The sequence below is a fragment of the Hemicordylus capensis genome, chromosome 2 (genome assembly GCF_027244095.1).
Source record: "Hemicordylus capensis ecotype Gifberg chromosome 2, rHemCap1.1.pri, whole genome shotgun sequence".
Lineage (NCBI taxonomy): Eukaryota > Metazoa > Chordata > Lepidosauria > Squamata > Cordylidae > Hemicordylus > Hemicordylus capensis.
The window spans coordinates 312,176,930-312,321,108 of record NC_069658.1 but is presented as its reverse complement, the minus strand read 5'-3'; the positions used below and the strand labels follow the sequence as shown (position 1 = coordinate 312,321,108).

The 144,179-nt window shown below is 43.0% G+C and overlaps 1 protein-coding gene across 9 annotated transcripts; it reads left to right on the top strand.

Annotated features, from left to right (window-relative positions):
• Positions 1-28,411: 28,411 nt before the first annotated feature.
• HDAC11 (histone deacetylase 11) lies at positions 28,412-138,743 on the top strand. Of its 9 annotated transcripts, none has more exons than XM_053299443.1 (14): positions 28,412-28,433; positions 29,667-29,774; positions 44,190-44,379; positions 44,992-45,045; positions 51,558-51,706; positions 59,674-59,774; positions 66,714-66,740; positions 71,740-71,856; positions 75,533-75,575; positions 84,491-84,567; positions 87,316-87,378; positions 95,269-95,365; positions 105,763-105,941; positions 110,995-115,425. In XM_053299443.1, coding segments are annotated over exons 3-14 (1,146 nt in total). In that variant the 5' UTR covers positions 28,412-28,433; positions 29,667-29,774; positions 44,190-44,377; the 3' UTR covers positions 111,232-115,425. The 9 variants fall into 9 exon arrangements, with proteins under 9 accessions (XP_053155418.1, XP_053155421.1, XP_053155416.1 ...); XM_053299446.1 differs by lacking the exons at positions 28,412-28,433; positions 29,667-29,774 and adding exons at positions 43,653-44,084; positions 138,471-138,743 and having other exon boundaries at positions 110,995-111,180; XM_053299441.1 differs by lacking the exons at positions 28,412-28,433; positions 29,667-29,774 and adding an exon at positions 43,654-44,084.
• Positions 138,744-144,179: the final 5,436 nt, after the last annotated feature.

Below are 144,179 nucleotides of genomic sequence, written 5' to 3'. Positions count from 1 at the left end.
AAAGACACCTGTTTCTTACCTCTGAAGGTGGTTTAGTTTATATGAGGTGTGATAAGAGTGCCATAGGCTACATTCAGAAATCCTAGAGGGCCTGATATAGACCCCAAGCCTTTTATTTAACACTTCAGTGTTCTTCTGTATAAGTCATTTTGAGAACTTTTTATTGAACAGTATATAAATAGTCTCAATAATAATAATACCACATGCCCCTTCATCAAATGGGCAGGTGCAGGCATCAACAGCATGACAGTCTTTTAGCAAATGTACAGTACAGGTGAACCCTGTTATCCGTGGGGTTCCATTCCACGGAGGAACTGAGGATATTGGAACTGCAGATAGTGGGACATTGCAGCAATGGGAATGGTGAGGTTAGAATTCTGGAGGCTGGGGGGAAAGGCAAAAAATGGGGGAGGGGATTGTGAAAAAGTGCCCTATCATGCTCTGTGGGTCTTCAGCCTTCCAGGAATGCCTCCCCCCACCCAAGTCCTAAATTGGTCATTTGTCCATGAAAAATGGCAAGGGGGAATTGGGGATTTTTTTAAAAAAATGAGCCATAAAATGGCTCCTGCACCCAAAATGGCCACTGGAAATGACCTTGGAGGTCATTTCCAGCCAGCCACTCAACACTGTGGATACTCAGAACTTAAGCCTTTGTGTTTCACGTATGCCGGAGTCAGATACCTATTTTGGGATTGCGGATACACAGAATCGTGAATTGCGGTACCACATATAGCAATACCCTCCTGTAGTGTGTAGAGCTAAAAGCTGGAATCTTGAATGTTGGGGATCTGATGATTATACTGCCATGATACTACAGTTATGATGAGTTGTTTCATCTTCATACCATTATGCCCTGAACATTCTATTGATCATAATATCAAAATTGTGTGTCCAATCTGCCTGAATGCCTGTAGACATCAAGCAGGTGGAAAATGACAAAACCTCGCCAAAACTGGTGCAGAACTGATGTAAAATGGCTGAGATGCAGCAGCTTAAAAAGTAACCCTTAAACTCTAGAAAACAGGTGTTGACCACATTTCTTTGCATTCATATAACACAGCTTTTTTGTTTGTTTGAATGTCTCTTTAAGTGTCAGTACCAGTGGCATAGAGATGTTGACGGTAGCCAAAGGCAAGATTTGGGGCACTTCCCATCCCTCACTGCTTGCACCAATTAACCCACTCACATGTCACCTGACTGCCCATGCTGTCTCCCTTTGCCGGCTCAGGATGGTGTGATGATGTCACCATGTCAGCTTGCACCTGCACAGTGATATCCTTAGACCACATCACAGCTGACAAAGGCAGTCAGGCTGATGGTGGGGGCAAGTGGGTGAGTAGTTGGATGGTGAAGGCTATGAAGGCAAGTGGGCCCCATGCCAATCAGGCAGCAACAGCCAGTAGTGGCAGTGACTGGTTGTGGCAGGCAGGCGCAGCAGGAGGATGTGACGGGCAGCCCCTGAACACTGGAGGGTCGGGGACATTTGGCCCCACCCTGCTCCATTACTCCTACATACCTATGGCCAACACTTGTTTTCTTGAGTTTAAGGGTCACTTTATAAGCTGCTGCATCTGTCATTTTATATCAGTTCTGCACCTGTTTTGGTACAGTTGTATCATTTGTCACCTAGTTGATGTCTCCAAGCATTCAGGCAGATTGGATATACACTTTTAATTTTATGATCAATAGAATGTTCATGACTGTAACAGAATGTTGAACCGCCTCCTCATCTTAACTATACTGGCACTACCATGTCAGTATAATTAACTACTTGGACTTTCATGACCCAACAGCTTTTATTGCTTTCAATTCCTTCCAGTTTATAGTAATCAGTTGTTGTAATGCCACTTCAGAGGAAAGCTATCCTCTTGCTCTGCAACCTTCACATCTTGCCTCTCTGTGTTTTCTGTGAAAATGAAGGCTTATAACTTGTCTTTTATCATTTATACATTATCCCATTTATTGATATGCTCCCAGACGTATTTCTGCTGAGTTGCTAGTGCAGTGTTCAGCTCTCTGGACAATAACATCACTCCATAAATATTATCTTGTTATTGCAACCAAGGGACTATCGTTTTGGATCTTGTAATTTTATTTTCAGCCCTGTCTTTTGTAAGTAGTTGGGTTCTTAATGACACTGTTTTTTATATTCCATTTAAAGACATTAATGGGTATAGTTTATTGGGAACTAGAACATTAGTTGAACTGAAACTGCTTATCGTTCTCATATACATTGTTTCCAACTACTTTTTTTCTTTGAAAAGCAATACAAGTTCAATCATCTTTAAATATGCATAAGAACATAAGGACAGCCCTACTGAATCAGGCCCAAGGCCCATCTAGTCCAGCATCCTGTTTTACACAGTGGCCCACCAGATGCTGCTGGAAGCCTACAGGCAAGAGCTCCTTCTTCTGTTACTCCCCTGCAACTGGTACTCAGGGGGCATCCTGCCTTTGAGGCTGAAGGTGGCATACAGTCCTTTTGACTAGTAGTTGTTGATAGACCTCTCCTCATGAAGTTATCCAAACCCCTCTTAAAGCCATCCAGGTTGTTGGCTGTCACCACATCTTGTGGCAGAGAATTCCACAAGTGGGTTATGCATTGTGTGAAAAAGTACCTCCATTGGTTGGTCCTAAATATCCTGGCAATCAATTTCATGGGATGACCACTGGTTCTAGTGTTATGTGAGAGGGAGAAGAGTTTCTCTCTATCCACTTTCTCCATACCATGCATGAATTTATAGACCTCTATCATGTCTCCCCACAGTCGTTTATTTTCTAAACTAAATAGCCCCAGGTGTTGTAGCCTTGCCTCATAAGTAAGCTGCTCTAGGCCCATGATCGTCTTGGTTGCCCTCTTCTGCACCTTTTCCAGTTCTACAATGTCCTTTTTTCAATGTGGTGACCAGAATTGTACACAGTACTCCAGGTGTGGCCGCACCACAATTTTGTATAAGAGCATTATAATATTAGCCATTTTATTTTCAATCCCCTTCCTAATTATCCTTAGCATGGACTTGGCCTTTTTCACAACTGCCGTACATTGAGTTGACACTTTCAGCGAGCTATCCATCACGACCCCAAGATCCCTCTCCTGGTCAGTCACCGACAGCTCAGAATCCATCAAGTTAGGGTTTTTTGTCCCAATGTGCATCACTTTACACTTGCCAACACTGAACCGCAGTTGCCATTTTGTTGCCCACTTCCCCAGTTGGGGGAGATCCTTTTGGAGCTCCTCACAATCCGTTTTGGATTTCACTACCCGAAAGAGTTTGGTATCATCTGCAAATTTGGCCACCTCACTGCTTACCCGGGCTTATAGATCATTTATGAGAACATTAAAAAGCACCAATCCCAGTACAGAACACTTCTTACTTTCCTCCATTGTGAAAACTCTCCGTTTATACCTACCCTGTCCTTTCCTGTCCTTCAACCAGTTAGCAATCCACAAATGGACTTGTTCCCTTATCCCATGACTGCTAAGTTTCCTCAGAAATCTTTGATGAAGAATTATATTGAAAGCTTTTTGGAAGTCCATGTATACTATGTCATATACTATGTCAAGTATACTATACTGGATCACCTTTATCCACACACTTGTTGACACTCTAAAAAAACTCCAAAACATTTGTAAGGCAAGATTTACCTTTGCAAAAGCCATGCTGGTTCTCTCCCAGCAGGGACTGTTCTTCTATGTGCTTTACAATTTTATCCTTGAGGATGCTTTCCATCAGTTTGCATGAAACAGACATTAAGCTAACCGGCCTGTAATTTCACGGATCACCCCTGGATGAAAATCGGTGTTACATTGGCTACTTTCAAATACTTTGGTACAGAGCCTGACTGCAGGAATAAGTTATATATTTTAGCAAGAGGTCTGCAATTTCACATTTGAGGTCTTTGAGGACTCTCGGAAGGACGCCATCTGGCCCTGGCAATTTGCTAGTTTTCAGTTTTTCCAGACAGTTTAGAACATCATCTCTTGTCACTTCTATCTGACTCATTTCTTTAGCTTCCATCCCCGAAAAGCCTGTTTCAGGAATAGGTATATGCTCAGTATCCTCTGCCATGAAGACGGATGCAAAGAACTCATTTAGCTTCTCTGCAACCTCTATATCCTCCTTAATAATCCTTTTCACTCCCTCATTATCTAACTGCCCAACCACCTACCGCGCAGGTTTCCTGCTTCTGATGTATTTAAAGAAGTTTTTGTTATTCCCCTTGAAACTTTTGGCTAAATGTTCCTCAAACTCTCTTTTTGCCTCCCTTATTGTCACATTGCATTTCTTTTGCCGAAGTTTGTATTCCTTTTTGTAATCTTCATTTGGATAGGCCTACCAATTTTGGAAGAAAGTCTTCTTCCCTTTTATGGCTTCCTTGACTTTACCTGTTAGTCACGTTGGCATCCTCCTGGACTTAGTGGTACCTTTCCTCCTTTGGGGTATAAATCTAACTGGGCTTCTAGTATTATGGTTGTGAGTAAATTTCATGCATTCTGGAGCAAAGTGACTCTACTGATTTTCCCTTTCAGCATTTTCCCCAACCATAATCCTCATTTTGGAGAAGTTTCATCTTCTGAAATTCAAAGTGCCTGTGTTAGACTTCCTTGGTGATTCTCTCCCCGCATGTATGCTGAATTTGATTGCCTATGGTCACTGTTCCCTAAAGGGTTGATGACACTGACATCATGCACCAGGTCCTGGGTGCCACTCAATATTAAGTCCAAGGTTGCCTTCTCTCTGATTGGTTCCATGACCAACAGTTCTAGGGTACAGTCATTCAGCATGTTATGGGGTAAAAGTTACTAAATTCCATAGATGGTTTTCTAACTGAAGGAAAAATGTTTAGAAAACATATTTTTACAGGGTTCACAGAATACTTATAGAGATAATTACTTCACAACCAATAACTACTGGTTAGGAGAGCAGGGTTTCTAGCTCTGATTTCTGGATCTGAACAGTTTTGTTCTGGATCTGAACAATCAAAGCTAGCCATCCATTGTTTTCTCTCATAAGAAGAAGAGCACAGCTCTACATCAAGGGAGAAGTGGCGGGCCATAACAGAAGCCCTGGGTTTCCCCCCAAAAGCCACTGAAACTAGAGGATTTTTTAAAAAGTTGGATGTACTTGGGGCTAAGCCAGAATGTGCAGCCTTGATTAAAGGGAAAACAGAATTATGTCTGTACTGGTCCCTGATAGCCCGCAGGGACTTTGGGGTAAGTGCAGCTAATATGTGGGCTGGCACACTCAATTCCAGAGGAGATTAGAAGTAAAAGCCATGTGTGTGAAGCCTCCAGGTGAAGGCAGAAAAGATGAGTGTCCCCCAGTGGCCCCTCAGAATGAGGGAGATAATGAAGAAAATAGGGAGGAGTGGGGCTGGGGGATCTGGGTTATTTGAACCCATCTGCTCAATTATAGCTACCCCCTGTGCAGGTACTAGAACAGCATGTAGAACAGTGCAACCCTCCAACATATGCAGCTGCTGTCCATTGTCATGAATCACAGCCAAAGCTAAAGCTACCCACACCCCAAAGAAGCAACACAGAGATGTTACAGCTGTAGAAGGTGGAATGTTGAGTAACTGAAGTGGGGTTTTCTGGCTTGTGCAAAAATGAGTAAGTGCAAATACCATGTTAAAAAATTTTTTTAAAGGGCCAACAAGCCAAGGGTTCTTGGGGGTTCTTGGGGATAAACCTAGTGGTAAATCAATCCCCACCCATACCCCAATGAAATAATTCAGAGATTAGGGGTGCGCACGAACCAAAAATTGTGGTTCAGTTCAAATTCAGATTGAATTCGGCGATCCGTCTTTAATCAGGCCACATGCGCGGCTGCACAGTTCCAGCCTCTGCGGATGCGCAGAGACCATTTGCGTGGATGTGCAATTTGTGTAACCATGCAAATGGCCTATGCACATGCGCTTGCAAATGACCTTTATACAGGGGGCTTGCTTAAAGAGGGAAATAAAAATAAAGGGCAAACAATCCAAGGGTGCTCGGGGATTCTTGGGGATAAACATAGAGGTATAGAAGCCCCACCTGAATCCAAATAAAAGAACCCATAAATTAGGGGTGTGCATGAACCCAAAATCATGGTTCAGTTTAAATTTGGATTGAATTCAGCGATCCCTCCAGTTCCAGCCACTTCTGGCCTCTGCGGATGCTTGGGCTGCACCGGGACAGGGGCAGTGGGACTTTCGGCTCCGGCAGCCCTGGAAGCCTGGTAAGCACTTTAAACTACTTTTCTTGCTCCTCTCTCCCCCTGCTGCCCTTCGACGCCGAATTGGTCTGCCCAAACTGGGCTTAGTTCGGTCCAGTTCGATTGCAGACCGAACCAGCCCTGGTTTGGTTTGCAATCGAGCCACTGAACCAGTCCAGTTCAATGCAAACTGATTCAGCATTGAATGGTTTATGCACACCCCTACCAGAGATGTTATGACTGTACTAGGTGGAATATTGGGCAACTGAAGTGGGTTCACTGGCTTTTGCAAACATGAATAAGTGAAAATAACATGTACAAATATTTAAAGAAAAAATAGTGGGAAATTAGGCATGTGTGTCCAGTTAAAAACCCAGAGCTAAATCAACCCCTAATCTACTTCCCCAAACCCAGCCACAGATGTTATGGTTGACAGGTCTGCAGGGTTGTGCAAGCACAAATAAACACATATAAAGTTGGACGCTTACACACAGAAACAGGGAGGCAATAAGCACTACTTGCTGCAGTGACCTATATTCATTCCTCTGCCCTCTCCTGTGGGGAAGGAAGGAAGACAGTAAATGCTTAGTTCCCATCCTGTTTGGGACATATTAAGGATTCGTGCTAAGCCCTTCCTTCTATCATTTTATTCACAGGCTTCCACTTCATAGGGGACTTTAACATAGGGATTTTATTTTTGCTGGACATTATCATTACATCATCATCACTACTTGTGCAGTTCAGTGCCTATCAGCTTGGTAGCAAAGTATGGCCACAGCCACCCATATATAAGATGGTGTTATTTGCACACCTGAGGGATCCCAGACTTATAGAAATTTATTATTTTGTAAAATAAAATAAAATGATAAAAAAAGAATTCCAAAATAGCCCAACAAGGATATGTGTATTCCGGCTTGCAGGTCTATTAGAATGCTGGGGGGAAATGGAACATTTGTGGGAGATGGAATTGGGGGGGGGGGCATTATGGTTGGCAGGACTGCATTCCCTAAGGTTAAAATACATGCACTATATGGGGATGTTTTAGAAGTTCCCCCTTGCGATATAGCAATGAAGTGTAGTGCTCAGGTTTGATAGTGGTACCCATAAATGTGAACCCTTTACCACTATATAGCACAGTGAGTGGAAGGTTTAAGAAGGGTGGGAAATTTAAAAAAGGAATCCACTTTCCTTTTCTCCCTCTTTAAAATCTCCCCCCACACAAACACACCTACAAGCCCCAAACAATGCTACAAGGCTCTTATTCCAGGCTGACTGGAACCTGAACAAGGGAGCCTTGATAGGGGCCAGTGATACAGTGCAACATTTTGTTGCAAGTTCCCATTTGTATAACAATCTTGCAGTAAATCTCATTCTTTTTATTCAGTTTATCACAACAATTTTAATCACATGCTAGGCGAGCAATGTAATTTATTTTAAATTATTCCGATTAAAAGATAATTGCAGAGTTGCTCTATATAAATAAGTATCTGAAATGCTAATTCATGGATAGCAGGAGTAAGGTTTCAAAGTTACTTGGCAGCATGTGGTTTCCCTTTGTGATTTTTTTCATGTCTTTTATGAATTAATTTCACAAAATTAATTACAAGATGCTAGTTTTAGCTCTGCATTTGTAAAACAGAATCTTGTGCAGACTCCCAGTGGAAAATTTGTTCTATATAGGTGTAGATTGGTGGAATATTTTAAGTTTATTAAAAATTATTTTTCAGTTATTACTTTTCATTGACAAACATAGATACTTTGTTCATAATTCATTTTCAGAACAGCTCCCCATCTTTGATTATTAAGGAGATTTGAAAAAAAACCTTATTTATTTGAATGTTGTTGCCTCTGGCTTAAACTAATTAACGTAAAAGACTAACAGCAAAACTTAAGAGTGACTTGTTCAGCTACATTTGGTTTAATTAGATTAAGGTAATAGTTAATTAGTTAGTTTTTATTTTAAAATTGAAAACAAGTTATATATTTCTTTTTAATGTTTTGTACTTACACCTATGAAACTTGCCAAACATAAATAAAGATTATATATCAATATTTGGGTTATAATGGGTAACCTTACTTTAAGCAGTTATTTATTTATTTAACAGATTGATATCCCATTGTTCACCATTTGGGTCTTCAGGGAGGCTTACAAAATAAGTGTTTTTAAAAACATCTTAAAACACACCTTTTTAAGGAGGCTTTTTAATATCATTATTATTTTATTATATCTGGTAGGTTCTTTAGCGTCTTTAGCTTTTTATAATTTTCAGTTTTAATTTGAACCTAATAATTGTTTTTAATCTGACTTTTAAAAAAATTTAAAAAATTTATTACTTGTATCTGTGTCTATCTTATTGTTGTAAGCCGCCCCAAGCAGTATTGCACTGGAGGAGTGGGGTATACATATTTAAAATAAATAAATAATAATAATAAGGCAGTGAGAAGCAGCTGATTCAATCGGAGGCTGCCTTGGTACTTCAAAGATGCATTGCAGAAGACCATGAAATGACTACAGTTCCCAAGATACCCTGCACTTTTCCCAGGGAAGAAATACAGGGGTGTGGTGGGGGCCTTACTGGAAGTCATATTTAAAAGTCATGCTATAAGAAGCTGCTCGCTCACTTATAGGAAGAAAAAGAAAGGCAGCCTGTCTTTTGCCAGATAAATAAATAAAGGAGTCAGAGAAGTGGTGAGTCTGGGTGAGGAGGGGGTTTCTGAAATATGTCAAATCAAAGCTGGTTACAGTTTGGGTCCCGGACTACAGTTTGGGTCAAATTGTGTTGAATCAGCTTGCTTCAGCTTGATCCTGTAATAGGTCAAGTGTTATGTGTTTCCAATTCCCGGACCAGTGAGAAATTCAGTCGTAGCACTACAGTTACCTTTGGATGAGATAGGGCACTGAAAACTAATGTTCTTTTTAAAAAATATCTGTTGATTTATAAATATACATGCACAGCTTATTGGATGGAAGCAGCTTCCTAAAAGCAGGCAATATGAATGCTAATCCTGCATCAGATTTCCAAAGGAAGAAACTATCTGAACCTCAGCTAGCTCAGATTTTCTCATTCTCTCTTTTTCCCTAGTTTTTATTACACACACACACACACACACACACACACACACACAGTTTCCAGACTACACCTCTTCAAACTGCATGTAATCTCCCTCCATTTTTAAAAAATAAATTCTGCACATAGAAAACTGCATTCTTGAGAGAAGACTGGCCTTTATCCTCCTCCCTATACCTAATTGCCTATGTCCAGGGATTTTTGTGTGTGTGCGCGCACACAGGAAGGAGCATTCAACAACCTCCTGAAGTAAAAAATGGTATAGTAAAAAAACATGTTTAGCACCTAATCTGCTGTTTGTAAGAGCTAGGCCTCTGCTGCTGTACAAATTAATAATGAAAAAGCTTCATATTGTCTCTTCCTCCCCAAATTCTTGCATTCCTAGCAGTCCAAAAACTGGAACCATTAAGGAATAAAGTGATATTTAGCTCTTGGTTTGAAACCAATACTCACAGCTGGTTCAGGCAGTTACAGAGAAAGTAGCATCAGACCTGGTATATCCTTTTTTTTTGCGGAGTGTGGGCAGTAATTCACATGAGCATGGATATATCTCTGTGTACACAAAGCCACTAAGTCTGTTGAACTGCAAAGTCCAATCACTTTGTTATATTTTACTTAAAATACTGTACATTTTTTCATCTATATTTTAAGTGTTCCAATATGCAATATGTGAATGGTAGGAAACAGGTGAAACAACAGCAGCTCAATGTATATATTGCTTCATTAACCATCTTCCATTTCCCTGCGTTTGTTAATTTGCTTCTAAAAGCATTTGCAGATTACCATGCGATTTGAAAGCACTGGATGCAATGCACTGAAAGCAATGAATGTTATTTGTTTCATCCCTTTCCATTCATTGCACTGCTACCCTGCCTTTCTGCTACATAGGAATTCAAGGTAGTGACATGCACTCTAAAGGAATACCCATAATCTTAGGATTTCTTTGATCGAACAGCCCTCTATCCATCATCAGGCAGCTTTACATTAAGGCAGTAAAATTATCATTTAAGGCAAGGATGGGAGGTTTAATCTAGTTTGCTGAAAGAAACTGAATGTCTTATTTTCAGTTCTGAACAGGCAAGGAAATGGAGGATAGGATTAAATGATACTATTTTTGTTTTTAATGGTGAATTCCAGCTACATGAATTGCAACCAGGAACATGAATCTGAGTTACATGTGTAAAAAATGAGGCTATGAGAGAACAGTAACATGGTGTCTTTCCAGTGCATCTAAGCCTTGCATTTCTAGCAGCTGGGAGCATCACGAAGATATGAAAATGAAAGCAACTACCATGCTATAAAAAGAATGGCTCTTTTTCTGTGTGTCTGGATTATAGAAATCAATAGCTGTACATTTTTCTCCACACTGTAGAAATAGGTTTCTGATCTCAAACATGCCATCTTGTAAGAGATAAAGGCCTTCGGGATCAAAGAGATGTAAGCAGAAAAGATTCCCAAAATGTTTTCTGCTAAAAGTATTAATTAAATATCCCTCAGAGATGCATGTAATAAAGCTCTATGGGGCAGCTAACAGTCAGGGGAGGGGGGTTTCCTTTGTATACCACAAGACATCCTCTTTTTGTGTTAAACACTCTGCTATTGTCTTTATTATCTAGAAAATTAACTTGCATGATTGGAGAAACAAGCTTAGAAAAACTATTGATGGATAATGCATGCAAAATTGATTCAGATTTCTAGTTGATTCTCAGATGCTAAACTCAGTATTCCACAACTTAGGATCCTGTTTAAGAAGAGTCGGCTACATTTTGTGCCCACCCCAGTAGTTTTGCTTTCCAGATACTGAACTGTTTCACTATACATAAGGCTGTAGTTTATACATACATCAAAGGCTCTGAAATGATTTCATTTCTCTTACTATACCGTGATAAGAGTATACAATGAATGAGAGAGAAAATCTGATTTGTGACTGCATTGCAAGGATTTTGCTATGTGACCTTGAAAAACATATTAACTTCCATTGTCTCAGTTGTGTATTTAAGCTACACTGTGTACATTAGGGATGGAAAAGACAGATGCAGTTCTCAAGCATCTCTTTCCTCCTTGCTTTGGTATATTTCTAGGCTTATTGGGCAGATAAACTGGAATATATGCTGACAAGAATTTCTGAGTTAGTACTGCTAGTTGCCATCTTGCTTTTAACAGCTCCATGAGAGGGGAAAATTAAACAGGTGATCTTTTTTCAGCAATGCAGTGTTAGGGAAAGGTCCATCCCTATCCTGGTCTTGTGGTAACAAGCATGAATTGTCCCCTTTGCTAAGCAGGGTCTGCCCTGATTTGCATTTGAATGGGAGACTACATCTGTGAGCACTGTAAGATATTCCCCCTTAGGGGATGGGGCCTCTCTGGGAAAAGCATCTGCCTGCTTGCATGCAGAAGGTTCCACATTCCCTCCCTGGCTTCTCCAAGATAGAACTGAGAGAGACTCCTGCCTGCAACCTTGGAGAAGCCGCTGCCAGTGTGTGTAGACAATACTAAGCTAGATGGACCCATGGTCTGACTCAGTATATGGCAGCTTCCCATGTCCCTATCTATGAATTTCTGCCTATTGCATAGCTGCATAGAATTTCTGTTCTTGATATATATCTCGATATATACTTCTCGTTATATTGGAAGTGTTTATTACCTAATAAAAAGTATGTCAAGAGGTCTGGCACACCAAACATCACTAGGACTGGGATTCAAGCATGAGCATGCCGTGCCCATAGGATTGTAGCCTTCTCAGTAAACCTCTCCGCCTGTTCTGATGTTTTCCCCCTGCTTAGCATGATTCAGATTGGGTGAGCCCCTGCTGGTTACCATATCTCTCAGTCTAACATACTGCACAAGGCTGTTCTGAAGAGAGAGGGTGATCATGTATGCTGCCCTCAGTTACTTGAATGAAGAGCAGGATTTTTAAAACAGAGTAATAGTTTGCCACTTGCTGTTCTCTTCTTTTTTCAACCTTCTGTCACTGATTTATTTCTTCAGATATAATACTGTATGCACTGGCGGGGGGGGACCTATATTAATAATCTAAAAGATTGTAGAAGTAGCTTTGTATTATGTTAATTAAATAATAGATATGATCATCTGTTTTTAAAGATAACAGAATGCAGCTAGTTGCATGTGAGAAGAGTATATTTGATTAAGAATTATATAAATGGTAAGAATTCTTAAGCTGACACATCATCAGATAGATGGATTGTTATGCTGTAATGTGAATTTTCAGAGTTTCCAAAGAGGTAATAATCATTATCAGCAGGCTAGCGATAATGAGATTTACAATTCAAAGGCCACGGAGATATAGAATCTTCAGCTCAGATCACTACTGTTACCCTAGATCCTGGGGTTGGGGTTGGGGAAACCACTGTGTCAAGTGCCAGTCTTCCAGACTTCGAACAGAAATAATTGCTTGCAAAAATGCCTACTGAATTAGAACAGAACAGAATGATTTGGATTAAAATTGGCCAGATTCTTTGCTACACAATATGGGACTACACAGCCTGGATGGATTTCTGAAACCGTGCTAGTAACTTTTTATGTAGGCCGAAGTACCACATAAGCCAATAGGACTTTCCTGCACTTAACTCTTGGCAGGACTGTACATTTTATACTAGGAAGGTCATTCACACAACCTTACTCATCCGGTCCTGGGGAGGGCTGTTGGGGAGGCAGGAACCATCCTGCCTTCTCCCACATGACTCTTTCAGCTCTCGGGCTTGCTAATGCCATGCACCCACACAGTGTGTGGCGGCTCCAAGAGCAGCCAGGGAGCAGGAGGACAACAGGTGGCACCTCCCACTTCCCACAATGCACAGCGTGAGGGGGGATTCCCCTGAGCAGACACCCAACCAGTTACCTGCGTTTGCACTGTTCTACTCCAATTAAAGCCTGGGTAAAAATCTCGGGCTCCACGGCAAGGCAGCACTGTGATCAGCCCCGATCCCTGTGCCTCACATGAGCAGCCCTATCCTGGTAGGGCTGAACAAGCCTGGTTAGGGCTGGTCATATGAACAGCCTGATTCTCTTATAAGTGTTTGTGCAGATGCCTGTGTTTCTTCCAGTTTCCTTTTTATGAAACGGTAAAGCAGTTAAATCAATCCTGCTCCAGTGCCTGGCAAGGAGAACTTTAGCACATGAGCTTTTGCTATTGCTTTTTGCTAGGAAAAGCTTAATCGGTCGTTAAAGGCACAGTGCAAGGCGAACAAAAAAAGCCAGCAACCCTAATCTTCATAGTAATTATGAAATAGAATCAGTACGAGGAAAAGGGGCTTTCTAGTCCTGCAAATATTGTGAGTTCAGAAAATCATGCAAGTCATTTTTTAAAAAAATTAATGCACATCCAATAACTAATATGAATTGCATACCAGTGAATAAATAAAACTTAACCCTAATTAGCAAACAGAATTAAGTAGTCAGTAGTAAAGTCACTATAAATGAACGAGTGTTCTGAAGCATAGACATTAAATGCCACTATGAAAATAAATGTTAATTAAAAGATAATGTCAAAGGAACATAATATATTTGGGGGATAATTGCCCTCTATTGCTAAATAAATGCCAAGGTGAAGTCCAGGCATCCATCAAAACTACACATTAACACAAAAGAAAGAGGTTTTAAATTGGAAACCATTTATCTGAGGCTGTCATGGCAGGGCATTATTTCTCTTATCTGAAAATGAAAAATGATAAAGCTTTGCAATCACTGGCTTGATGGATACTGTCACTGACTCTTGGTTATGTATACTTTATTGATTAGTTGTGCTTGTAGAAGAAAAGTTTCCTGCTTGGTCCATATGTTACAGTGTTATACAAGCACATTTAAAGTTATAATGTTGACACTTAATTTTAATTCTAACCATTCTAATATATTCAGAAAATAGGAATGGCCTAAAGTAAAGTAAAGCTGTGCCATTGAGTTGGTGTTGACTCCTAGCACCCACAGAGCCATGTGGTTTTCTTTGACATAGTACAGGAGGGGTTTACCATTGCCATCTCCAGTGCAATATGATGCCTTTCAGTGGCTTGCTGTGACGGCTGTTGCCACTGTTGTTGAAATTGGATAAAGCTTGCTAGTGTCATCAAGTCTGATCTGGATCAGCCACTCTTCCTGGTCAATCTGTGGTGCTATTACTGTGGCTGCCATGTCCACTAGGGATGTGCATGGAACTGGTGGGAGGTGGCTCAAAGGCGGGGAGCATACTTTTAAGGGCAGGGCACCCTGCCGCCATGTTTCCCCCACCAGTGCTCCATTTTAAAAGTGTCCATCAGGGCGGCAGCGTGCATCCCATGTCCTCTTTGGCTGGAAGTAACAGGAAGTACCTGGTGCACCATGCACACACGCACTGGGTACTTCCTGTTATTTCCAGCCAAAGAGGACCCGAGGTGGCAGGGTGGTATGCTGCCGCCCTGACGGACACTTTTAAAATGGAGCGCCAGTGGGGGAAATGTGGCAGGAGTGGTAAGAGTACCCTCCCTCACCCTTAAAGTTATGTCTCCCGCCCACCTTTGAACCAGCCAAACAGCCGGATGTTCAAACCAGTTCAGAGGCCTTTAAAAGGGCCTCTGAACATGTTTGTGCACTTCTTAACAGCCACCACTGCCTGTTCATAGCGGTGTAGTCACAGTGTTGGGATGGTTGGCACCACACCCGGTGTACTTCAGTCGTGTAGGTTGTCATTCTCACCACTGCCACATCCTCAATCTCTTTCTCGCTCATCCTCCTGCTTGACTCTCTCCACCATCCCTTTATCCTCTTCATCTTTCTATCAGGCTATGCTTCTGTCAATTGTTCTTGCAACTGTAGGAGGCAGCCAAATCAGTCCTCAGCTCTTGGGTCATTGCCTGGGACAGGTCCAGCCACCACCAGAGCTCACAGTTGTGTCTGTTGTTGCTGTTCCACAGACCACTTGTACTTGCTTTCTTCAATTGCCTTTAACAAAGTGAGCTTGGTAGGACCATGTCTAGCTTTATTTTGCTCTTGGCATGGACCTTGTTTGGCACTGTCATGAGTCTTTCTGCTATCATGACAGTTGATGCCATTGCTCAGGTGATCTTCTTGGGCTGCGAGGTTTCACCCTTAAGGAGGAAGGGGCTGATAAGACTCCAGTTCTCCTTGAAGTGCTGTCACATCTTTGTGGCTTTTCTGGCTCCACATCAGTGTAGAGGAGCTTACTGTGGACAGTGCTACTCTGGCAACAAGGTAAGTCCAGTGTGTTTGATGTTATCAGGGATGAGATATGGCTGCACACTGTTTAATCTTTGTGCTTGATCAAGAAGCTAATTCATACGCTGGTGTCACTGCACAATTGAATAGCGCCCTCAGGGGCGTACCAAGGTTGGAGTGGGGCCAGAGACAAGATTTTAAAATTGATCCCTCACTGCCTTCCCCTCCTTCTCCTGGCCCCATGTCTCTGCTGCAGAAGAACATTAAGGACACATGTAATATAGTGTAGCAGATTAACTGAGGACAGGAGACTACAGTTACAAGGTGTAAACAACAGCAGAACTAAATAATACAACAGTATGAAGAAGGGGGCAATTCATGCTTGCTATCACAAGACCTTCTGTGGGTTCCAAAGGAAGCTTCTGTTCCAAGCTTAACATTTTTGTCAGGGCTATAGCATGGTGGGATTAACAATCAACAATAATAGTCCCTCTCTGATCGCTTTCTAGGGCAGTCGTAGGATCACCCACTTTGGTTTCTCTAGGGCAGTCCTAGGATTGCCCACTTTGCAAAGACAGTGGTGAGCTTACTGGTTCCTGCCTTATTAAGATTTTGAAAGATCTGAGGCTTTTCATTTGTTCTTTGCTATCATCACCCACTAGAGAAGTGCATGGAACTGTTCACGGAACTGTGCACTCCCGTCCATTCTAGGAGTGTGAACTGGTTCTGTCAACTGGTGTTCGAGACAGTTTGGAGGGCAGGGTGGGGGGTCTTTAAGGGGAACGAGAGGCCCTGCCTAACTGCCAGCCCCTTCCGCTTTCCCCCCACTCTTGCAAAAAGTAGGAGCGCCATGCTGTAGTGTGACTCCCTGCAGCCCCGGTCAGTGTCAGCACGGAACTGACCAACAGAACGGCACATACTCGCATGCACATCAGCCACTTCCATGTCAATGCTGAATAGGGCTGCAGGGAGGCATGCTGCCGCCCTAAGCACCTGCTTTTTGTGAGAGCGCCGGTGGGGAGGAAGCAGCTGGCCGGGGGCTGGCAGGTAGGCAGCAACTCCCCTGCCTCTTATACAAGACCCCTACTCTCCCTGGAGTGCACAGAACTGGTTCCATGCACATCCATATCACTCACCTCACAACTCTTCTTCTTCTTCTTCTTGAAAAAATATTTTATTGTTTTAAGAAAGATATAAACAAAGAGAAATAAGAAACAGAAATGGGGGAGGGAAGAAACAAGGAACAGGATAATCAAACCCAGCAATTACAAAGATTCTCAGTATAGTCTATATACATCAACCTGAATTCCTTCAGCCAACATGTCTCCCCGCCCCCACTCTATACATTATTGAGTACAGAACTGAAACAACAATGATATTCTTACTGTCTGCATTAATTTCCTCTACAAAAAAAGCTGTATCTTGGATGAGGTACCAATCCCTGTGATAAATTATATTGAATAAATGCTTCCCACACTTGAAAGAAAAAAAATCCTCAGATTTATTTTTAATATATGCAGTTATTTTAGCCATTGATGCATATTCCCAAAGTTTGAGATGCCATTAATCTAAAGTCGGAATCAAATTTGTTTTCCAACAGGACACAACTCTTAAAGCAGCTGCAGGCAAGAGCAGCAGGAAACAACAGAGGGAGGTAGTAGGCACAGAAAATGGAGGCAGAGACTACGTGGCTGACTGAGAAATTTAAGGTGAGAGCTGCCCACTTTGCCCATAGATAAGATCCACCCCTGCCTCCAAGGTCCATTCTAACTCTAAAATTCTATTTTTCTATACTAGGTCACAAAACTCCATTATTATTATTTTGTCCTTCTCTTGGATCGCCTTCACTATTACAGCAATCAATAGTCTACTTTATATACTTATTAACAAAGTTTGAGATTTACAAGGAAAAGTATCATTAATGAATTTGAACAATTTTCTTCTGTACTCAAATTCTTTTCATAGATTTTTGAAACGCTTGTAAAAATCCTGATATTAATATTTGTTTTACATGAAAACACCAGATTTTATGGTGTGCAGAATCACTTCTCCTGTGCATCTCCTCCCTTTAATGTATTGTGCATTGTGCCAAAGGAGCCATCTCCTATGCTCTGAGATATAGGGACAGTCTAGAACTCAGTTCAGGACTCCCAGTACTAGCACAAGAAAGCCCTTGCTCTAGAGTTGGTACCTAGAGGCAAAAATGCTAGTTGGGCATTTCATGGATGAGGGGAAAGGGCAGCGCTAGAATTGGGAAAGGGCTGCAGGTAGACCACATGCTTTGCATGCAATAAGTCCTTACATCAATCCTTGGCAACTCCAGCTAGCATTGCCGCGGGTGGCAGCAACCTGCAGTCTGAAATGCTGGACAGTTACTGCCAGTCAGTGGAGACAAATGGAGCTAGATGGACTAGTATTCTGACACTAGCATAAGGCAGCTTCATATGCTCAACTCACATACCATGTTTTAATTGCTCCGATACCTTATATCAGTATGTTTACATGCTGAAATTTAGCAGCCAACAGTGGCAACCCTAGACAGTCCTGCTGCCTGTATGCCTTATAATGGAACTCCAAGAGAAGCGGAAGCAGCCTCAACCATGCAGTGTTTGCACATAATTGTACCAGAGATTAGGCAGGCTGAGGAAGACTGGAAAGATTTAGAGTTCTGTTCTGACCAGCTTTCTTCATAGAGGGTTCTGCCTTTGTGGTGGGGAACCCACAAGGCATTTACATTCATTCACCATATTACCTTTAACTGGCAATACGATCAGACTGTGCACCATAGCCAAATACTAAAAGGATGAGTTTTCAACCAAATAACTGTAGTGCAATATGCATCAAGAAATGATTTTACAAGGTAATTTTCAAATTGCACAAATGATGCCTAGTATTTATATGCATTACTGCCCTCTGCTGTTCACAAATTTGTAATGTTTTCCTCTATTTTATGCCAACAAGAAGTCTGCAGGGAGCCAACAGCAAGTTTCGTTTTTACTTATACAATAAATAAACAAAACCAAAGAGTATCTGCATAGACATAATTAAAATGTTAAAGTTTATTAAATTAGAAATATTGGTCTATTGAGCTCGGTTACAGTTAGCAGTATTAAGTTCCCTCTCATACCTGAAAAAGCTTCACTGAAGTCAATGGAACACACTTGCACAGAAGTGTTTTTAGAGCTTTGATCATTATGAAATATGTCTCCACACTTCATAGATGCTAAGACCATTTCAATATAATTATAAAAGCAGATATAGATCACTTGTTATGCTTCATGTGCCCATTAGTCTCCCCCTAGCAACAGCACGTACTTTAGAAGAATGTGAATGACACCAGTAAAGTGTAGGTAACAGCAACATTAGCTCTCGCCTCTGCATGAAGATACTGAGCATCTATCATTCTGAAGTACTTCATAACCTATCTAGCTTGTATAGAAAAATTTAACCTTTCAGCAATATGGGATGTGATAGCCATTTAAAGAGTTTAACAGGATTACACAGCAATTTCAGTATAGATGAAAAGAATGCTGTATCGGCAATTTAAGTAGAATTTAATCTTATCTTGTGTGTTAGAAATTTGGCTAGGCCTTTTAATAGTGCAAGATGAGAAGTTCTGTGTTCTCTTAACTAAAAGAATTTTGTAGGGATGTGCATGAATTGAGTTTCAAGACATGATTCAGAAGATCCCTTTCCCCTTTAAAATGGAGGAGAGCAGGAGCATACCTGTTCCTCTGCTGCAGCTCATCACCACTTTCTGAATTGGCAGTGGTCCTCCCAACTATCTTGATGTGCCAGGGGCGCTCTCTCCCAGTTGCCCCTGCATGACGTCGGCATGCATGCGCATGCGTGGAGGCCATGTGTGTTTTAGATGGAGATGGAGTTCCAGTGCATCGACCTTTTCCACTGAGTATCTTAATGACCACTAGGGGCATTGGGAGTAGAGATAGTTAATGAAAGTCTCCTTACCTGTCCCTGCTTGCCTGTACTCTATGACCCCTACTGTGACTCCTTAGGTCCTTCCTGTAGTGAGTCAGTCCTTTTCCTTTCCTCCTAGAGAGAAGATGGAAACCTCTCCTCCCTCCCTGTTCATTACATAGACTTTAGGTAGGATAGGCCTTTCCTATTCAAATGTACTTCACCAATAAATCAATTTAGTTTAGACTCTACAGTGTTCTCCATGTGTGTTCCAATAGCTGCAACAACTAAACTCTGCACTCTGTAACTGGAGTGGTAGCTTTCTTGGCACTTTGCTAAATAATCACAAACTCCAACAATGTGCGTGCTGTCATTGTGTGGGGGCAGTTGCGGGAAAGTGCTGACGGCACATGAAGATAGCTGGGAGGAGCGCCACCAACTTAAGAAGTGGCGGCAAGCGGCAGAGGAGCAGATATGCACCTACTCTCCTCCATTTTAAAGCAACAGGGGATGTTTTCTTAATCACATCTTGAAATGTAATTCATACACATCCCTAGAATTTTGTCTCCTCAGTGTATGGATTCGAACAGCTGAGAGCATTTTCTCTATTACTTTGATTAAAAGAAACATTGACAGCCCCTTCCTATACTTGTTTACATGAAAGTAGCAAACATAGGATTGTTAAGGACAAATAGTCATAGAAAAATAGCCCTTGTTCCGTGTGTGTGTGTGTGTGTGTGTGTGTGTGTGTGTGTGTAAACTTGATAGAATGTAACAAATATAAACAAATGAATCTTGTAAAACATTAATCATACAGAACTCTTCCCCAACTTCTGAACCAGAACTGTCGCCACATAATGAGTTCTATCTTTGAACAGAAAATTAAACATACACACATATTAAAAACCAACAACACTTTCCTATAAGATCAAATGAGGAATAAGGAAAATACTTCTCTCCATCCTGTTTTCTAGGTTAAACCTTTGGAGCCTAAAAAAGTGGTATAAACCAGTAGAAGAATACAACATATGGCTTGAATTCCTTTGGGAAATCTTATATACAAATAGAATTTTTATCTGTATTTTAAACTGTTTTAATGTGTTGTTTTAATAGTTTTGTTTTTAGATTGTGAATCACCCAGGGACTTGCATATGGGACAGTATAAAAATGTGTTAAATAAAATAAATATAAAATATAGGGGATAGCCGTGGGTGGACATATTTCTATAAACTTTTGTGTGTGTGATAAGCAGCTATCCTCATCTGTTTGTTAATTCTTCATTTGGACAAGATTGCATATGTTCAAGGCTAGTTGATTCATTGCTAGGGATGGTGCCCCTGTTTCCAGTGACTAGCTGTAGTAATTCTTGCTGCAGCTAGCATGCATGTAACTAGTTGTTTTGTGGTGCAAGGGATTCTCTTCTGCATCAAAAATATTTATAAGGGCCATTTGAAGGGTCAGGTCTAGATGGCAACCAATAACTCTGCTTATTTCTTTCAGAACATCCAACAAAAATGTGATATCATTTCGACATTCAGTCCACAAAAGTTATATTCTGCTGACGCCATGCCATCAAAGTCCAGACTTATTTTGATATATATGTCTGACCCTAAGGAGGTGATGTGACAAGACTTTAAATGTATGTGAGATGTGGTTAGGGACATCTTGACAGATTGTTAGAGGGGAACCTGTTGCTGAGGATGTCACGCAGCATGTCCTACTATCCCTTGCTGTCTGCAGTAGAATGTGATACATGCTTGACATCAAACCTTTCACTATCCATTTGAATAGCTTGAAGTACATCCTCCAATTGAGTCTGCTTTTACTAGACATCTGTGCTAGTAACCCAGCTTCTTTGTTCTGGAAACAGGATTTGGAAATATTGGACAATTGTGAGCCCATCTCGGGAAAGGACCATATAACACAGGCTTTGTGTGCAGAGCAGAAGGTCCTGAGTTCAGTCCCTGGCATCTGCATGTAGGGCTGGGAATGTTCTTTTACTGAAACCCTGAAGAGCCATTAGCAGTCAGTGTAGGCAGTACTGGGCTAGACAGAGCTAGGATCTGACTCAGTGGATGAGCAGCCAACTGCTGCCATAAGGGAGCTGTGTTCCTGTGCAGTGAGGCTGCTCTGAGCTCAGCTGACATCTTGTCAAGCATCAGAGCATACATGGGATGAGGGCGGAGTGATTTCTGCAGAGTCTTCCTGTCTCAATTAGAGCTATTTGCCATCCAGAAATTTGTCCCTGAGGTCTGTGCAACCTTATTTCTATTTCTGGGCATATTTCTGTATGGCAAAGAGAATTAACAGAGGCGAAATCAGCAAAAATGCTCCACCCTTGCTGCCAGGGTCACGCTGCTCAACAAGATGTCAGCTGTGCTTGGAGCAGCCTGGCTGAGCAGGGACACATCTCCCTTATGGCAGCAGATGACTAAGCAACATGTGAGCCATTATAATGAAGCTATATACGTTCATATAAACTGGGACGTGATGGGCATTCGTGTTTCCAGGGCTGCAGTTTTTGGTTTTCTAAACACTGCCCAGCATTCATCATAGTGGAACTTTGCCACCAGGGACACGCTGGGGTTGCTCCATGTGAAAGGGAGCCTCCATAGTGTAGCGCTATAGGGCAGCAGCAACTTAAAACAGCTGTGGGGATGCACAACTGCCTGACAACCGCCTTACAATCATTCCGCAGCTGGCCTGCTGCGCTAAAGCATGGGGGCCACCTTTCGCATTTTGCAGCAGCTTCAGTGGGTCCCTTATATTAACATTCCGCTGCATGATTGTTGGCCACGGTCATTTCTCAGCATTCAGTGTTAATTTTCTTTCTGATAAACAAAATAAACAAACCTTTACGACAAACTTGGAGCTTTGTCCTAATTACTTGGGAGTACTTCTGATTTGATTTCAGTAGCGTTGCCTTTTAGATATCATGCTTAGGATTGCAGATGCAGCCCTTTTCTGTTTCTCTTATGCAGTGTTCCCTCTACTTTTTTCCATCTGTGTGCAGAATATGTTTTGTTCTGGATAGCAGTATCAAAGCAGTGTGTATGCATGTTGATTCAGAATGGGGATTCCTGATTCAACCTGAGCGGGATCTAAAATTAACTGAGCAGTCTGTCAATGCCTTGTGTACCCTCACAAGGCCTGCCAGCTCCTCACCACAAATAATTTCATTTGCCAGGTTGTCACCTGGTGTCCTTGTATGTGCCCTGATACATTATTTAAATATTTTGGGTAGAGATCCAGAAAAATCAAGTTGATGATAGGTTACATTTTGAGCATGGACACAAAGAGCATGCTATTGAACATGGTTGATAATCAGGGGCGTAGCTATAATTGAGCGAAAACGTTCAAAGAACACAGGCCCCCAGCTCCTGAGGGCCCTCCAGCTCCCTCCCTCCCTATTTTCTTCATTATCTCCCTCTCTCTGGGGGGCCGCCAGAGAGAGGGATGAACATGGGCCCCCTCTCCCCTAGCTACGCCCCTGTTGATAATGTACCAGTAAAGCATGTTGGGCTGTCTCTAACTTGCTTAAGCAGTTAAGCCGAAGAGTTCTAAATAGCCGACATGGAAAGAAAGAATCTGTAGGGCCTGGCAAATAGCACAACTGACAAAGTTAGCTGACATTATAAAACTGAAAGGAATGAGACACAAGCATTTTTCTTTAGTGAGCAGTGGCTCACTTTTGTAGAATTTTGGGACATTAAATATAATTGTCCATTGCTTCTGCTCTCAGGTTCACCCCTTGTGCCTCAGTGTGCATAGTGGAGGGGGTTTTAAGCATTTTCCTCCTAGGTCAGGATATCAACAACCTGGCCCTTCACTGGTAGCCCAAGTGCTCAGTATTACTCTGTTGCTCGCCATCTATCACTGACACTCTCCTCTTCAAATAGCCCTGCACAGTGAACTACCTGTACCCACCAAGCCCCTCTTCCAGTCTCACTTGTTTTCACAATAGCTGCTGAGTTTCCTGCCTTTCTCTGTCCCCATTTCCTCTCTCTTTGGCTGGTCCACCCACTGCTGTCAGCAGTTGAAGTCCCACTTCCTTCACTCCAGAGCGGCAGCCAGATAGTGGCTGCCCTCCACATCATCAGTTTCAGGTAAGTCCGGCCATGGCAGCTATGCAGGACCTGAACAATAATACAGATGTCAATATATAAACATATTTTTGAAAGTATGAATTTGCTCAAAGAAATGTATTCTGAGATTGAAATGGAGATATACTTTTGAATTCTTTACATATTTTGTTTGGTATTGTGATTCTAACATGAAAATAATAATGATTGATAATGAGTGTTGGATATATTGATGTGATGTTTTGTATGATCGTGTGTATATCAAATAAATAATTTAAAATACAAAAAGAATTTCACACCTGATCAACATTTTGCTTGATGTAAGGACAGGAAAAGCTAATGCACTTGGGGTTTTAATGAAGAAATGAAAGAACATTATACTTCAACGTAACACTTTCTGGAGGGCAAGAAGCTGATTTACAATGTGCACATGCAGTATTAGAGCATGTTATGTGCAGATAAAGTGTGCCGTCAAGCTGATTTCAACTCCTGGCTCCCACAGAGCCCTGTAGTTTTCTTTGGTAGAATACAGGAGGGGTTTACCATTGCCTCCTCCCACACAGTATTTCAGCATCTTCCTATATCACTTCTGCCCGATATAGTGCCAGCGGGGATTTGAACTGGCAACCTACTGCTTGTTAGTCAAGCATTTCCCTGCTGCACTACTTAAGGTGGTAACTATGTGCAGATACTTTGTCATAAATTATTTTTTCATACTCACAGCCCAGTGCTATATATTCAGTTATACTAATTCCCAGGGAAATGAGCATTATTATTATTATTATTATTATTATTATTATTATTATTATTTACACAGTCAGACATGTGTTATTGCCTGGTTTGTTTTATACAGACATCGAGTCCTTCCCAAGGACCTGGGATGGCTGGATTTTATTGTCAATATTGTTGCTGTTATTATTATAGATATCGTCGCAGAATATAGGCTGTTCCCAGTAATGTTGCTTTTTGTAATTGGCTGATGGTGATTTCTGTGGCTCCTATGGTGCTGAGGTGCTCTTCAAGTTGTTTTGGAATTGCACCTAGGGCACCAATTACCACTGGTCTTCTTCTGCCACAGCCTTTCAATTTCAATTTGTAGATCTTTGTATTTTGTTATTTTTTCTATTTCTTTTTCTTCTATACTGCTATCCCTGGTATTGCTATGTTGATTATTTTAACTTATTTTTCTTTCTTCTTGCCTACAGTTGTATCTAGTATATTGTATAATACACAATTATTATTATTATTATCATTATTTTATTAAAATATTTATACATCACTTTTTAAAAAAAGTTTATAAAGTGGTCTTTAGTGCAAATGAAATGAAATTTTTTTTCCCTGACCAGAAAGCATTAGCATTCACAGAAAGCATTTTTAAAAACTCATACGAAGAAGACCCGAGCGGCATCCACTGGTAAATCAATATTCTGGGATAAATAAAGACAATTGCTCTGTCCCTGCTAAATCTAGGAGAGTCATCACTTGAAAAAGTGATGGGTTAGCAGGGTTATGTTTGGAAGATATGTACTTCCATTTCACAGTAATGTGGGTGAAAAGGTGAAAAGAAGACCCTTTTCCATGGCCTGATGGGATGAGAGGGTATATGATGATCCAGGAAGGGGAACTAGGATATTGGGGATAAAGATACCTGTTCATTTTAATACTAATATGGAGAGCAGCCTCAATCTTTTGAAGATAATAGAGGAGTCAGGCTATCATGCTGAAAACAAATGGAAAACACTTTCACCAAGAAAGTCTGTATTCCCTTAATGAGGAGGAATGGCAAGTCTATATTCCACCCCTCCAGCATGCAAACACCTCATGATAATTAGGAATGTCAAATGGATTTTATTCTGTTAATTGTATATTTTTAACCAATATATTAACCATTTGAATCTGCATAAATTTGCATACAAATAAGTAATAGTTCTGAAGGAAACCATCTTGTTTTTAGATGATGTCTGCACTTGTATCCGAATAGAACAGAATAGAATATTTTCTATTATTTTCAACAGAAAATCACTATTTAACCACTTTTCAACTAAAAAGTTTTTATGGTTTACCAAAAAATAAATAGAAAAAGGAATAACAGAAAGAGGATGATTCCCTGTCCCCAAAGGGCTTACATTCTAACAAGAAACCCAAGGAAAACACTAGCAACAGCCACTGGAGGAATGCTGTGCTGGGACAGAACTGGGACAATTTCTCTTCCTCTGCTAAATATAAGAGAACAGCTACTTTAAAAGATCAGCCACCTAATGGCGCAGTGGTGAAATGACCTGACTAGCAAGCCAGAAGTTGCCAGTTCGAATCCCCACTGGTATGTTTCCCAGATTATGCGAAACAACTATATCAGGCAGCAGCGATACTGCGTGGGAGATGTCAATGGTAAACCCCTCCTGTGTTCTACCAAAGAAAATCCACAGGACTCTGTGGTCACCAGGAGTCGACATCGACTTGACGGCACACTTTACCTTTACTTTAAAAGATGCCGCTTTACCCAGTTAGCAGAGGTTATCAGGTATCAGACACCTCAACTTAGAGAAAAGCCTCTTTTAAGCTGGTATTAGATTGCCATTATTTTTTGTAAATTTTGTGTTATAAATAATTGCATTTTGTTTTTAAAATCTGCTGCACAATTAATTGGGGTACTTTTTAATGGATTAATCAAATTTCTTAATCAAAAGGTATCCCCAATTAACTGGGCAGATCATGTTGAAAATACAATGCTTACAATAATAAAGGAAGGTGCCAAACTAATGAGGCCATTCCTTCTTCTGTCCCATATGAATCTAATGGAAAATGGATGTGCTTCAATTTCTACACGAAAGGGACTTTTTTCTAGTACCATAACCATTATCATAGAAATTGCTACTGCTCCTGTTCCTTAACTCTTCATTGCAGAGCACAGCAGCTATTCCAACATGTCCACTTTTCTGCTTTCCTACTATTGAGACTTCTCTCAACCTTTCCCTTGTTTTAGTCAGTACACTTCCAGGAAAACCCTTTTCTTATTCCCAAGACCTTGCTCTGATACACCAAGACTTGTCAGTAGTAGGGATACATACCTGCTGTCAAAAGCCATGTGCTTTTGTTTACAAACAAATGCACGTGGCTGGAGGATGACATTCATAGTGACGTCACGGGGGTGCAGCTGTCAAAATGTGATGACGTCACCGGAAATACGTCACCGGATATGCGTCAGCAGAAATACGTCAGCGGAAATGGTCAGAGGAGAACCCCCACATGGCCGGAAAGGGTCAGAAGTAGGGGTATGCCCTCACCCCTGAAGTTTGGCCCCCGCCCTTCCACTCTTACCCCAGAATATGTCCAGACATGTCCCAAAGGTGGGCATGTGACCCCTCTACAAACACGTCCAGCCACCCTGGACCAATGGGAACAGGTTTCAGACCCTGGAAAGGTCCGTGTGCACAAGCATGATAATGAATGGGCGGCCATTTTGTGTAACTTTGTTGGTCGAATTGGGGTCAAGTGACCCCTCTGTGAACACGCCTGCCCATCCTGATTCTGTAGGAATAGTCCGCATCTCCCTGAGCCATTTTGTTTTGCAGACTCACTGTTTGTGCGATCATGGGTTCCCCAGAGAGATCCTTGGAGACAATTGTACAAGAATCAGCTGTAAAGCTTAGCCCGAGAAAGCGGTATATTAGCACAAGTTCTGATGATGAGAAACTTCCGCCTCCCAAGCATCCTGAAGAAGAAGACCAAGAAGTTTATGAAATCTGGCAGGGAATCTTGGAGGCTGCAGCTGTAGAATCTTCCGGAGCCCAGGTAAAATAAGGAGTGTTGGTGTTATAGGACAGGGAGTATGAGAGAGTTCCTCAGAGGGTGCAACTTAAAAACTGTGTTCTCTTATTTTTCCCCGGGAAGGCGAGGACCGATGTCTTGACACACACCCTCTAGCAATGTGGAACTATACAGACCCAGGGAACATGCATATCAGGGTGCGTATGGAGAATTTGGGTGGGAATATCTCTTTTTTGAAAGAAAGAAAGAAAGAAAAGGTAATAACAGCATACCTTCCCCTCCTACAGAACCCTCCTGCTGTGAGAACGCATCAACCCAGTCATGTTACTATGCAGAATTTCCTAGGACTACAAGTGAATGATTCAGATTACATACCAGCAAGGAAAAGAAAATCTGCTATGAAGGGGCTCGTTAGAGCGGCGGTATATGGAGTTTTAAAATACTTTCTGAAGAATTACATGCATGATTCATGCTACGGGTGTATGGTCAAGACTCACATGAATGTGTCACCTGGACTGAAAGAAATATTTCCAGATTTATTAGAATATTGTCTTCAAGGATGTGTGTGAAAGCATTGCTCCACATAATCATTATAATTGGTTATAGTCTGAAAATGTTAATGCTGACTAGTGAAACAGTGGATCAGACTCTAAATCTCATCACCAGGGTTAAGGATTCTGATGACCCGAAGGTGGTGTTAGAAGCTATCCCGCACCAGAAAGATTCCAGAATGCTCTCTTTTGTAAACTGTGTCCTTGAAAAAAGAGAGTACAGACAATTTCTTGTTCCAGAGGTTGCTGTATAAATTCCCTTGCAAAAGTCTAAATGTAGTATTGTACACTGCTGCATTCCTCTGGTGTGTTGTTTTTGTCAGCACATCCCTAACATGCTATCTATGAAGAAACCAGATTGCATCTGTTTTTTCTATTAAATGCTATTTTATTATGTATCATTTCATAAAAATAAAAACGGGGATGACTCTAAATAAATGTCTGATTTATTTTTGTTGGGTGTAGCTTATTTCTGTCTTATTTTACAAGGAGGGAGGGTGAGGTTGAGGGACCTGAGCCACTGGCAAGATGAGTCAGAAGAGTTCATCAGATGATAAGGCAGCATGCATGAGGCAATCAGCGACCATGAGTCAAACTGATAAAATTACTGTGAGGTAGGAAATCACTCTCTTTCATTCTGAAAACTGCAGCAGGAACAACACCAGCAGAAAAAGAATCCCCAAGGTAACGGTATGACTAGCACTCCCACTCCCATTTTTAGTTTAAAAAACAATCTGGAAAGTATTAATTTAAAATTGGTCCCATGTTTGTAGTTTAAAAGGAGGGTTTATATGGTTTTACAATGTATGCAAATCTGTTTTTTCTATTTGATTCTTTGCTAGTTTTAGCATTTTCTTTTCCTCTTTAAATGGAGGTTTATATGCTTCACTCAATGTAAGCAAATCTATTTTTCTATTTGAACCTCTTTGCTAGTTTTAGCAATTTCTTAAGGGTCATGTGTTGGGCAGAGATTAGTGTTTGAATCTGTTTGCTAGTTTTAGTAATTTGTTAAAAAAAAAATTTATCTGATGGGTAAGGGTCAGCTACTCACAACCCTCCCATGCTGTAGGGAATCTTAGCAACAGGGTCTTTTTAAAAATTAAAACACTCACATTTTTATTTTTAAATTTTTATTCTGAAAGCACATATTTACACAGGCAGTATTATATATAGCATTTTTAATGTATGCCTCAAGATCTGTAGAAATCTAGTATTCCAAGGGCAAATTCTGTTCTCTGCAAAACAGCTCTCCTGCAACAAAATAAATAAATAAATAAACAGGGTCATGCATGCACAACTCACAATCATGTTTGCTTAAATTAAATACACTCACCCAGCACACATGTTCAATCCACCCAGTCCTCACAATGTAATCTGTAATAAGATGAGCACAGTTTGAAGGATTTTCTGAGTAAGACTATCTATCTATATATATTTTAATTGCAGCCGGCATAGGCCAGAGATGTGATGATAATATAGGTAAGAACAGGCGCTTTTCTCTCTCTCTGTAATATCTCATTCTAAAATTCAAGAAGTTATGATTAATACAGAACCTATGTTGTTCACAGTGGACCTGACAAATACCCATGGTGGGTTGTAGAATCTGGCTGAGAGTGCTCTAGAGGGTAAAATAGATTTTTAAATTATTTTTTTAAAAAACCAACTAACCTTGCAAATGAACTCAGCATGTGGAAACCTCTGACTAATTCTATCTACCCCACCCCCCTACTTTTTTCTGCAGAAGTATCTGAATCTGCCCCCATACGGCTAAATAGGTTGAAGAGAAAAGCAAAGAGTAAGGGTAGGAGAAAGAAAGGGGGTGGGGAAGTTTTGACTCTTTTATTTTATTTATGTATAGCTTTTATTTACTCTGTGGGTCATTTTATTAATAATACCATATGATTCCCTTGTCTGCAGATGTGGAATTCCAAGAACAGCAGCAACCCAAACATGAGACATCTGGAGGCTCCAACATGGAGGGCCAGCCGCCCTACAAGAAGCCCAGAAGGGGCAGCCTGAAACCTGGTAAGTCCTTTCCACCCCGCATGACACACATGTTTGTGAGTTCAAAATCTCCCCTAGCAGTGTGAGTTTTACTCCAGACATGTCTGCTGAGCCCCCTGCCTCTGATCTATCTGTTTCAGAACATGAACCTGGGGTCTGTGATGAGCAGGCACTGAATCTCCGTGCTAATGAGTTCTTGGCCACCATGTCACGGGCTACAGAATACATGCAAACATTAATAAAGGATAAGGCAGATGCCGTAGAACGCATGACAGAGGCTGAGCAACATCGTGAGCAAGCAGTGTGCATCATTTGAAAAGAAAAGGACTTGGTTAGGGATATTACACATCAGCTGCAAGCTCTAATAAGATGTGTAAGCATGATGGATGATTTTGTAGACAGAAATAAAAATGATCAACATTACCCTGTCTGCATACAGGTGGGGGGAGGGTACATGTCACCCGCTCAACAAGAGGGTTCTAGGAATGCTCCTGATTCTGATAGGGTGTCTGAACCCCCTGTAGAGCCACATAGTGTTGCCGGCTGTCAGATTGCAACACCTGAGCAGTGCGGTACCCGCAATGGGGCCTCAGTGGATTCCCAGCCAATCTCTTCTGAAGAATCAGCAGGCAGCCCTGAAGAACCCCCACTCGTGGATCTACAGTTTATTCAACGTTATAATAGGAACTATGCATGCTTTAATGGTGTTGAAATGTATTATGAATTCAAGTTTGTGAATTTGGACAGAGTACACTCCTTTTGTGATGCACTATTGGGTATGTATTCTGCTGTTCAAAGGGTTCTGGACAATATAAACAACCATATAGAACCAGGGGACTTTGTTTAGCTCAGATTGCTAGGGCCAGGGATTTCAAATCCCCTTTACTCTGCAAGGAGACAGGCAGGGCTTCTGAATGCTGAAACTTTCTTAAGTGCTATGTCTAACCTGCTTCAAAGTTATGCTCAAATTTTAGCTGATGGGGCATTAACACTGGCTGTGATTGTCATTACAACCCCATGAGGATCTGGGCTCAGGCATATAAATTCAATACCCTATAACAGCATTATAAAGAAAAAGAGGCTGCACCTGATAGATGTACCCATGCCTAATACTGCACTCTGCTTTGCAGTGAGTCTCATGGCTATTCTAGATGAGAGAACTACCGCTACACAGATAAAAGAAGGTGCAAAAAAACTGTACAGGGATCTTGGGTGGGGTGAGCAAAAAGAAGTGTCTTTTGCAGACGTGAAAACCATAGAGACTCACATGAAAGTCAATATTGTGGTTGTGCAATGGGATACATCTAGATGATGTGTTTTAAAAACTCCTGAACAGAAATACCTCAAAACGTGTTTTCTGTTACTTTATGATGCTCACTATTATGGGGTTAAGAACATCAAAGGTTTTTTGGGCTCCAGAAATTTTTGTTATGTCTGTTACACACCCTATGCACACTGCCTTGACTGTTTGATGAAGTGCCACCGCTGTTTGGACACCGGGTGTGTAAAACGTGTGGGGCAAATAATCAGATGCCCCAAATGCAAGATGCAGTGTAGATCACAAGAATGTCTAGGAAGGCATAAGAAGCTCTCTGCAATGGGGAGGGTAGAATGCACCCCATGTGAACTATGTGATAAGTGCTTCCGTTATGTCGTGGCGGATCATGAAGATGAATGCCCCTGTAGGGGGAAACAGTGCCGTGTATGCTATGACTACCTTTGCCCTGGGGAAGAACACAAGTGTTACATTCCACGTTTACAGTACCCCAAGCTATCTGTAAAATATGTGTTTTATGACTGCGAATGCAGGCAGGAGGATGGGGTCCACGTGCCAAACTATATTTATGCCAGGGCTTTTGAAGGGGAGACGGTGGAGCCTGTTAAAGCCTATCAAGAGAAACAGAAGGGCTGGAAAAAGTGGCGCCCCCAAGGGGAATATTGGGAATTTAAGGGGGATTCATGTTTGAATGAATTTGTAATAAAATTTACATCGGACAGTAGTTTTATGGGGTGCCATTTTATAGCCCATAATTCGAGAAGCTACGATGACATCCTCATCTTGAGAGAGCTAATAAAAGAAGGTTTCCATGTAGATTTGCTCACTCAGGGGGAAAACTACTATGTATTATAGTTAAAAATAATAAAATAAAATTTATCGATTCCCTTTGCCATCTGCCCATGGCGCTAGCAAAGCTTCCCAAAGCTATGGGATTTCAGGGTTGTAAGGGTTATTTCCCACATTTCTTTAATAAAAAAGAAAATGAGAGATATATTGGAAACATGCCAGAACCCATGTACTATGGTGTGGACACTATGAAACCTGCAGACAGGGAAGAATTCATGAAGTGGTATGAGGAGAACAAATCAAAGATGTTTGACATGCAGAAGGAATTGGCCTATTACTGTCAGAAAGATTGAGACATCTTGATGCAGGCCTGTACAAAATATAGACATGAATTGGTTGAGATGACATGGGATGTAGTTGATAAACCTAATGGGAAGAAAAATGTCAGGGTGCTGGTGGGCATCGACCCCTTCCAATACCCTACACTTGCTAGTGTGTGCTTAAGAATGTACCGTTACAAGTATCTGAAGGATAAAGAGATCGCCATACTGGCCCCAGATAATTACCATAATCAGTGCAAAAGATTCTCAACTCTGTCCATTCAATGCTTGGAATACATGGCCCACAGGGAAAACATACATATTCAGCATGCTCTGAAAGGGGGTGAGTTTAAGGTTGATATTCCTCAGGAGCTGCGGGAGGCATCAGGTGGTGTTAAGGCATATTATTTAGATGGCTATTCTGTGAATGGGGGAAAGAAATGTGCTTTTGAATTTAATGGATGTTTTTATAACGGGTGTCTATTCTGTTATCCAGCACACAGACAACAGCCTGTGTTGTTGGAAATCTATGGTTTTCTCCACAATGCTAGTGAGAGGAAAGCAGATGTCTTAAGACGATTGGAGTTTGAAGTCCACTCTATATTGGAGCATGAATGGACTGATATGGTCAAGGGGGATCAGAAGGTGATAGATTTTCTGAAGCAGCGGGAGTTTCCAGAACCTCTGGAACCTAGAGATGTGCTGTTTGGGGGCAGGACAGGCTGTGTGCATCTGTATTATGAGGCGAAAGAGGGAGAACAGATTCATTACTCGGATTTTACCTCTCTCTATCCTTTTATTATGCAAAATCTCCAGTTTCCTATAGGCCATCCTGAAGTAATTTATGACAATTTTAGGCCACTCTCTGAGTATTTTGGAATTGCCAAGGTGAAGGTTTACCCACCACGCAGTCTCTTTTTCCCCATCCTACCTGTCAAGGTGAACGGGAAGCTCATGTTTCCCCTATGCAGGCTCTTTGCAGACTCACAACAGCTGGAGCACTGTAGCCACAATGATGAGGAAAGGGCGCTGGTGGGTACATGGTGCACAGTAGAATTGGAAGTTGCTGTGGCTAAAGGGTACAGGGTGGCACAGATCTATGAGGTTTGGCATTTTGAAAGGAGGTCTGACAGACTCTTTTCAGAATAAGTCAAAACATTTCTCCGGCTGAAGCAGGAATCTTCTGGCTGCCCCGCAGAATATGTTAGCAGGGTGGACAGAGAGAGATACATTGATGAGTATTATAAGAAAGAAGGGGTGTGTTTATGTCCCAAGATGATTGAAGCAAACCCTGCCAAACGCCAAATAGCCAAGCTTTTCTTAAATTCCCTGTGGGAAAAATTTGCTCAGAGGACAAACCTCCCTAGGACCTCCATAGTGAAAAAACCTGACGAGCTTTCCCAATACCTCTTTTCAGATAGCTATGAGGTCTCTTATGTGTGAATTCCTTGATGATGATACATGTTGTGTGCCTTGGAAAGATGCAAAAGAATGAATAGTTCCGCCAGGTAACACAAATGTTTTTCTAGCGTGTTTTACAACATCGTATGCATGCCTACATTTGTACTCTATCATGGAGAAACTAGAGGAACGATGCCTGTACCATGACACAGATTCTGTGATTTATGTGTCTCATGAGGGGGAGTACAATCCTCCCCTTGGAAACTTTTTAGGGGAGCTGACAAACGAACTGCCGTCAGACCAGTACATAACAGAGTTTGTGAGCACAGGTCCTAAATCTTATGGCTACAAGCTGTCTGGGGGTGCTTCGTGTATAAAAGTCAAGGGGATTACTCTGAATGTGTCTATCTGTCAAAAGATTAATTTTGCCAGTCTGAAAGATCTGGTTTTTGCCTACGTTTCGGAACAGGATCCTGCACGCGAGATCGTTGTAGAGCAGAATGGTATAGTTAGAAATAAGAAGAGATGGCAGATCGAAACACAGCTTTTGAGAAAGACACAGAGAGTGGTATTTGATAAGCACGTCTTCATTGAGGATTTTAAGAATATACCATACGGGTATTAAAAATGGACACTCGCTGGTAACACCCCTTCTCTGCCATCCTTGCAGGACCTAGTAACTGTGGTAAAACCTTTTTTCTAAAAAAAAATGCTGGATAATGCACACAGTGTGCTATCTGTGATGCCTGAAAAAATCGTGTGGTGTTACTCTTGTTGGCAGCCGTTGTACAAAGAAATGCTCTGTAAATACCCTATGATAACGTTTATAGAAGGCATGCCTGAGAAAATTGATGATAATGAGTTGTTACCCCCCAATAAAATCTGTTTTCTTGTTCTGGATGACCTGATGAGTGCTTCATCTGACAGTCAACAAATTGAACGCACTTTCACGGAGTTTGTTCACCACAGGATTCTGAGTGTTTTTCTCATCACACAGAATGTTTTCTACAAAGGGAAATCTGCCTGTACCATAAGCCTTAATGCCAAGTATATGGTGCTCTTTAAAATCCCGAGGGATAAATTACAGATCATTAATTTGGCACGCCAGATTTTCCCCAGGAATGTCAGCTAAAACAACAATCTGTCAAATAAAAATTTTCTCTGAAATATATATTTACAGGCTGGTAGTTGTTGATTTGCGGGTAAGGAACATACAAACACACATATACTCTTTTAAAAGTCCTCAAGGCTTACTTTATTGTTCTGTGAAAATCAGTACAAGATCCACACACTTGTGTGTTTTGAAAACAATTTGGGGCATGTCTGGGCATGCATTTCTTTTTCTTAACATACAGCTCAACCATTTGGTCATTTCTTTCTAAATCCCCCAAATACAATTCTTGAATCTGCTTAAATATTAAACCCCTACCCCTCTGCTGTAGAAAGAACACACAGTGGTAGCCGCCGGTCACAGAATCAAGAGCTTGGAGCTGTTGGGGTTGAAAGACTGTCTTAGAGGCATTTTTTCTTTAAAAGTTCATTGCAGCATTGGGAAACCATGGGTGATTTGAGGGGTGTCCATAAGAATAAAAAAACTCTCCCTGGTTGTCCTCTGTCAGGTAGATGGCTAGCCAGTGCTCTCCTGGGAGGTTATGGGTGTGTGTGTTCACTACAAGACCCACAGGTCTTTGTAGCAGTCTCTTTCTAGGTAACCAGTCACTAGGGAAAACTCCAAAGAAAGTCTTTTGGGTGCAGGGGCTTGCAGACAGTACATGTGTTAACCGTATGCTATCCATATTACATATAGTCGAACAGTACATCCCTCCTGTGGTTTATCTCGATGAGGTTGTAAAATACCGCATACACTGTCATATTGATGGTCACTTGAAGTGCTCTGGCAAAGCGTATTTCGGCCCTCAGATTCCCTGTTTTAATCAGGGAATAGTGGCCCCCACATTCTTGGTCAGGTGTTAGATCAAATGCAAACAATGTGTAGCCTTTCCCATATTCTTCCCTATTAATGAGCAGGGGTCTGTCTTCTAGGTGCTTGCCAGTGGCCTGTACCAACCCCATATCCTCACAGACATAATTACGCGCTGCAAAATCTGGCTGGTAAGGTTTCATGGGGACTGGAGTACTATCCATATAGAGGCAGGCAAAGTTAATGTCATAATGCTTGAAATTAAAGCGATTTTTGGTATATGACCCACTAAATGCATCGTTGTCCACAAATCCAATGATGACAGTTTTTGGCAACTGTCCTAAATACAAATTTTCCTGGTTGCAGACATGACTTCCAGCGGGGATACTGAACACTTTCATACTCACACAGTCCACCGGGTATTTTGCATTGGCTGTGAGCAACACCTCAGCATGTGCTAACCACACAGCGGGGTTCAGGGAGCATTTCTTGATAAAGAGGGATGCCGACAAGATTTTCAGCTTGTAGCGGGGTTAGCTCCACCTGCCATCAGACAGAATGTGTCCTTGTTATGCGTTAGTTTGATTTTCACATCTACACCATTTAAAAGCAGTTTTTTCTTGAAACATAAGAACTCTGTGTAGGTGTCCCAACAGGTTCACCTTCCGACTTTCAGATGTAAAGGCTGCTCTGTCAACAAACCCATCATTCGCTCCATCTAACGCTGTTATCTCATGGAACCCTGGGGTGTCCTTATAAAATAAGCCAGCTGAAAATTGTGTAGATAGAGTGGCCTCACTGTAATTCATCATCGATTCAATGAAAGCCCTGTAGGTGTAGGTGCTACTGCTCTGACTGACAAGACGGTCTCCCAGGGTCACATCCACCTGGCTAAACATGGCAGCAATTGGGTAGTTCACTAGCCCCACAGCAGAATCCTGTGCCAAGTTGGTTCCATCCTCCTTGACAATTTTACAACACACATACAAAAGCATGTTATTCAAATCCAGGTAAAAATCTCCAGCCCCAGCAATGAAAAAGTCCAGAGGTGCCGTGTCTGTTAGTGCAGTAAGCGGTGGCACCTCAACATATACGCTTCTTTCAATACTTATTTGTGTTGGTGCAATTTGGAAAAGGTCCAGTTCCGATTTCATGCATTCTTCAGAGCTGCAGTGTATAAAAGCCATTATGACTTAAAAGATGTCACCGGGAGCACGTTTCCTCTTCCCTTTAGGATGCCTTTGAAGCTTCTGAGACTTTTTCAGGCTCACCCCTTTTCTTTTAAGAGGTTGGGGAGGTCATGAGAGCTGCACATGTGATGCTTTTCGTTTTCTTTTGATATACATCAGTCCTGACCCCGCTTGTGAGGAAGAGGCATGATCCATCTTGTTCAGAACAGCCACCACGTCTTTAGCAATGCCTCGTGCTGCTGTTTTGATGTGTGGCTTAATGATTTCCAACCCCCATCTCAAAAGAGGAACAGGTTTCCTGAAAAGGATCTGAAATATACCACCAATTCCAGCCCCATACATGACCGGGGCTCCCATGAAGCCAGGAAGGGCGCTTCCAGCCTGGGCCCTGTAATAGCTCTTGTAAAGGGCAGGATCGCCATAACTTTTCAGAATTGGCATTTTTCTTTTCCCTAAAGATGTAGTCCTCTTCTGGGGTGAAAGTGTAGATTCACAATCACGTTGCCAAAACAGAATGGCACACATATGTCCTGGTCCAACTTTATCTGGACCATGATTGTGTCAATGTGGTGCTTGCTCACAGAGATTTAATGTGGCTTGTCATAAACAATGTTAACACACTCACCGTTCTGCCCCTTCATGGTAATACTTCGCAAAAAGGGGATATGGTGATTTCCCACTATCTGATACTCTACAATGTCTGTATAAACAAATAGAGTGTTGAATCCCCCTGTTATGTCAGCAGGGAAAGGGAATCCTTTGCTGGGTGTATCATGATCAAACAGAGTTTTGACCCCACCAGCTATGCTTGATGGGTAAGACAACGCTTTTGAGTGTGTGTCAGGAAGGATCCCTAATATGTGTGCTAATTCTGCCCCAGCAGAAAAGGTGAATGCATTGTTAGGACTCATAAACTGAATATTTCTAGTAACAGAGTCATAAAGCAGTGATGCCCCCTCTAGAGCGTTCTGGGTGCTGGTGATTTCATTCATATCGTGCAGCAAATCTGCAATGCAGGAGTAATACCCCTTTCGTAAGTAGAAGGTCCATTTCTTTAACCCCTTGCTATATTGAAAGGGGGGGTATCTGCCGTGATGGTGTCCCAAGTGCATGGGTACTGTATCTCCGAGAGCCCCACTTCCCACTCCCCGGGAAGATCCAGTGGCCTGGCTAGTTGGATGGTGAATTCTGAGCTAGTTAGTGTTCTGTGGAAATGCTTTCTTGCTGGCATTACTAGGGAGCATAATGTAAAACCCTCTATCACCCATTGTGGAGGTCTGAAGCAGGCACCCATCTATTGAACTTGTCAGGCCACCCTGCCCACTTCACTAAATGTCGTTTTACTTTACCACGTCCTTTTGTAGCTAGAACTTTTTTAACCCTGTACAGTTTGTCCTCTCCTGCTTTAACTTTCTGTAATTCTTCAAGATAGAAGCTCCTGAGAACTGGCTCACCCATGTAGTCTTTTAGCAGATAGACTGGCCTTTCAGCTTTTCTGATGACTTGGTCCACTATAAACAATTCTGTGGTGTAGTTTTGTTCATAACCTTTCTCAAAAAACCCTTTAATTTTAGAAATCCTGACGTGATCTCCTTTTCTTAACACTGGAGACTTGGCTTTTTTATCGCTACTGCGGCCATAGACTCTTCTCCAAACAGACAGGTCGTTGCTGGTTGTGACATCTACCAGCCTGCACTGTATGGTTCTGTGAAAGCTTTGCTTATAGCTCTTTAGGAGCTGAGGCAGGACATCAATATACTGGAATGTGTTGTGAGCAGTAAAATACCTCCACATATGTGTTTTTAAGGTTCGGTTCAGTCTCTCCACAAGGGCTGCTTTGACATCATTGTTGGTGACAAAGTGGTGAATACCTTGTTCCTTTAACAGTGCCCCTACAGGCTTGTTTAAACATTCCCTCCCTCTATCTGTCTAGAGCTTGCCAGGCTCTCGGCCTTCTCTGAAAATAGCCTTAAAAGCGCCGGCCACTTCCCTCCTTGTTTGATCTTTTAGAGGTACAGCCCAGGCATATCTAGATAGAATATCCACCACTGTCAAAATGTACTTGTAGCCATTGTTGTATTTACAATACTGTTGCATGTCCACTAAATCTGCCTGCCATTGTGCATCCACCCCTGAAACAACAGTCTTGTTTCTTTTAAAATGAATCCTTGCAGGTCTGTGTAGAGTATAAGCATCCTGCTCTGAAAGCCAAGCCTCAACATGCCTTTTACTCAGCTCTTTACATGCTGTCTGGCCTCTTGAAATAGCGGGTTTACACCTCCAATACTCCCCACTCTCCCAGGGGTGTAATATATTTTCTTTAGAATTTCTTTTGGCCCTGCCATGGTTCTGTTTAACACAGATATGAACACACATATTTAAAACAAATTTCTTTTATTGGTCCCCATCAGTACACTCACAGGAAATGCAGGACACGTTGACATCCCTGAGGTGCATGTTCTCAATCCCCCGTACCTGCACAAAAGAGGGGAATATTTTAATACTGACAGGTAAAAACACAGGCAAACAAAGCAAGGCAGATTAAATCCCCTCCAACTCACCAGCTTGTTGGTTTCCGCAACAGGGTCTGGTTCTTCAGGCTTTGTAAGCACAAGGCCGTCCATGGTTTCCTCCTCCTCACCACTTTCAGATGATGAAATAAAGCACACAGCCCCACAGTAAGCGGCCCATGGTTTGCTGGGGCTTGGGCTCAGACAATCACAAGATGACCAGTCTTCGTTCAACCTGTAGTATTTATACTCACAATAGGATACCCTTGGCCTGGATGACAAGTAAGATTTGCAGCCACACTCATCTGAATAAGTATACTCTCCACATGAGCTATCACAGCAACGCTCGTTGCACCATGTAAATTGTGGTATGCTCTTCACCCATTTTTTCTTCTTCCTATGCCGCTTTTGTTTCACAGGCCGTTCTGTTTCAGAATCTGATGAACACATGTTTCCCACTTTGGAGGCAGTAACTGGAGGCTCTCCGTCTTCAGCTTCCATGGGGGTTACAAGGTTGGTGTTACAGCGACTGCAATCACATTCTAGTTTACCATCCTTATCCATTGGCTATGCTGCAAAGTTAGTTTCTGGAACCTCACCAGCAATAAGGTCAGCCATCTGGTGGGTTGTCATACCAGTAGGGAGAAAGGACAGACTCCGCGGTTGCATAGGCCTATTCTTCGTGGGTGCCTGTGACAATGATGGGTCAGTGGGACGCAGTGGAGTCCTAGCATCAGCCATCGTCTCTGTACAGCTGTAAAATGGTTTCCCTCTAAACACACTGCCCCTAGTCCTGTTCATAGAGGGCTCACTTGACCCCGTTTCAACCAATAAAGTTACACAAAATGGCCACCCAGTCATTATCACGCCTGTGCACATGGACCTTTCCAGGGTCTGAAACCTGTTCCCATTGGTCCAGGGTGGCTAGACGTGTTTGTAGAGGGGCCACATGCCCACCTTCAGGACATGTCTGGACATATTCTGGGGTAAGAGAGGAAGGGTGGGGGCCAAACTTCCGGGGTGAGGGCGTACCCCTACTTCTGACCCTTTCCGGCCACGTGGGGGTTCTCCTCTGACCATTTTGGCTGACATATTTCCGCTGACGCATATCCGGTGACATATTTCCGGTGACGTCAGCGCATTTTGACAGCTGCACGCCTGCCCCCCTGTGATGTCACTATGACGTCATCCTCCAGCCACGTGCATTTGTTTGTAACATGGCTTTTGACAGCAGGTATGTATCCCTACTACTCTTGTCAAGAACTATCTATAATAAAAACCTATCTTCCTAGCAGGACTTGGGTGTATGTGTGTGTGCAGAGCTCAGAGCAAGGGGAGGGATGTGCCTCCATGTCCCCCCACCCACCCCCAAGCTACAGTGGCACAGAGATGCAGGTGGCTAGGGAATGGTTTGGCGCTCCTTTTGTGGAGCGCCAAACCGGTTCGGAAGTTCGGCATTCGAGCCAGTTTGGCGGTGGGATGTGTGTCTTTTGAGGGGCAGGGAGGGTGTCCTTACCTGCCCTACTGATCCCCCCCCCCGCTGGCACTCTCCCCAAAATCACTGGTACGGGGTTGCAGCATACCTCCTTGTAGCCCCGGTCAGCATCTTACAGGAAGCTGACAAACATTATGGCAATTGTGGGTCTCCACTGGTCTTAGCGAGTGAACTGAGAAGAGAGTCTGGAAATGGGTGGGAGACTCTCCTTTTCCATCTTGCCTGATCAAAAGGAGAACTGTATTTCTCCTCAAAGCCACCTAATGGTGCGGTGGGGAAGTAATTTGCCTAGGGAGCAAGAGGTTGCTGGTTCAAATCCCCACTGGTATGTTTCTCAGATTATGGGAACACCTAAATTGGGCAGCCATGATAAAGGAAGATGCTGAAAGAAGGCATCATCTCATACTGCATGGGAGGCAGCAATGGTAACCCCCTCCTGTATTCTACCAAAGAAAACCACAGGGCTCTGTGGTCAGCAGGAGTTGACACTGACTCGAGGGCACTACTTTACCTTTTTTATATCTCCTCAGGATGCCCTCCAGCAGGGCATGGCAGGGCAGGGCAAGGCAGAGCCCAGTGGAAAGGGGTTGCCTAGGCGAGGCCTGCCAGGAGAGAGAGAGAGAGAGAGAGAGAGAGAGAGAGAGAGAGAGAGAGAGAAGGGTTGCGCATTTTGTATTTTTTCTGTACCAAATCTGAATCAACCCCATTTTGTATTTTGTCTGAAATTAAGCCTTCCAAATAACCCCAGTTTTGTTTTGTATCCAAATTCATCTGAATTTGAATCCCAATTAATTCAAATTTTAAAATGGGTAAATTGGGCAAACTGCTGATTTTTGGTGAATTTTTGAAGTTTGTGCATCTTTCAGATTTTCCCCATAGGGTATGATGGAGGTTTCAGGAAAAGTATAGCTTCACGTGGGGGGGGGGGAGTGCCCAGAGTGGAGTGTGGTTGGTGGCAGTACCCAGTTGGTACAAGGAAGCTACCACATTTTTTTCAGAGGAATTTGGCAAAGGGCTGATTTTTAAAGAATTAATGAAGTTACGCATCTTTCAGATTTTCCTTGTAGGGTATGATGGAGGTTTCTGCAGTCCTATAACTCCACTTGAGGGGCACTGGGGTGGCCCAGAGCAAGTGTTGGTGAAGTGCACATAGGGTGCCAACCACCCACATGGGTAGCCAACCCATGAAGTACAGGGTTTTGTTGTTCTAGAGCTGTTCTGAGTGTAGATTCTCTATTTGCATATGAGAGCGGATTCATGGTTTTTCATTAAAAATCTCATTTGCTACCAGAGAATCTAAACTCAACACCTCAGAAACAACAAAGCCCAGTACCCCAATGGTTTAGCAATCCAGGGGCGTGGTTGGCATCCTCTGTGCACTACACCACCACTCGCTTTGGGCCATCCCAGTGCCCTCCAGGTGGAGTTATGGGGCTGCTGAAACCTCCATTATTCCCTATGGGGAAAAATCTTAAAGACACATAGACCTCAAAAATTCCTAAGAAATCAGCCTATTTGGAATCTGGGTGCACCACTCTTGGGGCACTGCCACCCAACCCACTGTTCCCCCCCCGAAGCCCCACTTAAACAAGTTGAAAGAGTGAAGAGAATGATGAGCAACAACACCACTTAATTTTTGGCACAGTTATTTGAGAGTTTTGCAGCGGGTGTGAGCCTGTCCCTGTGGCACTAGCACAGCAGCACAACCCATTTGTGGATTCAAGCAGTTTTTCAATAAAAACACTCCCTCCCCATGGAACAGTGACCACAGGTCATTTGAGATAGCAAGATAGACCAATGAACTGCCTTTGTACTATGGAACAGCTTCAAATGTTCATTTAACTGAAGTGGAGTGAGCCGCAGCCCAAACATATCAGCCTACTGTTCAGAATTGTTGAGATTTATCATCACTGCATTTAAGAAAGTACAAAACCATGGATCATGGTTACAAGAAAGAGAGAAGCAAATAAGATTCCTGGGGATGTCAATAGATTGACAGGGTTGTTCCCCACCCCCCTCCTTTTGTCTCCTGTAGTCCCATGTGGGTGATCTGTCCCTGCAGTGGCAAAGGTTGTGAACCACTGGCTTAGACATCATGTCCCACCAAATTACATTGTGGCCTAAATTACATTAGACTGCTCAACTTGGGCAACAAAACTTAGACACCACTATAACTCATAAGAATCAGAAGAAAAACAAAATAGCTCTTCAAAAGAGCCCTGAACAAGTCAAGAGATTCTTTCTAAACCTTTGGAAAGAAAAACCTGTGTAATTTCAGAACTTTCCTAACCAGCTTCTTGAAAAACTTCTCCACACAATTTATACCATGGCTTTTAGCAAGAGCTTTGGAATTGCATTGAGCTCCCAAAGATATTTCGGTATTTCTGTCTCAAAATGCTGTCTTCCAAATTCCTTTGCAATGTCAGTTTGCATTTCAATCAGACTGAATACAACACATACTTAACTAAACCATTTATGCTCAACAGCTTTTTACATATCTTATCTTCTGCTAATCTCTCAGTGCCTCAGCTGGAGAGGAGAGAGTCAGAGAAGTCAATTTGAATTGCAATGCTTTTCCAGAGAACAAAGCATTCTGTCCGAAACACAGTCATTTCGATTTGGAAACAAAATCTCTGTTTTTTAATTCTTGATTTTGTTTTGGTTACAAAACCTCCGAAATTGCCATTTTCGGGCACAAAACGTTTTGTACCCGGATTGAAATGCACAAGCCTGAGAGAGAGAGAGAGAGAGAGAGAGAGAGAGAGAGAGAGAGAGAAGGAGAACAAGAACAAATAATGAAATGTGGAACCCAGCCTGTCTGCTCACTCATCTGTCCTTGAGCCTTGCAGGGGAGAGCTGTTGGGCAGCAGAGGGCTTTGGCTGGTGTCCTAGCTGAGTGCTGCTCACACACATGCATAACTTTACTTCTCTAGCTCCCTCCCTCCCCCTTTCTCCAGCTGCTCTTCTCAAGGGAGGGCTGGATGCAGGGGATGAAGAGGGATGGAGAGAATTTCATTAGTGTATGGCATTGGCTGCCCTTGTAGAAGGGTCTCAGAACGCAGAGGAAGGAAGGGGGAGGAGGTTGACAGATGAGAAGGGAACAGGAGAAAGGAGGCAGAGGATGAGGGGGAAATGAAGGGAGCTCCCAAAATGTGGGGGAAAGAGTGTCCAGTATGGGACAAGCTATTTTTGGCTGCAAAATGGGATGTCCCTCCAATGCAGCACTGTTGGGAACCCTAGCCGGCCTGGAGTTTAGCTCCCACTGGTCACAGCAGCCAGGGGTGTAGCTAGGGTAGAGTAGTAGTGGTGAGCCATTCCAGGTAGGAATCTCCTGATCAGCTGACGTCCCGCAGCCCCCTCCCCTTGCCCTGAGCCTCGCCCCGGCTAAGGACGCCCCTGCAAAAGAGGAGAAGTGGTTGCAGAGAGACAGTAAGCACTTCCTAGGAGCTTAGTTACACAGCCTGTGCTTGTTTACGATATGAATAAAAAGTTGCCATCTTTTGTACCAACGTGAGGCAATTTATTTTTGCTCAGGGGCTGACACTTCACCGAACGACAGCAGCAAGTGAAGGCAAACTAAGGGCAGACGGCTTCGTCCGACAGGACTGAGCATGCTACGCTGAACCGGGCATGCTCAGTAACAACAAAATGTGGCGGAAAGAGTGTCCAGTGCTGGCTTTCTGACAAGTAGGGCGTCTGTGCGGTACACCGCGAGGGGCATCATGTGAGTAACGAAGCGAGGGGATTGTTGGGGTCCGGCCAGTGGGGAGGCCGCTGTAGCAGCTGGGGAGAGAGGAACTGTTGGTGCCGCAGGTGAAAGCGCCGGGCTGATACTAGCGGATGTGGCCCCCATCATGAAGGGGAGGGGTCGGGGCACGCAAACAGAGGTTGAGGCGGGCCCTGGTAGGCTGCAGGGCCCGGTGGGGGAACCATTTCGGCATTTTTTGTGCTGCTTCTGAGGAGCTGGCTGTTGTTGTTGTTGTTGTGTAAGCTTCGTTTGGAGGGCAGCTACCAAGGCGGCGACCGCCGCCTCCGCCGCCCATTCCCACGCACTCTCTCTCTCTCTTCATCATGGCTAAGCTTTCTCTCTCCACCAGAAGCGGCGGGGGTGGTGCTTCTTCTTAAAGGCTGCTGTCGCGCCTCCCCCGCCCCTCCCTTCCCTTAAATGGCGCCTCTGGACTGGTGCCCACTTCCTTCCTCCCCCCCCCCCATTTGTTCCCTGAAGTCATAAAGCATTGAACGGCCGCTTCCCTCGGCTCTTCGGCTGCTGTAGCAAGTTTTCTTTCCTTGACGAAGGAGGGCGAAGCCTGCCTGATGCTTTCTCCCTCTTCTCTAGGACGGGAACGGCGCCTGTCTTTGGTGGTTTCCCCCAAGTTACTGAGATTTCTCTGTAAGTGGCCATTCCAAACCCCTGTTTGTCTTGGACGAGTGGATGTGGAAGCCATGGTAGTTAAATGGATGTTTAAACTGCACCCAGTTAACTACTACAGGGTGTTGTGGTCCAGACTACGAGATTTGCAGCGTTGCAAACTGTGACAGAATAGTGTCACCGTTTCAAACGAGAGTGTTCTGGCGGTCATTCATATTTTCCATCTCCTGCAACATATTTCCCAGGCAGGAATGTCTGTATTCTCCTTGAAATGCATTTATCTGGCCCTCCTCCTGCTCCATTTGGGCTAATAGAGTGGTGAAGTGTGTTTGATGTGATTTTTAAAAATATATATTTTAAATGGGGAAGTGAAAGGAAATCCTGGGGCAAGCCTGGAAGGGGCTGAGGAGAGGAACTAGCGTGCCTGGGTGGGCGCTCTCTTCAATGGCGGTGGTGGCCAGCAGCACCTCGACTCCTCCACCAGGAGCTGAGGCGGGCAGCCTCACTAAGTGGAGCAGGCTGCTTGCTACTTGCTGGCCACTGCCCCCCTCCAAAGAGCAGGGGTGGGTGCGTGGGCAGCCTCGCTGAGCGGAGCAGGCTGCCTGCTGCCGCCACAGCCCCGAGAGCCAGATGCGTGGCTAGGCTTGCTGAGCGGAGCAGGCTGTTTGCTGGCCACTGCCGCTCCTACCCCAGAGCTGAGGTGGGTACATGGGCAGCCTCACTGTAAGGAGCAGGCCCTTCACCTTTCACTGGCCACTGCCCCTCCCCTGCACTTATGGCAGCAGCCATGCAACTAGGAGCCAAGGCGGGTGAGCGGAGCAGGCTGCTCACCACTCGCTGGCCGCCTAGAGCTGAGGTGGGCAGCCTCGCTGAGCGGAGCAGGCTGCTCACCGCTCATTGGCCACCACCACCGCTCCCGTCCAGAGCCAAGGTGGGTACACAGGTTGCCTTGCTGTGCGGAGCAGGCAGCTTGCAGGGGGCTGCTGCCGCTCCCCACTAGAGCCGAGGCAGGCACCCAGACAGCCTTGCTGAGTAGAGCATGTTGCTCACCGCTTAATGGCTGGTGCTGCACTTGCCCTAGAGTCAAGGCCGGTGCACAGGCAGCCTTGCCGAGTGGAGCAGGCTGCTCACCACTCGCTGGCCACTTCCGCCACTCCCCCCGCCCCCAGAGCCGATGCAGGCAGCCTCACTGTGTGGAGCAGGCCCTTCACCTCTAGCTGGCCATTGCCCCTCCCCCCTGCACACATGGCAGCAGCCATGCTGGTTACCATGCGCTGGGAGCCGAGGTTGACCAGCAGAGCAGGCTGCTTGTTGCTTGCTGCCTTGGTCACCATTCGCTGCCCCTCCCCAGATGGCACAGCTGGCAGGAGGTTGGAGCTGATTGAGCAGTGAGGCAGGCTGCTCATGCTGTTGCCACGGCACCATCACCGTGGGGTCCCTCCAAACGTGGAGCCCTTGGCGATCACACCAGTTGCCCCACCCTGAGGACAGGACTGCCCCAGGCAGATCCTTGCTAGGGCTGCAGAGCCTTGTGGCTTTATCTTCTTCACCGTTGCCCTTGCTGCTTTCCTCCTGCTGGGCTTTCTTCTGAGGAGGAAGGATGGTGGCCACGCATCTCCAGATAAATAAATAAATAAAGTAAATAGGAGGGGAGAGGAGGAGGGGAGGCAAGTGCTCCTCCAGTGAAGGCTGTGGGATAGCACAGAAGTAAATGAATTACCATTCAGTTCAATGGACTTCCTTTTAAGTAAATGACTGTTCTCTCTCCTATCCTTTGCCCTGTTTATTTAATTATTTATTTTATTATTTTATTATTTATTTATTTAACATATTTGTATGCTGCCCAAAACACAAGTCTCAGGGTAGTTTGCAACAAAACAATAAAAACAACAAATAAAAAGATTAAAATATTGCAACCATTTATAATTTAAAACTACGTTAAAACTATTAAAATCATCAAGCAATTAAAACAGTATCTAATTAAAAGCCTGGGTGAACAAATGTGTCTTGACTACCTTTTTAAAAGTTGTAAGAGATAGGGAGGCTCTTAAGCAAGTGGGATTGTACAGAAGTAAATGATTTAGTTCAATGGGCTTCCTCTTCAGTAAAAAGTGCATGAGAAAGAGGTGGATTCAGAAATCTGCTCAGCTGCACTACTATGAGTCTCTGGCCAAAGTAGCAAATTAAAAAGGGGAATGCACAAAGGAAACCTGGTGGAAAAATAGTAATAAAAATCTCCAATCTCCTCCCTCTCCCACCTCTTCTGTCTTGAGAAGCTCAAGTTATGTTGGAAGAAAGAGGAGGAGGAGGTAAGTGTGTGATTTGTGGGGAGTAAAGGAGCAGAAAGCTGAGATTTCTCTCTGGCTGGTTCCCTCCCTGAGGTGAGGAAGCAAGCTCAGTCAGGGGCAAAGAACTGTCAACACTGCAAAAGGCTACAACAAATAAAATGCAGGGCAAGGCAACAGAAAAATACAGCTACTTTCCTGCAGCACATTTACAATGTTGTAGGGCAAAAACACATTATTAAAATTTGAATCAAGGCATGGGAAATGCAAACACACCTGGCTGACAATGCAGTGACACCGATGTGGAAACACAGACAATGTGGAGGAGCACTTAGAGGATACGGTGTGAGTACGTTACAGTGTGTAATCTGGAAAACGCACAGGTGCTGTTAGGGATAGGAATATAGGAAACTGCCATATACTGAGTCAGATGTTCAGACCATAGCTCCATCTTGCTCATTATTGTTTACACAGACTGGCAGCAGCTGCTCCAAGGTTACTGGCAGGAATCTCTCTCAGCCTTACCTTGGAGATGCCAGGGAGGGAACTTGGAACCTAGAAGCTCTTCCCAGAGCGGCTCCATCCCCTAAGGGTAATATTTTACAGTGCTCACACATCAAGTCTCCCATTCATATGTAACCAGGGCGGACCCTGCTTAGCTAAGGGGACAAGTCATGCTTGCTGCTACAAGACCAGCTCTCCATGCCTAGGTGCCCCTAAAAGGTTTCTGAGCCGTCGCCTTTGAGCAACTCCCTTCTTACCCCTTTACCACTTTCACCACTAGATGATAAGTGATCACTAGTCCTGATCTCTGTTAGCATGGCTTCATGTGACTGCTGGCTGGTCTGCAAGCTGGATGCATGGGGAAATGTGGGGACTGAGAGCATGTGCTTCTGGTGGGTGTGACGTCTCAACCTCCCAAGTCCAGTTCCCACACCAGATTTCCAACATTCACTATGCAATTTCAGAAATAGGGCAGAGAATGTATGATGAATATTGGGGAATCTTGTGCGGGAAAATGCTCCTACATATGCATATTACAAACAGTGATCATACAAACATACATAATATGTATGTTCTGATAGTGGTAACTGACACACAAGAAAGGAAACTGGTTGTCCAACAGGGCTGTACTTCTTGGTTCCTAAGTAGCATCTAGCTGTTGCAAACAGGATGCTGAACCTGATGGACTCATAGTGCGATCCATTGGGTCCGTTTTTATATAGTGGGATTTTTAAATATTCATTTTTAGGTCTCCTGTGTAGAACTATAGCCTCTAACCACCCTGAGCCATTTTTGGAAGGGCGGTATAGACATCAACTAAACAACAACAATAGGCTGTCACAAGTAATAGCAGTATTACAAGTAATCGGTAGCTATTACTGAACATAAACATTGCTGAACATTATGCTGAACATTAAAGTTGTTTCTCAGTAATAAATAGTAAATATTTGGTTTTTTAAAAGTGTCATTTTAATCCCATAAAAATGTTATTGCATAAAAAATAATACAACAGTATGACTTTATTTATTTAATTTATTTAACATATTTTGTTACCGCCCAAAACTTGCGTGTCTGGGTGGCTTACCATTTAAACATTGACATTTATACTCCTGATGTGAACAATGTAAGCATTCATTGACTCTTGTGTACCTAGACTTCAGAATTAGTTTGACTCTGAACATTTTTTATTTGAGCCATATTTTTATTTTATTTTATTTTATTTTATTTTTTAGCCTTAGTTAAGAATTAAAATTTATTTCCATGTCATGTTTGATAGATCTGTCATATATGTTTAAAAAAATAATAATAATGCCAAATTGAATGTAGCTCATGACTTTAAAATTAAAACAGTGAATGTCAGGGCAGTAAGTAGTATACTGAAGAAAAATGATTTCATTCAGGCAGGAAGAATAGTGTTTAAAAATGGTATAAAAGAGTGGGATAAAAATTCCGGCTTTATCAATTGGGATAAACATTCTGGCCTTATCTTTTTCTGTCTGTGCTTTCTCTTTTTTTCTTTTTTCTTTTGCTACATTAAAAAGTTGCCAGATTGGCTGGGTTACGGCCCATTTGACCCAAAGTATACCCCTCAGGTTCTGGCTAAAGTACTAAAGAGTTTTCTTGCATCTGCTGGTGAAACTTCCACTATCTAAACAGCTATCTAAGTCCTAAAAAGCTTGGACCATGGATATTTAAGATAAAGTCTTCTTTGCTATGAACCACATCACCCATTGAGATCATCTGGAGAGTTCCATCTGCAGTTGCCACCAGCTCGTCTAGTGGCTACTCAGCGGGCCTTCTCCATTGCTGGCCCGAGGCTTTGGAACACACTTCCTCCTGAAATAAGAGCCTCCCCATCTCTTACAACTTTTAAAAGGGCAGTCAAGACGCATTTGTTCACCCAGGCTTTTAATTAGATATTGTTTTAATTGTGTTTTAATAGTTTTAACTTTTAAAATTTTAATTGTTGAAATGTGTCAATCGTTTTATTTGTTGTTTTTATTGTTTTGTAAACTGCCCAGAGAACTTGTGTTTGGTGCGGTATAAACATATGTTAAATAAATAAATAATTTATGATACTAATTTTGATTGGGAATAGTTAGTAACATAATTATTTAGTTAAAAGATTTATACCCTGTTTTTCAATCTAGAGCAGGGGATCCCAACCTGTGGTACTCCAGATATTGTGAACTACATCCCCAGCCATAATAAATTGTAGCTGGAACAGGGTTCCCTCTAATTTTTTTCATCAGTGAGCGGAATGAATTTTGTTCTGGGCGGCAGTATCAAGGCAGTGTACACACATGTGCATTATTATATGCCGCTATTGATACAACACACACACCATAAATATGGAAAGAAAGAAGTGCCCTTTACAATTTGATTTTTCTTCTGTTTTAAAAACCATTGAGATGCTTCACACGGCATGTACAAAGCGCCATGAGGTTTTGTACGGGGAGAGAGGGCTTAGCCACTCTCCCTGCACACAAACAGCTTCCAAGCCCTGGGCTGCCAGATCGGCCGCCCACATGACTGCCGGCTTCGTCACGGAGCCAGTGGGGGCTGCGGAGATTGGGGACTGCCTGGCCCCTGGAAGTTCCAGGATGCCCCACATGAGTGTGCGGGGCATTCTGGAGAGACCCCTGAGGCCTCTCTGGCTGCAGTCTCTCCATTGGTGAGGTCTACTCGTGTGTTGCCGTGCGCCGTGGTGGCACACAAGCAACCTCCAAGGTTAACGGTGCTCATTTCATTAACCTCATTTAAGCAGAGGGGGAATTAGGTGCGCTAGCCGCCTTGGAACCACCAGGCTCACTGCGAGCCTGGTGGTTCCTATGATCAGGGCTGGATTATGTTAGGTAAAACAATACCTCCCCCCATTTGAGACAATTTCTAAAAAATAGTGAGCACCAGCTACACCCCCTGCAGGGATGCTGTGCTGTGGTTGAATAGGACCACTGTTTTCCTTTGCTCAACATAAAGAAAATCATCACTTTGAAAAGTTCATCTTTTTCCAGTTAGTAGGGACCAGTTTATTAATTAATGGGTATATCCTGTAGCGAAGTGATATCTGAGCTCAAATAGGTACTAGGTGGTTATTTAAGAAGCAAACTGGGGAATGGTATTAACTAACAGGTAAAGTTATTACACACTGCATGTAGAAGGGCTCAGTTCAATCCTTGGTATCTCTGGGTAAAGGTTTTCAGTTGGCAGGACTGGGAAAGATCTTTCCCTGACATCTTAAACCCTTTAAGATTGAAGGGAGGAGACAATACTGGGCTAAATGGGTCAGTAGTATGACAACTCCCTATATTCTTAAATCCAGTCTCATTTTTCAGGCAGCCAATATAAGCATGGGATGATGTAATATTATGATTCCTTTGACTAGTAAATGGATGGTCCTCCTAAGAAGAGATTACAGAATTGAATCTACAAATGAGTAAAAGCATCTGCTGTGAAGTATATGCAAATTGAAAAATAAGAATATTGGTTTAGAAAACAGGTATATCTTACATTTAGAGAAATGAAGGAACTCTACCATCTTTCTTCATGATTTCCCCAATTTCAAAATTTGGTGTTCTGGAGGGCAAAAGCATATGTCTAAAGGAAAAACTGCAACAAATACACAGTCTACTGTCTAAATTTATAACCAAGCTATTACATAATTTGGGAGCATTTACTGAATATGGATTTTTCCCTTTTCAATGTTTTGAATTTGTAATCCTGTTTCCCCCCTTCTTCTGTAAGGCTTCACAAGACAGAATTATATCATGATATCCCTCCGAAGTGCTGGCCTATTGTGTATTCTCCAGATTACAACATCACTTTTATGGGACTAGAGAAGCTACATCCATTTGATGCTGGGAAATGGGGAAAAGTAATAAATTTCTTGAAAGGTAAAATAAGAACAAAACTGATGGTCTTAAATTTTGTGGAAATTGTGCTTTATTGTTGTACTGTAGCTTTTTGTTACTAATATAAGTACTAGTTACAGTTAATTTCTGCTTATGATTATATATTATATGGATAATTTATATACATTAACTTTGTGTATTCAGTTTGCAATTAGAGTAAATTTACTAATAAAAATATATCACTTTAATAAAATTAATAGTATGCATTAGCATGCTAAAATTTATGTTGCCCTTAGTTCTGCGGTATTTAGAAACTTCGCCAGTTTTGGGAAGGACAGTAGAGACCACTTTCAGGCTAGCTTTGGACTGAATGCATTTGAATTACTGCCAGTTGAAGAAAATAGCATTTCCCTCCTGTGCTGGAGCTCATCATTATGGGTGTTAAGTATGGAGCATGCTCTGAAGACAGGACTGATGTCATTGTAATTTTAATTTCCTGCTGCCAAGAGGTGCCTAGACCCCAGTTCCAGTCCTGTCTTCACTCGGAATGCAGCATATGGAGAGAGCTCTTGCAAGTTTAGGAACGTAGAAACATAGGAAGCTGCCATATACTGAATCAGACCTTAGGTCCATCTATCTCAGTATTGTCTACACAGACTCGCAGTAGCTTCTCCAAGGTTGCAGGCAGGAATCTCTCTCAGCTCTATCTTGGAGATGCCAGAGAGGTAACTTGGAACCTTCTGCTATTCCCAAAGCAGCTCCATACCCTAAGGGGAATAGCTTACAGTGCTCACACATTAAGCCTCCCATTCATATGCTACCAGGGCAGACCCTGCTTAGCTAAGGGGACAAGTCATGCTTGCTACCACAAGACCAGCTCTCCTCTCCAAACTAGCTCTCCTCTGGCCTTCAGGTCTGGTATTTTCTTTTCTTCTGTTCCTATCTTCCCCCCGTTCCCCTTAGATTGTGCCAGGGTGGGAAATGAGCGACCTAGGCCCATTTTTATTGAAAAAATCCCTCAAAAATCCCTCTTTTCCAATTTGACCATTTCAGCTTAACCTTTTGTTTGAGTCTTTTACTTTCTCTTTCCCTTCCCTCCACTCATGCAAAGAGTAGAAGCTGAAGATCTCTTAGGGGTTTCCCTTTCTGAGGTTCCCTCCCCAACTATAAAGCCCACCCACATCAGCCCATTATGCCAAAATAGCTATTCCCCGCTTTCCCCTGTCTCCCTCCCCTCGTGGAGGCGGTGGGGATGCAAGAAGCGGCTGCGAGTCTGCAGAAAGCCTCCAAAGCTTTGTTCGCAGAAAGCCTCCAAATTCTTAAGGAGGATGCTCAGCTGCCAAAAAAGAAAAAGAAAAGATTGCCTGCTTGCCTGCATCTTAGTGAGCACCTTTTCATTAAAGATTTATGCAGGTGTACCAATCCATGCCCAAAAAGCGGAACAGCGCAGAGCAGCAAAAGGGGGCAGATGGCCAAGGCTCTGCGGGCAGTTCCCTGGCATCCAGTAACAGCACCTCCAGTGTGATTGGTGTCGAGGGGGAACTGGCTGGTATGTGCTGTCCTCCCGCACCAAAATCCAATGCTTATGAGAAGGATGGCTTGGCCAATTCCAGCTGGGCCAGACAAGACAAATCAGCCTGCCGCTGACCAAAACTCAGCTCCACCTACGGAAGGTTTTCTGGGAATGCCACTGGATGCTTCATCAGCATGCCCAAGCAGCAAACTACAGATCCCAGCAAGTAATCCTGCGAACTCTGTTCCAGGGCCGGTATTGACTATGCCCCTGATGTAGCCAATTGGCTAAGACTACTTTGGGGGAGGGTGGTTCAACCTTGCGCAGTGCCTTAAACTTGCCACCTGCGATGCCACCTCAAGACTCAGAGGCACCCACTCTACCCATGAGACCCAGACTACCCAGAAAATGATTGTCGTCTTCCTCTCCTGACTCTAGTCCATGGAGAGAAGCTATTCCACCATCTGAAACTGACCACCTTTTTCAGTGAGCGGAACTTCACTTGCTGTCCATCACATCAGAACACCTAAGCAAGTCAGAGAACAATCAAGCCGACTGGCTCAGTCTAAGGACAGTGGACCTGGCGGAATGGACCCTCCATCTAGAAATCTTCCATCTGATCACAGCACACCTGGGCAAGTCTTTAGTGGATCTCTTTGCCTTTCCTCTGAATCACCAGCTCCTATGCTTCTTCTCAAGATACCACTCTCCAGTGGCAGAATCCCATTGATGCTCTCGACACCAGTTGGCCCAAAGGTCTCCTTTTCATCCTACCAATGGCTACTGTCAACAAGGTCATCAGAAAGCTGCTCTGAAAGCGGGCCCAGCTGATCTTGATGGTCCCTCATTGGCCCAGGAGGCCATGGTTTTCTGACCTAGTCAACCTGTCCGCACAGCCCTCATGACATCTCTCAGTACACTGGGAACGTCTGTCCCAGGAGTCCATTCTACATCCGATCCAAGATGGCTCCAACTCTGTGCCTGGACATTGAGCACAACAGACTAGAGGCCAAGGGGTATTCGGCCACGGTCCAAGATACCATCCTAGCCTCCTCCATCTGTTCGCCCAGTGGATCTACCAGGCTACATGGGCGGCATTCTCTAGTTGGGCCCACAGGAAGCATTTAAATCCACTCACCACAGGAATTCCTGATGTCCTCGACTTCCTTCAGGCAGGCGTAGACCTTCACCTTAGGCCCAGTACCCTTAGACACTAGGCTTTGGTGCTGTCCTCTGTCCTCAACTTAGCAGAACCTGGTCTATCTTCTCACGTCTCTTGCTTCTCTAACCTTGCACCTCCCCCTAGGAGTCTCTAACCTTGCACCTCACCCTAACCAGCATTTCCCATCCTGAAATCTGAATAAGGTCCTGAACATACTGACCTAACCCCACTTCAAGCCCCTGTCAGACATCAGTCTCAAACGTCCCTCTTACAAGGTCTTGTTCCTGGTGGCCATTATATCAGCCTGCAGGGTTTTTTTTGTTGGAAGCCCTATCAGTCCACAAGGAAGTATGCCTGTTTCAGCCAAAGGCCGTGGTGTTGAAGATGGATCCCACATTCATCCCCAAGTTCAGTTTGACTTTTCATCACTCCCAGGACATTGTTCTTCCCTCCTTCTGTCCAGCGCCCATCCCCCTCAAAGAGAGGACTTGAAATAACTTGGACGTATGCAGGGCTCTGCTCACCTACTTTCGCTGAACGGCGGAATTTCGCAAGTCTGATTCCCTTTTTGTGTGTTTCTGTCCTTCCTCTCTAGGTCAAAAATTATCTAAAGCCAAGTTGAGTTGTTGGTTCAGGGAGTGCATCAACATTACATACAAGATCCTTAATCTCCCAGTACAAGGGGGAATCACAGCTCACTCTATGTGCAGCGCCGCAACCTCGGTGACTTTCTTGGTCCAGGTGCTGTTATCTTACATTTGCAAAGCAGCTACCTAGTCCTCTATCATTCCCTTCATTCGACACTATAAGATTTCTTCCTTCCATGCACCACAGGTGGCTTTTGGACGCCGCGTTGTATAGGAAGTTGTATAGGAACATAGGAACAAGTTGTATAGGAACATAAGAACAGCCCTGCTCAAGGCCCATCTAGTCCAGCATCCTGTTTTGCACAGTGGCCCACCAGATGCCGCTGGAAGCCATAGGCAGGAGTTGAGGGCGTGCCCTCTCTCCTGCCATTACTCCCCTGCAACTGGTACTCAGAGGCACCCTGCCCTTGAGGCTGGAGGTGGCCCACAGCCCTCTGACTAGTAGCCATTGATAGACCTCTCCTCCATGAAGTCATCCAAACCCCTCTTAAAGCCATCCAGGTTCAACAATGTCCTTTTTAAGATGTGGTGACCAGAATTGTACGCAGTACTCCAAGTGTGGTCGCACCATAGTTTTGTATAAGGGCGTTATAATGTTAGCCGTTTTATTTTCAACCCCCTTCCTAATGATCCCTAGCATGGAATTTGCCTTTTTCACAGCTGCCGCACATTGAATCAACACTTTCAACAAGCTGTCAACCACAACCCCAAGATCCCTCTCCTGGTCCGTCACCGACAGCTCAGATCCCATCAGCATATACTTGAAGTTGGGGTTTTTCGTCCCAATGTGCATCACTTTACACTTGCTAACATTGACCCGCATTTGCCATTTTGTCGCCCACTCCCCCAGTTTGGAGAGAACCTTTTGGAGCTACATCTTCCTCCCACATTTAGGCTGCTTGGGCATGTCCCGTAATGATGAGCTCCAGCACAGGAGGAAAGGGAACAGTAGTCTTACATGTGAAGGGTTCTTTTCCCCTCTGTCTTGAGCTCATTATGCCCGTCCGGATGTACGTGGATTCTCTTATGATCATTGGATAGTACTATGGGTAGCTGCTTTTTGGTGGAGTCAGCTCCATGGGGTTGTTAGTGGACAGTTTCCCCCCGCTTTTGGTCCTTCCTCCCTACATATAGTACTTCCATCTCACTAACCTCTCTGCCCTTATTTCTCTTAAGTTGTATATACTTGTTTTTTCTCAGAAGTTTAGGGAGCTCTCTCCGGTATTTACTACTGTCGCTCCTTGCTAAACTCCTGGAACTGGGTTCTCAGTGCCTCCTAGCAGCAGGAAATTAAAATAACAATGACATCAATCCTGTCTTCTGAGCATGCTCTGTACTTAACCCATAATGATGAGCTCCGGACACAGGGGAAAAGAACCCTTCACAGATGAAATCAATGTTCCTTTTCAGTATAACAGTGACAGACTACTGCCAGCCTGTGAGTCAAATTGGACCTGTTGAAGACTGCAGTTGGCTTTCTACCTTTTAAGGAAAGTGTCTGTGTTAGTCTTCAGCCTGTTCTCTTTACAAGTGGGGAATAGAAGATCTGGTGTTGGCACGGATTGGAATGGATCCTTCCAACCATTCAAAATTTCTGGGCCAGGGACAGCCTTGCAACTTATGTAGATCTCAAGGCACAGTGATTCCCGGGAATGTAAAGCCCTGGTTTACAGCCACCCCGGGACAGCTGCATCACCCATTGGGGGCTGTTGTTAGGTGTACACATCTCCACATTGGCAGGTGGGTTGGCAGTGGCTTGGTAGCAGTCACTAAGACCAGGACCGCACTTGCCCAAGTGCCCAGTTTTCCTTCATGGAGCATCCTCCCTTGCTCCTCTTAGTCTGCCACTCTTGTGAGAGTGGTCCGTGAGCAAACAGGCAATTCTGCCATGCTCTGAACCACTGTTGCCACAGTGGTGACACCGCTGGCCTGGCCTGCATATGAGTAAAACTTGGGGAGCAAACATCCCCACCTGGGGAAGGGGCTGGGGCCCCCCTTCCCCACCCTTTCTGTGTGAAAAATAGAACTTGGCTGCTCCAGCTTCCCTGCTTGGGTCTGCCTTTTGACTTCTCCCTCCCAGTGCCATAATGCTGTGCCTTGCTTGTGCTTGGGATGTTTGGAATTGTTGACATCTGTGACTTGCCCCCTAGTAGCTGTGCAGCTTGTCAGGCTGGCCGGTCCGGGATGGGGTGTATTGGCATCCCTGTTGCCTGGCAACTCCATAGCTGCATGGCTGACAGGAGGGGCATGGCCTTTTTTTCTGAGCAGCTGCCAGTGAGACGTGCTGAAAGCATGGAGCAGCCATGTCCTTGGGCAGGTCTGCGCTGCCACCTCTTTGACTGGGGTTTGGAAATGGGCGCTTTACTGCAGTTATGGACAAGTCTGCCTTCGGGCGTAACAGTTCGGCAGCAAAACTGCGGTTGGCAGCGAAGCTTAGAGAAAACCTCGGGTTCCAGTTGGAGTTTAGCAGGGCAAACTAGAGTTATCTTCAGACCCATAACAGTGGTTTTGCGCGTTCATGCGTACTACATTTCTAATCTCTGGCAGCTTTGACTGCAGTTAAAGTGTACGTGTGAACCAGGCCATTGTGAGCACCACAGCTTACCTTTGTTAATGTTAGTTTGTGGTGCAGAATTTTGCCTCTGAAAACAATTTGATGTAATTGGTGTTTGACAATTATAATTATAGAAATCAACACTCATTACTTTTTATCACTGTTGACGTCGACTGAAATATGCAAATACAATAAAATACGGTACTTTATTCCATATTCATACATTGAGTTCTACTGTAGCAAAATATTTCTCTTCCTCCTTAATTTACCTAATGAACATATTCTGTTAATTGAACCTTGCTGATATAATTAACTAAATTGTGTTTATGATAGGATCATTAAACAGTCTTGTACTACTAGTTTAAAATAGGTGGCCAGGCATTAAGCATCTCCTAGTGTAAGTTATTTTGTGGCTCTTGGTACTTTGTTCTAATAAAACTCCAGAACTGGTACTGCAGTGTACATTTTACTTTGAAGATACAAATGTTATTGTATCTTCAGAGTGCATGCTATAATCAGGGCTCTTGTTGTACCTTCTTCCTACTGTGTTGAAGTTACCAAACATCTGCTGGGTTGGGAGATAGTTGCGGATATGCAATTATGCACAATTTCTAATAAAATAATTCAAGTGCACTAGTATGATATTACTACAGAGTAACAGATGGATATTGAAGTTATTTGGACAGTTAGGAGAGTTTAGAGTTCTATTTGATCTGTTAACCAATGTACTGATGAACTAGGCAGGATACAGAACATGGTTTTTCAGAGACTTGAAAGTGGCATATATGATCTACTTCTTTTTAAAATCTGAATATGGTCTTTGACCAAACATGTTTTTCAAATGGTTGAATGTATTCCACAAACTTACAAATCCTGTTTGGACAGAGACCATAGTGCAACAAACAAAATGAAAGTATGTATCCTTGAGTAATTAGAATTCTGCCATGCTTCCTTCAACTCTGAAAAAAATAAAATCTTTACTTTGCCTAAGTTTCAGGTAAACTGCCTGTTGATCAGAAATGGGAACTTCAATAATAGTTGTTTCTAGGCTTCCGCAAATTAAATATCAACATAGGGGGTTGACAATGTTAAATGTTCCAATTAATCCTAAATGTTCACTTATTATCATACCTCTCTCTAAGTAATTATTGTTCTTTGAATTTTGGCATTTTCTGCTCTAATGATTTAGTGAATTAAACACTAGTACTTGCTGTGGATTTTGCAGCAAATAACAGAAAACAACAGGTAAATAATTAATGGCATGTAGATATAATCTTCTATTAATGTTTAGAATATGAATTCTCTTTGATATTATTCTGTCTTTAGGCTCATATATTGGCCCTGTTTTTTAACCATTCTTAATATTAATTTAAATTGAACCTAAGATTGTAATGTGTATATTGTCACACGCGATTTTTTTTTGTACAAATATAAAGTATTAGATTGGATCCAGAGTAGCATGAACCATACAGATGCTCATGTAAGAGGACTTCCTTGTCCTTTTCTCCTACAGTGCTCTGCACTTCTGAAAGCTGCTCCTGAAAGTTGGAAGACCATCTGGCACAGCATAGGATGTAGCGTAGGGTAGGGTTTCTTAACCTTGGGCCCCCAGATGTTGTTGGACTACAACTCCAGAATCCCCAGCCACAAAGACCATGTCTGTGGATTCTGGGAGTTGTAGTCCAACAACATCTGGGGGCCCAAGGTGAAGAAACCCTGGCATAGGGGACTGCCAAGAAGGGAAGAATTGGGCAGAAGCACCTTGCATGGGTGGCAGCTGTTCCTACAAGGTGCCTCTGCCTAATTTCAGCCAATTCCTCCCTTCCTACTGCAGTACCCCTATGCCATGTTCTGCACAATTCTAATCGATCCTCTGGTCCTTAGGAGGAGAATTTCAGAAGGTATGGGTGACTGCAGTGGGGAGGAGAGGGTGAGAATGTTCCCTTACAGAATTGTATTTCTGCTTGTGTTTTGGATCCAGTATAATTAACTGTTTAATTTGAAGTTGTATTTAAAGGAAAGCAAAAGCCTAGGTTGTATTATGGAAAATTTTAAATTCTGAGTTTTGTAATATTGAAGTGTAAATCTTATTTACATGTTAGTAATTCTTATTTGTTTTTCTTCTTGATTCAGAAGAAAAACTAATTGCAGATGACTTGATTGTACGAGCTCAAGAAGCAACTGAAGAAGACCTTTTAGTTGTCCACACAAGACGCTACTTAAATCGATTAAAGGTGGTGTATTTTGTGTTTGAAAAACAGACTTATGGATCCCTCCCCCTCCTTTTACTGCATATATCACTTCTTCATACATAGAGAGCCTCCCCACCCAAGCAAATGTAACTGAGCATAAGGAAAACAGCAATGTTTAAGTAATTACTTCACTAGCTTTAGGCCTCTGGTCTCCATGAGGGTAATTTTTAAAGTCTTAGGTTAGAGATACAGTGTTAAGGTTGTTTGATGGATGGGTGGGAAACTTGAATAGAATATTAAAAATAGAGTTCTGTCATAAAAGATGTTCTTCTATGAAAACAAATAAACAAACCTGAAACCATTAAGCTATTCTTATGTAATTTTTGAAGGACATTTGTTTAGGGATTACTTTATGCCAGTCTTTTGAAAAGAGACGTTTGGTACTTCGAGACACACAAGTAGCAGTAGAATACAAAACAACAGAAAGAAGGCAGTGAGTGCCCAAGGGTGAGACAGGCATTAATTGCAATCCTGCATGCCATCTGTATCTGAAAGCTTGAAAAACCAGCTGATATAGATCTCTCCATATTAAAACCCTGCATAGAGAACATTAGCCGACTACTTATAATTGGAAAGGTTTATTTTTGTTGAAATGAATTATTATAAATGCAAATTAATTCAGGTGATACAACTGTGGATTAATACAGAAGACAGTTTCCTTGAATTTGAATGCTTTCTACCTGTATTTGTAAGCAAAGGATGCATTGTTAGAAAATTATACAGCACTGATCTTGTGTTGTATAAGAAGTAGATGCTATTCTATATATGTTGTTATTGCAGTTTATGCCTCTTCTCAGAAGCATCGTACCAGTCTCCTTAAATGCTTTTTTGTCATGTATTGTTGTATTTGCTTATTTGCAGCTTAAAAAAAAATCACTTTAACTGTTACGACACAAGCAGGGAAAAGCAATCAGGGTAATGAGCCTTTTTCTGTAACAAGCGGGAGACAGGGTAACTAGCGGTTCAATTTGTCAGTCACCTGTGCATACAGGGTTAGTTGGAACCTGCTTTAGGTGAAAAAGAATTTTAAAAATGTACTTGTTTGTGTATGGCGGAAGGTATGCATTTATCACATCTGACAATGGCAGACATCCAGACGAATGTTGCGTGCACTGAATAAAGTTGTGTGACCACTGTAGCAGATGGGTGCTTTTTGCCATTCCTCCCTTTGCTCTTTAGCCCTCTGTGCTATCTGAAAATAGGACCCTGATGGTCCTCCAAAAAAATGCAATATTGTTTGGTGTGTGCAATGTTAGTCTTGATGTAAACCAGTGTTGTACACCATTTTTCCTGTGTGAAATTATATCCTTGTAGATATGTCACCATGTATGAAATTGTGCTGATATAGACATTGATGAAGAATACTTAGTGACCTGGTTTACAGTAACGCAGAGCCAAGATTAAAACTTGGCTTTGCACACTGTCTCTCAGCCTCAGGTGCTTGCTTCATTCTTCTCCTGACCAATTGTGAATTTTAAGAATTCTGCATCTGCTTGTGGTTAGACACAAGTTGGGTTTGATTGTGACATCCAAATGGACTGATCCTGGCTTTTTCTAGCCAAAGTGATTGAAATAAACTTTGAGGTTCTTCACAAGAGTGTAAAGAGCCTCTAGGGGGTTTGCAGGACAAGCAGACTGTCTGCTTCGGGCGGCTGCCACAGCTGCCCACACTACTGCCGGCTCTGTCACAAAGCCGGCTGGGGCTGGGGAGTTCAGGGGCCATGCGGCCCTTGGAAGCTCCAGCATGCTCTGCGCGAGCACGCAGGGTATGCTGGAGAGACCCCTGAGCCGGGAGGCTGCTTTTCAGCCTCCCAGTCGGGGGTCTACTTGTGAGTAGCCACAGCATGGAGACGCGCCATGGCTACTTACAATTTTAAAAAACGGTTCTGTGGAGTGCTCGCTCCCCAAACCCGGTTTAAGGGGAGGGTTACTTTGGCGGGTTAACTGCCTGGAGGCTACCAGGCTCGCCCGATTTTTTTCTGATCGTGGGTATAGCCTCACTATCTGAACCCAATTTTTGAAGTTCAGTTCAGATGGTAGTTTATTTCAAGCAGTTTGGCTACAATGAGCCAGGTTCAGTTGGTATGGATTAGGGGTATGTAATTCAATTTGAGGTTGAATCGGGTGCAATTTGCAGATTCAGCCTTGAATTGAATTGCCCTCAAAACATTGATTTGTGGTTGAAGCGAATCACCCCCAATTTGACCTGAATCTGTTTGGGTGATTTGAATGCCATTTTGAAGCCCATTTTGCTGGGGGTGTGGAAGGGCCTCAAAATGGTGCTTTTTCGGGGAAAGCTGGTCTACCAATTGAACTTTTGGCGTCAGGTGCAATATAAATAAAATACAATAAATAAAAAGTAAATTGAGGTTGATGGGTAGACCAGACCACCAAGGTGGGCAGATGTGCTAAGTCTGGATCAGATGGGTGGTCTACCCGCTGATCCCAATTGGTAGACCAGTTCTCCTGTTTTCTTGGGGAGAGCTGGTTTACCAATTGGGGTTGGCAGGTAGACCAGCCCTCCATTCCAGAATTAGTACATCTGCCTGCCTTGGAGGACTGATCTACTTGCTGGCCCCAATAGGTAAACCTGCTCTCCCCAGAAAATGCCATTTTGAGGCGCATTTTTCCAGCAAAATAAGTCTCAAAATGGCTTTCCTCCCTGGGGGAAGCTGGTCCACCAATTGAGCCTTTGGAGTCCGGTAGAATATAAAAATAATAAATTGGGGTTGACGGGTAGACCAGTCCTCAAAGGTGGGTAATGTGCTAAGTCTGGAGCAGAGGAATGATCTACCCGCTGATTCCAATTGGTAGATTAGCTCTCCTGTTTTCCTGAGTTCAAATCAGTTTGACTATCCACAAGTTAGTGCACTTGTGCCTCAAAAGTTTGTGTCCACCATCTTGAATTGGGTTGGATGACATTGTCACAATCTATGCCATTGAGGTGTCCCTGTGTGTCACTCACCACAACTGTACACAATTTGGTTTAAATTGGATTAGACAGTCCACAAATTAGCCTGCTTGCACCTCAGATGTTCACGTGCCTGCCATCTTGAATTGGAGTGGATGACATCATCCCACATTGTACCATTTGTGCATCCTTATGTGTCCCTACACCTGGAGCAAATTTGGTTCATATCAGTTAAGAAGTTCACAAGTTAGCCCACTTGCGCCTCCAAAGTTTATGTGTCCGCCATCTTGAATCAGGGTGGATGACATCATCACAAACTACGCCCTTGAGGTGTCTGTGTGTCACTCACTGCAATTGAATCCAATTTGGTTCAAATGGGTTAGACATTCCACAAAATAGCCCACTTGCGCCTCAGATGTTCATGCGCCCGCCATCTTGAATTGGAGTGGATGACATCATCTCACACCATGCCATTTGGGCATCCCTATGTGTCCTTACAGCTGTAGCAAATTTGGTTGAAATCGGTTAGACTGTCCACAAATTAGCCCACTTGTGCCTCAAATGTTTATGCATCTGCCATCTTGGATCAGGGTGGATGACATCATCACAAACTATGCTGTTGAGGTGCCCGTATGTGTCCCTACAACTGTACCCAGTTTGGTTCATATTGATCCAGGTGTTGCAAAGTTTAGTTTAGTTTAGTTTAGTTTAGTTTAGAAAAAAGATGAATGCGGGTAGACATGATAGAGGTCTATAAAATCATGCATGGTGTGGAGAAAGTGGATAGAGAGAAATTCTTCTCCCTCTCATATAACACTAGAACCAGGAGTCCTCCCATGAAATTGATTGGCAGGAAATCTAGGACCAACAAATGGAAGTACTTTTTCATACAACGCATAATTCACTTGTGGAATTCTCTGCCATGAGATGTGGTGATAGCCAACAACCTGGATGGCTTTAAGAGGGGTTTGGATAACTTCATGGAGGAGAGGTCTATCATCAGCTACTAGATAGAGGGCTAAAGGCCATCTCCAGCCTCAAAGGCAGGATGCCTCTGAGTACCAGTTGCAGGGTAGTAACAGCAGGAGAGAGGGCATACCCTCAATTCCTGCCTGTGGCTTCCAGTGGCATCTGGTGGTCCACTATGTGAAACAGGATGTTGGACTAGATGGGCCTTGGGCCTGATCCAGCAGGGCTGTTCTTCTGTTCGGGGAGAACACACGGACACACACAGAGAATGCTGGGTGATCTCATAAACCTACTGGAAAGTAGGCTAAAAAAATTAGAAGGAATTAGAAAGAAGGCAGACTTGATGTCACATTTCCCCATCAATGCACACCTTCCCTGCATGTGGACCATCTCCACTGCGGCTTCGAATGATGTGTACTGCACAGATCACAGCTGGTGGGGTATGGCATCACTCACTGACCTGCCCACAGGGTAGGAGAGGTGATATATCAGGTGATACTCTCCACTGGCTTTTTTTTTTTAACCACCCCCAGAGGGGACACCCTAAGACTGGGCACAGGTGGCTTGGGGAAGGGGTCGCCTTATCTTCCTATCAGTACTTCCTTATCTTCCTATCAGTACTTCCTTATCTTCTTTCTTATCAGTATGAGCCCCCGTACTGATCACAAGTTCTCTGCCCCAAAAGTGACCCTAGTACCTTGATAAAGGATCTGGAAATCCAGTTGAAAGCCCTCCCCCAAGTACCCCCTGTCCTGAATGACTGGATAGCACTGCAGCAGTAGCAATGGGGGTCCAACCTTATGGATCTCTAGGCTCCCTTTGCAGGAGTGTGGAGGGGGGCTTCCTCTTTCCTGGATGAGTGGGTGTCCCTGGGGCTGGTGTGAGGCCCCCTACCCCTAGTGCAGGTGCTAAAGGGGTGTGAGCTCCCACAAATTGAACAGGTATTGTGAAAACAACAGGAGTTGTGGGAGCATGATCCCAAAGACCCAAATTCCCAGCACAGCTGGCGGAACTGACCCCCAGGCCCAGGCGCATGCCCTCTAGCTGGCACTACTGTGGATTTCACCATCAAGTGACTGCTCACTGAGTACTCATTGGTTACCGGTTGGTTGGGGGTCATAATCTGCAACAAGAGCTTGGCTGGTAGCAGTCCCATGGGAGGGAGGAGTTCAGTGCTGAGCATCTCCTAAATGCCTCATCATAGCAGGCCCAAGCAGGCCTGCTAACCTTGAAAACGCATGGTAGATAATGTTAAGATACTTAACCATGGACACTCGCCGTCCCGGCTGTTTCTGCAACACCACCCCCATGTACACCTTGTAACCCACCAGCCAGTTTGACCAGTTGTGGTCCACCGCTTTGTGCCAGAATTTCCCCCTCTTCCTATTGTCCGCTTTGTCCCTGAGCTCCGTTTTGCGGAATAACAACCAAAAAAATCCATATACTCATTCCACCAGATCTTTTCTTTCATTGACAGCAGCATGTAGTCCCCAAGGGGCAAGGACACATCTTCATGATGGTAGTGTTCAGTCTTTTCATCAGTAGTTGCTGACACCTCTCCATTGACTTCCTGCCCAGGCCCTGCACCCTCCACCTTTTCACCACCCCACGTAAGCTCCCATAGAGTAAGCTGCTGCTGCACCATCAGCACTTCCTTCTTGTCAGGTTCCCCGGTGATCCGCCCCCCCCCTCCTCATGCACCACTAGTGTGCCTGTCCAGGCAGGGGCTGAGAATCCTGGGCCTACCAGCCACACTGGCATCGCCCCTCCAGGCATTAGCCAGATGCCCGGCCCACGGGGGATAACCCCAACCCCATTCAGACTCACTAACGCATCCCATGTCCATGTCCAGTGTGTTTAGACAGGGAGTCTCCACTGGCCTGGCAGGTTCTGCTGTTCCAGCCTAGGGATGTGCACGGACCGGTTCGGAGGCCATTCTACTGGCCTTCAGACCGGTCCGGGCACGGGGCAGTTCGGATTCGGAAGGGTTAGGGCATTAAGCTGTCCATTAAGGGCAGGGGGGGCTTTACTTACCCCTCCCGCGTTTTCCCAACTCCGGCGCCGTAGTTACTGTAAAAATCCGGCGGCAGGATCCCTCCTTGCCGCCTGCTTCAATCTTCGAATCATGGCTCCTCCTTCGTGGTAAACAATCGGGGGGCAGGATACCTCCCTGCCGCCCCCTGCTGGTCCTTGCCATCTCCCTGCCACGAGCAAGCGGTGGGGAGCGAGATTGAAGGGGCCGGCAGGGGGCTTCAAGGGCCAGCAGGGGGCTTCAAGGGGGCGGCAGGGAGGTATCCTGCCGCCTGATTGTTTACCACGAAGGAGGAGCCATGATTCGAAGATTGAAGCGGGCGGCAAGGAGGGATCCGGCTGCTGGATTTTTACAGTAACTACGGCGCTGGAGTTGGGAAAACGCGGGAGGGGTAAGTAAAGCCCCCCCTGCCCTTAATGGAACCCCCACCCCAGTGCCGGACCGCAGCTCTGCGGTTCCGTGCACACCCCTATTCCAGCCTCCTCCCCAGTTCCTTTTACCAGCACATTGAGCCTCACCTCAATCAACTGCAAGAGTTGCAGCTGTTTGTTAGCCCAGGTCCCAGCCTTCTTGGGGCCCCCTTTTGTACCTGCTTTGGAACCCTCGTCGCAGGGGGCCTGCCTACTGGACTCCAACACCTCCAGACCGGACAAGATCTGTGCCATAACGTGCTGCCCGTTGGAAGTACAATTATGAAGGGAAAAGCTTTCATAATTGTATTTATAAAGCAAAATAGCAAAACTAGTGTATTCTATCGAGGGCCATATCACAACACAGATAATTTGAAGTATGAATTTGTTTTTCCCCATTAAGGATTTTGATACATTGTTATTTAGCATGCAGCCTCTCAAAACACTTCTGTAGAGCAGGATTTACAGCAGTGGCAGAAAACTTGTTTAGTACCCAAATTTGCCTTGCAAACAACATAGACTTTGGAGATTCGCTATGGTGACAAGTTATTTAAGATGTTTGAATATATTTTCTTAATTTTTTTTTGTACTGCTTTCAGAAGCATATACTGGAAAGCTTTGAAGAGGTATTCTAGAAATCATTTTGCGCTTTTGCTATACACTTAAAAGTGCTGTGAATTTTAAAATGCAGCTTAGTTATTCATTGTGTCGTCATTTTAATTGTGCAATTTTGCTGGTGACCAATGATATTGCAGCCTGCATTAGTGACGTACTGCACTGAGATCATTGTCATTATCAGTCATTGCTCTGTACATTGCCTTTGTAGTTAAATGTTCCTTCTCTGTTCTTGATGTCTTTCTAAATTATTAAAATCTATGCCAAAAATAATATTGTGCTTCAAAGTGAGGTACTGAAAAGGTTAGCATTAAAGTTGTTGGCATTAAACATTTTCTCTGCTTTCTACATTGAACCATATATTACCTTTTTGTATATTCCTATAAACATATGATAATTGTTTCTGTAGCTACTGATTTATGAAAGGAACTTGTACAAAGTACCTTTAAAAACTAGGTCAAAGAGTATACAGAGTCCTCTACCTATCTTTAAGGTAGAAAATATTTATAGTCATAGTTTAAGAAGCTATGTCTAATCGTCTCCATAATCAGAGGACTAGGCGGTGAGCGGAAGCACCTGAAAGTGGCCAGAAAGACTTGAAGATGTTGCTTCAACAATTGTTTATGGAAATTCTAGCTCCTAATAGGGTATGCATGCCATTTCTAGTAGTTTTGATATTTGTGAATGTATTACAAGATTTGGAGTGGAGGTGGGATAGAATCTAGTGTGTTGAAAATGTTGTCCAGCTCTACAGAAACCCTTAAAGCTAGCAGTTTAGAATAAGAAATAGTTTCATGAACACATAGGGAATAATCACCTGTGATCTCTTTTAGACTGCCTACCATGGAGAATTGCTAAACAAATTATGTTTGTGCGGTCCAGTTTTTTAATACCATCAAAAGTTGAGAAACCTATCTTGAAGTAAAATCATGATACCACTGGAAATTACTGCCAATAACAGATCATTTGAAAACTTTCAGATGGTTATGGTCAGAAACCAGCCTTTTATATCAGGATTGTCTGTCTTCTGATGATAGCCATTTTCTCAAACAGTAGATATAGTTTGAGAAAATATTATTTATGAACTTAATTTGTAGCTTAGCACCTTTAACACTTATTGCTGATTAGAGAAATTGCTAAGAATGTATAACAGTGCTTAACTTTGATCAGCTTCTTTGGGAAGTTTTGAAGATAGCAGCTGTTAGGCCTGTGGATGTCCCAGAACTTCTGATTCCTACCCAACAGTGGCACATCTTGGCCCTTCCCAGCTGTCATGTTGTGTCATGTCGGAAACCTGGCATGTCATTCGGACCCTTGTCCTCATCCTTTCCTTTCATCTTCGCTTCCTCCTTTACCTGGCATTGAGTGTGGGCAAGAGACAGGCCGCATCAGGTTCTCTTCATTCCGGTGGGGGGTGTGTGTGTGCTCAAGGTGTTACCTTGCCTCCTGTAATTTCTGTTTAAAAGGCATTTTTTATCCTCTAAATTATATTCTAGGCCTCTGAGTGGCACGGATGGATCTGGGATAGGTAGTTTTTTCTGAGACTTCAGCCACTAAGAATGCAACAAAAGATGATGTTGAAGCATTTTGCAGGGAAAGCACTCTTTCTGCAAATTATGAAATTATGAAAATTTTAAATGCATTTACAGGAGAAATTGACTGGTTTGCAGTTCTGCATGAACAATTTGCAGTAATGTAAACGATTGCTTAGAAGATCAGATATTTGTGTTGAGAGCAAGGAGACAAACACTAAAATATATGGTAAAGAGGCACAGGAACTTCATTAACAAATTCAAACATTAACAACAACAAAAACAACAGCAAGCTGGATGGTGACGTTTTGACCACCCTGTTCTCAAGGGGCAGGGCAGACCAGGCCCAGGTGTATGTAGTCCTGTGGGGGGATATGTGGACCAGAGGCTAACTGTCTGGAAGGTGTCTCCCCCAGCCTTCTCCCCACTGGACCTTTTTCCAAACAGGAATGGGAGGAGGTGCCCCTCCTCCAGGATCAATTTCTGGACTTGAATAGACAATAGACCCGGTCCAGGTTTAGCCTGCCCACTAGCTGTATTCCAGACTGAAGCAGTCTGTAGTATTTTGAATAAAGGTTATTTTTCTTTTTGGTCCTTTACAATTTTAACCAGCCTCTTTGAGTGCATATTCAACTCAGGAAAGGTGGGGCTGGAAAGGGGTGCAAACATGCCTCAAGTTTGATTGCTCTGCAGCACACTGCCAAGTTTTTTCTCCTTACCCGTAGGCTATAAATGGGAGGTTTTTGTATTTTTCCATTTCTTAAATGAAAGAGAGTTTTCTTGGAATTTCGCCCACACCAGGGAGGGATTAAACTCTGTTAATAAAAAGTGGGCATGGTGGCTGCGATTACCAAGGGGACAGCCTTTGTTGGGCAAACATGGGAGGAATGAAGCAGCATTTTTCTTTTCCCCACATGGGCTTGCTTTGAGACAAAGGCTGGGCTTAAATCTGCCATTTGCCAGGTCGCTAATCACTACAATGTGTGTACACGCAAGCCTCGTTATACATGGACGCAATATCCACAGTTTCACGTATTCATGGGTGACACCCATTTGACACCCATTTTCATTATCCATGGATACAAAAGGTTTAAAACCCATGTATCCATTGTTCTTAGAGGGATGGAAGTGATAGCAGAGGTCACTTCTGGCTGCCACTTTGTAAGAACCATTTTGTGGATCATTTGTGGGGTTTTTTAAGGATTGCCCCCATGATTTTTCACAGTTTTTGGGGGGCATTTCCCAGACTTGGGGACATTCCTGGGCACATGTAGACCCCCTGGAGCACGATATAGTGAATAATTTCAATAATTTATACCTCTTTTTTTTTTGCTGTCTCCCCCCGCCCCCATGATTTTTAAACCTTTTTTGTCCATTCTGGAACCTAACACCCTGCCTCCCCATTTCCCATAGGCATAATGACTCATTACTCACTTTAGTAAGCAAGGAACAGACATGTCTCCTTGGTCAACTCAGAGCTCTAACTCTCAAGTTCTGGATGCAAAGTGTAGGACATGGTTGCACAAATTTGGCCCTCCAGTTGTTTTTTTACTACAACTCCCATCACCCCCAACCACAATGGCCAATAGCCAGGAATGATGGGAGTTGTAGTCCAACATCTTCAGGAGGGCTGAATTTATGTAGCTGTGGTGTAAGAGGATTTCATAGAGCTTCTGAACCCAGCTGCTGGTGGTGGTAGTTCTCCAGTGTCCTGCTAGTCTAGGAGCCTTCTGCCCTTTTTGAAGAGCTGCAACCCACACCTCCCCATGATCTCTCCACAGCTATACCAACCTGCTTTGATACTCCCTGATTTTTTTTGCCCTAGGCGGGCAAGTGGTAATACAGCTAGTGAGGGTAAGGTGAAATGGTTGCAGGTAAAAGGATTAAGAAGGCCTTCCCCTTAATGGCCCTCTGTTCAAAATGGTAGTTTCTGTAACAGCTTATGGTTTTTTAAAAAAAAGATTAATGGGGGAAATATACTTGCAACTGAGTATCACACCTATTTTGTGCCTTAATCAGCCCTTGTTGGTGTCAAGAACATATAAATGTAAATGGCATAAGGGCAATATTTTCTCAAAAAGACAAAACTACATGTTTAGCAGATCAGATTGTTTTTGACTTCTTATTGCCCCAACATTATTTTACCCAACCACTTTTCTTCTTTTTCTTCCAATATCTAGTTAAAACAATCATATCTGAGCATGCAAGGCTTTCGGTTCTTTAAAATAGGACTGTTTCATAAACAGTCAATTTATTAATAAATACTTAAAATATATGGTTTATTCTTTGGGCTGTATTAATATAAACTATTTTAGCAGTAAGTACAACTAAATGTTTAATGCCATCAAAGTTTCCTGCCTATTTGAAGATAAGAAGCAACTTGGACATGGTGGCTGGCATCCTTATGAAGCACCAGGGCAATGGGAGAAGCACTGATGTGTCTGAAAAGTTCAACGAACTCAGTTCCACTGCTGGCTTTGTGGTGAGGGCAAATTTCAGTGACTGCTTCCCCCCCAGGAAATGCTCTAGGTACTTAGGGACATATTTTCAAGAGACACAAGCGGCTTCCAAGGGAAGGGGAGGTTGTTGAAATTCCACAACACACACACACTAGCACCGGTGCTGTGTTAGTCTGCAACAAACTTGCTTCTCCTGTTACACCAGTGCTTCTTTAGTCAGGATGTCAGCCACTGTTTTCTGGCTACAGTTGGCATAAGAATCCAAAAAGTGGCCTACATCCAGACAAGTGCTAGCATAATGCTGTTGCCCTAGTGCAAGGAAATAGCACAATGATGTTGCTCAAAGAAAGGAACATCTCACAGTTGAGATTTTGCACAAGTGGAAGATGTTGACATGAGCATTTCACACAGCAGGCTGCACAATGTGTTGCAGAACTTTGTATGTGTCCCGTGGTTGCACAGCATCGAGGTGCACGACAGCTTCACATATCTCCACAAACTTCTTAAGTGTGCACAAGTTATCTCATTGCACTAGTGCCACACTAGTCTGAGTATCAGCCAACATATTAAAGAACAGCAAAAGATGGCTGACATCTTGCACTGAGTAATGCAGGTGGTTCTTAACCGTCTGCATTGCTGTGAGCATCTAAAAATGAAAGTAGTGTTGCACAACTGTGTTTTCGCAGCTTCAGGTATTAGCACAACGGCATTCTTGTGCAACACTGTGGATATTGCTTTAGATGTCTACAGCAGTACACAGATGGTTGAGAACTGCCTGTGCTACTCTGCACAGAGTATCAGCCATCGTTTTTATTTCTGAGACTAGTGATCTGACTATATATTCATTTTAATCTACTCTTCCAGTTTGCTTGCCAGCATCTTAGCAGGACCTCATTGGTGCTTTTTGTAATTATTTACAATTCATAAAGTTTTGCTTTGCATATTGTTGCATTACACTGAATAATGACTAAAAATCAAGTTACTTAGGAACTAATTCTTAATCTTTTCCCCCCTTCTAGTGGTCATTTGTTGTGGCTACAATTACAGAAATCCCACCTGTTCTCTTTTTGCCCAATTTCCTTGTTCAGAGGAAGGTACTAAGGCCCCTAAGAACACAAACTGGGGGAACAATAATGGTAAGGAGCATAAATTCATTATTTTGCTTTTCATTCTCAGTGGCTGCATCCTGACTCAATGGAAATTTCTTTGAAATTAATAGGACAAGCAGTGGTAGCTAGTGCCCACTGGGGCTGGTGGGGCAAAGCTCAGGCCACCTAATGGTAGGCAGAGCCAGGGGTAACAATAGCTGCAGCTATTGGGTAGGCACAGCTAACTGTAGGTGGGTCCAACCTCACTTACTGAGATAACTTTTTAAAAAGTGTTGGATGGTGGGGAATTACTAGACGTGGTTTTCTCCAATCTATAAGAGTGTTTACTTCTCGACCAAAATCTCCATCATTCACATCAGTGCTATGCAACTGGCTATTTAGTGTTAACTTCATGCCTTAGTTGGCTGTGAGTAAAAGAATTATGCCCTTAGACTGGTTAATTGTAGATGTCACCATGGAAAGTGGCAATGCCCTCTCTCTCCCTGCTTGCTCTCCTACATGCCTTTTCTTCCCTCAATAGCCTCCTTCTTCTGTCAGCAGTGCCTGCATTTCTCACCTCCCTGGAACCTCAGCATTACCTTCCCTACCCCTTGCAGGCTAAGAACAACTGGAGATTGGAGTTCTGAGTGCCCACTTTTAGGCAGCACCTGTGTACACCCACATTACACACCACTTCAAAATACCACAAGGTATTTGGCCACACTCAGAGTTCACTAGTCTCCTTTCCTCTCACGAATATGCATGCACACTCTTTTTTCAAGTCTTATAGATGTTGCTCGGTTTCCATAGGTGCCAGTGCCTGCCCACATACAGATTGTACACTTCTCTTTCCCTGTGTACTGCATTTTCTCTCACACATACATCTTCAGAGGTACATAGATAGACAGTTAATTGACTAGTGACATTGCCAGTTCCCATTCCCAATAGTTAGGACTCCCTGCAAATGAGGTGCAAATTTAAAAATGAAGCCACAGAAAAAAGCAAATACATGCATAGAGGTCTTGTTCCATGAAAGTAAAATTTGGTGTAGGGTTGTTGTTGGTTTTTTTTTTTGGTAGAAGTTGCAATTTTATTGCATACATTTATGTTTTGCAATTTTCTTAAAAAACAAACAAACCTTATTTCTCCCTTTCTCACAAATAAACGCTTCTAGGATATGTCCTTGGGTTGCAACCCTATGCACACAACAGTTATTTGGGAGTAAACCCCACTGAGTTCAATGAGGCTTTATTTGAGGAACTAGGTATGTTGCATAGAATTAACTGCAATTTCATGCAACATTTACTTGAGAGTAAGCCCTGCTGAATTCTCTGCTACTTACTGCCAAGTAAGCATGCATAAGGGATTATGCTCAGCAGATGCAATCTCTCTCTTTCTCTCACACTGCCTCCACCACACACACACACACACACACAATATGACCTGACATTTAAAAACTATAAAATTAGTAAAATCACGCACCTGTTATTTGCATTGTAAATGCTTGTTAGAAAATCCACTCTTGTTCGCCATAGGAATTAATCTGTCTTGGAGAAAGGAATGAATCCTGACTAAGGCTGCCAATAAATATCAATATTTGTAGTGGGTGTTCTCAAACTAGATGATGCAAAAAGAATATAAGAAGTTATTCACACGACCAGGAGAAATCAGCCTAGCCCGATTTCTCCTGGTCGTCTGCTGCCACGGGAGCTGCGCAGCTCCTGGCAGCAAACCACCTAAAGTACCCCTCCCCTTAAACGAGGTTAGTGGAGCTAGTGCTCCTCTAACCCTGTTTGGTTGCTCGTGTGCTGCTGTGGTGCGGCTCCACGCTGCAGCAACACATGAGGAGACCCCTGCCGGGAGGCTGCAAGCAAACTCCCTGGCTCGGGGGTCTTTCCAGGATGCCCCGTGCACTCATGTGGGGCATCCTGGGACACCCGGGGGCCATGTGGCCCCGAATCCCTGCAGCCCCTGCCGGCTTCGTGATGGAGCTGGCAGCCGTGTGGGCGGCTGATCCGGCCGCCCAGCTATGAATGGCTGCTCATCTGCGGGCAGAGCGGGCTAAGCCTGCTCTCCCCGCAAGCCCGACATAAGCTCTTCTCACAGATCGTGAGAAGAGCTTCTAAGTGTTTAAATGTAGAAGAAGGAGAAGTTTATGCAGTTAATTTGTCATGAATGTACGTATGTTCAACATCATGCCTATAACACTGCTTTATAAGAAAACTTCTGTATTAAATTTCAGTTGACTAGAGTAACCTTTTATTTACTGATAATGCAGAGGGTGATGGATGCAACAAATTTAATCGTATTGCAAATTATAGTAATTGATTTTTCTCCATTTGATGAGAGTGATTTTCTTCCTTATTAGTAATAGTAATAGCTGTTTAAACTTGGATTGCTTCAAGTCCATGAAACAATTAGAAACTTATAAATGGTACCAAGAAGTGCATGATTTGTCACATTTTTTATTGAGTTTGTCCTGCCCTGCTCACAATGGGTGATATCTAGACAATACTGTCAGTGCAAAACTTCTTCCATAAATAAAAGTAGCACTGAGTTTTCGCAAGAGGTCCTTCTGCCCACAAGGATCCCTTGTGCAGGTGCAATGTGCCTTCTATTCACAGAAAGAGCTTTGTGCTCATGGAGTATTACTTTGGAAGCGATTTTCCACAACAGTTTTGTACTGATAAAAATAGAACCTTCCTAAAAGTCTCTCTACTATAAAGAATTCACAATTGTTCACTTATAAGCATTATATTGGGACAAAAATGTCTCCATAAGGTGAACATTCATGTTTAGATTTCCCTTTTTTGTGTGGCTTCTGCTTGTTAACAATTATTTTTGGATTTTCCTCATTCTGACTTAATTCGGTCTTTCCTTTTAATGCCTCTTACAAAAGGAATAAGAAAGTATTGTACAAAAATAAACAATAACTTAATTTGCTAGTATAAATTATACTTCAGGGAGAATTATTAATTGTTCCCACTGTGAATTAATTTTTTAAAAATGTAATGTACTAGCCATTTGTAGATCTTATAAAGCCAAAAGGGATTGTTAGATTTTTCTGGAACAGTCAATGTTTGTATCGTGATTGCTGAATTCAGAAGCTTTACAACTTGATGCATGATCAATTCCACATTTTTTTCATGCTCAATTATTATGCATTTTACAGGTTGGCTACTAGGGGTCAGTGTTCAACTTTACATAGCAAATTTAATATTAATTCTGAAATCAGCCACGACACACAGAATGTCTTGGTTAAAGTCAATTTTTCATTTACACTGGCTGATATCCAGACTAGTGTTGCATGCACTGAATAATGTTCTGCAGGCACATCGAGGAAGGAGTGATTTTAGCCTATCCTGCCTTCCTTTTCTAGTCCTTGGTACCTCCTGATAAGATGTTCCTGTTGATTCCACTGTCACATTTTCAGGAGGCAGAGAGTTATTGAGAGAAGGGGATATTAGTAGAAATCACCCCTCTCCTGTTGCACACATAAAACAATATTCATCATGCACAGTGTTAGTCTGGATATCAGCCATTATTCTGAAGAGTCCAGTACAGCATGCTTTACTTTGGTAAGTATTCAGTAAGTCAATTTAACACAATTTTGTTTATCGTTTAAGATCATTAGAAATGCTTGGATTGAGATGCTCAGTGAATACCTGTATTACTAAATAAAAACGTCCCAATATTCATGCAAATTTTCATCCTTTTTTTAAAGGCAGGGAAACTTGCTATTGAGAGAGGATGGGCAATTAATGTTGGTAAGTAGCAATATAGTTACATCCTGTTTATCGTGTTGTTTTCTTTTAAAGTTCTACTGATCTTGCCTTTGTTGTACCAGGACAGGAATTGGAAAAAAGTAATAACAGAAGATGCATTTATATATTTTTTAAAAATCACATTTTTATTTTTACCCATTTTTTCTGATTCTGTAGTGGCAATTTTCTGTGGATTGCATAGATTGTGGTGGGGATCACAAAGGGTGGTGCGGATCACAAAGGGTGGTGGTGGGGACCCTATCTAACTCAAAGGATGGCATTCAGACCTTTAGCACAGTAGTGCTCCAGTGCTGGAAGTTCATTCCATGAACTAAAGGAGAGTTCCTCTCACTCAAGAGGAACTTTGCATATGCTCTCTCTGCTTTTAAAGGCAGCGAGATGCATTCCCAGCCAGGCTGGAAAGCTAGTGCTGGCTAAGCTTCTCAGAAACGGAGCCACTGCTGCAAACGTGGCACTGGCCAGAATTTGCTTGGAAACGCAACATGCAGCCCCGTTTGCAAGTGAAACCACGCCCCCTGCGTCTGACATCAGACACGGGGCGTAGCTGGGGGCTGCTGCTGACGGCAGGCTGGACCGGAGGCATCATAGTGGTAGTGGGCATGCAGTCTTAGAAATAATAAAAATGAAGCCTCAGAATTAGATTTCTCAAATCTGAAAAGGCTTTTCTAAAGTAGTAGTTTTTGATGAAGGATAGGGAGGAGGAAAGAAATATGGTTTTATGATTAGAGAGAGAATGTTGCCGGCGTAAGGAAGAAAACAGAAGATTGCAGAAACTGAGGAAACAACGCTGCCATCAACAGATGAATATTTATATGTTTTAGAGAGGTGAAAAGAGAAGAAAGAAATTTAAGTAGAAAAATAGTCAGGGATGCAGCAATAAAGCTTTCAGTGACAGAGGCTAGATGCTGTACTAGAAACCATGTAAGATTTCAAGCGAGGGTTGACAGTGAAGAGAGCGAACCATGAAACAGATGTTTTAAGTTTACTGAGGATGAATGCGAAATCAAGATGGAAGGTTATCAGAGCAGTCATTAGTATGTTTAACAATCACAGCAGAGGGAAAAGGACAAATGCAGAGGAGAAGAAACCAGCAGGACCTGACAATGACCTGTAAGTGGGATAAGATGGAAATAATAATTGAAATGAACCCCTAGGTTATGTGTTGGGAAAGCAGTGGCTAACAGCAGTGGCAGAGAGGTGAGCTGGTCTTGTGGTAGCAAGCATGACTTGTCCCCTTAGATAAGCAGAGTCTGCCCTGGTTACATATGAATGGGAGACTAGAAGTGTGAGCACTGTAAGATAGTCCCCTCGGGATGGAGCCGCTCTAGGAAGAGCAGAAGGTTTCAATTTCCCTCCCTGGCTTCTCCAAGATAGGCCTGAGAGAGATTCCTGCCTGCAACCCTGGAGAAGCCACTGCCAGTCTGTGAAGACAATACTGAGCTAGATAGACCAATGGTCTGACTCAGTATATGGCAGCTTCCTATGTTCCATACTAACACAGCATTTGTGCAAGGCTATTGCACTAGCCAGATGTGCTATGTCTGGAGCTTGCATTCCAGAGTAGTGTTGTGCTAGTGCAAACATGTTTGATCTTGTGCAAGAAGATGGTGTGCTTCCAGTTGTGAAACCTCTTCCTGAATTTTTTGAACATCCCTAGGTCATCACGCAGCTACACAGTCTTCCTTCATTAGTGCAGTTTTGTTCATTGCACATGCTCTGTGTTAGTCTGGGTGTCATTCACTGACAATTTAGGAAGGAGGGAGAATATTGCTATAAAAATTAGAAGCCTGAATCACTGAAATGGAAAGATTAGAAATTGAATTGAAAAATTAGAAGTCTGATTTAAATGGACTCCCAGGTTATATGTCTGAAAGACAGTGACAGACAGTTTCGGGAGAGGAGAGAACATTGCCGTAAGAGACAGAAGCCTTCGGTGTAATGTGTTTGAGATTTAAGCAGGATATCCATGACAAGATGGTAAAAAGTGAAAGATCCAAGTGTTTTAGATAGACTTTTTTTAGTTATGTCTATCTTTGTGTCTTATTGGAATGATTGTGGCAGAAACATGAAAGAAAGCTTTGACTGATATTCTGATCCGCCTTACAAAGATGGAGCAAGAACTCTATCCTCACAAGGAGCCACTAAACTAAGTGCAGGAGAGGCTTGGCTCGCAGCACAGTATGGGCAGAGGGGAAGGAGAAAGCAATTTTTGCTGCTCTCTCCTTCTCACAAAAACCCTTTTTGCTTCTAGGAATATGCCTGTGAGGGGCTACCTTTGTGTTAAAACACAATTTTTGCTTGCATATGCAAATGCTTCCTTGGATTGTGACCTAATGCTTTTTAAACTGAGGTAGAAACAGTTGAATAATGAAAACTGAAGTAATAAATTCAGGATTTATCTTTACATTTTCCTCTCTATGCTGCATTTTTAACCATTCAGCTTTTATGAATAAATAGCAGAAAGCTTCCGTTTTAGCATTTTGATATACAGATTATAGACTATTCCAACCTGTAAATTATTGATGTTTAATATTCACATAAACAATGCTTTTAAAGAGATTAGCCAGAGTTGTGTGTTCAGATTTTTTCCACCTACAACATGCTGCAATGACATTTTTCTTGAGTAACCTTTAAAGGACTGCATCTCATAAAGTTACAAGACTAGTGCTTTTGAAGTCATTTTCATACATCAGTCCAAAAATGAAATATAGAATAACTTCTTTAGGCTTACCACAGATATGGCCTAGACAAATTATAAGTAAAGAACTGTAAACTGTTTTAGCAGTGTGGCACAGCGGGGAAATGCTTGACTAACAAGCAGAAGGTAGCCGGTTTAAATCCCTGCTGGTATGTTTCCCAGTCTATGGGAAACAACTATATTGGGCAGCAGCGATATAGGAAGTTGCTGAAAGGCATCATCTCATACTGCGTGGGAGGAGGCAATGGTAAACCCCTCCTGTATTCTACCAAAAGAAAACCGCAGGGCTTTGTGGGCACCAGGAGTTGAAATTGATTTGATGACACACTTTATATGATGAAAAGGCTGTTGTTTCTCTCTTTGAAGAGGAATTCTGATTATCTGATTTTTATTGTTGCTTAAGTCCTTTGTGATCTTGTGTCTTTTACTCTGATGCTTAAGTTGTGTTAATTGGGTTTTAAAGTTTTTCACTGTTGATATTGCTGATAAATGCTAACTTCAAGACCAACTCCAGTAACTCCATACACACTTGCTTATTCATATGTGGGTAGAGTTCCTTGGGTTTAGACACACCCAAAGGCGTATCCAGGGTGGGGCAGCCAGGACACGTGCCCTGGGCACAGCTTAAAGGGGGTGCAGTTCCATGCACCACAAAAGCCCCACCACCAAATATATATATATATATATATATATATATATATATATATATATATATATATATATTTTCTTTTCCTCAAAAAAATATTTTTTTTCCCTCATCCCCCCCCCCGGAGGCATTCTTGGAGGCATTCTTGGTGAGATTCCCCCCCGCCCCCGCCCGGGGTGCTTCCCTCACCCCATTCCCTTCCCCTCCCACACGGAACTCTACCCATGAGGGCTGGCTTGATTGTGATTGCACGAGTCAGGTCCGAAGTCCGCCCATTTCTGCTGTTTGGGCGCCCCCTCCCCCTGTGACCGTGGCCAGTGCTGTGTGCTTGCCCTGTATTTCTTTGCAGGAATCAGAGCAGGAATAGCTTGGAAAGATTGCAAAGCAGCAAGGGAGAGGGGCTAGACTGGAGGCAGCTGTGAGGAGGGGGTGTGGGAAGCTCTCAACTTCCGGGGACTGTCAGCTTGCTGGAGACTGAGTGGGAGTTCTCTCGTTTCCATGCTGGCTCTGCAGGAAGCAGAAGGGTTTAACCTTGGGCCAGGCTTGCTTTCTTTTCTTGGTGGGAGAAGGGTTACTGTCTGCCTTCACCGACTGGCCTCATCTGCCTCCCACTCTCCTTTCTTGCTGGCACAAGAACGTGAGGGAGGGGGCTGCAAGGAGGGGCTTGTAGGAGAGCGGGAGGGGGGCTTCTGTCCTCCAAGTTACTGGGAGAGGGAGAAGGGGTGGGGAGAGGAAAATTCCTCCTCCCGCCTATCATCTAAAGTCCTCCAATCTCCGATGCCTCCATTCTCCCCCAGTGAGTCCAAAGTAAGTGTAAACTGCTCTCAAACACAAAGAAAAGATTCTCATTCTCTCTCTCTCTCTCATTGGTGGGGTCTGGGGAAACTCTTGGTTCTGTTGCTGAGAGCGGGATGCTTACTTTAGCAGGAATTAGTTTGCCTGTTATTCCCCACCCTTTTTAATGGAGATGTTTGCTCCGATGCTGTAAAAGCAGAGGGAGAAAGACATATTTTTAGCTAGTACAATGTTCAGGAGTCCTCGGGCACTTCACGTTAGACTCCGCTCTGAATATTTTCTCCTTGGGGGCGGAATGCACTTCCAGCCCAGCCTGCCCAGGTTTCCCTTCTTTCCTCCAGTTCATGGGGAGGGAAGCGGAGGCGAGCCAGAAGCCATCTCCATCCTCCCTCTGTCCTCCCTCCCTCCCTCCCTCCTGCGCCTGCCCCCTCCCCAAGCACTCTCCTCGTTCTGCCTTCTAGAAGAGCTTGCTCTGCTCTAGTAAGCAGCTGCAGTGCCCACAAAGCCGAAACCTGCCCATTCATTCAGCAGTGACACATTTCCAGCAGGGGTTAGTCCATGAACAACACACAGAAGACAGGAGCTTTGTCACTACTCACTGTACAGATTATTGTAATATGAGCTTTTTGGTGCACAGAAAGGTTTTTGCCAGAGCGAAACAGTCGCTCCTCTCTTTCTAACAATGAAAGTTGCTTTTAAAGAAGTGAGGGGGAAGAGAGAGAGAGATAATTGTTTATCTCATTTAATTCAGCCTCAGTAATAAATGACCTATCAGATTTAAAAACAAAACAAAACCAGAGCAAAAGAACCAAAGACATTCCTGCTCTTCAAAGTCCACCCTCTCTTTCACACTCACGCACTTAGGAGAGCGTCTCCTCAAGTTGTAAGAAAGTTGAGTATGGGAGCGGGGCTGTAAATGATAATCTTGGGCTGGGAAAGTACATGCATTCGTGAGCACAACTCTTAAATGACCACTTACGTTTAAGCTAAATATTCTTATCGGCTACTAGTCGGAGAGCTACAGGCCACCTCCAGCCTCAAAGGCAGGATGCCTCTGAGTACCAGTTGCAGGGGAGAAATGGCAGGTGAGAGGGCATGCCCTCAACTCCTGCCTGTGGCTTCCAGCGGCATCTGGTGGGCCACTGTGTGAAACAGGATGCTGGACTAGATGGGCCTTGGGCCTGATCCAGCAGGGCTGTTCTTATTAACATTCGGGGACAATGTAAAATAGACTGAGAGACACTGGACCACCTCTTTTTGGTGTAGGAGTGTGTAAGCTGTCCAGTTACACAGATTGCTTCAAAAAGTAAAATGGGGAGGCAGGGCATGTGGCATTGCTATCAACAGCAACGCTTTACCCACCAACTAGAACAGTCCTTTTCATCACTCAATTCACATCGTCCTTACAGGAAGAAAATGATACCCAAAGAAATCAAAAGAGAATAACTGGTTTATTTTAAATATATTAAAATGTGGGTTGCTTTAAGAAAGACACTTATTGCAGTGCTACTCAAAAAACACTTACTAAAAGTAAGACTACACTGACTTGAAGGAAATGTGATTAGAATTAGGATCACAGAGTTCTGTCATTGCATATGAAAGTATTCTTGATCCAGTGCTAGTATGATTTTTTAAAAAATGAAATATATCTCTGTGTGTGATTTGTAAAAAGAAAAAAGCATTTACCTGATTCAGTAGTTTACTATACATGTGGTTATTCTCTCTCTCTCTGGCATAAATGTCAAGCTAAATCAAGGTTAAAGTACATTGCAACAAAGAATTGGTTCCTGTAAACTATTAAAGTAAAGGCTTAAAATACAGCAAAGAACATACTTTACCTAGAAATGTGTGGGGAAGTTGTGAACAGTCAATTAGTTATCTGAAAGATGGGTGTCAGATGTTTGGATGGTGTGTGTGTGGGGGTGCAATTTCAGTGCTTGCTCTGGGTGCTATTTTCCCTTGATATGCCTCTCAAGCGTGTACCATTTTTAGCCTACTTGTAGGGACACATGGGGAAACCTCAATGGCACATGAGGGACACATGGGGAAACCTCAATGGCATAGTTTGTGATAATGTCATCCACCCCGATTCAAGATGGCGGATGTGTAGTACGAGTTATAGTACCAGTTGAAAGTACCAGTTGGTACTTTCTTATAGTACCAGTTGCAGGGGAGTAATGATGAGAAAGAGGGCATGCCCTCAACTCCTGCCTGTGGCTTCCGGCAGCATCTGGTGGGCCACTGTGTGGAACAGGATGCTGGACTAGATGGGCCTTGGGCCTGATCCAGCAGGTCTGTTCTTATGTGTAAACATTTGAGGCACAAGTGGTTGCATGAATGTTTGAGGCACAAGTGGGCTAACTTGTGAACCACCTAAATGATCTTAACTAAATTTGGAACAGTTGTAGGGACACATATGGAGACCTCAATGGTATAGTTTGTGATGATGTCCATCCCAATTCAAGATGGGAGATACATGAATGTTTAAGATAAAAGTGGGGTAATTTGTGAACTGCCTAATTGATTTGAACCAAATTTGCCACAGGTGTGGGAAGACATAGCAACCGCTCAAGGGCCTAGTTTGGACTGGTGTCATCCACCCTGATTCAAGAAGGCATATGAGTGAATGATTAAGGTGCAAGTGGCCTAACTTGTGGACTGCCTAACCAATTTATACCAAATTTGGTACAGTTGTAGTGAGGGAGACTTAGGGACAACTCCACGGTGTTGTTTGTGATGATGTCATCCACCCCAGTTCAAGATGGCGGACATGTGAATGTTTAAGGCTGAAGTGGGCTAACTTGTGAGGATGGTAATTATCAATTAACTAGCGAACCCGCACAGAGCATCTGTGCGCTCTTTGGGGCTGGCTGTTCCCTTCTCCCTCCTGCCCCACTCTCCCTCCCTCCCTTCTGCCCCACACTCTTGCCTATCTTCCCCTCCCTCCCACCCCATTCTCTCTTGCCCTCCCTCCCCATTCTCTCTTGCCCTCCCTCCCCCTCCCTTCCACCCCACTCTCTCTTGCCCTCCCTCCCCCTCCCACCCCTCTCTCTCTCTCACCCTCCCCTCCCTCTCACCCTCCAGTCCCAGTCTCTCCTGCCCTCCCTCCCCTTCCCCTGCTCCCCTCTCCTGCCTTCCCCCTGCTCCTCTCTCCTGCTCTCCCCCGCCCCACTTCCTCTTCCCCTCCCCCCTGCCCTACTCCCTCTTGCCCTCCCCTCCCCCTGCCCCACTCGACCTCCCCCTGCCCTTCCCACCTGCCCCTCTCCCTCTTGCCCTCACCTCCCCCTCCCCGTGCCCTCTCCCCCTGCATTTTTAAAAGTTCTACTTACCGGGTCGCCACCGCTCCTCCTCCTGGGCAGCGAACAGGAAAGTCCCGCCGCCCAGTTCCCTCCCACCCCAGTCTCCCATGGGCTCCTCCTGGCCTTGGCGGCCAGTCCCGGCACCACCTGGCCGAGAGCCGCCTCCGCGGCCTGTCCCGCCGGCGGGCCCGCCACGCCAAGTGCCGCCTCCATGGCCTGCTGTGCCCGCTGCTGCCGCTTGCCAGTCTCTGTGGCCGGCCACCTCTCTCCCCACCCGCACCTTCTGCCCTGGTATTGAGGCCCGCCGCTGGCTGCCCACCCGTGGGCTGCCTCACTGCCTCTGCCCTCGGCTGGGCCCGCCACCGCTTTGCCGCAGCCGGGCCCGCAGCCTCCACCCGTCGCCAGGCTGGGCCCACCAGTGGCCCTGGCTCGCTGCCAGCCAATTCTCCTCCTCCTGGGTGTGCCAGCCAATCAGGCGCCTCCGTAGTCCAGCCAATCAGCTGGGCTGCCGGGACGCATTTTCCCTGGCACACCCAGGAGAAATAAATATATAGATATATTTTTAAAATAGAATTTTTGCTTTTATTAGTAATAGAAATAAAACCAGTTACATCTCTGAGATTGACATAATCATACATGAGTTAGAGCAATGACTCATCACAGCAAGGAAAGCAAGAGGGGTGGGGTGGGGGACTTGTGCAGAGTAATAATGTTTAAGTATACTTGAATGAGTTAAGATAATCTGTAAGAAATAGGGGGTACGGCTAAAAAACTAAATCTAATCATCAGAGGGGAAAATGAACCTCAAACCTCCCATAGAACTCTCCACCTTGGCTTCAAAAGAACGATTTAAAACATAAAAATTCAATGGAGAAAAAAATGTAAGTGTTAAAACACAAATTCTGCCATAAGTAAAAGGTACATATATTGTACATATACCTTTGTACAATATGGAACCACACATCCACCAATATTTTATAATCAAAATTCCCATCTTGTCCCCCGGAACGCAAGTGACAGAAATCAGTTAAACCTTCAGCAGTCCTATTCTTCATTTAGCAAACAAAAAACCAGAGAGATAAATGGAGAGATAATCTTTCATGAAGAGATAGGAAAGGAAAGTAGGCAGATTAGTTCTTACCAGAACAACTTGTTCCTAGATTAAAAGGGGAAGTTAAATCTGGTGGAACATGACACCTGTTTATGCTTGATATGTACAATATCAGTATGTAGAATATTCAGGAGCCATTCAGGAGAACAATTCAATTCAGGCTAGAAAAAACAGTTTAGAATTTTTGGAGAGTCTAGTCATTAACATTGTTTATGGTCTTTGCTAATGGAGCATGGCTAATAAAGCAATCTGTTTAGTAGATTCATATGTATGGTGACATTCATATTATCCATAACATATAGCTTTGCAGTTAAATATTTTCTTCAGATTTAACATTTCTTCTTGTAGGTGGTGGCTTTCATCACTGTTCAAGTGATAAAGGTGGAGGATTTTGTGCATATGCTGATATCACATTGGCCATAAAGGTAAGGAAGGTTCATTCTAAGACAAAAACATTGATTCTCTCCTCTCCTGGAAATAAACACACCTATATATATCTGAGAAACAAAGTGTAAATTAATAAATCAAATAACACCATATGAAAAAATGGATATGAAAGCTATTGATCTAGGATAGGTAAATGGTATGTGATAACTAGAAAAACAATTTGGGAAGGTGCACTTCGTTTTATTTTATTTGTTTATACTTCAGTAATAAACTGAAGAGACTGGAGACAGTAATACAGAAGTACCCTTCCTAAGTCAAATCCAGATGCAGAATTCCATAAAACCATAAGCCGAGAAGTTTGAAGACAGAGGATTAAGGCCTCTGTCCCAGATTGTACGGGTTCAGCTGTGGTATATTCTCAGACAATCTCCCATTTAGACAGTGCCTAGAGCCAAAATCTCTTAGCTTTAACCACAGAAGTGCAGATCATTATACAGAATGTGAGATTTGAAGGAGGGCTAGGAGAGTAACTTTATCCTATCTCACTGGGTGATTCCAGTTGGTGTTGATTGGGAGTGAGTGTTCTGCACCCTGGCCCCTTTCTTGTGGGCTCGGTCCTTGCTCCCATTCTCTTTAACATCTACATGAAGCCGCTGGGCCTGGTCATCCGTCGGTCTGGGATAAGTTTTCATCAATATGCTGATGATACCCAGCTTTATATATCTACCCCTGGCCAAACAGGTGATGCCATCCATGTGCTGGCTCAGTGCCTAGATGCTGTCAGGACCTGGGTGGGCCAAAACAAGCTCAGGCTGAAGCCCTCCAAGACCGAGTTGCTCTTGTTCAGTCTGTGATCTGGCCAATTGCTGTGTGTGAGTTTATTTCTTGACGGTGTTGCTTGTCTCTTGAGAAAGATGGTTCACGGTTTGGGGGTCCTTCTGGACTCACGCAGAGGCGTAACGATAGGGGGGCGGGGGGGCATGTGCCCCCGGTGCCATCCCGGCGGGTCACGTGGGGGGTGGCAAAAAGTGGCTTCCCTCCCGCACCCCCCTGGATCGCCCGCTGAGTGTGGCGGCGGGCGTGTGGCGGCGATTTGGCGGTGGCGGGCCAGGCGGCGGCGGCGGGTCGCCCGTGGCATTGGCGATGGCCTATACTAGTAGCGGGCTGAGCGGCGGCGCAGCAGATCGCCCGCCGAGGACTAGTGCAGAGCGGCGCCGAGCCTGCCTTCTGGCCTGGCGCCGCTTCCCAACTGCGCAATCTGCCACCTGGGGGGCGCCGCGCCGCTGCCAGGTATGTGGGGGCCGAGGGGGCGGTGGGGGGGCACCCTAGGTGCCGTTTCCCCTCGATATGCCACTGGACTCACGGCCTCTGCTTGAACAGCAGGTGGAGGCCATGGCCAGGGGTGCCTTTGCCCAGCTTTGGCTGGTTCACCAGGTATGGGATTTTCTCAACCAGCAGGCCCTGGCAACACTGACTCATGCCTTTGTTACCCCTTGTTTGGATTACTGTAATGTGCTCTAACTAGGGTTGCCTTTGAAAACAATTTGGAAGCTTCAACTAGTCCAGAATTCAGCGGCCTGCCTCCTTATGGGTGGCTGTAGATTTGATGGTGTCACGCCTCTTTTACAGTCACTGCACTGGTTGCCTGTTCTCTTCCGGGTCCAATTCAAAGTGGTGGTTCTCACCTACAAAACCCTTATGGGCTTTGCACACACACACACACACCCCATTTTTGTTTAACGAATGTTTTAGTTTGTTTTTATTCTGTTGTAAAGTGCCCAGAGACGTAAGTTTTGGGCGGTATAGAAATGTTTTAATAAATAAATTAATTTAATTAAATTAAATTAAATTAAATTAAATTAAATTAAATAAAATTAAATAAAATAAATAAATAAATAAATATCGCCTCTCTCGGCCTGTTGTATCCCTGTGAGGTCTTCTCAGCTGGCACTCCTTAGTGTCCTGGGCCCTGGTGTAGTGCGTGGTGCCTGGGCCTGTAGGAGGCCTTCTCTATGGCTGCTCCTCTTCTTTGGAACACTCTTCCCCCCACCCCATTTGTTCAGCCCCCTCCATGGCTGCTTTTAAGGCAATTCTCCTAACCTGTTTCACCAGGCATTTGCCCTTATTATTATTGTTTACACAGTCAGACAGGTGTTATTAACTGGTTTGTTTTATCCAGACATTGAGTCCTTCCCAAGGACCTGGGATGGCTGAATTTTATTATCAGTGTTGTTGCTGTTATTATAGATATCATCGCAGAATATAAGCTATTCCCAGTAAAGTTGCTTTTTGTAATTGGCTGATGGTGATTTCTGTGGCCCCTATGGTGTTGAGGTCACAGACCTTATTATTGTTATTGGTATTTGTATTGTTGTTCATCACTTAGAGTCTTTGGAGGAGGCTCTATATAAGAAAATTTAAACAAATAAATAATTATAAGGAACATACACTGACTGGATAAATGGGCATATGCTTTGTCACTGTTTTTTATTTTTATTTTATTTATTTAACATATTTTTATACCGCCCAAAACTTATGTCTTACTGTTTTTCATGGATTAAAATAAATTAGTTAATTTTATGATTTGGATAAATGCTCAGTATAGCTTTAAAAATCAATAAAATAAAATATTTCACAATTGAAGTTTTTATTTGATGTTAAAATAGCTATAAAACTACAACATTGGTATTTCACCCAGTAGTGTGAAATACAACCACAGACTAATGAAATTTTAAGTATAAAAATCACCTATTTTCCTGTGTTTTTATTTCTTGTCTATATTCTAGTTTTTATTTGAAAGAATAGAAGGCGTTTCTAAGGCAACTATTATCGATCTAGATGCACATCAGGTGAGTTGTTATATTTAAAAAATGATTAGATCAGAGGTTGTATCTTAAGAAAATTAGTCACGATTAAGCATTATAGAATGAGAAAGGTTCATCTTAATTTAACTCAAGTCCCATTAATTAATGGGATTAATTAATCCCATTAATTTAATGGGATTTTGGAATCCTAACTTTCTTAGGAGTTCTCAGTTACGACATTATAGTGCCAACAAAAAACCCCACACACAGTATGAATGGCATTTTTGAGAAATTTTTGAATCCATACAGCCATCAAAGAAAAACTGCCTTAATTATACATTGGTATATTTTTATTAGCCTACTTTCCTTAAGGAAAGTAAGCATATGAGATCTCCCGTGTGTGTGTGTGTGTGTGTGTGTGTGTGTGTGTGTGTGTGTAAGAGAGAGAAAGAGAGCGAGAGAGAGAGAGAGCGCGCGCGCCTCACAATGCCTGGACTGATTTGAACCAAGTTTCGTACAGTTGCAGGCACACATAGGAACACCTCTATGGCGGAGTTGGTGATGAAGCCATCTACCCAGTTCAAGATGGCGGACATGTAAATGTTCAAGGTGCAAGTGGGCTTAGTTGTGAACTGTCTAACCAATTTGAACAACATTTGGAACAGTTGTAGGGAAACCCAGGGAAACTTGAATGACATAATTTGTGATTATGTCATCTACCCCAATTCAAAATGGCAGAGGTGAATGTTTTAAGACGCAAGTAGGCTAACTTGTGGACTGCTTAACCGACTTGAACCACATTTGGTACAGTTGTAGGCACACATAGGGACATCTGAATGGCGTAGTTTGATGATGCCATCCACCCCAATTCAAGATGGTGGATACGTGGAGGTGGAAGTGGGACCAATTTGGACCAAATTTAGTACAGTTGTAAGGACACATAGGGACACCTCAACAGTGTAATTTATGATGATGTCATCCAGTTAAAGTTGGTGGAGATGTGACCATTTGAAGCACAAGTGGGTTAACTTTTAAATGACCTGTCCGATTTGGACCAAATTTGTTCCAATTGTAGAGACACATAGATCCACCTCAATGGTGTAGTTTGTGATGTCATCCAACCCAGTTCAAGATGGCAGGTGTGTGAATGTTTGAGGTGCAAGTGGGAACTTATTTTGACCAAATTTGGTACAGTTGTAATGACGTATAGGGATACCTAAATGGAGTCGTCTGTAATGATGTCATCCACCATCAATTTCAAATGGTGGATGCACGAACATGTAAGGTGGATGTGGGCCAACTTGAAGATTGTAATTATGTGAAGATGATGTGAAGATGGTAATTATAAATTAAGTTTATAGTGAAAGGCAAGTTGGCAGATTAGTTCTTACCAGAATTTATTAATATATTATACATATTACCTGACTAAGGTTGAGCACATGGAAGAATGTTTCTGGAGTGCACGGAGGGAGAGTTGTTTTCTCCAATCCCCGCTTCCTCTTGCTGCCCACAATGACTTTGAAATTATGTCCCTCAAGTTCCCTCATCCTCCAGGAATTTATTTTCATAGGTCATTCATTTCATTTCTGTGCATGAAACATTCTGCATATGCAACATTAGTCAGTATGTCGCTCACTGTGCTTTGTACCAAAAAGAATCACATAACAAGGTCAGGATTAATCAGGGAAATTTGTGAAAAATAGTCATCGTAGTATTGAATCATTTATTATAAATTGTAGATTTTTAAAACCTATACCATCTCTACTTTTGTACAGCCTAAATACTAGAATTTATTTAGGCTGTACAAAAGTAGCTTCCAATCTTTGTTTTTATATTATGCATGCACAAGTAATTAGCTCTTTTAAGCCTGTGGTTGCTGTCTATAAATTTTATAGGAAATTGTATTTTTAAAAAATTGCTTCCCAATTATTACACACTTCTTTTTAGTTGATCAAAACATTTTTAATCAATTAACTGACTAAAATGCTGTAATCCTAATCTCTTTTTTAAATGTTTTTAAAGATCAGTGGTTAAGATGCATGTTAGGCATGTGCATGAATCATGTTCATCCCCCAGTTAGAATATGAACTGGTTCATGCTACAGCCAAACTGGTTTGGCAGTTTGAGTGTGGTCGGGGGGGGGGGGCAGCAGCAAGTGGCACATTTAAAAGTGAGTACAGCAGGCCCTACCTGCATGATCACCACTCCATTCAGATTCCTGCTGCGGTGGCGGCACTCCCCCCAGAATCCTGTACATGGCAGCAGCACACACATGGCCTCTGTGCATACATGGACGCAAATTTGCATGGTCATCATGGTGTTGCTGATCATGCACGTGGTGTCTGCACATGCACAGAGGCCATGTGCATTAGGGTTGTGCGTTTTGTATTTTTTCTGTTTCAATTTGTACCAAATCTGAATCAACCCCATTTTGTATTTTGTCTGAAATTAAGCCTTCCGAATCAACCCAGTTTTGTTTTGTATCCAAATTAATCCGAATTGATGCAGATTAAATAATGGGTCACATGGCCAAAAGAGTGGGTGGGGGTTATAGTGCCCAATGAGTGGAAGCTACCACAAAAATTTCAAAGGAATTGGGAAAACGGATGATTTTTGGTGAATTTTTGAAGTTTGCACATCGTTCAGATTTTCCCGAAAAGGTATAATGGAGGTTTCAGGAAAAGTATAGCTTCACGCATGGGGGAAAGGGGTGGCCCAGAGTGGAGGGTGGTTGGTGGTAGTGCCCAGTTGGTACAAGGAAGCTACCACATTTTTTTCAGAGGAATTTGGCAAAGGGCTGATTTTTAAAGAATTAATGAAGTTACGCATCTTTCAGATTTTCCTCATAGGGTATGATGGAAGTTTCTGTAGTCCCATAACTCCACTTGAGGGGCACTGGGGTGGCTCAGAGCAAGTGGCAGTGTTGTGCACATAGGGTGCCAACCACCCACATGGGTTGCCAGCCCATGAAGTACAAGGTTTTGTTGTTCTAGAGGTGTTTTGAGAGTAGATTCTCTGGTAGCATATGAGAGTGGATTCATGGTTTTTCATTAAAAATCTCATTTGCTACCAGAGAATCTAAACTCAACACCTCAGAAGCAACAAAGCCCAGTACCCCAACGGGTTAGCAATCCAGGGGGGTAGTTGGCACCCTCTGTGCACTACACCACCATTCGCTCAGCACCATACCACTGCCCCCCAAGTGCAGTTATGGGGCTGCTGAAACCACCATTATTCCATATGGGGGGAAAGCTAAAAGACACTCAAACTTCCCCAAATCACACACACACACCAAAAATCAACCCTTTGATCAATTCCTTTGAAACCTGGGTGGTGGTAGGCACCCCTTGGGGCACTTCCTCCCAACCCACTATTTTGCCCCATCAGACCTCTTTCTGCCCCAAATCTGCCCCAAAGGCACACACTTAAAAATCAGCCCTTAGGCTAATTCCATAGGAGTCTGGGTTGTGACAGGCACCCCTTGGGGCACTTCCACCCAACCCACTGTTCTGCCCCGGCAGACCCCTTTCTGCCCCAAATCTGCACCAAAGACACTCCACCTTCGACAATTCCTAAGAAAGCAGCCTTTAGGCCAGTTCCATGGGAGTCTGGGTTGTGGCAGGCACCCCTTGGGGCACTTCCACCCAACCCACTGTTCTGCCCCGGCAGACCCCTTTCTGCCCCAAATCTGCTCCAAAGACACTCCAACTTCGACAATTTCTAAGAAAGCAGTCCTTAGGCCAATTCCATGGGAGTCTAGGTTGGGGCAGGCACCCCTTGGGGCACTTCCATCCAACTCACTGTTTTGCCCCGGCAGACCTCTTTCTGCCCCAAATCTACCACAAAGACACACAGACTTCAGCAATTACTTAAAAATCAGCCCTTTGGCCAATTCCATGCCAAATGGAATTCAGCAATTCCATTGCTGAAGTCTGGGTTATGGCAGGCACCCCTTGGGGCACTTCCACCCAACCCACTGTTCTCCCCCAAATCTGCCCCAAAGCCATGCAGTCTTCAGCAATTACTTAAAAATCACCCCTTTGCACATTTCCCTTTCTTTCCCTCCTCTCATATGGAGAGGTTGTACGGGAGGCAGGAGGCTTGCTTGCAGTGCAGGCCAGGAAGAAAGAAATATTATGTTCAAATACCAAAATTAAATAGAATCCCCCTCTCTCCCAAGCTAATTTTTTTTAAAAATGAATAATTTGGAGAAGATCAAGGCTCTTCTCTTCTCTGGTGGGCCAAAAGACACAAACACAGCCTTGAAAGGAATAACGCCTCAGGATTGTATCTAAGGAAAGGCGTGATATAATGAATAATAAGTACAAGTACAATGTGTTATGGCAAAATAAATAATTAAGGAAAGGTGAGATATTATTTAGTTATTGTTAAATTTCTATACCACCTTTCATTAAAACAACCCCAAGGCAGTTTACAGGAAAATTTAAAAACAAAATTATAAATATGATACAGTTAAAATATAAAGCTAAAAATATGAGACAAATCTGATTTAAAAAATTTAAGACACAAGTATAAAAACAATAAATACAAAGTACAAAGAGCAGCAGCGGAGACAATCATATAAATATAAATATATAAATATAAACTCACTCAACAATAAATAAACATTTAAAAAGTCTGGGGGAATTCAACAAGTAGAGGCTGCTGTGCAGGCAGGCTGGCATACAGGCATGGATGAAATATGTTTTACACATAAAAGTAGATATAATCCCCTTCTCTCCCAAGCCTATCTTCCTAAAAACATGAAAAACTGGAATGCAGTATAAAAGTCTATTTAAAGTATAAATAAAAGTAAATAATCACGTTCACACGCCTTTTTTTTTTTTTAAAAAGGCTGAAAATACAGGAGAAGCAGAGAGAGAAAAGGGGTGGGGAGGACTTTTGCTAGCTCCAGACAGAGTAGACAGCTCCGGATATTGTTACTTATAGTTGGCACTGTATTGGCTACTCTTCAGGTTAATCACTGCCTTCTTATTACACAATTGAAATACTATACAGCACATTCTCAACTAAATCATTAATGGCCAAGGAAATGTCTTCAGAGAAGTTGTGCCCCTTTTTGCATATCTTATCTTCTGCTATGCTAATTGCTAATCCTTTTGACAAACACCCAGTTGCTGAGTGGAGAGATCAACAGGACAAAATGCAATGCTGAAATGCAAATGGAGCTCCAAAGTGTTTTCTGAAGTACACAGACTTCGGATACGAGAGGAGCTCATTTCGGTTTGTAAACAAAAATTATCGGAGGTCTAATTCTGGTTTCGATTTGTAGACAAATCATCCGATTTTGCCATTTTCGGGCACAAATCGATTTGTGCCCGAATCGAAATGCACAAGCCTAATGTGCATTCCTGCACCACACCACACAGACTTTTGGGAGGAAGCTGCATGGAGTAGTGAGCATGCAGGTAGGACCTGCTGTACTAACTTAAAAGGTTCCACTCGCAGCCCGACCCCACTAGCAGTTCAGCCGGTTCGACGGCAAGGGGGTTACCTTTAAGGAGCAGGGAGGGTGCTCTCCTCACCACCACCACCGCGTTTCTCCTGCCAATGCGGTGTTTAGAAATTATCCTGTGGGGCGACAGTGTACCTCCTGCCTCCCTCGTGCGCATCGGACCGGAAGTGCGTGGTGTGTACAGACACTCTGGGCACTTCTGGTCTGACATGCACCAGTGCAGCAAGGAGGTACACTGCCATCCCACAGGACCATTTTTAAACACAGGACCAGCAGGGAAAATGCAACAGGGGGTGGGTAAAAGCACCCTCCCTGCTCCTTAAAGATACCCCCCCCCCGTCGAACAGGCTGCCACCAGTTCCGTGCACATCCCTAGAACACTGCTCTAGGCTAAAGGGTAATGTACTGTGTGAAACCCAAGTCTGCACTCTGGGATCCTTGGATGAAGATCTGGAAACCCATCTAATGAAAATAAATAAAATTGCAGTGGTTACTTTGTTTGTAGGGGTATCTGCAACAAATTTTCAGATATTTATGAAATAATTAATTTGTCATAGACAATCAAATCCAGTACTTATTCTCTAAAGATTATTAATAATTCATCTCCCCACCCTTCCCCACTATATGCTTTTTGTGATTGTTGACTGTAGCAATATATTAAGTTAAACAAAACTGTGTGCTTTAAGTGTTACAAATTTAGTCTGCACTTTTAGCTCCACCATGTGGCTGGAATGGAAAAATGGGTTCTGGTAACAGAAGTGCAATATTCCAATACTTCAGGCTTACTTAGAATATTCTTAGATACTGGAAGCCCTTAAACAGAATTATAATTAGCTCAGAAGCTGTAACCACTGCAGCATTTTCTGTAATGGATGAGTTTGACTTTCAGTACTGGAACTAGAAAGGAGCCCCTAGGCTAAAGGATAAATAGTAAGCCTATCTTTTTTAATGTGATATGTAAAATAACATATTTAATGTGTATTGTTAAATCCTACAAAAGAGCCAAAAAGTATTTTGTTAAAAGATTATGTCCTGTACAAGTCTAAATCAGGTGTATTTATAGATAATTTCCATCTTTGTTCCTTTCAAAGGGAATATACTTCATTTGGCAAAGCAGTCAGTAAATTAAAATCTACTTAATTAGTCATTTGAGGGATAGATTATATTCAACTATTCTGAAGCATATTTATTGCTTAAATAAAATGGATTGTCTATAAAATAAAGTGGCCCATCGTATATCATGTCTCTTACCTGCAATTGAAACAGGAATAAAGCAATTCCAAAATAGGCCATGGCCATGGCTCCAGTTTCTCAGACTGAATATCAGCGCTGATTCCCGTTTAGAAAGTATCAGGAAATCTTTAATTAAAATTCTTTCCAAATTCCTTGGCTGACATCCAGACTACTGCTGTACTAGTGCAATGAAATGATGCACACATGAAAAACAATCATATAGCTGAGCAGATGCTTAAACTTGCGCAGTCTCTTGCAGTCTCAGTCCACTTGCACAAGCGTTGCACTTGCTCAACAAGGACAGCAGATACCATTGCATCATTCTTTGCAACATATATAGACCGAGGAAGAGATTTCATAGCAGAAATTGCACCACAGGCTGCACAAATGGTGCAACTGCACAACTAGTATTGCACTAGTCTGGAACACAAGCTCTCGACTTGGCAGAACTAGCTAATGCAACATCCTTACACTAGTGCAACATGTTTGTGCTAGTGCAGCATTAGTTTGGATGGCATCCATTGTGATCTAATAAATGTTGCCATATCCTAAAGTATGTAAGTTAAATGAGACTGGTGAGAAACACGCCCCCCCCAATACACACACACACACACACACACACACACACACCAATGTTTAACAAATTTAATTTTAATCTGATACTCTTTTTATATTCCAGTCCTATGGATAGAATAGAACATAGTTTTCCTCTTTATTTTCCTGTTAATTCTTCTGCTATTGTAAATGTTCAGAACTTCTGTGACCTTAGAAAAACTCAAGTTAAGCTTGAAGCACTCACCATAATAGAAAACCTCTGAGAAATAAGATAAGGCTTTGTGGAGGTTTTGGAAAATATCACTTTGGCTCTAGACTTGTATATGCAGATTTATTTTGTAACACTGAGTCAAAATTGGTTTCTCTGTTTTTTTCTGAACAGAAGGCGAGGGAATACAATCTGTATCTCAAAGCTTTTATTTTGATTCAGGTTTTGTAGGGGTATTCTCAGAAGTGCTAATACTGTGGTAAAAGAAGCTCCAAAAATATACATCAGAGTAACTATAAGAATAAACATATGTGTAAATATATTCATATTGCAATAAGCCACCCAGTGGGCTTTTTGAATCCATGAAGTGAGCAGGACAAAATTGCAAAAATGCAAATATATAAAATCACACTAATTTACATTAATCCATGGATTGACTTATTTTAATTGTTTGTAATTATAGGGAAATGGCCATGAAAGAGACTTTATGGAAGACAGAAAAGTGTATATTATGGATGTTTACAACAGGTATATTTATCCAGGAGATGGATTTGCTAAACGTGAGTAGACAATGTCTTTTAAGCGGTTAAGCCATGACCTTAATTTAAAACATATTTCCGAAGAGAGGAATTATCCTACTCGTCTTTGTTTGTTTATGTATTTATCAGACTTTTATGCAGCCTGATATGAACATCTCTAGGCAGTGTACAAAATTTAAAACACAGTATAAAACAGTAAAAACAGTTAAAATTTCACAAAATACAGTAAAAATAGTCTGATAAAAACAAATCAAACAGTTTCACTTCTGCCTGCAAAAACAGGTGTGTCTTGAGGGTCTTCCTAAAAGCAAACAGAGAAGAAGCTGCTCTTATTTCAACAGGGAGCATATCCAAAGCCTTGGGGTAGCCACAGAGTAGGCCCGGTCCTGAGTCACCACCAAACAAGCTGGTGGCAGCTGTAACTGGACCTCTCCAGAAGATCATAATAGGTGACAGGGTTCATGACAAAGAAGGCACTCTCTTAAATACCTTGGGCCCAAGCCATTAAGGGATTTATAGGTAATAACCAGCACCCTTAAAAATAGGTACATTATAGTCCCATCAGGAAGTCACAGAGACCACCAGTCTGGCTGCCACATTCTGTACCAATTGTCGTTTCTGGACTATGTAGAAAGGCAGCCCCATGTAGAGTGCATTACAGTAGTCAAGCCTGGAGGTTATCAGCAAATGAACTATAGTTTTAAGGTAATTTGCTTCCAGAAATGAATGTAGCTTATCTATCAGCTGAAGCTGATACAATGAGCTTCTGACCACTGCCTGAATCTGAGACACCAGAGAGTGTTTTGGATCCAGGAGCACTCCCACACTATGTACCTGATCTTTCAGGAGGAGTGTAACCCTATCCAGAACAGGCAGATCTAAACAGACGATCCTCTCAGGTTCTGACCCCCATCCATCTCGAGTCAGTACCTCTATCTTATTTGGATTCAACTTCAGTTTGTTATCCTGCATCCAGCCCATTACGGCCTCCAGATAGGCATTTAGTGGGGCTATGCCATTTCCTGATGATAATGTCATGGAGAAATAGATCTGGGTGTCATCTGCATATTGATAACACCCTGCACCAAAATCTCTTGATGATCTGTCCCAGTGGTTTCATGAAGATGTTAAAGAGCATTGCAGACTGTACAGAACCTTGTGCAACTCCATACTTTAGTTTTTACTTTGCAGAGCAACAGTCTCCAAGTGACACCATTGGGAATCTGTCAGAGAGGAAGGAATGGAACCACTGTAAAACAGTGCCGTCCAATCCCATCCTCCTCAGACGATCCAGAAGGATACCATGGTTGATGGTATTGAAAGCCACCGGGAGATCTAAAAGGATCAGCAGAGTCACACTGGAGATCAGGTTGACCAAAACAGTCTCAATCAGTGTTCCCTCTAAGGTGTGTGCACGAATGTGCACTTAAAAGTTTTTTTATGTCCGCTCGGTTAATTTTAGATCCCGCTCAGGTTGAATCAGGAAGGCCCCACTCTGAATGCATATGCGCATGCACTGCCTTGATACTGCTGCCCAGAACAAAACTCATTCTGCACACAGATGAAATAAATTAGAGAGAACACTGGTCTCAATCCCATAGCCCACTCGAAAGCTGATTTGAAATGGGTCTAGATCAGGGCTGCTCAACTTCGGCTTTCCTGCAGATATTGGCCTACAACTCCCATAATCCCTAACTATTTACCACTGTGGTTGGCGATTATGGGAGTTCTCTAAAAACAGCTAGAGGGCCGAAGTACAGTAGCCCTGATGATACAGATTTAGATAATCTGTATCATCCAAAACTCCCTGGAATTGAGAGGCCACCACCCGCTCAATTACCTTGCCCAACCATGGAAGATTAGAAACGGGCCTGTAATTAGCTAACTCTGAGGGATCCAATGCAAGCTTCTTCAAATAAAGTCTAATAATAGCCTCCTTAAGACAAGGAGGCATCCTGCCCTCCCCAGAAGCATATTTGTTTCTGAGGGAACACATTTATTGCTCTTCGAAAAATGAAATGCAGCACTACTTTTTGCAAGGCACACGTTTGAAATCTTCTCAGTGTGGAGCATCTCTGGGCCACAGCTATGTAGCTGCCAGGAGCCTTGAACCATGGACCAGGCAGACAAAGGGAACAGCCAGCTTGATCCCTGCTGCTCTGCAGTGCCACCCTGAAGGTGGCCAGCTGGTGTCCTACAGCCTTCAGCCTGGCAGAATTGGGAATCTCAAGGGTCCCATTAGGCCATACGCTACTGACTGGCCTGGCTCCTGGCTCCTCAGTCTGAGTAATTCTTCACTCAGCCAGGTTGGGCTGTTACAAACAACCTTAAAGCTTTGTCTTTTGAGCTTACTTATCCACCAGCCTGCCTCCTAGCCGCTACTGTTGATAGAAGTAACATCTGACCTGGCATATATATCTGATTACAGCCACCACTTCTCAACAGTGGCTTGTCTTTTGCAATGCTGAAAAAAGTTGACAGAATTTCATTGGCATGTCAAATGCTGGAACAGATGTAAGCTGCAGATGAAAACACTATTGTGGAGTGAGCAGGTTTATTATTTATTTATTTATTTATTTGATTTATATATCATAGGGATGTGCACAAATTGATTTTTTGATTCAATTTGTGCCCAAAACAAATCACCCCTGATTTGTTTTGTTTCCAAATCTACCCCTCCAAATCACCCCAGATTCGATTTGTATTTGCTTTGATTTGATTCAGATTTGGACTGATTTGGACTATTTAAAAAGGTCCTAGGGGCACCAAATTTGGGTATTGGGTAGGTCCCCATAGGTGCCACCTACCACCCAGATTTCAAGGCAGTGGGACACTTGGTTAATTTTTAATATTTTTAATTTTTACTGATTTTGAACATTTCCACCATAGGAAACAATGGGGATTCGAACTTGCCATATCCTAACCTTAACATGGATCCCCAGCTTTCATTTAAAAAAAAAAAAAGCTAAGCTCTAGCCCTTGTAGAAGTGGGGTTATGGAGCAAAATGTGCAGTCATTATTTTTCAAGTGTTTGGATTCTTTGACATATAATAATCTTTCCTCATAATGAATCCCTATGAGTATTCATTGCACACCTTCATTTCTTCTGTTCATTTTGACTGTCACTGGACAGTGCTAACTGTCAACCGTCATGTGCCAACTACACCCCACCCCCCACCTGCAAGGCAATGGGGTACGCATTTTAATTTTTAGGAATATTTCAATGTTTAGATTCTTTGGTGTCTAATAACTTTTCCTCATAATGAATCCCTATGAAGATTCATTATACACCTTTGTTTCTTCTGTTCATTTTGACTATCATTGGACAGTGCCAAATGTCAACTGCCATGTGTCAACTACACCCTCCCCCCCCACACACACACTCAGTTTACTCAGGGTACTCTCAGGGTACTCAGTTTATTTTTAAGGTATTTTTGAAGTGTTTAGATTCTTTGGTGTCTTCATTACACACCTTCATTTTTTCTGTTCATTTTGACCCCACTGCTTTGCAGGTGTGTGTGTGTGGAGGGGGGGAATTAGTGGCATCCCATGTTCCAAACACCACACAAGCCACTGGGTACTCAGTTTATATTTTAGGAATTTTTGAGATGTTTAGACTCTTTGGTGTGTAATGAATCCTCGTAGGAATTCATTATGAGGAAAGGTTATTAGACACCAAAGAGCCTAAACACTGGGGGGGGAAATCGTAGAACATAAATCCTAGAACATAAACTACAACCCATTGCCTTGAGGGTGGGAGTGGGGTGTAGTTGGCACTTGGCAGTTGGCACTGTCAGTCAAAATGAATAGAAGAAATGAAGGTGTGTAATGAATCCTCATAGGGATTTATTATGAGGAAAAGGTATTATGCACCAAAGAATCCTAACACTTGAAAAATAATGACTGCACATTTTGCTCCATAACTCCACTTCTACAACTGCTAGTGCTTAGTTTTTTTTGTTTTTTTTTTAAATGAAAGCTGGGAATCGGGGGGGGGGGGATTAATAAGAGGGATTCAAATTGAATCAGGTGCGATTTGATTTGTACCCGAATGTAGCCAATGGACCACAAGGGTGATTTGTTTTGTCTCCAAATCACCTGAATCAGCTAGATTTGCACATCCCTAATATACCGCCCTTCTGAAAATGGCTCAGGGCAGTTTACATCACAACAAAAACAATTAAAATCATTTAAACATTAAAATAATTAACATTAAAATCATTTGAAGCCAACATTACAAATTGAGACATACTCCAAGCTGAAATTCTCAAACAGGCTCCATCTTTACTTTTAAGAAAGAACCTGGCAAGCCTGAAAGATAAAAACTCAAGATCATCTTGGTTGGGATATATTTGGTTTTGCCAGAATCCAAGGGAATGAATGACTAGCTACATTGTTCCCCAAACACTTCAACTTGCCTATTCTAATACTTAAGATTGGGTGCTGGTGCTGCTTCTGCTAGTACCACTATTACAAATATTTATATAATGCTTTTCAGCAAAGTTCTCAAAGCAGATTAAATGAACAGAAAGCCACATCTTTCTGATGCAGAGTTTCCATATGAGCTGCTTAAACTCCTGACGGGTGCAGCCTACCACCTTGAAAAGCTTCACTCTTTGGGATTGTCCTGTGTAAGTCCATCCACCTCTCATGTCCATTAAGATGAGACTCCCAGGCATCTTGCTGTCTCCCAGGTCAGTGACCCTCTCCATATCCATACTGTCCAGACTGTAAAGTTATGACAATATTGTTATGACAAGTTATGACTAATTGTTTATTAGGCCTCTGCAAAGCTTCAGCCAAAGCCAGATATTTTGTACTATGCAGTGCTACACTTTCCCCAGTACTGGTGAGGCTCCTTTAAGGGAAACAGAATCCTGTTGATCCCCAGTGCCATCTTGGAAAGTGTGCATGTAGCAGTGGGAAGTGTAGTCCTTTCCAGCACTTTTCCCATAGAGCTCTATGAGGAAAGCACTGGGAAGGACTATAGTTTCCAGCAGTCCATGCATACCTTCGAAGATGGCACTTGGGATTGACAGGGCTTAGTTTCTTTTAAAGCTAACACCGCACCTGGTGCTGGGAAAAGTGCAGCACTTGCAAACGTTAGCACCATGGCAAATAGCTCCCACATTCAAAGTTTTGTTTCTTGTTTTTAACCTAAGTGACCCCTATTTGAAAACCAGATCACTGTTCTAGGGTACCTAAGGCTCTGTGAGTGAGTGTGCTGCCTTCTGACCTTCTTAACCGTTCCCCAAGGGGAGGCAGATCCAGGTCTTACAAAACAATAAAAACAGCCAATAAAAGATTAAAACATTTCAACAATTAAAATTTAAAAGTTTAAAATATTAAAACACAATTAAAACAGTATCTAATTAAAAGCCTGGGTGAACAAATGCGTCTTGACTGCCCTTTTAAAAGTTGTAAGAGATGGAGAGGCTCTTATTTCAGCAGGAAGTGTGTTCCAAAGCCTCGGGGCAGCAATGGAGAAGGCCCGTGCCCGAGTATCCACCAGATGAGCTGGTGGCAACCTCAGACAAACCTCTCCAGATGATCTCAATGGGCAGTGTGGTTTATAGCAAAGAAGATGTTCTCTTAAATACCCAGGGCCCAAGCTGTTTAGGGCTTTATAGGTTATAACCAAAACCTTGTACTCTGCCTGGAAACTTACCGTCAGACAGTGTAGATGTTTTAAGATAGGAGTGATATGGTCTCTCCGAGATGACCCAGAGACCAATCTGGCCACTGCGTTCTGGACTAACTGCAGTTTCTGGACCATGTACAAAAGCAGCCCCACATAGAGCGCATTGCAGTAGTCAAGTCTGGAGGTGACCAGCAGATGTACTACTGTTCTGAGGTCATTTATCTCAAGAAATGGATGCAGCTGGCATATCAGTCGAAGCTGGTAAAAGGCACCTCTTGCCACTGCCTCAGCCTGAGACACCAGGGACAGTTTTGTGTCCAGAAGCACCCCCAGACTGTGTACCTGTTCCTTCTAGGGAAGTGTGACCCCATCCAGAAGAGGCAGATCAAACTCATCTCCCGAGTTCTGACCCCGCACAATAAGTACCTCCGTCTTATCTGGATTCAGTCTCAGCTTGTTACGTCTCATCCAGCCCATCACTGCCTCCAGGCAGGCATTTAGGGAGGTAATGCCTTCTCCCGATGATGTTATCAGCATACTGATAACACCCTGCACCAAATCTCCTGATGATCTCTCTCAGCGGTTTCATGTAGACAATATGGAGACAATATGGACAATATGTAGACAATATGGAGCCAATTGTCTAAAATTATGTAGACAATTTCCTGCTACTTGGCTGAAGTTCCAAAGGCCCTCCCCAGCTCTTGTAGATTTTGGCACTCTTGCCCTTGAGGCCCCACAACTGAGGCCTCTTGCCCTTGAGGCCCCACAAGCAAGGTCTCCTTTGTATGTATCTAGAACAGAACAGTGTGGAAAGTGTCTGCTTTCTAGCCTTGGAAAAGCTTCCACGGCACAGGCTTTACAATGAGACTGAAAGGGCCCCAACTTTTGGTGTTAGGATTTTTAACAGACCATTGAGACTATTTGCATTATGTTTTCTAACTTGCTTGATTGCAAATAATTAAAAGTGTATCTGCCAGCTTTTCAAAATCCCAAAAGGAAAATTTAGACACTTAATCTTGATATTGAAATTTCCACTGCTTCACTTGCAAAAACAGTGGCAGAAAAAACCACCCTAGAAGATATTTTAATATTTCCATTAATTCAACACATATTACTAAATGCATGCTAAATAGGCCTTTGATTTTGGTTTGGCAAAAATATACTGTGATGTCAAATGGCATCATATTTGTTCGGCAATAAGTATTCTGTGAATACTTCTATTATATCTTGCATACATTTGCTTTTTATCTCCATTTTTAAGGCTTTTGCAATCTGCACATCTCTGATATAAAACAGTGGCAAATACAGTTGGTTTTTAAAAATTGTCCTTCATATTACAGAGTGCTTATATTGAGACTGGAAAATGTGCCTAGAATCATGCTTAAAATCCGCCACCATAATTCTCAGAATTTCTCTATACAAATCTGCTGTACACATTATGTCTAAGTTAGGTAACAGAAAAGCAGTAATGTATCTTCCAAAATTAATGCTTTTTTCACCAAGCATTAATTTTGGTGCTGCTATGTAAAATCTGTGAACAATCTGTAACTATTGTGATGTATATGATGACTGTGCTCTTCCACACTTTCTAAATGAAATCTCACATGGAAAACCATTTTGTAAATGGAAATACTATACATACAATGGACAATATTCTAATACATTGGATAATGCTTAAAAATATTATGAAAAAATGACTCTCCACAATATAGGAAAAAATGTTGAGAATACATCTAGTTAATATTTCACATCTTCTATAATACATATTAGCATGTACAGAAACACTGACAGCCATCTCAGCAAAGCACACGAGTTCCGTTTCCAGAAATGTAATATATTTTCAGATATATCTATAGCTCTGTGCCACAAGGAATGTGTTCAAGAATGCACTATTTTTGACTATTTCAGAATGTTCTAGTCTTCCTCACTTCTTTTTCTCCCTTCCTGAAATCTTAAGCAGACCTGCAGATAATTAGCCTGCTTTTCCTTTCAGTCCCTCTTTCCAACTATCTGGAATCTGCTTTTGGGCCTCTCATGTTACTTGACTTTCTTATGCATAATCTAATTCCAGTCCTACTATAAAGTGGAAAGGATTAAATGGATAGACCTAGGTCCTAACCTGACAAGAATGCCAAAACAAAATCGGAAGCAAAATCGGAAAATTTCCAAATGTCTTGATTGTTTAGCTCATCTCCAGTGAATGATACTAATCACATAGTAAATTATCCATTTCTGCTTATTGTTTCCTCTTTTTTTTTAATTGCCTCTACTTCTTCCTTGATCATAGTCTAAATGCTGCTCAAAAGTATATACCAGAAGGTAGGGATGTGCAATTTGATTTGCTCACAGATTGATTCACGCCTATTCAGGGACGATTCATAGATTTGACCACAAATCAAATCATCCCTTAAATGATAGGGCTGATTCGAGGTCAAATCGAATCGGCCTCGATTCCACGTAAATCAATTTGCCTTATTCGAGTGGCCATTTTGGTGGCGTTTCTCCCCTTGCTGATTGGTTTTCTGGCACTGGCTTCCAGTTGATGAGATCTGTCTCCTTGCTTCTTGGTTGGCTTGTTGTCATTCAAATAAGTGTTGACATGGGCAACTGTGCCCGCATTGGTTGGGGGAGGAGGAATACTTTTGGAGGGAATTTCAAAATGTATTCAAAGGGACTGAGAGGCAGAGAGAGCCCTTTCATCAGGAGAAGAGGAAGGAATCAAGGAAGGTTTGAGTTTGTGGTTTTTCTTTTCTCAGCATTGAGTATAATATGCTATGCTGTTGCTGCTGTCTAAACTATCTGCTTTTGATGGATCTCAGATTGACAAAGGCAGAACTTACCTTCCTTGAGTTGTGGTTTGGCTTGTGTTGTGGCATTGGACTGTGTGTGTGTGTGTGTGTGTGTGTGTGTGTGTGTGTGTGTGTGTGATATGTTCTTGGTGATTGCTGTGAGATGAGCTCCATGTCTGGCCTCGAGAGTCACTGTTCTGGTCTGCTCTGCAAACTGCATTGTGGATTGCAAAGTGTACCCACTCAGTCAAAATGCGGCTGAAGATGTTGCTGTACCTTGCTGGCTGCTAAGGATACTGCTGTGCTCTGGCAGCTGTTGCAAGTGAGGATGGAGTCATAATTGTGTGTGAGAGAGCAACTTGTGCCAGTGATGTTGCTGCAGCACAGGCACTGTGGCTGGCCATGGATTCTTGTACAGTGATTATTTGGGGGGCACCTTTGGACTGTGTGTTTGGCAAAATGTGTTGTTCTGTGTTGGGAGGAACTGTGTGTGCTGTTTCTGTCCTGCAGTGTTGTTTTTCAAGGCAAGGTTGCAAATTTTGCATTGCACTCTACTTTTTTCACCATAGGGAACAATGGGGAAATCAAATCACCCCATTGTTTCCCATGGGTAGGTCCTAGGGACACCAAAGTGGGCTGGATGGTATGGCATGATAGGTGCTACCTACCACCCAGCCCACAAAAGAAATGGGTAAATGAACAATTAAAAAAACTTTTTTAACCTAAACCCCCATAGGGGCCTATGGGATTATTTGGGAAAATTATAATATATATTTTTAATAAAAATCATCCACTTTCCTGTTTCTTTTGTGGGTTAGGTAGTTGGTAGCACCCATCATGCCCTACTACCCAAACCACTTTGGTATCTCTTGGACCTATCCATGGGGAACAGTGGGGTGATTTGAGTTCCCCATTGTTCCCTATAGGCAAATCATGATTTTGCGGGGTGATTTTTTGATTTGATTCATCGAACCAGCTGGCAATGGCCGGCCGGTTCGACAAATTGATTCAAATTTTTGCAATTACATTTGAGGTTGAATCAAATAGTAAAAAATAATTTGTGCACACCTCTACCAGAAGGCACTTGAGTAACAGCAAGAAAAAGACCAGATGAAACAACCTTGCAAGGAATTGAAGTTAACAGGATCAGCATTTAAAGCTGGATAACAATAATGTTCTCTCTAATTTATTTCATCTGTGTGTGGAATAAGTTTTGTTCTGGGCAGAAGTATCAAGGCAGTGTGCGCGCATGTGCATTCAGAGTGGGGCCTTCCTGATTCATCCTGAGTGGGATCTAAAATTAACTGAGCAGACATCAAAAAACTTGTGAGCCCGCACACGTGTGCACACCTTAGAGGGAACACTGGATGACAATTGATATGAAATAATGCATAAAGACCAAGATGAACAGTCTTTATTGTTGTTATTTTTCCGTCAATATTTTGGTTGGCCATGTGTCTCCAGTTTTGATATTGATTGTGATCTCCAAAGCTTCTGAAATACCAGCAGGATCAAATCTTCCGCTTTACATGGCAACCCACTGTGTCTCTGAAAAGCTATATCCCAAGGTTGGTGAAGCCTTCAGAAGTGGCACCTCATAAATCAAAAGGGCTGTCATTGCCTTCCTTGTTTTGTGCAAATGGAACTACTTTCTGCTCATATGCACAGGAATTGGAACATTCTCAGTAACTGGGATTAATTATTATCCGTCTTTCCTTTTAGCACTACTATGCTTGGACATCTTCTGTTAGACTACTGCTGTGGTTTCATTGCATGACAACATTTGTTCCAAACATGCATGTATTTTCATAACCTTTTATCAAATATATCTGAGATCTTCATTATAGTTTCAGTGTTGGGTACAACTTATTTGAGAAAAGAAATGTGTACTAGATTATTTATAACTAATTATCTGAAGCTATTCCTCCCCCCCCCCCCCGCCCCGTGGACTTCTCATTATGTGTTATTTTTATAACAACTTTTAGGAGCCATAAAGCGGAAAATTGAATTGGACTGGGGCACTGAAGACACAGAATATCTTCAAAAAGTAAAAACACATGTGGAAGGTGCATTGAATGAAGCAAGGCCAGACATAATTATATATAATGCAGGAACTGATATTTTGGATGGTGACCCTTTGGGGGGCCTGGCTATTTCACCTCAGGTTGGTTTAACACAGAATATTTTCTTATAAATGTAGGTATCATGTAGAGGCTTTCACCAAGAAATGTAGACATACTACATATTCGCCAGGTGTTTATCCTTTATTTTATTATTATTATTATTATTAAATTGGTATTGGTATTGTTGTCCACTGCCTAGAGTCTTTGGAGGAGGCGGTATATAAGAAAATTTTAATAAATAAATATTTGTACAATTTCATTTTATCATCTCTGCTGGATCTAATCTCTTTGTATACTTTCTTTCCTTTCCTTTTCCCTTTGTTTTCAGTCATAGGATTCTTATGACTGATGTTCTTCTGAGGTTTCCTCTCAGCCAAATATTACAAATGTCCAGGCTAACTAATTATACCCTCCATTCTGAAGCCTTTTTTAGAAACTGATGAAATCGTGACCTCTTGCTGTTTTTGCAACCTGGAAAGCAGTTACAGCTAGGGATGTGCTGGAACGTGATTTGGCTGTCTGAATCACTGACACCTCCCTTTAAAATTGAGGGCTTACACAATCCCTTTAAAGCAGAAGAGAGCAGGTCCATACCTGCTTCGCCTCCACTCTATGCCCCTTCTGTTGTCTGATAACTTTGTTGATGCAGCTTAATGTGCATTTCTTAATACTGATACAAACAGCAGAGAAAGTTATGTAGAAACTTGTGGATTGCCTCCATTTAAGAAACCAGTGTGAAACAAGATTGCCAGTCTCTGAGTGGTGAACACTCAGCAATTCACCAGCCAGCTAACCGTCACTTTACTTGAACTGTATGGTGTACATCCACCATACAGTATACTGTTGCTGTGAAATCTTCACTTTCTTCTGTGAAAGACTCTGCTCAAGATCTATTTAAGTTTGCTTCACTAAATTTATCTATCTATCTATCTATCAAATTTGTACACCGACCCAAATGTTCGTCTCTGGGCGGTTAACAATAGCATAAAACAAGTTAAAAACATATACAAAAACTTAAAACAATTTAACAATTTAAAAATAAACCAGAGATTAAAACCTAAAAAATTTGAGAAAGCTTGGGCGAAAAGATGGGTTTTCAGGTGCTTTTAAAAAACTGCCAGAGATGGAGAGGATCGTATCTCAGCAGGGAATGCATTCCACAATCTCGGGGCAGCGACCAAGAAGGCCTGTTTCTGTGTAGCCACCAGATGAGTTGGCAGTAACTGGAGATGGACCTCCTCAGATGACCTCAATGGGCGATGGGGCTCGTAGTGAAGAAGATGCTCTCTTAAATACCCAGGGCCTAAGCTGTTTAGGGCTTTATAACTAGCACTTTATATTTCGTCCGGAAACCTATTGGCAGCCAGTGTAGCTCCATCAGTAAAGGAGTAATGTGATCTCTCCGAGATGACCCCAGAGACCAACCTGGCTGCTGTATTCTGAACCAACTGAAGTTTCCAGACTACGTACAAAGGCAGCCCCACGTAGAGCGCATTACAGAAGTCAAATCTGGAGGTTACCAACAGATGTACCACTGTTTTGAGGTCATTGATCTCGAGAAATGGGCGCAGCTGGCATATCAGCCAGAGCTGATAGAAAGCACTGCCTCAACTTTAGAAAACAGGGAGAGGTGTGAATCCAGAAGTACTCCTAGACTGTGAACCTGTTCCTTTTGGGGAAGTGTGACCCCATCTAGAACAGGTAGATCAAAATCGTCTCTAGAGTTCTGACCCCGCACAATAAGTACCTCCGTCTTATCTGGATTCAGCTTCAGTTTATTCTCCCTCATCCAGCCCATTACTGCTTCCAGGCAGGCATTTAGGGAGGATATGCCAGCTCCTAAAGAAGTTGACATGGAGAAGTTGATCTGGGTGTCACCAGCATACCGGTAACACCCAGCTCGAAATCTCCTGATGATCTCTCCCAGCAGTTTCATGTAGATGTTGAAAAGCATTGGAGAAAGTATGGAGCCTTGAGGGACACCATACTTAAGCTCAGATTTTGAAGAGCAACAATCTCCAATAGACACCATCTGGAATATGTCTGAGAGGTAGGAGTGAAACCACATTAAAACAGTGCCTCCAGCCACCAACATCCTCAGACGTTCAAGAAGGATACTATGGTCGATAGTATCGAAGCCACTGAGAGATCCAAAAGGACCAACATAGTTACACTTCCTCTGTCAATTCCCAATTGGAGATCATCCATCAGGCCGACCAAGACAGTCTCCACCCCATAGCCCACCTGAAAACTAGTTTGAAATGAGTCTAGATAATCAGAGCTGAGAGGCCAGCACCTTCTCAGTTACTTTGACAGCCATGGGAGGTTGGAAACAGGCCTATAATTGCTCAACTCTGAGGGATCTAATGCAGGCTTCTTTAGAAGAGGTCTAATGATTGCCTCCTTAAGACAAGGAGGCATCCTGCCCTCCCTCAGAGAAACATTTAGGATTTCCACCAGGCCTCCTACAACAGCCTCCCTGCTAAATAGAACAAGCCATGTTGGACAAGGGTCAAGAGAACAAGTGGTAGGCCTCACCGCTCCAAGCAGCTTGTCCACATCCTCAGGAGTCACAAACTGAAACTGATCCAGTCGAATCACATAAGAGTAGTTGTTTGGCACCTCCAGTTCAGACATCAAATTAATTGTGGAGTCTCCATCTAGGTCGGCCCGAATTGAAGAGATTTTATCTGTGAAAAACTCTTTAAACACATCGCAGTGGATAACTGATGACTCCAATTTCTGGTTCGAGGGAGGGGGAGCAGATACTAGTCCCCTCACAATCCTGAACAACTCCACTGGATGTGAACTCGCAGAGGCAATACGGGCAGAAAAGAACCGCCCCTTTGCTGCATGTATTGTCTGAGCATAGATCTTTACATGTGCTCTTTGTCGCAATCTGTCAGAATCGAGTCAAGTCTTTCTCCGTTTGCGCTCCAGTCACCTACCTTGCCACTTCATCCCCCGTAGATCTTCTGTATACCAAGGGGACAATTTTGAAGCGGGTCGGAGGGGATGCTTGGGAGAAATCGTGTCTACTGCCCTGGTGAGCAAGTTGTTCCAGTTCACAACCAGGGCATCAACAGGATCACCAGCAGAACCAACACTGAATCCCCCCAAGGCTTCTTGGAATCCTACCGGATCCAATAACCTCTTCGGGCGGATCATTCTAATAGGCCCCTGAGGAGGTGGGAAGTGGTTGTAAGTCCAACCTTAACCAGATGGTGGTCTGTCCATGACAATGGGGAAATCACAGGAGTCTCCACCCACAGAACACTACCCTGATCAGAGTAAAAGACCAAATCAAGCGTGTGACCTGCAATATGCGTTGGTCCAGAGACCACTTGGGATAGGCCCATAGTTGTCATGGTCGCTATGAACTCCTGAGCTGCTCCGGACAGATTGGCCCCAAAATGAACATTGAAGTCCCCCAGCACCAAGAGTCCAACACGAGTTCCGCGACCAAGTCCTCGAGCTCAGTAAGGGATTCCGCTGGGCATCGGGGCGATTGGTACACCAACAGAAGTCCCAATCTATCCCTGGTCCCCTAACTTAAGTTCATACTTTCAATGTGGTCTGATACTCTGACCAGGACCCTGGTAAGGGAGATGTTATCCTTATAGACCACAGCCACTCCACTTCCCCACCCACGTCCCCTCACCTACACCTCTACAGAATATCCTGGAGGGAGAAGCTGGGACAAAACTGGACCACTAGCCTCCCCCAACCAAGTCTCAGTAATACATACCAGGTTGGCCCCTTCATCCATGATCAAATCATGGATGAGTTCATGTTTAATTTGGACCGATCTGGCATTGCAGAGGAGCAGGGTAATGCTATGTGGGTTGTTGGCAGTGCTCCCCGAGGTCAAAGAGCTGGCAGGACAGCCAGAAGCTATTAAATTTCTGACTACCCTTCCCCTGGAACGGCCTGCTGACCTGCCAGTGTTACTTCTTCTATTCCCCACCACTACTGGGATAGCTGCCTCATAGTCAACGAAGGCATAGACACCCCCTTTGGTGGCGACCCCACCACCACAGGCAGTGTTCCTATAATGCCCAAGGCTGAGCAGATGACCCAAGGAACAGCTGAGTCACTCAGGGGCTGGTCCCAGTCCTGTACACACTCCCCACAGATGTTACCTACAAGCAGCAGCTCCACAGGGGAAGCAGGAGCAGGCAGGAAACAGCAGAAGGAGCCCCCAGCACCCCCCTGATCTCTCGCTCCAGGAAGCACTGCATGGGAAGCCGATAGACTTCTCCCTCTCCTCTGCTGGGCTTCTAGCAACCTAGAGGCTGAAGCCCCACAGAGGAAGCAGGAGCAGGCAGGAAACAGCAGAAGGAGCCCCCAGTACCCCCCTGATCTCTCACTCCAGGGACCACTGGGTGGTAAGCAGATAGACTTCTCCTTCTCCTCTGCTGGGCTTCTAAATGAAGAATGTAGACTTGTTTGGCAGTTCTAAATACTTGATCAATGATTTTATTTAGGTCTGCATCCTCATTTGAGCCAAAGCAGGTTCAAGTGCTGTTAATCATTAAAGATGCTGTATTATTTAATAAAGATGCTAAGTGTGATATTGCCATTCATGGGCATTTCAAGGAGTAATAATAAAACTAAACCAAATAAAAATGATCCACAATCATATATTTTAGTTGAGAGCACAATATAGCCAAAATGCTTTTTGACTGGCCCATGAAGAAAGGTTTAAGCAGAATACTTACAGCACTTGGTCAAGAATTCAGCCTCTGATGTCTATTACAGCGGATATGTTCAATGTCTACCAAACTTTGTTCTGCCACCTAAGTTGCAATCTGCTTAATTGGTTTTACTTAGACTATTCCAGAGTTGAAGTAAGTCCAGTACATGGACTGCAACCTTAATCACTACTATAGTACATAAATCATGAAAAGCTTAACACAGAACATTTAATCACTTTATTTAACATCTATTTGAATTTCCATGAACAAACTAGATATGACTTTCTTTTACTAGCATATAGTATAAAACCATGAGTTATAGACTAAAGGTTTGAAAACTACAATGAAATTCAACATTTTCATTATGTAATTCTTTTTTGTTGTTTAAAATATGCAGGGAATCATTGAAAGAGATGAAATTGTATTTAGAGCTGCGAGAAAACACAGAATTCCTATCTTGATGGTGACATCTGGAGGCTATCAGAAAAGGACAGCACGGATAATTGCAGATTCTCTTCTCAATTTGCACAACCTAGGGCTTATTGACAAGGAGCTTGCATGTGGTGAAGCTGAAAACCCCAAGGTAGAAAAGATGATTAGAGAATGTAGGGAAGATCAGCTAACTTGTCAATGAAGTAAGATAATATGGGATTGCTGTAGAAAGCTCTCTAATTGTTTAATATTTAAACCAAGAGATAAGAAATTTCCCCAGTTCTCATAGAATTAATATGCTCTAATGAGGAAAGATTTGTCATTTGCCTATAAACACAAATTTACCATTGACTGCCCTAATCCCTCAATGAATGCCAAGGACCTTTCTGAGAGCTCTTCTGGAGTTTTTAGATGCTGCTTTGTTTAATGACATGCACTGTAGGGTTGGTTATTCTTGCTGTGGTCAAATCAACTTTTGTAAAGACTTGTATGCCTTTTCTTTGCCCCACAGTGGTCTATTTCTTTGATTGAAGGAAAATCATGTAATAGCTTAAGTTCAAAACATTCTAAGGGTACAGTTTTTCTGCAGGTGGACAGAGAAACATTTTAAAAGCAGAATAGAAGTATTTTAAGGAGTACTTGCAGAAAATTTCAAACATCAGAAAAAACTGGTATGTGTCATGGAAATGAGAACTGTTAAAACCATTTACAAGTTAATTTCTGGCAGAAAAAAACAAGCCTTTTAAAATGTGAGGTTATGGTTTATCTAAACATCCCTAACAAATCTTTCTTTATTCCTTAATTAATTATACTTCTTGTGGAGGTTTATGATACCTGTAGTATTTTTTAAATCACAAAATGATAAATGCTGTTATTTAGTTTTAGCACCTTTTTGTACATCTGCTACCACAGTATAAATTAAAATTGTATGCAATAAACTGTGCTTGCAAGCTAAATACATATGATCAATGTATTTAGCTGTGACAGCACCAATCACCTTGGATTCATCTACCTAACATCAGTGGTATATCTCTGTTGGCAGCAGCAGCCCATGTTTTAAACGCGGCTGCTACCACAGCTATGCTACCAGACCCATTTCTCCCCCGCTCCACAGTAGTAGTTAATCTTTACTAAGAGAGTAGTTAATCTCTTCCATTGCTTCCACCTCCCCCGCCCCCCACTAAGCATCTCCTAAAGCTCCAGGAGCAGTAGCTCCTAAGCTTTCCTCAATGGCTACTCACTATTAAAATGTCATGGTCTAGCTCGCTAAGTGCACCAAGCAGGTAATTACTAACAGAGATTTGGCTAACCTTTCACTGTTCTTTTTTTACACTGCAGTATTGCAAGTGTAGTGCCTGATTTAGTTGCACATAGATTGTTCAGCTCATGCTGGATCATGGCAGTTGGCTATGAGTGGAAGAATACACAGACAGATCTTCATGCACATTGGGTCTATCATCCCTTTTTGCTTTTGTCTGGAAAGCAAGCCTTACACTAAAGATGTGCACAAACAGCTTGTGTACTGGCTGATGCACCAGCCATGTGCATACCGATGCTGCATGTAGGCTGCAGGGAACAGCGCCTCAGCCCCACTTGGCCGGTTTGGAACCGGGTGCTGCACCTGGAAAAGTGGTGGGGCAGAGAGGAGCAAGTAAAGAGCTCCTTACCGGCTCCTTAAGGGAACCACTCCCCACCCAGTTTTGCTGGTTTGAACACCAGTGTCCAATCCAGTTTGGTGCTTCCCAGAGAAGGCGCCACACTGGCTCGTGCACATCCCAACACCACATTGTGTTTAATGAGATCATACTGGGGGGTTTCAAAAACATCAACAATATGGGCTGTTTAATTGGGGGGGGGGGGGAGGAAACTGTCCAAGAACACGTTTAAGTTCTTATATTTGTGTGAAGGTGTCCAGTGGATAGTGGCCAGTACTAATTACAGGTGGACCTCATTATCCGTTGAGGTTCTGTTCCTGCAGATTACTGTGGGTAATGAAACTGCAGATAATGAGTAATTGAGCCTATGGGAAAATGGAGATTAGGTTCCCAGACTCTCTCTCTCTCTCTCTCTCTCTCTCTCTCTCTCTCTCTCTCTCTCTCTCTCTCTCTCACACACACACACACACACACACACACACACACACACACACCCCAAAACAGGCCAAATAAAGTGCCCTACCATGCTCCATCGGTCTCCTGGCATCCAGCAATGCCTCCTAAAAGTCTAAAACTATCCCCCAAATCATGGGCTTTCCCCCATTTCTTTGCTGAAATGAGTCTCAAAACGTGGAAGAAATGGTGGCTGGAAGTGACTTCCACAGTCACTTCCAGTCCTCTAGGAACCACGGATACGTGGGTTTTAACCCTTTCAGATACGTGGATATTGAAATCGGGTGTCAATTAAACACTCTTGAATATGCGGGACTATGGATATAGAATCTGTATTTCACGAGGTTCTCCTGTACATATTTCCCCCCTCAAATTGGCTATCGTTATTTGATGTGCAATGCTGCCAGTCTTTCCTCCTCAGAATGGTATAACACATGTTGCTTTCTATCTGATTGGGTTTTTTCCCTTGTTTGCAACAGGGGGAAAAAACAGGATCATGTAAAAAGACTTATAATCCATTTCAAAAAGACACCCTGACACAATATGGTAAAAGTTAGAACTGGCAGAAAAGTTAAAACTACATGACGAATGCAACACTGTTCCAGTGAAATCAACGGGAGGTTCTTAAGTAGTCCCACTGAGTTCACTGGAAGTTATTGGCAAACAATGTTTCTGCATTACACCTATCAAGACTGGATACCCTGGTATGCTACTTTAAAAAATAAGGATCGAAGAGATAATGTCTGTAAGATATTTTGGTTATAGATATCTTCTTAATGGTAGTATATTAATGGTAATATATGTTATGTGGTACTATTGCACATACTACATACAGTACAGTTAAGTTATGAAACATATATAAAATAATTGAAATTAAACTGATATGTAAATATCAATTTACATTTTATAGTTTTTAGTTTTTAGAATTGTGTAAATCATCTTTTTTCTCTTATAAAACAAGCAAAAGAGTAAGTGTATCTGTTCTCAAATTTATCATGTGTCTTAATGGGTAAAAGGAAATGTTAACTACTCAGGTTAGTTTTGTTTGTTTAATTTTAGAACTTTCTAATGAATTAAAGCCCATTCTTATCTTTTAAAAAGTGGTGTAACTTTTAAATTGAACTTTGAATTAATTTGGATTTATTAAGAAAGTAAATAGCTGTCATCAGCTGTATAGTTGGTGGCAGTAGCTGAAATGTAAAGTGTGCCATGAATAGTACATTGAACTGACTGAATTTCTGAAATAAGCTAAAAAAATAAAATTCCATGTCAACAGAATTGTAGAGAATGATGAATGTTAGGAACTAATACATGTAAAGCAAATCAAACAAAGTAGACATACTTTGGAAAACTCTTCTTGTAAAGACCCTTCAACTGGAGTCTTGATAGTGAGGCCATTGCTCTAAAATGGTGCTGCTTGCACAAAATCTTGATACTGATGATGACCAGAACAGTGTCACACATGCGGAGGACACTGTACTTGTGCAAGCTGTCGTGCTACATCTAGAGCTTGCGTTCCAGACTAGTGTTGCACAACCGTTTCACACCCCATTCATGTTAATAGGAATTTTGTGCAAATGCACTCTTATTCAAATTTCATTTTTAGCACAACTAAGACATCCTCTTGTGCTAGCACAGCAGTGCTCATTCTGCATGTGATATACTGCTGTGGATGTCATCCAGTGTTCTCAGAATTTGAAAAATATATAGGAGAAAACAATTTGACTTCTAGGTGTTCAACAGTACAGCGCTAGCTTATTTCACTCGTCCATTCCTGTTGTGTCTGTTTACAAGATGTCAGTATATCTCAGTAATAGAATAAGCTTGCAATGGTACTTGAATATGAATAATGTTAAATTGTAATAGAAATGCTACTACTACTATTTATGTACTGCTTTTCAACAAAAGATCTCAAAGCAGTTTACATAGAAAAATAATAATACTTATGCTCAGTTACTACTATTTCTCAAACTGCACTAGATAGTTATAGAAAAATCCTCAACTTGCTATGAATGTTTCACTTTGATACCCAGGCCTAATATTGAATAGCAACACTGTCTTCAAAAAGCACTTTCCTCTAATCAGAATGTTTAAACACTATTACTATATAGATTTTTATTCCTAGATTGTATAGTATATTATCTAGAGTTGTTTATAATTTGGAATAATTCTTATATGTTTACATTTGTATTGAGTTTAAACCACTGTGATACTGCCATTTAGTGTAATACTAAAAAGCTGATGTTTAATGTTCTTATTTATTGATAAAATTAAAATACTACACTTTTCTACTGTGTATTTCACTTCTTACTTTACTTCTCATATTTATAACAAATTGCATACAATGAACCAAAACAGAGTAATTAGAGAATTATTATTGTACTGAATGAATTATTATTATAATGCCACAGGGACGTCTCAGTGGTGTAATTCGTAATGGTGTCATCCAATCCAATTCAAGATGGCGGCTGTGTTAACATTGAGGTGCAAGCGGGCTAATTTGTGAACTGTCTAACTAATTTGAACCAAATTAGATACAGTTGCAGTTAGTGACACACGGGGACAGCTCAATGGCATAGCTTATGGTGATGTCATCCACCCTGATTCAAGATGGCAGACGCATAAACTTTTGAGGCACACGTGGGCTAACTTGTGAACTGCCTAACCGATTTGAACCAAATTTGCTACAGCTGTAGGGCCACATGGGGAAACCTCAATGGCATAGTTTGTGATGATGTCATCTATCCCAAACCTAAGATGGCAAACGTGTGAATGTGTGAGCTGCAAGTGGGCTTACTTGTGGACTGTCTAACCGATTTGAACCAAATTAGGTACAGTTGCAGTGAGTGAAACACAGGGACACCTCAATGGTATAGCCTGTGATGATGTCATCTACCCTGATTCAAGATGGCAGATGCATAAACTTTTGAGGCCAAATGCGCTAACTTGTGAATGGCTTAACCAATTTGAACCAAATTTGCTACAGCTGTAGCGGCACATAGGGAAACCTCAATGCCATAGTTTGTGATGATGCCAACTACCCCAATCCAAGATGGAGGATGTGTGAATTTTTGAGGAGCAAATGCACTATCTTGAGGTCTGTCTAACTGATTTGGACCAAATTCCATACAGTTGTAGTGAGTTACACACAGGGACATCTCAGTCATCTAGCTCATAATGATGTCATCCACCCTGATCCAAGATGGTGGACGTGAACATTTGAGATGCAAGAGATCTAGCTTGTGGACCTCAATTTGAACCAAATTTAGTCCAGTTGTAGAGAGAGAGAAAGGAAAGTAGGCTGATTAGTTCTTACTAGAACAACTTGTATTCTCCCCGCCCCTTTATTTTTAGGTCTTTTTGCAGTTGTGGCCCCACTAACCCCTTGTTTCCAGTAGACTTTAATGCCTCGCCAACTGTGAATTTACCAATGGTGAGGTTTTGCCAGAACAGAACCCTAGTGATTGGCGAGGGATGACTCGTGATTAGATCCTTACAGTGCAATTGTATGCATGTATACTCAGAACTAGGAACGTAGGAAGGTGCTATATACCAAGTCAGACCATTGGTCCATCTAGCTCAGTAGTGTCTACATAGATTGGCAGTGGCTTCTCCAAGATTGCAGGCAGGAGTCTCTCTCAGCCCTAGCTAGAGATGCCAGGGAGGTAACTTGGAACCTTCTGCACGCAAGCATGCAGATGCTCTTTCCAGAGCAGCTCAGTCCCCTAAAGGGAATATTACAGTGCTCACATGTAGTCTCCCATTCAAATGCATTACACCTTTCTTCTTTTATCAGACAATCAGCTTGCTAGCACTCATAATTTAGCCAAATTTTGCGCGTCAAGTTGTAGATTACACCACCAGATTATGATACGGTAGGTCTCTCTAGTGGTGCAAAGATTAAGATATCAGCAGCCCCCAATATGTTGGCTCATTGTTATACTGTATACACATAAGCACCTTTTAATGCTCTGTATCCTCTATTTGAAGTTGCTCATAGTTTATGTGGTTTGTACAGCTACTAGTCATGGATAGTAATTAAGTCATTCATTCATTCATTCAAATGCAAAGCAGGGCAGATCCTGATGAGCAGAGGGGACAATTCATGTTTGCTACCACAAGACCAACTCGTCTCCCAGCCCTATGGCTGTGTGTTCAGTGGGACTTACTCCCTGGTAAATGGGCACAGGATTAGGGCCATACAATGCAATCCTGTGGAAGTTTACTACCGTAGGAATTAAGTCCATTTTATTCATTTGTCTTACTCCCAGATAAATAATACATGTTTGCAACCTCAATCATGTAAAGCTATGGTCCTCATAGGAACATAGGAAGCTGCCATATACTGAGTCAATAAATCAATCTTTATTACAGTCACAGACCAGCACTAAGTATAAGGGTGATTACATGTTAAAAGTGAGATTAGATTTTTAAAAACTGCATATAAAATAGTACATATTAATACTAAAAGGACTAAGAATACTAAAAATACTAAAGTAATGTTAAAGTATAAAGGTGATTACATGTTAAAAGTGAGATTAGGTTAAAAAATGATTATACTAAAAGGACTAAAAATACTAGAAATAGTAAATAACATTAGGGCCTAAACGCCTAAAAGGTAGTAAAAGTAATAAAAAATGCATGAGTTAAGACATGAGAGGACAGAAATATATGACCTGAGTAATAAAACTGAAAAAAGCAGCCAGATTTATTTATTATTTATTTAACATATTTTTATACCGCCCAAAACACAAGTTCTCTGGGTGGTTTATAGGACAATAAAACAACCAACAAAAAGATTAACATATTTCAACAATTAAAATTTAAGAAGTTAAAACTATTAAAACACAATTAAAACAATATCTAATTAAAAGCCTGGGTGAACAAATGCATCTTGACTGCCCTTTTATTCAGCAGGAAGTATGTTCCAAAGTCTTGGGGCAGCAACGGAGAAGGCCTGTCCCCAAGTAGTCGGAACTGCAGACGAACCTCTTCAGATGATCTCAATGGGTGGTGCGGTTCATAGCAAAGAAGGTTGTAAGGAACAGTAAAAGGGCACGTGGGCAATTTCAGGGCCTGCCCAGAGTCACTGAGAGTCAGATTAAAGCTGATAGGGCTCACTGCCAGTCATCCGCCGGCAAATGCTGATCATAACCGCACAGTACCTGGCGACGCTATATGTGATGGCAGGCTTAGAGTCAGAGAGTAGCAATGAGCTATAGAATTGGCTCGGACGGCCTGGATACTTGCTTAGCAATGGAAGGATGAGGGAGGCGTGAATGTCTCTATAGAACAAGTATATGTGCTGCTGAACAAGCAGTAGAGGAGAGCATGCTCAATAGTTGTGATCTGTCCTAGGCCACAGGGGCATAGTCGCTCTGCAAATGGGGTCTTTCTATAACGGACTTCTAGCACTACTGAAGGGAAGCCATGACAGCGAGACAAAGTGAATGCCCTTCTGTGCTTAGGAACTTCCAGTTGGGTGAGGTATGCTTCTGGAGAAGCAGAATATCTAAGCCCATCACTGTTAATGAAATTTTGGGGCCCTGCTGAGATCAGTTTAGCGCTCAATGTCTGTAATGTGCTGCTTGATAGTTGCTTTCGCCTGGTTATAGCCCATACTGAGCAGGGTCAAGGGGGTAAAGGCCCAGAGTAGCTATTTTTGTCTCATTTGCCTGAATCCAGCTAGATCGGTAATCATCGTGTAGGGTTAGGGAGGCAAGGCCAATTGGGCAGAAGGATAGTTTGAGCCAATAACAGAGGACGGCCACCCACACCCGGGCCTCCCGCTTGATTCGGCCTGTCTCCAGGTGCAAAGTGGCATTGGAGACACATATCGGTACTTGGAGTGCTGCCCGCAGGAATTTAGATTGTACAAGTTTCAGAGCCACAGTGTTGGGGAAGGGGCCCAATTGAGCACTATAGAGAAGCTGAGCTAGTGACTTGGCTGGGAACAGTTCGTGGACATAATGGCCATGGACATAATGATACATAATGGTCTCCTCTTGACCCCAGGAATTTGAGAATGGCAGAGGCACTTCTCTGGGCATTTAAAGCCACGTGTTCTCCATGGGCTTTCCTAGAGCTGCCGGAATGAAAAACTACTCCCAAGTATTTAAAGTTTGCAGTTTGCACTAGGGATGTGCAAAAAATTTCGGGCACAGAACGATCTGTGCCCGAAATGAACAATTTCGGGTGATTCGGGGCCGAACCGAATCACCCCCGATGTCCCCCGATATTTTTCGGGCACGAGCCGAATCACCCGAATTTCGGACCCGAAAAATTCGGGTGATTCGGTTCATGGTTGATTTTTGGTGAATTTTTAAAGTTTTAGTGACTTTGGGGCTTCTGAGGTGTGAATTCTCATTCTATCATAGCAAATGAGATATTTTTCAATTAAACAACTCTCATGACCCCACTTTCACTTTTTCACACTTTCCTTTACTATGAATAATATGAGGAAGTAATCAATTTAGCACACTTCACCTTATGAAGACAAACCTCATACAAATAAATTCACCATAATTCACCCCTCTGCCCAATCACTCTTAAATTGGGGATGGGTGGTAGCCTCCACCCATTAGGCACTATCTACCAGCCCACCCCACTCCTTTGGGGCAGATCCACTTTCTGCCCCCAATCTGCCCCAAAGACACCCAAACTTCAAAAATTCTAAAAAAATCAGCCCTCTGCCCAATCCCCCTGAAATTGGGGTGGTAGCCTCCACCCATTAGGCACTACCACCCAACCCCACTATTTTGGGGCAGATCCACTTTCTGCCCCGAAACTGCCCCAAAGTCACTAAAACTTCAAAAATTCTCAAAAAATCACCCCTTTGTCCAAACCCCCTGAAATTGGGGTGGTAGCCTCCACCCATTAGGCACTACCACCCCACCCCACTATTCTGCCCCAGGCCCCACTTTCTGCCCCAATATGCCCCAATCTGCCCCAAAGACATGAAAATTTCAGAAATTTACCAAAAATCAGCCCTTTGCCCAATCCCCCTGAAATTGGGGTGGTAGCCTGCACCCATTAGGCACTACCACCCCACCCCACTCCTTTTTCCCAGATCCCATGCTATGCCCCCGAACTGCCCCAAAGTCACTAAAACTTTAAAAATTCACCAAAAATCAGCCCTTGGCCAAATTCCCCTGAAATTGGGGTGGTAGACTCTACCCATTGGGCACTACCACCCCACCCCAAAATTTTGCCCCTGGGCCCCTTTTTACCCCCCAAATCGATTCGGATTCAGATTCGGATTAAATCCGAATCCGAACCGAATCAAGGGTGATTCGGGTGACCCAGATTCGGGCACAAAACAGAACAGGGGTGATTCGGTTCGGGTCCGAGCCGAATCACCCGAAAACCCGAATTGCACACCCCTAGTTTGCACAATCTTATGCCCCTCAGTCCACCAAGAGTGAATTTGGTGGTCCTGGCAAAGGCCATAATTTTAGTTTTGTGATAATTGATTTCCAGGCAGTCCTCCCTGCAGTGCAGCGTCAGGGCCCTCAGTGCTCTTCTAAGGCCAATGGGGGTCCCTGAGAGGATGGCTGCATCATCTGCATATAACAGGATCGAAAAGTGTCTCCCAGCAAGCTTTGGAGGGTGGAAATATGGGTTGCTGAGCTGGCCTACCATAGAGTTCACGTAGAAGTTGAAGAGAAGTGGGGCCACAATGCATCCTTGTTTGACGCCCTTCTGAGTTGTAACAGCTCTTCTGAGGTGGCCTTGGGGGCTACATCTCACCTTGAGTGATGTGTCCACATTCAGGGTGTGAAGAAGATATAACAGGCACCAGTTTATGGAGGAGGCTTCCAACTTCTCCCATAATTTGACATGTGAGATGGAGTCAAATGCTGCCTTGAGATCAATGAAGGCAGCATAGAGGGAGGTCACCCAGCAGGAGGAGTATTTCTTGAGAAGGTGCTGTAGAACTAGGCACTGGTTGATAGTGCACCTCCCTTCCCTGAAACCCTCTTGTTCTTTCGCAAGAAGATTTTCCTGTTCCAGCCAATCCCTAAGTTTCCCGTATAGGTGTCTCGCATAAAGTTTGCTAATGGTATTGAGCAAACTGATGGGTCTGTAATTGGCAGGGTCATCCCTCTTGCACTTTTTGAATATAGGGACAATGATCACTACCCCCCAGACCTTGGGAATTTGGCCACTCGTGTCAATGTAGGTGAAGAGCGAAGCCAGGACAGGGGCCCACCAGTCCAGATTATTTTTAACAGCCTCCAGTGGAATAAGGTCCTCACCTGGAGCCTTCCTTGGTGTCTAATTGGGTGACTAGACTGTGAATCTCTGAGGCTGACACCGGTGCCCATGCTGGAGTATCCTCAATATCACAGGTGGAGCTTCTGCAGCAGGGTCTTTGTATAGGTCATGAAAATAGTTCTCCCAGATCCCTGGATGAATATGACAGTCCAGATGATTTGGACCATAGCTGGAAGAGTGCTTTGTAAGTTCCCAGAACATGGCAGAATCTTTGGATCTAACAGCCTGAATGAGTCCTATCTAGGCATCTTTCATGGCATCTCTTTTCTTACGAACCAGCAGAAGTTTGTACTGTCTTTTCTGCAGAAAGAGATTCTGTGTGGCCAACTGTCCAGAACTAGCTGTATAGACTTGATAGGTGTAGGCAAGGGCTTTTTTTGGTGTTAACACAGTCCTTATCAAACCACTATATACTGAGTCAGACCATTGGTCTATCTCAGTATTGTCTTCACAGACTGGCAGCGGCTTCTCCAAGGTTGCAGCAGGAATCTCTCTTTCAGCCCTATCTTGGAGAGGCCAGGGAGGGAACTTGAAACCTTTTGCTCTTCCCAGAGCAGCTCCATCCCCTGAGGGGAATATCTTACAGTGCTCACACTTGTAGTTTCCTGTTCATATGCAACCAGGGTGGATCCTGCTTAGCTAAGGGGACAAGTTATGCTTGCTACCACAAGACCAGATCTCAAAGTATTCAATTTTTTAAACTTACTGGTAAGGTAAGGTACATTCATAAATTGACTCCCAGACCCACTGCAGTTTCAAGATTGTATCCTAAGAAAGTTAGGATTCCTATCCCCTTTTGTAAGTAATGGGATTTAAGTTAGTCTTAATTAAGTTAACTGGATTTCAAGAATGCTTAGTCATGCTATCTGAGAATACAATCTTTGTCTGCAGTAGGGTTGATTTGATATTTACAACTATGAAACCATTGAAACAGAGGGCTCACAACCTGCATATGGTTATATGCTGGCAAAATTCATTGACCAACAACCTAAATAATGCTGTGTGTGTGTATCCAAAAGAAGCACGCATGGCACAGATGTGCTCCAACTTCTGAAGTGTGGCTGCTCACGTGCAGGAGGGTAATTTTGGCCAAACTCCCCTTCTTTCAGTTGTGCTGTACGCAGCATGCAAGTGTCACTGAGGGTAGACATGTGCACAGACCGTGGTCCATGCCTCAGTTTGTCCTGCCACCGAACTGGTTCAGTGGTATGAGTGTGGGCCGGGTGTGTGCGGCAAGCGGCACTTTTAAAAGTGAGTACAGCAGGTCTTACCTGTGTGATCACTGCTCAATGCAGCTTCCTGCTGCAGCAGCAGCACTCCTGCCAGAAGCCCATGGTTGGCAGCAGAACGCACATGGCCTCCACACATGCACATATGAAATTTGCATGGTCAGCATGCTGTTGCTGACCATGCAAATGGTGTCTGTGCATGCACAGAGGCCATGTGCATTCTGGCACCACCCATGGGCTCTTGGTGGGGTGGTGGTGGTGCTGCCGTAGCAGGAAGTTGCATGGAGTGGTGATTACACAGGACCTGCTGTACTCACTTTTAAAGGTGCCGCTGGCCACCCCCATTGAACCGGTTTGGCACCAGCAAAAACTAGTTTGTATTCAGACCAGGGCATGAACCACAGTTCGCGCACATGCCTAACCGAGGGCTTGCACATTACACGGAACACTTCTGGAGGAAGGAAAGATGGGCTAAAATTGCCCTTCCTGCTCGAAAGCACCCACACTTCAAAACTGGGAGTGTATCCACTGCACATTGTTGCTTTCGGCTGTATGCACACAGCATTACTTAGGAAGTTGGCCATATACTTGTTGGTTATACTTAATTTGCTGAATTACCATTGCATTTAAATTTTTCTTAGAAGTTCAGATCTGTCTGTTTCTGACTTACTTGACCTTGTTTCAGAGATCTGGACGGCATTGTGGATACCGCAGTTTATTTGTTCTCCTGGCCATGCAACATTGCAACTGCTCTGTTCACATTCAGCAGAAAAACTTTGGTTCATACAAAGCAAGATGTACGTAGACCGTAGTTATGGACCAAAACCAGCAGCAAAATTCATCCAGTAGTTCCAGGCGATTCTTCCTTTGTTCTTGTCCTTTTGTAGTTAGGACTTCTTTTATAAATTCACATTGGCTTAGTTGGTTATTTTCTCTTATTCAAACACCACCAGTGAATAGAGGATGTGTAGATCCCAAACAAATTACATTCATCTGCTTCCTTAAGAACATAAGAACAGCTCGGCTAAATCAGGCCCAAGGCCTATTTCACACAGTGGCCCACCAGATGCCCCTGAGAAGAGGTATATTCATGCCCTCTCTCTTGCTGTTGCTCCCCTGCAACTAGTATTGAGAGGCATAGTGCCTCTGAGGCTGAAGGTGACCCACAGCCACCAGACTAGTAGCCATTGATAGACCAGACCTCCATGTATTTGTCAAAGCTCTTGTTAAAGCCATCCAAGTTGGTGAACATCACCACATCCCATGGCAAAGAATTCCATTGATTAATTATGCACTGTATGAAAAAGTACTTCCACTTGTTGGTCCTAAATTTCCCGACATTCAGTTTCACGGGATGACCCCTGGTTCTAGTGTTGTGTGTGAGAGAGAAAAATTTCTCTGTCTACCCTCTCCACTCCATGCATAATTTTAAACACCTGGATCATGTCTCACCTTAGTCACCTCTTCCTTGACCATGATAGAAGAACATATAATCTTGAATGTGTAAATAATAGTATCAAAGGATCTTCATATAGCCAGAGTAATTGTCCATTTTGAGGGCAATAATGTATGCATATATAAACACTGAACTGTACCTACTCAGCTTGAAGCCAAAATGTTCTCTGAAAATATTAATTGATATTGGACTATTAGTGTTTTCCTCATACAGTAAGGACCAATATTCTTTTATTAAACACAAAGTTTTGAAATACAAAAACTCAGGTAATGGCATCTCCCACAAAGTAAGAAAAATAGCCCATTAAGAACAAAAAATCAATTTTGTATTTAAAAGGACAAATTAAGGTCTATTGATCTTTCAGTACTCCCGCAAAGTGTCCCATGTATCAAAGCCATATATGCCATATACTGCCTCTATTATCCTACTTGTCTTCTAACATTTCTAGTGTGGTTATTAAAATAAAGGGTGCAACCAACTTCTGTTAAGAAGCATGAACTGCAAGAATATAAAACTAATATGCTGGTACAAAAATTGAGTTTGGAGATTATAAATAACTTTGAATCCCATCTGCCACTGAAGGTAGGAGGCAGGAAGCCATGCCTAGTTGCCCATGTTTATTTGCTTTGCTTGATAAAGCAAATCAACTTGACTTGTTGTCAAGTTGACTTGACTCAACTCATCTGACTTGAGGTGCAGTCATATTAAAATCAATAGCAAACTCCCACTGATTGTAATGAAACATTACATTGTGGACATTGTACTTTGATTTTAGGCTGTGTTTTCCCCCTCCCATTGCAATATTGGTCAGTGTTCCATTCAGATTCCTATTCACCCATCCAGATTTACACATTTAACTTTAGTCCTGTCAATAGCTTTGATGGAGAACAAAATGCATTTATTCCACTCCATCAAAACTCTGACATGGATCACAAAATCCATAATTGTATCCATAATGTGCTCTACATTATGAAACTCTACATACATCTTAGGCCACACATTACCTGATACCATTACCTGAGGGCTGGTTCAAATGATACTGGTGACAGCACACATGAAGAATGTACACTGAGAGCATGTTTCAAGCTGTCTTCCATGAATGTGCTGATGTGTCCCTTGATTGCATGTGAGGGCTACTGATCTGAATGGCCCCCAAACACGTACTCCAAATGCTTGTTTAAATAAGTGCTTGGAATGTGTGCTTAGGAGTCATTCAGTCCCACATGCAATCAAGGGATACAACGAGCGGCATTCTCTCAGTGTGCCCGTCCCTTTTCATGTGTGTAGCTGGACTACCATTTGAACCAGTCCATTATGTTTAATCTGTAGTTTGGCGCTGTGTTTGTGTATGTGACTTAAAGAGTACCCATGGAGGTGGCAAATAAAGACGAAGAGGCTGTTCATGAGCAGCCCTACCTAGGTAGGGCTGCTCATGTGAAGCGCTGGGATCGGGTCTGGTATAGCCTGAGTTTTTGACTTGGGATTTTACCTGGGTTAAAGAGCACAAGTGTCCTTTACCCCAGGTCTGAGGTCATGTTTACCCCTTATGCCCTTTACCCCAGGTCTGAGGTCATGTATATGCACGCAGCCCAAACATACACAGAGTCAGGTGCCTAGAGCACCTGAGACCCAGTGTGGTGTAGTGGTTAGAGTGCTGGACTAGGACCGGGGAGACCCGAGTTCAAATCCCCATTCAGCCATGAAGCTAGCTGGGTGACTCTGGGCCAGTCACTTCTCTCTCAGCCTAACCTACTTCACAGGGTTGTTGTGAAAGAGAAACTCAAGTATGTAGTACACTGCTCTGTGTTCCTTGGAGGAAGAGCGGGATATAAATGTAATGATAATGATGATGATGATGATGATAATAATAATAAATAAATAATAGAGCACCCAACTTGAGGGGGACTCCTTCAATGCACTGCGCTCCTTGTGTGGTACACCTTGGGATTCCTGGAGTCCAGGACTCATTTTTCCAGCCTTCAGAGGTCTGTGCTGCCAGGAGCAGCGTGGATCATGTGGGCTGACGAACCATGCATCCCTCATGTGACTATCTGGGGGTAAGGTAAGCTGGATCTTGCCTTCCTCCCTGCCCATGGAAAATGGTTGTGTGCACAACCTTAATGACTACAGCAGCAGCATATATGGAGGAGGTAATTAATCCTTTCCCCTCCCACTGAGGTCCCAATGCAAATTTCCCTTCCAGAGAGCTATTTGCCTTGTGAGAGAAGTTGCATTGGCACTATGAAGATCTCTCTTTCGAGGCAAATAGAAGCTGGGGGCAGGGAGCATTTTTGTTGAACAGTGGAATTAAATAACCCCTCCCCATGTAGCATGATCTCAGTGTGATGCTGCTATTTCAGTTCAAACAGAACACACAGGGTCAAGCTACGTTTTTAATGTGTAGTTTGGTACTTAGATTGGTAGAAGTGTGAGGCAGCGGGGAGGGAATATAACACATTTCCTGGACTGTGCTAGATCTTCCCTGCATCAGATTGTCAGTTGAGAGTGGTGCTCTGATACATCTATCTGAAATGCAGGCAGGGTGTGTGCGTACACACACACACACACACACACACTATTTCCCCTCATCAAAATGCAGAGAGTGATCTGATGAGGAGAAGGTAGGGGGAAAACAAAGCACCTTGTCTGATTCTCAGACTGTAAGATATGGTGGATGGGTGCCAGCTTGATGCCCCCTTGGCATGTTTTGCTCTCCAACCCTTGCACCCCGCATTCTGATGCAGGCAGGGGAGTGGGATTTGTTTCATTCTTATTGGATGAAATTGTGGAGAAGTGATTCTATGAGACAAAAATTAAAACAGTTTACCTGTTCAAAGCAGGGCAAAAACAATGTCTGGAAAGTAGTGGCCCTGGATTCATTCTGGAACTGTTTGTGTTGTTATCAATGGCTCTGGTATGGGTTCTAGTGGGGTAGAATTCTTCCTCATCCCTAGTTAATACTACTGTTGTGCCAAAGAGAGTTGCACAAAGCCTCTGGAAACATGTATTTCCTTTCTCCATATTTACATACTGGATTAGAAACATTGGGATGAGATCAGGGGTTCTTGTTCTCTCTTTACACACCTGGCGAGAGCACACTGAGAATTAAAACCATTTCAGAACTTACATTATTCTGGAGAAAATAATATTTAGTTGTTTTAAAGCAAATATTTAGTTACATAGTTCAAACTTATGTAGTTCAAACTTCTTACATCATGTTTCTGAATAAATGAAATAGTTACAATATGCTTTCCATGTTTGCAATAACCTGAACAACTGAACACACAGAAGATTAGTTCGTGTTTACTATTTTCTGCTGTAAGCCAGAGTTCAATGCATAGTGTTCACAAGAGAGTGGCCATTGACTTTTAGATTGTATTTTTTTAAAAAAACAACCTATGATTGCTTATGAAATTAATTAGATTTGGTTTAAACAGAAATTTACCATTGTAGAGAAAGAACAATGCTGAGCAGGTTCACATTAAAACTATGTCAGATCGATGTTAAGTGCCAGATGGCATGTTCCCAATTTCCAGTTATGTGAACCTGGAAATTTTTGTGATGTCAGGTTGACACTACGCTAACCCAACATTTACCCAGCAACTATAACCTAAGATATCATCTATCTCTATCTCTGTTGGGTAAATGAGTGGGCATGTTGCCACTAAGATGTTGCCGAAAAATTCCAGGTTCACATGATCAGAAATTGGGAGTACACACCCCATTCAAATCTGTCATCTAACATTTACTTGACATAGTTTTAACTTGTGTGAACCCGCCCACTGTAGTAGAGCTACTTAAATGGATTTTAACGATGTAAAAGGCCAAAATGAATTCCAGTTCAGGTCTCAGTTTAGGCCATTGCACCACGATCAGAGTTAGTACAGAATTTGCTGGCATAATATGGCAAGCATATGAAAGAAATTTAGACAAGAAACAGTCATTTCCAAATTGAATTTTTGACCGGCAAAAGTTATTTTTGGATGTTCCGGTCATGCTTCTAGTACCTGCAGTACAAAATAATGCATAGAAAGTAATCCTGCCACAATTCTAGCAAAGATTTGGCATACACTGAGCTCAGACAAAATAATGGTCTCTGTTAGACTCCTGCAGCTGTTCAGAAGGTGGAGGCTGCCAGAATCATGTGCTAGAGAATGGATACTGCTGTTTCCTATTTCTCTGCTATTGTCTGGCTTCAATACTTTCATATGTGTGCCATAACAACTGTGACATGTGTCCATTCCAGTGCATTTTAATTTCATATTAAAGTCCTGAGGTGGAATTAGTCAGTATACTATGTTCTCCTCCCTGCTACCTGTACAGAAACCCAGCCCATTCCACTTCTTGGTTTTAGCCTTGAGTTACAACTGTGATAATGAATACTTCATTCCAGTAGTAACTTGTGCAAGTTCACAATCTTGTGAATCTTAACAGTGCATTGGTGAACAAAATAGTTCTTCCCAAACTAAAAGCAAAATATTGCGGGGGGTGGGGGGGATGTCCCACAGTGGTCAGACAGAGCACCTGGTGAAGCAAGGCAATCATCCTTACTTCACCAGGTGTTGCTCTCCAGCAGCTGCATTCATTGGCATACTGCCTCTGACTATGAGGAGTCCTAATAAATGCAGCTATCATATATAATAGTTACTGATAGACAAATGCATATAATCCACATATAAAGTAGGGTTTCATCAAATCCTGTGGCAATGAATTCTACAAACGAATCATGAGCTGGTTCAAATATGGCCCAGTAGCACAAGTGAACAGGAAGGGGCATGTCGCCAAGAGCACACCTGTTGACACATCTTCCATAGACATCCTGACACCCTCCTGGAGTTTCAATTTATTAAACAAGTATTTGCAGGATATGTTTAGGGGCTGTGCAGATGAGCAGCCCCCTCATGCAATTAAGGGATGCACAGGGAGGGCTTCTGGATGTCCATAGAGGATGTCCTGATGGGCATGCTCTTCAGCATGGTCCTTCTCATTTAGGAGTGCTGCCAGCCGCATTGTTTGCTCCAGCCGGCTTCATATGCTGAAGGAAGAAGTATCTTCTCTTGTCTCTTCTGAATCTACCATCAATCAAATTCTCTAGATGATTTCAGCCCATTCTAGCATGATGAGAGGGAGAAAAGGCGCTCTATAGCCATTTTCTCTTACTGTGGTCAATCCAGGGGCATCGGACAATGGAGGAAAACTGTCCCCAGGCTGCCAGAGTCTGGGGGCTACCAGGGCCTCCCCCTCCGCCTCAGCTAGGGTGCCCCCTTCCCCTCTGCCACACCCAGCCAACACACAAAGCTAATGCTGGCTAAAGGAGAGGAGAGCTGGTCTTGTGGTAGCAAGCATGACTTGTCCCCTTAGCTAAGCAGGGTCTACCCTGGTTGCATATGAATGGGAGACTAGAAGTGTGAGCACTGTAAGATGTTCCCCTCAGGGGATGGAGCTGCTCTGGGAAGAGCAGAAGGTTACAAGTTCCCTCTCTGACTTCTCCAGGATAGGGCTGAGAGAGATTTCTGCCTGCAACCTTGGAGAAGCCGCTGCCAGTCTGTGAAGACAATACTGAGCTAGATAGACCAATGGTCTGACTCAGCATATGGTGCTTCCTGTGTTCCTGTGGGAGCGTGAGGTGTGCCCCTCTTCTCCCCAGCCAGTGTTTCACTGAAACACTGGGGAAAGAACTCAGCCAGCCAGCATTTCAACAAAACAGTGACTGGGGAGGAGGATGGGAGATGGTCCCTCTCCTGGGCAGTGGCCACACACCCTATGTCTGATGTAGGAGTGTGGCCAGTATCCGGGATGGGGCCCATCAGGGCTTCCTCAGTCAGGTTCATGGACTCATTCTGAGTATTGGCCTTGCTCCCTGCATTTGACGTCTGGAGGGCAGAAAGATGCAGGGCTGTTGGGTGCACAGGCACTCCCTTAAAGTGATGGGGGGGGGGGAGGCTTGCAATATTGCAAGGCTTTGTTGTGGTCTGTAGGGGGTCTCCGGTTAAGCATTTGTTGATTGAGGGGCTGGAGCAAATGCCAGTCAGGCCATCCAGCTAACCCTGCCAACAAAGTTGTGACAAATTTAATGAATAAAAGGACAAATAGAATTAGAGAAAAGCCTCTGTCCTGTTGAGGGCAAAAATCCAACCACCCAAGGGCCAATCAGGGTCAAAGGCAAAACTTCCTTGCATTTCCTGTAAAGGGAGTCCAGGAGAACCCAGGAAAAGGCACAAAAGCAGGGAGAGCAGGCATCTTAAGGCATTGACCCAGGGGCATACGGAGCTGTTTGGAGGCTGGAGGATGAGGTCCTCTGGTGGCATCCCACCCAATCGCATGCACAAAGTGTGGACACACCCCAAGCCATGCCCCTCTCTTGGCCTCTCTTCTATGTGCAATCCTGGGATGGCCTGCCTTCAGTTTAGCTCACAGCCAGTCAAGTTAGGGTTTGAGGAGACTAGTAAACTAGTTTGAGTAAGCCTGTCTGCTTACAGCCCAATGGGGAATTTTAGTTAAGTTAGATTAGATTCTGCCATCCAGTTACCTCTATGAAGGCTTGTGTTCAATGTATATTCTTATTTGTTATTAATAAAGCTGTGGTCAGGTATTTTGCCTCCACCATTGTATCCATAGCTTGCTATCCTGCCTCTTTAGTGTTCCCAATGCAACTTCTACCTGCATCCTGTTGTTTAACCAGTTAGCAATCCATAAGAGGAGCTATTCTAAGTTTACTCAGGAGACATCCATAAAGGGCTTGGTTAAAGACCTAGTGCAGATGTGATGCTACAGCAGAGCTGCACAACTTCAGCCTTCCGACTGTTGATGGACTGCAGTTCATCCAACTCACCCCTTAAATCACCAATGGGATGGCTTGAATGCAGTGCCTCCTATGTGAGGGAAGTTGGTTCAGTCATATGGGAGGTGAGTACACACTTCACGTTGCCTTCCAGGCACCCTGTCTTGCAGTCTCATAATCACATGAGGGGGCATTTCATTCAAACCAGCTCCCGCATAAGAATATAAGAACAGCCCTGATGGATCAGGCCCAAGGCCCATCTAGTCCAGCATCCGATTTCACACCTGGCCCACCAGATGCCTCTGGAAGCCTACAGGCAGGAGTTTGGGGCATGCCCTCTCTCCTGCAGTTACTCCCCTGCAACTGGTACTCAGAGGCCTTTGAGGCTGGAGGTGGCCTATATTTCCTTGCAATCATGCATGATTTAAGGGGTTAGTTGGATTACCTATCCCCTCCACATGATGATGTGTTTGTGTGGGAAGGAGTACTGGCAGCAGAAGAGTGCTGTGCATGCTAATGTCTTGAATTGCCTTGTGGAATAACCCTTTGGCCCTACCTGTGTGAAAACAAGTCAGGAAAATAAAGTAGTATCAAGCCATAGTTTGATATCCTGGTTCGTTCTAACTCAGTTCTCTGATTTGTACATAATGCAAAACTGTGGTTTTAGGATGCAAAAGCTCTTCTTTCATGTGAGAAAAGAGAGGGGAAGTTATGAATTAAATACAAGCCTGCAGCTCCCTTTGGTTTATTTATGTAGCAAGATTAAACCATGGTCTAGTATATGTGAGTGAGGTTTGTTCAGACATGGTATGTTCTTCAAGTGGAAGTGTTCATTTCCCTTCTTGTACTCATGCAACCATGGCTCCCTTCAACTGATTCCGGTAGCACTAAATCATGGCTTAATGCAGAGGTGGCCCATGAAGGCAACACCAGGGTGGGTGGAGAGGGGTGATGGGAGATGCCTTTAAGAATCATTACCTCCGTGCCGATTGCACCTGTGAGACCCCACAAGCAGCAGCACCCCACCTGGCATCTCGCTTCAAGGCTGCTCCACCTATGGTGCTCTTCTGGCCTCTGCACATGCGTGGCAACCACATTAATGGCTACCGCATGTGAGCAGAGGCCAGAAGAGCACAGTCGATAGGGCAGTCTCAGCATGAGATACCAGGTGGAGCACCACTGCTCGTGGGGGCTTGCAGATGTGAGTAGTACTAAGGTAATTTTAAAGATACCTCCTGCTGCCCCTTGCCGCCCACCCTGGCGCCACCCTCACAGGCTGGCTCTTGTTTAATGATATGATATATCCCCTGCTAACTGGGCAAAGAGGCACCTTTTAACGTGGTGATTCTCTTTATTTAGCAGGGGGAGAGTAACTGGCCCTATCCACCCCCAGCACAGTACCTCCAGTGACTGTTGCTGGTGTCTATCTGCTGTTTCTTTTTAGATTGTGAGCCCTTTGGGGACAGGGAGCCATCTTATTTGTTTTATTTCTCTTTGTAAACCGCCCTGAGCCATTTTTGGAAGGGCGGTATAGAAATTGAATTAAAATAATAATAATAATAATAATAATAATAATAATAATAATAATAAATGTCCTATCTGGGTCAAAGGGTTTTTGACCCAGTCAAAACAAGTTCGTTATACAAGTTGGTTATAATCCCCCCTCCAAAAAAGCACACCAAAAAACTTCCTGGTAATATGTAAAGTAGACCTTGTAACAAAGTCCTTCCATTTATAATATTTGCTACATATGGGGATAGGTTCTTCTACAATGACAGTGTAATCCTGCCTTGTGGGGTTTCTATTTCCTCTAAATGTCTGTAGAAATGATCACAATTGTAACAACTATTAAATAAATAATTTATACTTCAAAGTTTAGCTCTTCTTAATACAAACAGAATTTGCCAACGAAAGAAAGAAAGAAAGAAAGAGAAAGAAAGAAAGAAAGAAAGAAAGAAAGAAAGAAAGAAAGAAAGAAAGAAAGACCTGATTAGACTCATGTGCCCCAAACTGAGAATATTTTTTGTTAGTGGTGTTTAGTATGTTTGAGAGTGACCTGAGGTTTCACTCTCCAAACTTCAGTTTGTACCCTTGAGTTGTAGTGAGTTTCATCAACGTAATTCGAGGTTGAACACAGCCCGCATTATATGCAAATACTGAATTGCAGGCTGCATTCCCTGTTACTGGAGTTGAGGGAGGAAGTTCCTCCCTCTCACTGGCTGTGATTGGCAGTGTAGGCTGTCCTTCATGCAAGAAGGAAGCTCTGCACATCCAGTTCCACCTCCTGTCTTTAGTCTCCCTGACAGCAGAGAGCCTACTCTCCATTACGTCCAAATTTGGACAGGAGAGCAGTGTGGGGAGTGGAACTGTGGATCAGTTGGACCCATAGTTCCATGTAACCTGTGAATACGGCCAATGTGCATTCTGCCTTGACTTCTGGAGTAGGCCACAAGACTCTGGAAGTTCAGACAAGTTAGCTTCTTTATTATCTTTGGTTTAAAGTGTGATGGTGTAACTTCTCTCTCCTTCAAACCTTTTCAGATTCAGACCCTTACCCCTTTCTAAAATAACCCACCTTTTGATTTTGTAATTGCTGATCTGTGTCTAATGTGTATAATCCTAAAACTCCTCACAGCCTAGCTGTCCAGTGCACATTGGTGTAAAAAGAGAGTAGCTCTGGGGCTGGCCATCCTACCCTGTCAGGAGGGCCATTATGGACCTCCTTGCATGTATGGAAGCACTCCTTGCATATGGAGAGCTGTTGCAGATGTGCATTAGACTCCAAGGAACGAGCTGGATGCATCTGCTGAGGTGGGTGAGAATGTGTATCCTCATCCAGATGCACCAGTTGTAACGTAAAACTAGTTGCCCTTGACATGAGTCAGAGCCCATATCTCATTTATTACATTTGCTCAATCCATGCTGGCTCACATTACAACAATTTTTGTAAGATGTTTTTTTCTCTGCTCATATGATGATGTTATGCTGCTATTACTGCTTTGTTTGTGTTTGGTTATTATTTTATTTTAATAGATGACTGGAATGTTTTAGTGTCTGCTAGTTTTATTGAGAATTACCTCAAGGGTCCTTTGGGACCATAATATGCTATATATGTGTAATTAAAAAGTAACCACTTATTTTCATCCATGTATAACCAGTTTTGCCCCACACCATATTGGTGTGAACTATCCATTCCTCTAGTTAAATAAAGATTAGGAAGGAGAGAGGACTAGAATGAGTTACAGGCAGCACAAACCTACAATAATCTAATCCTGGGAATTTTTAGACCCTATGCAAGGGCAGTGATAAATTCATCCTGTGGTATCCAGCAACTTCAATTTTTGAAAATTATATATTGTGAATTACATAGCTTTTTTAATTTAAAAGGCAGTGGGCCTTTTCTCATGACCAGTTAAATTAAAAAACAAAAGAGTTAGCAGAGAAGAAGCCCTGAAGAGCTTACCTTCCCACAAATGAGCAGTTTCTGTTCCGACAGCTGCTCCCAGTAGTTCCAAGGGTCTGGGTGCTGGGACGTGTCACCCCATCCCACCGGAGCTCCAGTAATGCGTCATGCAGATGTGTGGTGCATTGTGGGGATCCCCCCCTGCCCTCCCCGAGAGCACCACAGTCTGCTAGCCGTAGCTGCTTGCAACCACAGCTGACAGACAAGCAAAAAAACATGCTTGCTCCCTTAACCTCCATAGGTGAGTCTACCGCCATGGTGCCGTCGGGATTGGGCCTGATCCTGGTGGTACACACGAGTGTGCAAAACTGGGCTGGGCTTCCTTAGCCCAGTTTTGCATGTGCGTGTGAATAGCCTTGGTGGGTTAAAAAAATGAATTATTCATTTAAAAAAAATTAAAAAAATTAAAAAAATTAAAAAGCAAAAGCAGGGAAGGAAATAAATTGTTCAGATCATCTCACCCAAAATGTACTTATCCATTTGAAAGAATGTTTGTAAAACACATTAAAAATTGGACAACTAGGCATGTGCCGTTTGAACTTCAGTAATGGATGCATCAATGCAATGTGGGATGCAAGTGCATTGTGGGAATACTCCCCCACTGTTTCCTCAAAAGCCTCTATTCTACAAACACCTCCTCAATGATCATGAAGGAATTCATGCTCTGTGTCACAATTTTACATGGCACTGTACTGGCCCATCCCCTCTCGTGTGGGAAATTAGGGCCTTATGCAGTACCCTACATATAGCTCTAGTCTGATCTATGTCTTGTCTCCTCTCATAAGCCCTTGCAAAGACATTGTACAATTCCCATTGCAAAGATAATCTGGGGTGAGCTGGCTACTTAGCTGAGATAGCAGTCTACCTGCTTTGTCACACATAGATGCGTAGATGAATAGTTGGTTCAGTTGCTCTTGAGTACTATGCTTAATATGCTATACAATATGCCATATTAAGCACAATACTATGCTTAAATACTATTGGACTTTTAAAGAGCTAGTATGCAACTCTTCATAGGAATACTTGGGTTTGTGGTGCTTTTAAGTGTGTAATTATACATTCTTGCCTAGCTTCTACATTGGTATCCATTTTTATCTTTTGGGGAGAAGCCCTCTTTTAATAAATAACTTTTAGTAGACAGTAATTGTTTTTGCAGATGTCTTAGAAAATGTGCTTGGCAGTCATTGCTCTGAAAATATTGCGGTTCTCTAAGATGGATTCCAGAGCTTATCCCCATCATTTTACAAGAGGTTGAGCTGATCATACACACAGCAGTAAATGTGAAAGCACAGACAAATAAAAAGTAGACATAAAAAGGTATTTCTGTCACTGACATGGCTGCTCTAAGAACCAAAGAATAGGATACAGTACAGCATAGGCACATAACTACAACACAATATTCAGAAGCGGGGGGGAAGCTGGATAATACTAGTTCAATATGCTTTAAAAAAAAATCAGTCCAACAGTGGGCTTTGTCTGAATAGATGGATTTCATTTTGCTCTTGATACTAAATCATTCCAGAGTACAGTTCATTGTTCATACTTGACCACTGAAATCCTGAGCCAGTGATAAGAAAACATATAATTAATCACATTCAGTATTTCAGAGTCCCATCACTTCTAAGAAGTGCCATCAACATCCTGAGTGGAAGGCCTAGTTCTCATTCAGGTGGTAAACCTGTATGTGGACTGTATCACTCTCTTCAAACTAGGTGGGACTCATGTGCCTGAATGTCCTTCTATGCAAAATCAGTTCCTTCCACATAGAAAAATCAATGTCAAGGAGAACACTAAATCAGCATGTTTACCAGCTAAATGTTGAAGTGGGCTGAAATCATGCATGGTGTGGAGAAAGTGGATAGAGAGTAATTTCTCTCTCTCTCGCATAACACTAGAACCAGGGGTCATCCCATGAAATAGATTGCCAAGAAATTTAGGACCAACAAATGGAAGACTTTTTCACACAACACATAATCAACTTGTGGAATTCTCTTCCACAGGATATGGTGACAGCCAGCAACCTGGATGGCTTTAAGAGCAGTTTCAATAACTTCATGGAGGAGAGGTCTATCAACAGCGACTGGTCGGAGGGCTATAGGCCACCTCCAGCCTCAAAGGGAGGATGCCTCTGAATACCAGTTGCAGGGGAGTAACAGCAGGAGGGAGGGCATACCCTCAACTCCTGCCTGTAGGCTTCCAGCAGCATCTGGTGGACCACTGTGTGAGACAGGATGCTGGACTAGATGGGCCTTGGGCCTGATCCAGCAGAGCTGTTATGTTCTTAAATCAACAGGAGTGCACTTTTTGATCCTACTTGTGAATACTAGAAAAAGTTGCAATACAATCTTGAATGATAAATTGGTAGATAAACACAAATTAGTCTCTGTTTCTGCATACACTAATTATTTGTGTGCAGTTCTGGTACTTGAAATCACTTGATCATCTTTCCAGTTTTAATATTTGATAGTAATTTGAAGAAATGTTGTTAGGTTTATGAAAATACATGTTCCTTTTGGTAATGGATATACCTACAGATAGTAGGCATACTTTAGGAAAGACAAAGTAAATGACTTGCTTACTTTGGCTTACTGATGATGTGTCTCTGTCACAGAGCTAGACTATTAAAAAGCAATTTGTTTTTGAAGATGACACGGAAATAGCAAATGTATGTAACAACAACTGATATATTAGTATTAAGACATTTAATCTCAAATGTTTTACATCCGGGAGGAGGGTGTTGGTTCAACACAAGACGAACTTGTTAGATGTCAAACCTGTTTGCATATCCCAAATCTCTAGGCAGTTTGTAGGTGCTCTGTGATGCTGCATAACTGCTAGAAGACATCATTTTCCAGGACATATACAAGGTTTCACATGTTGTGCAATGTGCTGTGCACTGTGTTTTGCAACACAACCATATGTGGGGTGGACTGGAGGCTTAGAGAGCTTCTGCCCCAGTAGCAACAGGCATTCAGAACCTCAGTTTGGGTCAGGAAACCCAGGAAATGCACAATTAAGCTGGGTGAGGTGCCCATTGCTCCAGTTGGGAGCTGGAAGCATAATCCTTCAAAGGCCTTGCAGGCCTTCCCAGCATATTTAGAGGGTGGTCCTATCCACCCCCAGCACAGTACCTCCAGCGAATGTGGCTGGTGTCTATCTTATGTTTCTTTTTAGATTGTTAGCCCTTTGGGGATAGGGTTCCATCTTATTTGTTTGTTATTTCTCTGTGTAAACCGCCCTGAGCCACTTTTGGAAGGGCGGTATAGAAATATGATATGATATGATATGATATGATATATAAATATTTTGCACTGCCAGTAGACTGGAAAGCCTCATTACATCAGTAGTTGCCCCCTACTGGCCATAAAGGAGAGGAAGCGGACCCAGTCCTGCTTAAGCTACTGCAGCTATAGGAACATAGAGTGTGCTTTGCAGAGTGGCAAATTCACAGACAGCAGCCCCTGTAGCCACAGCTCTCTATTGTTTCTTGCTGCCGATAGAAAAGTTAAGTGGATCCACATGACCAGAAAAGCAAAGTTGGAGAGCTCTCCTCTCCTCCTACGTTTGTTAATAGCTTTGGAAAATATGTGCTACAACAGGTTACAAAATAGGCCTGTTCACACAGTCATCAGCAGAGTACAAAAGCTGGGCTACCCTGCTTTGAGCAACCTAGGTTGGAGGGATTTTTGTGAGTTCACACAATCATGCAAACCAGAGTACAATGCCTCCTACCCTGCTGATGATTGTGTGAACAGGCTTATTATGTAACCTGTTGTCGCACATATTTTCCAAAGCATTTTGAAACATGTGCAATGTATTAATAGCTTCTGCTAGTAGAAGGACTAGTGAGGAACTGACATTATTTCATTGTGCAACATTATTGTGCTATGTACTTATGCTAGTGTAACGTTACACCAGTGTAACACTATTATGGAAGCAGTTGTATGTGTGGCCAGTTGTATGTGTGGGAGACTGTTTGAGAATGCATTATTTCAACTGGTGTTGCACTCAGATGGGAAGTATGTGTGCAAAAGAAAGAAAAAGTGTTCATTTCATTGTGTTCTGTAGAACTCTGCACATCAGTGTGCTGTACAATTATCATAGTATGTCCTTTTTGTTGTTTCTAGAGCTAAACGTTATACTGGATTGAATCTTGCAGTGTTTTCCATTAAGAAGCCATACAGTGAGAGATTTTGATTATTGCAGAAGCCGGTGAGAACTCCATACAACCATATTTGCCTTACTGTTTGCCTTACTATTGATTCCATCCTACATAGTCCTTTCATAAATAGCCATGCATATTCATCTCTACATGCTTTAGGCCCATTGTTGCTATCAGCTAGGACTGTTACATAGGTCAGAATATGCAAGCAAAGTAATAAACCAACACCTGACTTGAAGTCATTCTCTCTTATGGGTCATTTTTAATGTCTTCTTGGTTTATTTGAGATAGAGTAGGGATGTGCGAACTGGCTCAAAATCAAAATGGTTTGCATTCGAGCTGGCTTGGCTTGGAGCCTCACCCTTGAGCTGAAATGCGGGGTGGGTCTGAGGGTGAGTCAAGCCAGGGGCCTCGCGAGTCGGTTTGACGGTATACGTGTAAAGGGGAATCCGGCAAGGATTTCCCTTTAGAAATAAAGGGCTGGGCGGGGGGAGGTTTCAAGCTGTCCTTTACCTTTAAAAATCAAACCACTGTGTGGCAGGATGGTGTGGGGACTCCACCACGGTGGGGGCTCCTTCCACCCTCCCACCAGCTTTACAAATGACAACCTGTTCCAGCTGTGGGACATTTTGGGCCTCGCTGTGCATGCGCATATGTGCGCAGAGGCCCGAAACAGGCCGCAGCTGGTCAGAGTTGTCATTTGGGAGGCTGGCAGAAGGGTGGAAGGAGCCCCCGCCACCATTCCTGCAGCCGGCTGGCCACTGCTGCTGCCATCCCACCACACAGTGGCTTGATTTTTCAAGGTAACGCACAGCCTGAAACCTTTTCCCTCGCCACCCTTCACTGCAGTCTTTTACTTGTAAAGGAAAATCCTTGCTGGATTCCCTTTTACAAATTTAGCCCTCGAGCCAGCTCAACAGAGGAACTGGGCTGGGCTTGATCAAGCCTAAGCCTGAGGCTGAATCTGGTCCAGATTCATACTGAACCAGTCAATCTGGTTCTGTGCACATCCATAATACAAAGCATTTTTTTTTAAAAGACAGACATTCACATAAAGAATGCTCCACTGATGTCGCATGAGAACTGGGTTAGCAACGTTTTAGAGGGTCCTAGCAATCTGTCCCCCACTGGCACGCTTGCACCTATATGGGCCCAAGAGTGGATTGGATCCTAAGAGAATCACTCCTCCACCACCACAGAAAGGCTATGGCCCTCAAGGTGGTTCCAGAACAGCAGTGGCACTTGGCAGCTGCCCAGCAATGCCAACCCCAAATGCCAGCTCTGGGTGAAAACCTGGGGACTGTTCACTAAACATGTTTGAAGACGTTTTATGGGAAAACAGATTACTAAAGGCAATACTGATTTCATTCTTTTAATCACATATTCTTAACAATAATGATGCAGAGTATTACAGTAAGATGACAGTAACACGATTTTCACTTGTAGTGGCTGACATGATCTGCAGTGTCTCTGTGATGCTGTGAACTGCATCAGGGCTGCTTTGGGCTTGCAAGGCAGCCCCAACACTATTGAGGACCAGTGGCAGCACAAGCAGTGCTGCTGCAGTTACTCCCATTCACTGCAATGCGATGAAATTCAGCAGTGCTGCTTGCTCAACCATGAGTTCTCAACAGTGTCAGGGCCTGATGCAGTTTGCAGCATCACCAAGATGCTGTGTATCATGTCAGCCAATAAAAATAACTTTACTTTCAAATGTATAGACTGATGTCCAGACTAATGTTGCACTGGCCAAAAAGCATTCTGCACGCACAAAGGGGGGTGGGTGGTTTTTAATTTTATCTACTTATTTTATTGTTCAGGTTTTATACTGCCTTTCATAATGCATCTCAAGGTCGTTTACATAAGTGTAAATACAATAAAATTCCATAAAATTCACATTTAAAACCTTAAAATCAGTAAAACAGTAAAAAATAGTTAAAACCGCCCCCCATAAAACACCAAAAAACCCCAACCATTAAAAAGACAAACAGAAGCAGGAAAGCTGAGAGACCCAGCAGCCCCTAAGGGGTAAAAGCCTGAACAAATAAAAAAGGTTTTAGTTGTTTTTTTAAAAACAGCCACCGATGTCAAGGAGTGGACATTCACTGGGAAAGCATTCCAGAGTCTGGGGGCAACAACAAAGAAGGCCCTGTCCTAAGTACACAACAATTTAGTCTCTCTCAGTGTTGGCACATGGGGCAAAAGCCCCTCTGACAACCTTGTTGGGTGGGTAGAAACCCTTTGGAGCAGGTGATCCTTCAGGTATCCATTAAGGGCTTTACAGGTAATAACCAGAACACTGAATTGGATCTGGAAACAAATTGACAACCAGTGCGACTCTTTCAGAATGGGTGTAATATGCTCTGTGCAAGCAGTTCCAGAGAGAACCCTGGCAGCTGCATTCTGCACCAACTGAAGCTTCTGAATATTCTTCAAGGACAGCCACATGTAGAGTGCATTGCAGTAATCCAGCCATGACGTACCTAAGGCATAGATAACCATAGACAGATCTGCCTTCTCGAGAACTTTCTCAACATTTTTGTTGATGTCTGCTTCCTTTTGTATCCAAGGACCAAAGAAATGTATATTTATTTATTTATTAAGTTCTGCTCTTCAACAATATTTTCAAAGTGTTGTACAAATTTAAGATCAAACAATATTAAAAGTTTAACCACAGCAAAAAACAAAAATCGATAACTAATCGTAAAACAGTATTGCAAAGGCATCCTAAACAAATCAGTCACTACAGGCATAGTAAAACTCTTGTCTTAACTTTCTTCCAGAAAGACAGTAAAGAAGAACCCATATATGTTTCTCAAGACAGCATAGTCAGGAACACCAGGGCTGCAACAGAAAAGGGGGGCGTTCACATGAGCAGCCCTACTGGGCTTGCACAGCCCTACCTGGGTAGGGATGTCCATGTTAAGTGCTGAGATTGGTCCCAATCCTGGAGTTGCCCGATCGGGTATCCCTTTTTCTTTTAACCAGGGCCAAAAGCGAAGTAAGAGAGAATGCATATGCCCTCTTACCCCATTCGCTGTTCATGTGGCAGCATTGACTGCCTGCAGGCCTGTTTGGGCTGCTGGCAGCCCGTCCTACCATAGAGGCCGGGGGAAGGAGTATCCCAATCTCTAGAATGAGTCCAATGCACTGTGCAAGCAGCACAGTGCATTGTGGGCTTTCTGGAGGCCGGGTCTCCTTCCCCTGACCTCTATCTCTCTGTGCCATTCACTGTAGTGGCAAACATGTGGCTGTGTGGCATGGCGAGAGGGAAATCAATGGCCAGTTGTGTGGAGGAAGGCTTAGCAAAGGGAACAATTCATGCTCGCTACCACAAGACCAGATCTCTTCCTTCTGATAGATTCTGAAGTTTCTAGATTGTCCTTAGAGACAGTCCCACATTGCATCTATATATTTAATTCTCCTGGGTGTGCCTTGGAATATGCAGAACCAGGAGGCGCCTGATTGGCTGAGGCACACCCAGGAGGATTGGTTGCCGTGGCGGCGGTGGGCTAGCCATGGAGGCCAGAGGTGGCGGCAGGCCCAGCCCAGCCGTGGAGGCAAGACCCAGGAGGAGGGAAAGAAAGTGGGAGGGGGTCAGAAGTGGTGGTGGGGAGGAGAGGTGGCTGGGCCTGGCACCGGCCGGCCATGGTTAGGAAGCGGAGAATGGGGCAGAAGATGTGTGTGTGGGGAGAGGTAACCGCCGGCACCAAAGAGCGCACAGATTCTCTGTGCGGGATCGGCTAGTTTAATATAATAGTCTAAGGATTCATGATACTTATACTGCAATAAATGATGAAACGATGCCCAAATGATGAAACAACACTATCAAATTACAAACAGTGGCATGAGCAAATTATTGAAACTTTACCATCAGGGTTTTAGAGGATTCAAATATAAACATTTGGTGAAAAGATATAGTTTTTAAAAGCAGTATTTGATTTACCTGCAACTGGAATATATCTCAGCTGGCATCCAGACTAATGCTGCATTGCAGCTACAGGAGAGGTGATATTTGTTTGCCAAGCTCCACTTCCCTCTGAAGCCCATGGTGTCTCTTGAAAATATTTCATTGACGTTAGGCACATATTTTCAGGAGACATAGTGGGCTCATAGAGCTAGTGTAGGTTCAGTCTAGATGTCAGCCCTCACGTTACTTATCAAAACATGATTATTAAGTTTAAATCAAGTAGGAAAGGTCTTATCTGTTTCTACCCACAAAAATTATGACCACCATAAGAAATATACATGAGAGATTATGTAGGTTGATGTAAATGGTAATGCCAGCCAATTTAGATACATCATTGGTTGTTTTTTTTCAACTGGGAGGAGGGGTGTAGGGTTACCTTACCAGTTAAATGTTGTTATTGCTCTGCCACATTCAGTGCCATTGCTATTACAGATGTGCACAATCTGGTACAATTTGGGAGCTGGTAAACTAAGGTGATGATATCTGGTGGATACCTGTTTGAGTGCAACTCTTACAGAAGTTCAAAGTGCCGCCCAAATTCTGAGAACAGCAAACTGTGGGCTGGTTTTCACAGTCAAAATCAGTGTCTGTTTACCAGGGGGATGCCTCAAAGGGATTCCCAGTGGGTGTGCACTCCAATGGAATATATCATGGAGGCAGCAAAAAAAACCCCCTCCCAATCTTGGATTGGCAGTGTGCCAACTGATATTTCACTAGGATCAACAAACCAAGTATGAATCTCAGATTAGCAATCCCAGTTAAATATCGGGTTGGAGTGTAGCCAATCTGAAATCAGGAGGTTTTTTGCTGCCCAGATGACGTGCTCTGTGGGAGTGCACATCCACTGGGCATACCATATTCCCAGTAAACAGATATTTATTTTGATCCTGTGAACCAGCCCTATGAATGGTCTTCACCTTCCCTTCTAAGAGCCAGCCAATAAGTAATACTGTCGTCCTAGATATGAGTCAGTTGGGTGTAGCTAAGAAGTATTGCAGTGTTTCTGATTTATTGCACATTCTTCAGCAAGAACAGTGTCCACAAGTATGTATATAATTTACCTTCCTTGAAACAGAGATATTGGCTATACACACATTGCTAGGAAGAATAAAATTGATCTGTACTAAGAAGCCATTGTGAATTTGTGATAAATCCAGAATAGTTACACCAACCAAGATGTATGTCCTTGCTTGTTTAGCAGGAAACATGACAAGACAGTATTTTATTGGTCATGTGCTAGACAGTGAAGTGATAATTTGGTCGAAGTCTTATTCCAGTGCCATGGAATTACACTCCTTCCTAATTGAACAAGTCATGATGAATCTGTGCTAGTTGGCATTGCCACCTATATCTTTGGGCAACATCTCTCACATATATTTCTTATCTGGAAGCCTTCAAATAAGGAAGGATGGAAGGATGCCTGTCAAAGTGTCCTTACAGATGACTTTGTAAGATACTTTCTACCTAGGTTACAGCTTAAGAATAATAATGTGATAACTAAACAAGATATATTCCAGCTGCAGGCAGATCATTTAGTGTGCTTTTAAAACCTACAACTTTCTTTATTCTGTGAAATATATATATATATATATATATATATATATATATATATATATATATATATGAATATGTATACTCTGCCTTCCATCCTTTCCCCCCAACAGTAGCTCCCTTCCCAGAGAAACAGCACTTCTTTTTTCCAGA

Bases quoted from the DNA above. Each gene is read 5' to 3' on its own strand.
- HDAC11 (XM_053299443.1), top strand. The intron at 45,046-51,557 runs GTAAGTGGCCAT...TTCTTCTGTAAG, and splicing joins CAAGTTACTGAGATTTCTCT to GCTTCACAAGACAGAATTAT. The intron at 71,857-75,532 runs GTAAGGAGCATA...CTTTTTTTAAAG, and splicing joins AAACTGGGGGAACAATAATG to GCAGGGAAACTTGCTATTGA.